This window comes from Carcharodon carcharias, chromosome 2 (genome assembly GCF_017639515.1).
Source record: "Carcharodon carcharias isolate sCarCar2 chromosome 2, sCarCar2.pri, whole genome shotgun sequence".
Lineage (NCBI taxonomy): Eukaryota > Metazoa > Chordata > Chondrichthyes > Lamniformes > Lamnidae > Carcharodon > Carcharodon carcharias.
The window spans coordinates 92,891,458-92,994,769 of NC_054468.1; the positions used below are offsets into that span (position 1 = coordinate 92,891,458).

The window sequence follows — 103,312 nt, forward strand, 5'->3', positions numbered from 1 at the left end:
GCAGCACAGATTTCGAAGATGTTTGGTTCAAGAGGATGGGCTTTCTGAAAAAATAAATGCCTCCTAGCACATAATCATTTTCATCTTATCCTTTCCTAGGAGGGATTCGCTTATCATGGGAAGATGGTTAGGTACCCTCTTATTGGAGATGGTCATCACCTGGTACTTGTGTGGTATGTTAGTTGCCACTCATCATACCAGGCATGAATGTTGTCCAGGTTTTGCTATATTACAGGCACAGGCTATTTTATTATGCGAAAGGTGAATGAAGCTGAACACTTTTCAATTTATCACAAAAGTCCCCACTTCTGTCCTTATAATAAAGGAAAGCTCATTGATTTCAAATAACCTAACTGACCAGACAGCAAGTATCAAGTACATGACATGTGGTATATAAATGCAGATCTTTTCCTTTCACCTCTGGCTCAAATCTCTTATATACTGAATAAGAAAATAATAATTGACAACCAACTGGATCTTGCCTCACTCTGCATAGTTTTCTGTCCGATGTTGGATCACTGATTCAAACCCCGCAACCCCCCCTCTCCTTCCTGCTTACCAAATAGCTGCCAGCAATGACTTCCAACAGTTTTATTGTTGTAATATGCCTTTAAGGATTTGCAGCATGACATCACTAGAAAGGAAGTGTGCCATGATCCAATTTTAGTTTCACTTTTGCTTTTAAGCAGAAAACAGCACAGACAGCTTTGCTGGTGTTTTCAAGCTTTCTGTCCCTGTATATCTGTTCTCATGTGCCTAGTCTTTATAAATAAACCTACAATGTGTTCACCCAAACCCTTGAGTGATTGGTGCCCTTGTATCATTCTAAAAAGCATGACATTCAGAAGTAAGTATCCTCCTCTTGGAGGCCCAATCCATCTTTATAACATATTAAATTCAACTATATTCCCAATCCGCCAGTATCATCTAATAAGATTCCAGAGACACAAATTGCATTAAATTTTCTATGAGATACCTGAAACATGCTTTTTATTATTTTATTCAAGTTGCAGCATTAAAACATTCCAAGGAATTCCCTTCATGTCTAATGGAGTTTACCTTATGTAAAACACCTTGGAGTACAAATACCCCTGATTCTTCCAGTATGGCAAAATTACAACCTGGCAGTGCCAAATTCCACAATGGCACCAGAACTGTCTCACTCAGTCTTCCTGCCAGAGAGTATGTTTCACAATGTGCTTCACAATGGAATCAGTGCTCAAGCCTGCATTGCATATCTTCTGGTTTAGTATAAGTGACTGCTCATGGTTTGTGAATGATTTTGGAGCAATTGAAATAGACTGTTGTAAAGCTGAGAATTGATAAGATACAATTCAGCTCAAAATAGGAAAGGAATTGTTGACACAAATGGAAACTGTACGCATCAAATAGGTCAACTCTGGGATTTTTAACTGGTACTTTCAGCATTACAGCCAAAAATTCTGTCCCTTCCATGAAATTGATAAGGTAGTGCTCTGGATGTAACCAGTCCCAAAAATAATGCTGGTCCCTCTTGCATCATTTTCAATCTCTGTGATTGGGGCCCCATCCCTTACACTGAGTTCAATCTGTGTGATTGGACTGTTCCTATTTCTTATGTTGAATTCAATCTATGCAAAATCCTATATTATATCAAAAATTCACCTCTTAACGAGGTCACTGTTGCTGCGATGACATTTTGAGTCCTGGATTCAGAATGTCTGGAAGAGCCCATCTTGACAGCTGAATCACAGCGAGAGTTACAGAATGGCCAGAGTCTTCTGAGCCAGGTAGAGAAAGTGTCCTGCCCTGGGCCCTGCAAGGAGTCCTTGGGACTCCCAGCCCCAGCCTTACTCTACCCCACCACCACAACCGCTTCCTATTTGAAGCATAATAAAGGTCAGAGCCTGGCCCACAGATCACCCCAGACTGTACCATCTTCCAGAGAAAGCCAGCTTTCCCCAGTTTATCTTATTCCACAAATGTAGAAAATTTACAGCCCAGGAGGTTATTCCGCCCATTATGCCTATGCTGGCCAAAACTGAGCTACAGAAGGAAATCAACCAAACTTTGAAAACAGTCTAGAAAATAATGTTGACACAAATCATTTTAAAATTATTTTATTCTTAATCCAAAATAGTGTTTTGACATCATTCTGGTATTGTCAGTGATATGAGGCAGTCAGGTTACAACCATTTGGAGAAATCAGGACACCTCTTACCAGCACCACATTACACCTTTATCAGTCCTCCCAGTTATAAATTCTTAATATGTGAACAGGGTTTAAGGGAGTTTCCAATTTCTACTGTTGTATACAAGGGGAGACACTTAAAGTAATATGGATGCAGAGAATGTACACAATGAGTGTACACATTGGAATGAGTTCTAATACAGGATTTTAAAACTCCACTCACTTAAAATACCAATTTTAGAATCATAGAGTCTTACAGCACTGGAGAAAGCCAGTCATCATTGTTTCTGTGCCAACTCTTTGAACAAGCTATCGAATTAGTTCTGTCTTTTCCCTGTTGTACGTAATGTTTTTCCAAGTATATATCCAATTCCCTCTTGAAAACCACTATTGGATTTGTTTGCACTCTTAGGCAGTGCTTTCCAGATCATTAGACTAAATAAAACAGAGTTTACCCACAGCAACCGCAAATCAAACCTCTCCGGTCTCTCATCTTTTTCTGTCCCAGTGATCATCTTTGAGTTGCTCTTCCAGAAGTCTCCTTTCCTTGTCTGTTGACTGCCTTGTTCTCTTCCTGATCCAGTGCTGATTTCCCTTTGGGAATTTTGTACTTTGTTCTTTGTGTGTAGAGAAGGTTCTTGGAGAAAAGTAGAGGGATGTTTCCATTGAACAGAAAGATGGCCAGAATTGTTGCTGTAACAAAGGGGACTGGTATCAGTTTGAGAATTAACAATGGCATCATGGGTACAATAGGGAGTTGTCAGCCTCATAAATAATCACAAAAAGCCAGTCAAGCACATCAGTAACCTCAATTATTGAGACTTCCTTGTGAATCAGGAATTCCCACTGGTCAGTTCAAATTCCTAATCTAACCCACAAGAAACACTTGAAATTATTTTTCCTCCTTTTCTGACTATATGCTCCACTTTCCTGAAGGTGTTGACCACCAGATGGCACAGGTCCGTGAGATCCAGGCAGTCCCAGTACATAATCTAAATGTCCATTGTTCAGGTCTTAGTCCAGACAATCGTCCAGATGGACGCTCGCCATGCAGACACACGCTCACCCACATGGTCATCGGGAATGTGAACACCGACCAATTTTCCCTTCCCAAAACAGAGACACTGCAGTCAATTGTAATGTCATTCCCATTATTCCAACTGAGATCAGCAAACACTTCATAGATCAAGGATTAACCTGGTGAGTGTGGCTCAGCCTAAAGTAACCATTAGAAAGGGAAACAACCGTATTTTTAAATGTGTCTCTGCAGGGATTTAAAAGAACCCATTTCACAGTTAGTAAATTCTTGGGAAGGTTTAGAAACTAGTATTTTCTTTACCAGTAACTACTGGTAACTTCTTTCCACCGTATCCCCCAGTTATTGACCTCTGTATGCATTTTGTTTCTGTAGTATTGCAAATAGTGTGGCTAACATGCACATAAAGATGCATTTATACATAACACCATGTACAATGGCAGCCTGAAGTGCCAGCTGTAATGCAGTTACAGGTGTATTAATCATAGATACATGGATAAAGTCACAGCGATAGGATGATGACTATTGCTGCACATAAGACTGAAACCAGGTCAATGCATAGGAAGACACATGAATGACACACAATGTTAAAATCACCATCACACAAACCAATAGTCCAGATGGATTGACCATAATGAACACAGTGCCATTAGGCTGAAATCAAGTACTGAGCCTCTCGCCTTTATGAATAAGGAAGGGGATTGCTGTTACTCACCAACAAATGGACTGAGCCAGTAGACTACCATGTATTCTGAAAATGTGTTTCCAGAACAGTGAAATGTGGCTGAGAATGCAAGTGCTGGGTTAAACAGAGCTGTGGTGTATGGGCCAGCTGCAGAGGAGATCAAAGCAACATATTAGACATCAGATGCAGCTATAAATTCAACTCCTTCATAGGGTCCATCACAGGACATGGCCAACATTGCAAGTCAATTAATCAAACTCCAGATCATATCCTACACACTTAACCGGTTTCTCTGATTTATACCTCTCCGCAGACATAAAGGAATACTTGAGGTACTGAAAATCTGATATAAAAGCAGAAATTATGGAAACACAGAGCCAGCAGCATTCATAAAAGGAAAAGACAGGTTAAAATTGGGGGTGTGATCATAAAAATATAGTAATATAAAAATTACCAGACTGAAAAAGAGCAAGGTATATCAAGTTCACCTTCTACCAAACTGGAAAATGTCTAATATAATGATGATGTTGGTAATGGTAATGATGAGGCACAGCAATTAACTCTTTCAATTAATTAACCACAGTTCCAGACGTAGAAACATAGAGAAACATAGAAGCAGGAGTAGGTCATTCGGCCCTTCGAGCCTGCTCCGCCATTCAATATGATCATGGCTAATCCTCTATCTCAACGCCATACCCTTGTTCTCTCCCCATACCCCTTGATGCCTTTAGAGTCTAGAAAGCTACCTATTTCCTTCTTAAATATATTCAGTGACTTGGCCTCCACAGCCTTGGTAGAAAATTCCACAGGTTCACCACCCTCTGAGTGAAGAAGTTTCTCCTCATCTTAGTCCTAAATGTGTCCTGAGATTGTGACCCCTTTTTCTAGACCTCCCAGCCAGAGGAGATATCCCAGCATCAAGTCTGTCCAATCCTGTCAGAATTTTATACATGGCATGAGGAAAACCCTAATAATGGAGAACTTTGTGAGTTGGATATCCTTTGAAGCTGGCTACATTTAGTAAATGTTAAATCTCAAAGTAGTCAACAGAATAGATTCTACTATGGATATAGTGAGTACTTCTGTATATATTATATAGGAGCAGATCTTGGGATGTGTAGTTGACAGAGAGTTGGAAGACATGCTGTTGAGAGGATAGGGACTGCAATGTGGGAGTGAAGAAGGTGGAAGAGAAACATATCCTCACCAGAATATTTTGGAAAGATGAGTTCTTGCTTAAAGACTGCAAAGTTAATTACCTTTAAACTTGTTTCTGGAAAAGATTGTTAGCTTTATCACAGGTTGATGAATAATTGTGTTCTCCTCACTATATCCAGTTACATAAATTAAAATTTCAGGAGGAGAAAGTTAACTATTTGGGCCTTTCCTCATGCCCAAAACCAAAGAACATTTTTGCAGCCAAGCCCTTGCTAATTACAACTAGAATATAGAAACATAGAAACTAGGAGGAGTAGGCCATTCGGCCCTTTGAGCCTGCTCCACCTTTCAATATGATCATGGCTGATCCTCTATCTCAACATCATATTCCTGCTTTCTCTCCATACCCCTTGACGCCCCTATTATCCAAACAATTATCAGTTTCTTTCTTGACTATACTCAGTGACCCAGCCTCCACAGCCTTCTGTGGTAGAGAATTGATCACCCTCTGAGTGAAGAAAGTTTTCCTCATTTCAGTTCTAAATGGCCTGAGACTGTGGCCCCTGGTTCTAGACTCCCCAACCATGGGAAACATCCTCCCTGCATCCAGTCTGTCTAGCCCTGTTAGAATTTTATACATTTCAATCAGAACCCATCTCATTCTTCTAAACTCTAGTGAATACAGGCCCAGTCGAACCAATCTCTCCTCATACGAAGTCCTGCCATCCCCGGTATCAGCCTAGTGAACTTTTGCTGCACTCCCTCTATGGCAAGTATATCCTTTCTTAGGTAGGGAGACCAAAACTGCACACAGTACTCCAGGTGTGGTCTCACCAAGGCCGTGTATAACTGCAGTATGACATCCCTACTTCTGAACTCAAATCCTCTTGCAATGAAGGCCAACATACTGTTTGCTTTCCTAATTGCTTGCTGCACCTGCCTATTTACTTTCATTGACTGGTGTACAAGGACACCCAGATCCCTTTGTACATCCACATTTCCCAATATCTCACTATTTAAATAATACTCTGCCTTTCTGTTTTTCACACTGAAGCGTATAACTTCACATTTATCCATGTTATACTGCATCTGCCATGTGTTTGCCCACACACACAATTTGTCTAAACCCCCTGAAGCCTCCTTGAATCCTCCTCATTACCCTGCCCAGTTTTGTGCAGTCAGCAAACTTGGAAATATTGGATATGGTTTCCTCATGCAAGTCATTTATATATATTGTGAATAGCTGGGGCCCAAGCACTGATCCTTGCGGTACACCACTAGTCACCACCTGCCATCCAGAAAAAGACCCATTTATTTCCACTCTGTTTCTGGTCTGTCAACCAATTCTCAATCCATGCCAGTATGTTACCCCCGATCCCATGTGTTTTAATTTTGCCCACTAGGTTCTCATGTGGAAACTTATCAAAAGCTTTCTTGAAATACAAATACACCACATTCACTGGTTCTCCCTTATCTATTCTACTAGTTACATCCTCAAAAAACTCCAGTAGATTAGTTAAGCATGATTTCTCTTTCATAAACCCATGCTGACTTTGTTTGATCCTGTTAATGCTTTCCAAGTGTTCTGTTACATCATCTTTTATAATAGACTCCAGCATTTTCCCCACTACTGATGTTAGGCTAACTGGTCTGTAATTCTCTGTTTTTTCTCTCCCTCCTTTTTTAAATAGTGGGGTTATATTTGCCACCCTCCAAACTGTACGAACTGCTCTAGAGTCTATAGAATTTTGGAAGATGACCACCAATGCATCCAATATTTCCAGGGCCACTTCTTCTGGTACTCTGGGGTGTAGATTATTAAGCCCTGGAGATTTTCAGCTTTTAACGTCATTAATTTCTCTAGCAACATTTTTTTACTAGTACTGATTTTCTTCAATTCCTCCCTCTCACTAGACCCTTGGTTCCCTAACATTTCTGTGGAAATTATTTTTGTCCTCTTTTGTGAAGACAGAAGCAAAATGTGTGTTCAATTCTTCAGCCATTTCTTTATTCCCCATTATAATTTCCCCCGTTTCTGACTGTAAGGGACCTACATTTGTCTTTGCTAATCTTTTTCTCTTCACAAATAATAGAAGCTTTTACTGTCAGTTTTTATGTTCCCTGCAAGTTTTACTCTCATACTACATTTTCCCCTTCTTGATCAATCTTTTTGTCCACTTTTACTGAATTCTAAACTGCTCCCAATCCTCAGGCTTGCTGCTTTTTCTGGCAATTTTATATGTCTCCATTTTGGAACTAACACTATCCCTAATTTCTTTTGTAATCCGTGTTTGTAATATTTTGTAATATAATAATGTAATATGATAACCGTTGTAATATTTCTTTTGTAATAATGTCTTTCTCTGCTCAATATCTGTTAATTGCAGTAATCGACAGCAGGAATCCTTCACACACTTCAGATTATTGGATACAGAACCAGCTGCATTTATATGGGCCTATAACATTGCAAAATGTTCCATGGAGCTTTACAAGCATCATCAAACAAAATCTGAAACCGAACCACATAAGATGATATATGAACCAATGGTCAAAATCTGATCAAAGAGGTAGGATTTAAGAAATGTCTTAAAAGGAGGAAAAAGAGAGGTAGAGGCATAGAGATTTAGGAGCGCGTTTCAGAGTTTATGGCTTCGGGAGCTGAAAACAGGGCTATGAATGGTGATCGTAAGAAATAGGAGCAGGAATAGGCCGTTCGGCCCATTGAGCCTGCTCTGTCATTTGATAAAATCGTGGCTGACCTGATTGTGGAATTAAATCCAGTTTCCTGCCTCTCCCCCACAACTCTCGATTCCCTTGTAGATCAAAAATCTGAATATATTCAAGGCAATGACCCAGTTCCATTTCTCCCTGAGGTCAAGAATTCCAAAGATTAAGGACCGTCTGAGAAAAGAAATTCCCCTCATTTCCATCTTAAATGGGAGACCCTTATTTTTAAACTGTGCCCCCTAGTTCTAGATTCCCCCACAAGAAGAAACATTCTCTCAGCATCTACCCTGTCAAGTCCCCTCAGAATCTTATATTTTTCAATAAGCTCACACTCATTCTTCTAGACTCCAATGTGTACAGGCCCAATCTTTCCTCATAAGACAACTCCCTCATCTCAGGAATCAGCCCAGTGAACCTTCTCTGAACTGCTTCCAATGCAAGTATATCCTTCCTCAAGTAAGGAGACCAAAATCATACACAGTACTCCAGGTGTAGTCTCACCAATACTCTAGACAGCTGAAGCAAAACATCCCTACTTTTATATTCCATTCCCCTTGCAGTAAGTGACAACATTCCATTTGCCATCCTAATTATTTGCTGTACCTGCATGCTAACCTTTTGTGATTCATGTAAGAGGATATCCAGATCCCTCTGTACCAAGCATTCTGTGGTCTCTCTCCATTTAAGTAATATTCTTCTTTTCTATTCTTCCTGCCAGGGTGAACAGCCTCTCATTTTCCCCACATTAAAACCCATCTGCCAAGATTTTACCCACTCCCTTAACTCATCTATATGCATTTGCAGACTGTATTTTCCTCACAACTTGCTTTCCTACCTATCTTCGTACCCTCAGTGGATTTGGCTACAAGTCATCCAAGTCATTAATATAGATTGTAAATAGTTGAAGCCTCAGCACTGATCCCTGCACCACATCACTAGTTACAGTTTGCCAACCAGGGAATGATTCATTTATCCTGACTCTATTTCCTGTTAGTTAGTCAATCCTCTCTCTATGCTAACATATCACCCCTGACGCCATGAGCTCTTATCTTCTGCGGTAAACTTTTAAGTGGCACCTTGTCAAATGCCTTTTGGAAATCCAAATACACTGTATCTGCTGGTTTCCTTTTATCCACACTGTTACATTTTCAAAGAACCCTAATAAATTTGTCAAACACTATTTCCCTTTCACAAAATTATGTTTACTCTGCTTGATTGTATTTTGATTTTATAAATATTCTGTTACTACCTCATTAATAATGGATTCCAGCAATTTTTCCAATGACAAATGTTAGACTAACTGGTCTATAGTTTCCTGCTTTCTGTCTCTCTCCTTTCTTGAATAGAGGAGTTACATTTGTGGTTTTCCAATGTGCTGGGACCTTTCCAAAATCTAAGGAATTCTAGAAGATTACAACCAATGCATCCACTGTTCTGCAGCTACTTCCTTTAAGAACCTAGGCTGCAAGCCATCAGGTCCGTGGGACTTGTCAACCTTCAGTCGCATTAGTTTTCCTAGTCCTTTTTCTCTAGTGATCATGATTGTTTAAATTTCCTCCCTCCCTTTTGCCTCTTGAATTTATAATATTCTTTTGGCGCTGTGTCTTTAGCTGTTAAGGCAGATTCAAAATACTTGTTCAAAGTCTCTCCCAGTTCCTTGTTTCCCCATTAATTCATTCCCTGGTCTCACCCAATAAGGGGCTAATGCTTACTTTAGCTTCCTTTTTATATGCTTGTAGAAGCTTTTACTGTTTATTTTTATATTTCTTGCTGGTTTTCTCTCATACTCCATCCAATTTCTCCCTTTTTAAAAAAAAGTCAACCTTTGCTGGTTTCTACAATGTACCCAATCTTCGGGGCTACCACTGATGTTTGAAGCATTATACATCTTTTCTTTCAGTTTGATACCATCCTTAACTTCCTTAGGCAAACACAGATGGTACATCCTTCTCATAGCATCTTTCTTTCTCAATAGAGCATATCTTTGTTGAGAGTTATGAAATATCCTCAAGTGTCTGCCATTGCTTCTCTACCACCTTACCTTTCAACCTATTTTCCCAGTCCCCTTAAGAAAATGGTGTCTTCAAAGCCTTATAGTTGCCTTTGTCTAAGTTTAAGACACTAGTTTCATACCCAAATTTCTCACCCTCAAACTGAATGTGAAATTATAGCATGTTATGATCACTCTTACCTAGCGGATCCTTTAGTCTGAGGTCATTAATTAATCAGGTCTCATTACCAGGTCTAAAGTAGTTTGTTCCATGGTTGGTTCCAGAATGTTTGCTCTAAGAAACTCCCGAAAACACTCCACAAACTCATCTTTGAGGCTACTTTTGCCAATTTGATTTGTCTAATCTATATGAAGATTAAAACCATCCATAATTATTGTAGTACCTTTCTTACAACTCCCCATTATTTCTCAATTTATGCTCCATCCTACAGTGTAGCTACTGTCAGGGGGCCTATAAATTACTCCCATCAGTAACTTCTTTCCTTTGCTATTTCTTATCTCCATCCAACCTGTTTCTACATCTTGATCTTTTGAACCAAGATCTTTTATCACTACTGTAATGATCTTATCCTTGATTAACAGAGCCACCCTGCCTAATCTCCTTTTTCTTTCTTCCTTTCCTTCCAAAACGTCAAATAACCTTGAATTTTCAGATCCCAGCCATTGTCACTTTTAACCACGTCTCTGTGATGGCTACCATGTCATACTAATTTGATTCTATTTGTGCTATTAATTCGTCTATCCTGTTAAGAACGCTGTGCGCATTCAGATAAAGAGTTTTTAATTCTGTCTTTTTACTGTTTTTACTACTCTGAGCCTATTTAATGGTGCACTCATATTTGTATGCTCTGTCCCTTCCTGTCACACACTGGTTATCATTAACCACATCACTAATCTGCACTATGGTCTTGTCCTTTGTCTAACTTTTCAAATCTCCCCCCCCACATTAACCATTCATTCTCCCCCTCCCCCTACCACCCCACTATTTAATTTAAAGTCCTCTCTGCTGCCCCAGTTATACAACTCACCAGAATTCTGGTCTCAGTACAGTTCGGGTGAAGCCCATCCCAGTGGTACAGCTCCATTTTCCCCAGTACTGGTGCCAGTTCCCCAATGAATCTAAACCCATTTCTTGCACACCAATCTTTGAGTCATGCATTCAACTCTCTAACCTTATCTACCCTAAGCCAATTTTCTTGTGGTTCAGGCAATAATCTAAAGATTACCACCTTTTTGGTTCTGCTTTTTACTTTTGTTCCTAGCTGCTCACACTCCTTTAGCAGAACCTCTTTTTTAGTCCGACCCACGAGGACCACGACAACTGGATCCTTCCCCTTCTACTCCAAGTTCCACTCCAGCCCTGAAGAGATGTCCTTAACGATGGCACTGGGCAAGCAACACAGCCTTCAGAGCTCACACTCTTAGCTGCAGAAAACAGCATCTATCCCCCTAACTATACTGACCCCTACTACAACCACATTCCTCTATACTCCTCCCCAACTCGAATGCCTCTCTGCACACAGTACCATGGTCAATTTGCTTATCATTCTTGCAGTCCCTGCTCTCAATCCTACAACTTACAAGAACCTCAAACCTGTTGGACAATTGCAAGACTCTTCTGAAGATCCTCCATTGCTACCTTCTGGATCCCAATGCCTGCCCTCACTCATAATCACATCCTCCTGCCCCTGACCATGGACCAAATCGAAAAAACTGAGCCCAAAGGGTGTGTCTAAGTTCTGAAACAGTGTCCCTCCCTGATGCGTCGCAGAGTTCAAAGCTTGGACTCCAGCTCATCGACTCTGAGCCGAAGTTCCTCGAGCTGCAGACACTTACTGCAAATGTGATCACTATGGATCACACACCAGCTCCCGCATGCTACAGTTGCAACACCAACCCTGTCATCTTATGTTTAATTTAACTAATTAGGCTTCAAGTTTGGAAATATCAATCAACTGTTGCTGGCAGTTGTACCAATTAGTTTAATTAGCTAAGCTATAAATTTAATGCAATACGTATATCTCCCCAGTACCAGTTTAAACTACTACCCACGTTTGGAGGGATAAAATCTGAAAACTCACCAGCCAATCACCTACCTGCTCACTTAACTAAAGCCGTGAACATTCACCAGCTTCTTGAAGCTGAAGGAAATGTAAAAAGCAGCACTTCCTTCCCCTCCAACTTTGCAAGTTCCCAAGTTAGCACTCATACCTCATCACACTCAGCTCTCTCATCACAGTCTGTGCTCCCACACAGTGGAGTGATTAAAATTGGGGATACTCAAGAGGCCAGAATTAGCAGAGTGTCGTAAGACTGGAGGAGATTACAGAGATAGTGAGGGGCGGGGAGGACATGGAGAGATTGGAAAACAAGGAGGAAAATTTAAACTTCAGGCATTGCTTAACCGTGAGCCAGTGTAGATTAGCAAGCACAGGGGAGGCGGACGATCAGGATTTGAAATGAGCTAGGACAGGGGCAGTTTTAAAATTGCCTCAACTTTGTGGAGGTAGAACTTGAAAGGCTGGCTGGGAGTGCATTGGAATAATCAAGTCTAGAGGTAACAAAGGCGTGAAGGAAGATTTCAGCAGATGAGCTGAGGCAGGGGTGAAGTCGGGCAATGTTATGAAGGTGGAGAAAGGTGTTTTAGTGATAGTGTGGATACTTGATACAGTATGTCACACGCAATCTTCTTTACTTAGGAAGGCTGTGGAGTAACCCTTCCAGCAGATCATAACTTAAGCCAGGGGTTGGCAACCTATAGCTCCCGAGCGGCTCCCAAATGAACACATCTGTCAAAACATCTGTTGCAATGAGTTTTCTGAGAACTGTACCCATCCTTACCCCCCACCAATACATCCGCCAGCCAAAAGCAAAACAAAAAATCAGCTAAAAATTCTTCTGTTGAATGCTTCACCAGGGAAAATGGCATCCTGTCCTATTACCCACCATCCAATCACATGGATCATGAGCAAGCAGGCACATAAATCAATAAAAGATCATGCTTAGATCAATCAGACATATTTAGCCTCATAATTGTGAATGGTCACTCGTTGCCAATTATGCACAATTATGCAAATTGTAGGTACAACTGCATACTGGGAAATGCAGCATTCTATGTTGCCAAGTCTGTCCAGGGTACAAAAAATAAAAACTGCAGATCCTAGAAATCTGAAATAAAAACAGAAAATGCTGGAAATATTCAGCAGGTCAGGCAGATTCTGTGGAGAGAGAAACATAGTTAACATTTCAGGTAAATGACCTTTTATCAGGTTCTGATGATAGGTTACTGACCTGAATTGCCAATTATGTTTTTCTCTCCACAGATGCTGTCAGACCTAGTGAGTATTTGCAGCATTTTCTGTTTCTGTTCAGGATATAGTAGCTTATTGGTTACAGTACTAGGAACCCAGAGATCATGACTTCAAATGAATTGCAAAAATCAACCTCAAAATATTTGGTCGTTTGTGGGCCAGCACCAGATAATGTCCATGAGAACTGCCATAAAAACCTAACTGAATCACCGATATCAGTGACACCTAATGCCCTCAGGAATAAGAGACGGAACATAAATACCATTGGATTCCATTGCTCAAGTTACCAACAGCCCAAGAACTCATTATGTTTTAAGTGATGTTGATAGTTCTGTGAAGCACCAGAGCTCGAGACTTGGGTTTCTGAGAGATGTGCAAACTTCAGTTTCCCAAATTTACTCCTGTATTGGTGGGGTGGGGATGGAAGAAGGGTTAATCACATTCTGATAAGTATAGTATTGTAATTGTTGGGTACTTATGTCACAAACTACATTTCCAGTAGTAAATCCCCCATTGGAGGAGAAAGCAAAATGGCAACCAAAATTAAATATATGGTGAAATTTAATTGGCTCGCCTTCTCCTTTTATGATTGGTACCTTCAGCTGACTGCCAATTGCTGATTTGTAGTTTTCAATTGAAACTAATGGGCCTGCTTTTGACCAGTGCATTCTCTACCTGTGCAGCTGTGGTTCCTACGATCCGACTAATATGAAACTTGAGCCAATCAGGTTAATGTCAATTATGACTCTATGGGAGAATGGTCAGAGGTGTATGCCAGAGCTCTCATGCCATTACTGAGTGTGACACAGAGTTTTACAACACCAGGGGTGTTGTGCTGTATAACATTTATTATTATTTTATTTTTTTATTATTAACACCACTGATTGATAGGGACTGATTGAGTTAAATTTTGTTTTCATTACATTTTTGCAGCAATTATGTAATTCCATCCATTTTTCTGTGAAAACTAAATTAGTGGTCTTGACCATTAATACCCAAGTGCTCAACCTTCATCCCTTGATTTTTTTTTTAAGCTGGAACTACACCAAGATAATCACTAATACCAAGTTTGAAGTAGGTGCTTGTGGATCACAGCAACTGGGAAGGAAAGGTGAGAAAATCTTGCATCCAAGTAGCAGTGGGAGAGATCATGGGTTGGGCATGGCAAGGAGCAGACAGAGCATTAATGTTCAGCTCCTCATGCAAGTCTTTTGTCCACTTTTCCCTCACATTCACCTAAACCTCTCGGCCACCTGACACCATACTGCCTCCACTGGTATCATGGGTTCCATTGCCCATCTGCACCCATTATTTCAAATGCATCTTGCCCATTCTCCGAAGCTTAATTAAATAAATAAATCCACCTGGACTATGGTTGCCAACCCTCCAAGACTGGCCTGGAGTCTCCAGGAATTGAAGATCAATCTCCAGGACACTGCTGTGTGCAACCCTGGAGAAAAATCATAGGAGCATTAAAAAAGTGTTTTTGCTTGTCACTTTCTTCGAACATTTCTCGTTACCAGATATAAAAATACTGAAAGTGGGAAAAAAATAGGGCTGTTTGGCTGACAATCCAGCATCATCCAACTGGGCAATGATTCTTTTTGCTTTCCAATTGGCGTAGGAAGGCTGGATATTTTGTCTCACTAATGGCTAGAGTGTGGGGGTGGCAGGGGGCAAGTCATGAGGTGAAACCTCCAGGAATACATTTAATCAGAGTTGGCAACCCTAACCTGGACCTGCCCTTTCCAAATCCTAACATGTTGGATCTCACTCATCTCTTCCTCCAGCACCCTCACTGCTCCCAATCACAGGATTATAGGCCTCCTAAAAAGAATGACGATAGGGTGTACATTTCAGGACAATATAACTGATGGAGGTATGGAAACACATCCAATCCCTGCACCTTCTCTGTGCTTCCCCTCCCCACCCTCTAACTCACTGACAATATTCCAGCAATTGTACTGAAGACTTGTGCTCCAGAACTTGCCATACCCCTTGCCAAGATGTTCCAGTATGGCTACAACACTGACATCTAGCTGGCAATGTGGAAAATTGCCCAGGTAGGTCCTGCACACAAAAAGCAGGACAAATCCAACCTGGCCAATTACCACTCCATCAGTCTACTCTCGATCATCAGTAAAATGATGGAAGGGGTCACCAACAGTGCTACCAGGTGGCACTTGATTAGCGATAACCTGCTCACTGACACTCAGTTTTGGTTCCAGGGTCACTCAGCTCCTGACCTCATTACAGCCTTGGTACAAACATGGACAAAAGAGCTGAACTCCATATGTGAGCTGAGAGTGACTGCCCTTGACATCAAGGCAGCATTTGACCGAGTGTGGTATCAGGGAGACCTCGCAAAACTGGAGTCAATGGGAATCAGAGGAACACTCTCCGATAGTTGGAGTCATATCTAGTGCAAAGGAAGATGGTTGTGGTTGTTGGAGGTCAGTCACCTCAGCTCCAGGACATCACCACAGGAGCTCCTCAGGGTGGTGTCCTTGGCCCAACCATCTTCAGCTGCTTCATCAATGACGTTCCTTCCATCATGAGGTCAGAAGTGGAGATGTTCACTGATGATTGCACAATGTTCAGCACCATTCTCGACTCCTCAGATACTGAAGCAGTCCATGTCCAAATGCAGCAAGACCTGGACAATATCCAGGCTTGGGCTGACAAGTGGCAAGTAACGCCACACAAGTGTCAGGCAATGATCAAATCCAACAAGAGAGAATCTAACCATTGTCCCATGACATTCAATGGCATTACCATCACTGAATCCCCCACCATCAACATCCTGGGGGGTTACCGTTGACCAGAAACTGAACTGGACTAGCCATATAAATACTGTGGCTACAAGAGCAGGTCAGAGGCTTGGAATCCTGCGAGTATCTCACCTCCTGACTCCCCAAAGCCTGTCCACTATCTACAAGGCACAAGTCAGGAGTGTGGTGGAATTCTCTCCACTTGATTGGATGAGTGCAGCTCCAACAACATTCAAGAAGCTTGACACCATTCAGGACAAAGCAGTACACTTGATTGGCACCCCATCCACAAACATTCACTCCCTCCACTACTGACGAACAGTAGCAGCAGTGTTTACCATCTACAAGATGCACTGCAGAAACTCACCAAGGCTCCTTCAGCAGCACCTTCCAAACCCACGACCACTGCCACCTAGAAGGACAAGGGCAGCAGAGAGATGGGAGCACAACCATCTACAAGTTCCCCTCCAAGCCACTCACCATCCTGACTTGAAAACATATCGCCGTTCCTTCATTGTAGATGGGTTAAAATCCAGGAACTCCCTTCCTAACAGCGCTGTGGGTGTATCTACACCACATGGACTGCAGTGATTAAAGGAGGCAGCACACCACCACCTTCTCAAGGACAATTAGGGATGGGAAATAAATGCTGGCCTAGTCAGTGATGCCCACATCTCATAAATGAATTTTAAAAACTATAAGCAATTCGATAGGCGATTATACATTATTTTGTTTCGAGAAACTCTCACAATGAACTGTGGAATGGAGACTCACCTACGTGGACCAGAGCAGTGATGGTTAGGGCTTTGGACAGGACCCTGGATCCAAAAGCTGCTCCCTCAAACTTCATCACAACCAGATGGAAAAGGAAGGCACAAGCTGCTTCAACAAAGGCCCCTTGGCTGACAGATGTCTGGATGGCTGAGCTGCAGTCTCCTGCCATCATGTTCTGGATAAGATGGAAATCAGTCAGCTCCCAGGACCAGTATAGTCTTGTGACTGTGTTAGCCAACTGCGTCCCCCCGAACTGGGCCAAGATCTTCAGTGCACTGGCCACCATGGGAGAGTTGGCACGAAGCAATTCCTGAGCGGTGACCAGCGGGTTGGCTGCAGCTCCGTCAAACGTGGCTTCGTGAATCAGAAAAAGGAGGAAGAGCAGGGTCATAACCACATCCATTCCAAACCCACCCCCCCAGGGACTAATAATCACCAACATCCTGAGCTCAAACCAGCAGGCAGCCAGCTGGAAGCAGGCGACCAGCTCCACCAGTAAGTTGGAATAGATCTGAAGTGGCAAAAGGTTTTTGGAAACCCGCCTGATCACCTCACAGAAAGCTAAGACAGCAAAGAAATACCCAAAGGAGATATTGAGCCCAGCCATAACTTGCTTGAGGCCAGAGTCTGTGTGGCTCCAAACACCTTGTCACTGAAACAGATTATAGAGTAACGTGTACATTCAACATGAACTCAAGGACACTACAAATAAACACGTGTACAAAGCAGAACCAAGCAAGAGCTGGTCAATTATCAACTGAATATTTACACCTGGCCCCAGATAAGAATAATTGCATCTTACTGCAAGAGTAACAGTGTTTTCTCCCACCCCACCCCCCCTCCAAAAGTAGATTTTGTGCTTAAAAAAAATCAAGAGCTAAAACTTTAGTAAGGTTCTATCATTTACAAATTGTATTGAAACATTCATCCAGGACCAGACAGCTCCAGGATATTAGTGGGGCCACAGTAGGTGCAACACAAGGGGACTGAGAAAGGGATCAGGAATTGAGAATCAAGGTATCCCTGTTGCACCTGGGAACAGGAGGGAACTGTGCAACGATACGGTAACTTGCATTTATATAGCTCTTCTGATTCAGTAAAATGTCCCAAGGTGTTTCAAAGGAGCACAGGAAAGAAATTCAACAGAGCCATGTATAAGGAGATTTTTTTTTCATATTCATTCATGGAATGTGAGCTTCACTGGCTGGGCCAGTATTTATAGCCCATCCCTAATTGCCCTTGAGAAGGTAGTGGTGAGCTGCCTTCTTGAACCGCTGCAGCCTATGTGATGTTAAGTACACACTGTGTATTTAACACAGTGCTGTTAGGGAGTTCCTGGATTTTGACCTAGTGACAATAAAGGAACAGTGATTTATTTCCAAGTCAGGATGGTGAGTGGCTTGGAAGGGAACTTGCAGGTGGTGGTTTTCCCATGTATCTGCTGTCCTTACAGATGGTAATGGTCGATACTAATACAAAAGCAAAATTCTGCTAAAATGTGAAATAAAACCAGAAAACACTGGAAATGTTCAGCTGGTCTGGCAGCATCTATGGAAAGAGAAAGAGAGTTAAGGATTCAGGTTAAAAAAATCTTAAAAGGCCGAGAGCAGAGGGGGCAGAATGGGAGTGGGGCGATTGCTTTGTAGAATACTTCCATTCAGTCCATGTGTGACACCAAACTTCCATGTTAATGAAGTATTTTAATTTTCTGCCCCACACCCACTCTGATCTCACTGTCCTCAGCCTGCTGAACTGTTCCAGTGAAACTCATCAAGCAGTTTATAGCCTTCCAGACTCAAAATTGAATTCAACAACTTAAGATCACAGCTACTGTTCTCACTTTTTCCTCCAGGCAGCTGCCGTTAATGATTCTGCTGTTGCCATTTACACTTCATCTGTTACCATTCCTTTTTGCCGGCACCATCATCCCTTTTATCATTTAATCTCTCCTCGTCTTCCACCCGATCAAAGACCTTCCCCTTTTACCCCCTCACCCCCTTTCCCTGCCTCTGTACTTGTTTAAAATCTGTCACATTTCTAACTTTTCCAAGTTATGCGAAAAGTCATTCTTCTGAAATTTTAACTTCATTTCTCTCCCCACAGACACTGCCTGACCTGCTGAGTATTTCCAGCACTTACTGTTTCTATCTAAGGAGACATTAAGGCAGGTGGCCAAAAAGGTAGATTTTAAGGGGTGTCTTAAAGGAATTTGAGAGAGATAGAGTGATGAAGAGGTTTATGGAGGGTACTCCTGAGCTTAGGGTCCCAGCAGCTGAAGAGTGAAGATTGTAAATTATACAATGGAACGTGTGGAAAGAGGAAAATAGCAAATATGGAGAAGCCACAGGAGCCAGTGGAAAATACTGATGCATCAGCGTGATGCAAACGATGTACAAGGGTCTGATGCAGATACCGACTTGGCGTTGTGGTGTTAGTTGCTCCTATAAGGGAGTCCATACTTTTACTGGAACAGGCTAGCAGTGCCCTAGATGTACTTGCATAGCCCAGGGACATTATAGTAGCATACCCGTGACCCAGAATGAACCTTGCATCATTGGCACAAGTGCTTCTTCATCCCCTCCAATGCTATGTCCAACAGCTGGCGAGGCTAGGCTTGATATTTATAGATTACAGGCATAAGGTACCAAATTAGTTATTGTTGCAGTCTAGGAGGGAACAATGTCACAGGCAGTTTATCAGCATCTTAATTGACCAATGACTCAGCCACACTATCTGACTTGGTAGAATACACTATGATTTTGAAACGCTTTTCACAATCCTTCCTGTGGTGTGGCTGTAAGTGACAGAAGTAAAGAGACTGCAGCTTTTTGTCAGCTCACAATCAATATGTGGATCATTTTTGCCTCCACTGAACAAGAAACCTTGCACATGACCAATTTCAACTTAGGAAGCCTTTATCTGGAATCAAAGATTACATAGAATTACTTCAAATCTACAGCACAAAATGTACCCCAGCTGCTCTATGCCAGTGCTTATGTTCCATAGAAGCCTCCTCCCACTTCATCTCGCCTTTAAACATATTGTCACAATGTGACATGTGCATGTGGAATATTAACCTTTAATTTCATTGGCTGGGCAAACATGTACTGAACTTCTTTAAAAGGACTTTTTAAAAACAAGTAAAAACACTGACTTAAGATGGCTGCCAAAAGTCACCAGACACATCTGGTATTACAAGTTAATCAAGTTCTGGAAGTTTCCAATGTGAATTAAGTTAGAACCTACCAAGGCAAACCACCTCTGGAATTTCACATCTGCTGATGTTAAGAATTATCTCAGAGATGAACTGGCTCTCCCAACTTGTATTTCTGTAAAGCTACCTTTCAGGCAGAGACAGACCTGGACAATGGCTGTGTGTGTTTATATGATCCTCCCACTTCATCACAGGGAAGAATGGTCCATTCAGAAGTGATGGCTGGGACATTAAAAAACTAAAACAAGAACAAAAATTGCTGGAAAAACTCAGCAGGTCTGAAAGCATCTGTGGAAAGGAAGACAGAGTTAATGTTTCGAGTCTATATGACTCTTCATCAGAACTAAAGAGAAACCATAACACAATAGCCAAGATCTGTCCAAACATGAGCTAATCAATAAACACCTGTGGAACACCCAACTCCCTTTGGGAGAATAGCCATTTTTGAGGTGTCTTTTATTACAACTGTCTGGTTGTTTTTGGCTAGTCCAGAAGAAGTCTGCACCCTCTTTCTCCCAAGTTCAGGACCCTAACTCTGTCACATTTTCGAATCCACCAGAGAGATTGAGAATTTCAATTGAAAGGAACTTGAGGTACAATAGCATTAACTGTTGGAAAAGACAGGTAATGGTTTAAAAGCAACCATCTCTGGAAATTGCAGTTTGCCGAAACCTCATTGGGATTTCAAGACCAGCATGGAAAAATCTGCCTCAGTCATGAACAACAGAAAAGGACTCAGTGACTTTTTTTTTTTACCTTTTATCATTGAATCTTAATTTGGCCATAGAAGTTAACTTCTTCTACTGGATAATTGATAATTGTGTTTCTGTGGCTGTGGCTGTGTCTCCCCTTGAGGGGCTGAGATAGCTTTCCTGAAATGCATCTATGTTATTTGCCTCAACCACTTCTTGTGGTGGTGAGCTCCACATTTCAACACACAAAGAGGTTTATCCTGAATTCCCTTATTAGTGACTATATTATATTTATGGCTTCTCGTTTTAATCTTTCATGAGTGAAAATATTTTCTCTGCATCTACCCTATCAAATTCTTTCATAACCTTAATACACCTTAAATAGGTCATCCCTCAGTCTTCTCTCCTCCAAAGAAAAGAGCTCCAGCTTGTTCAGCTTTTCCTGATATAGTGTCTTGGTTCTATTATTCTTATCCATCCTTTATGTGCTTTCTCCAGTGTCCTGATATCCTTTTTATATAGAATCCAGAACTATGTGCAGTGTGCCATGCAGTCCAACCAAATTCGATACAAGTTTAACATAACTTCCGCTTTTCAGTTCTCTCCCTCTGGAAAATAGGGTTGCCAATTCTGATTGGGCATTTCCCTGGAGATATTGTCCAATTGCCTTCCACTTCCAACTACACTGCCACCACTTTCCCATGATTGGGCAACCAACATGCCTATACTTATGACATCACCTTACCCGACCAGCCAGAAAGCAAGCAGATTTATTACCCGATTGGTTGATCCTTCATTTTCAACCAAATAGCCTTTATTCTATCTCCAAGATTTTCAATTACTAAAAACAAAATTGTGCTAATTATACTAACTAGTTAAAGATCATCAGTCGGGCTCACAATGTAGCTCACTTACATTGCTAGTAGCTACATATATTTATATGTAGGGACTGGTCCTCTGCAGACAAAAGGAGCATGTCCAGGCATTGCACCTTTTTTGAACTGGTGCATTCTTCATGGCAACGCTTCAACCAAAGTTGACTTGCCAACCAATCAGCACTTTTCTCATGCAGTATAAATTGCTGCTCCCTTTGAAATTTGGCATTCTTGCATCTGTCCTGGTGCGTGCAGGATGAAAAGCTTCGACACCATGTCTCTTTTCACAGCAATAAAACAAAATTGTTCAAAGAAAATTTTTAAAAAGCAATATCTTTTATTGCCCTATGATTTTTTCCTCCTGTGTGTATGCTCACCAGTGTGCCAGAGGTCAATAAATTTATATCAACACACAAAAATAATGCAACCAGAAAAAAAAAGCAGAGCGTAACCACGCTGCATGGCACTGCCACTATGAGATAACTTTCCTTTAACTTTAGGAAGTTGCCGGCGTTCCTGGTTTGAATCCTTGCAGAAGTACTTTCTCAATATGGCTTCTCCTGCTTCCAGACCAGCGCTGACTCCCTGTCCATCCTTCCATGTGCTAGAACTGCTCCAGATTTGCTGTGCACACAGAGGCAAAGCGCAGCAGGGACGAAGAGCTGATTGACTGCCACACCATTCAAATAAAATAACGGGCAGCAAAAGGGAGGTCATCTCCAAAGGAACCATTCTCCCAGGTTGTCAGTGGAAATGCTCAGAATATGAATTGTCTGTGTCATGAGATGCCCGTCAAAATCATGAAACTTGGGAACCAACTAGAAGTGAACCCCAACGTTTGGTTGACTTTTTTTTTAATGACCGTATAACCCAGAGATCTCTCTGCTCCCCTGCCCCCATTTTGATCTTAGTAGCACGTGATCCCCTTATTCTTCCCATCAAAACAGCGAACCTCTCACTTATCTATATTTGAATTTATTTACCAATTACATACCCATTTTGCAAGGTTATTAGTGCTGGTTAAAGCCAACATAATTTTTATTACCATCAAACCTCCCATGGCATTGCCCAGAACATGAGGATAGAGAATTTCCCACAGTGCATTAGAGATGCTGAAGTGCCACCTAGGGATCGAAATGTGCAGCTACGGGCAGGACTATGAATGGGGAAGTCCTATCATCTGTCACCAAGAGATTTAACAGAATGATGTCCAAATAAGGAAATGTAGTGTACTTATCTATAAATAGATTCAGTGATTTCTCTGCTGAGCTCTGCACAACGTTAGCAGTCTATCTCCTTCCTTCTAGAATTCACAATAACCAAGCACAAAAAACACGCTAATGTAGTATATGGACAAAATTTATTGACTGCTGAGATGATCAACTCAATGCAGATCAGAGTGGCTTTTGGCTTCAAATTCCATCTTTTGAGCCCTCTGTAAAACTATTGAAAGCCATGTCCTTTTATAAACAATATTCTGCCTACAAAGGTAGATGTCACAGCTAGAACCTGTTCATGTGAACAGTTGTAGTTCTTTACTCCAAAGCTACTTCTTTTACACAAGAATTCCTGACTCTACAGTTCTTAACCTTTTTAAAGATCAAGCTTTATTAACCATTACATTTCTATACTATAATGAATCCCTAAATCTATATCTACTACCTAGTCACTGAAGTTATACCTTAAATCAGCATTCTTCATTGTAAGGCCCACAAGACAACGGCAGCTCCCATCGACATTAGGTGCAGCACGCTGACCAGTAGCGTAGTGCTGCCAGAGCAGAGCTCTTGCACCTCCAACCAGGGCCCAGAGAGCAGAACGGAATGCAAGGGTCTTGGGGAGTGGGGGCCTGGCTGTGAGGTCCAGGAGTGAGCCAATCAGAATGGAGCCCCAGGTCGTGGGGTGCTGAGCGTGTGTGTGGGGTGGTGGGGGGAGGGGAGGAGGAGAGGAGAGAGAGAGAGAAAAAGAGAGTGATTGAGTGAGCATGTGTGGGACTGCGAGTGCACACACATGGGAGATCCATTTGTATCCAGGAAGCCACCATCTGGCATTATGATGGAAGTGTTCAAGAGGCAGCTGCCATTGAAATAAGATGTGTACAGGAGTGCGCCACCAGTTCATTGGGAGAGAAAAGCACATTCTGCAGTAAATTCCTCACCCTAGCACTGAGGTGCAGCCAAGTCAATCCACTTCAGACCTCCATTTCTCCAGAAAGAACAATGTATTCTGCTTTTTGATTAATATCCTTTCTTCCTTTATTATCACAAGCAGGAGAAAATCAGGCAATGGCCTCCATTATAATGGTCAATATGACTCTCACATTGCAGGTTTCTTGCTAAAGTGGCCCTTTGCTTGAAAAACAGTGAAGATCACTACCTTAAATCATGGCTGATTCATTACTCGCACTTATTTCTTTGCACCAAATACTTTTCATCTATAACACTCAGACACTAAAAGCAGAAGCGAGGCTATGCTTTCTCCTCCTATCACTTCAAAGAGTTGAGTTTGTTGATACACAAGACAAAGAAATGCAATTATTAATCATTAATTCACTAAGATGGCTAAAATACCACTCTTTAGGACGTCCAAGCTGGTATCATTCAACCTCTAACTTGGAAATGACTTGTCTCAGACAGAGTACCGCTAATCATGTCACCCCATCTTTCCATTCCATATCTCCAACACACTGCCAACCTTCAAAAGTCCAAATCAGTAATAACTAAACCATCAGGAAACCTAAATTGCAGCTGTCCAGAAAGCAGACTGTTGAGGTATTATTGCAAAATGAAAGGTTCTGATGAAGGCATATTTATTCTATATAAAAAATGATGGGAGAGGACAAGGGCAGCTGGTCCATCCAGTCTATCCTGTACTGTCAGCACTTCAGCATCTTGACCTCACAGGCAGCCATGTCAAACTCGCAGGAGTTTCTCCATGAGGGCAAAAGGCATCAGGTTGAAAACTGATGACCTAGTATTGGTTCAGTCCCTGTGAAATTGTATAATCTCATCTAAACCTATATCCTGCTCTATAGTAGAGTACAAAATTCAGTCTTATTGATGCCTTAGTGGTCAAAATATCTAATGATAAAAGCAGATTATTTAAATGGGAGAGGGACTGCAGAATTCTGTGGTGAGAGGGGGATCTGGGTGTCCTTGTACATGAATCATAAAATGTCAGCATGTAGTTACAGTAATTAGGAAGACAAATAGAATGTTGGCTTTTATTGCCAAGGGGATGGAGTACACAACTAGGGAAGTCTTGCAACATCTCTACAGGGCATTGGCAAGACCAGACCTGGAGGGCTGTGTACAGTTTTGGTCTCTTCACTGAAGGATAGCTAAACATGTATTGGTAGCAGCACAGAAGCTGATTCCTGGGATGAGTGGTTTGTCTTGTGTTAAGGTTCAGTAGGTCGGGCCTACAGTCATTGGAGTTTAGAAGAATGAGAGGTGATTTCATTGAGACATAAGATTCTGATGTGGCTTAACAGGGTGGATCGGAGGGGATGTTTCCTCTTGTGGGGGAATCTAGATCCAGGAGGCATAGTTTCAAAATAAGGATCTCCTATTTATGACAGAGGAGGAATTTCTTCTCCCCCAGTGAGCAATGTAGGCTGCATATATATTCAAGGCTGAGATAGATTTTTGATTGACAAGGGAAGCAAGGATTAAGGGGGACAGGAAGGAAAGTGGAGTTAAGGCCACAATCAGATCAGCCGTGATCTTATTGAATGGCAGAGCACCCCCAATGGGCCAAACGGCCTGCTCCTGCTCCTATTTCTTAAGATCTTGCGAGACAAGCCAAAGGAGCATCATGATAACCACTGATGGCAAGATCTTGTTTACAGTTGAAAAGTCAATGCGTTCTGCAGCTCTGACGGAAAGGCCATCAAACTGAATGGTTAACCCTTTCTCTCACCACAGATGCTGCCTAACCTGTGTATTTCCAGCATTTGCTGTATATATTTGAGACAATGGAATGTCCGGCCGTGGTGATTGTCCATTCTATATTTCCTGCAGGGCAAGGTGATGAATCCGTTCTTGAATAATAAATGGGCTCATCACCCAAGGAGTTTATATTTCCAAAGCCAAAAGAGATCTGGTATTTGAAAGGAATCTTAAAGCTTTAGTAATGGAGTGATCTCTGAAAAAGATCAAGGATGGTAGCACAAATCAGCTAAATGAATGCAATGCTGATGGAAAATAGTCCGAAGAGCATGATGGCCACAAGTTTCTACCCCCCTCCAACCCAGGCCTCAAATTAATCTTCTCAAAAGGTTGGTACTACATCACAGAAACACAGTGGAGTTCAGAGAGATTTCTGTCAGGGTGGCTCCTGAAGGTATTCATCATCAAAGCGCTCAGTTGTGGTCAACTCAGGGTCACGTACCACTAGCCACCCCAGCCTTCCATTGAAACTTGTCAAACATATGAACAAGCTTTTAATAAGATCGATATTCATGATGTGCCACTACGTCAGAAATCAGAATTATTTTGCACCCAGCTTTAGTGTCGGCAATCTTCCCATCAACATCCTGTTCACTACAATCATCATCAGCTGACTTCGTCTTACTTTTAGAGCTGGATCATTGGGTAACTTAGACAGGATGAAGAATCAGTCAGACTGGGGCTTGTGCAACACATTTGGTTGAGCTGTGGGCGTGAAGCAGAATCTTTCAGCTTTCGAGATAGTTTCCATCGTTTTACTCCAGCCAGTAGTTGTAACACCCATGACGCTCAGTGAAAGGCCTAAAGAGCCAAGCTGAGCTTTCCACTATTCTCACTCATGAAGATCATACTGTCTGACCATTTTGCTAATTTTTACGAGAGTTACTCATTTTGGCAAAATGAGTTTGTTCATGTCAAGTCCTGAGCATGAGGCAGAACACCTTGAATGACAAATCTCAGAAAAGAGTTTACAAAGTGAGGTCACTCAATCCTCAGTCTCCCTTGGTTAGATTTACATCCCTGCTATTTGATTTCTGGGTCTGTTGCCTCACTAAAAATTCTAAATACTAAAAAGACCACCTAAAGAAACCAAGCTTGATCAGCAACGTATAAAAACAGCAACGTATAAAAACAGCAACAGCAAAAACCCCCAAAAAACTGCTATTGGCTCATTAGTTCTTGTACAAAGTTAAAACTACAAAAAGAACTTAACAAATCAGAGGCTAAAAGTATCAGTGAGTGCAGTTTAAATTAGAATCAAAAATGAGATTAAATGAGTTATCGTTTGTTTGGTGAAAACAAACTAAGAGTCATGCGCTTGGATTAGATTGACGCTTGAACTCCTCATTGTGTTGTGGTTGGTCTGTCAGCAGCAGAGAAAACAAATTGTTACAGAACACTTCTGTACATCTCTCTCTCTTCCCTCTCAGCAATTCCAGCATCTGCCTACTCTCTCTCCCCAACTGTCTTTGGAGGGTTATATATTGATGAACATCACTGAAACTCATTTTTAGTGAAGAAGCATTCCCATCTATGTTACCTGCAATGAAAGCCCTGGTCAGGTCTTCAAAGGGACTTTACCTTTTTCTTTGCAGTAATGGGCACAGCTTGTGTAGTTGCTTCCATCATTGCACTGTGCTTTCAGGTAATGTAGGAAAAGGAACAGAATTTGCCACAATGACAGCACAGACCATTCAGCCCATCAGGCTTGTACCAGTTCATTGAAAGCCCACCTCCATTTAGTCCCACTCCCCTGCTTTTACTGCAGATTCCTGCAATCAAGATTCTCAAAGCTACACAGGTCTCCGCAACGTACCGTGCACAACCAACATTCACGTTAAAACATGCACAGACACACCAATCTTGGAGAGACCATGCTGTGGAATAAACAGGTGGTACCCAAAGCAAAACTAAAAGGTACATTGTCTGTTATTTCTGTCATTGATCAGTTTGAAACAGCAGGAATCAGGAATGTTGTCTTGGTATATTGTGTGATGGAAGTGTGCTACAGGGAAGATAGAGAGTGCCCCAGCAATGTATTCTGGCACATCAGGCTTCTGTGTCCTGGCCAGATTAGACAGGAAGCATCTGGAGTACACAAATGAGGAAGGAACCATTGTGGGCAACTGTTCAACACAAACTTCAAAAATAACCATGCAATTCAATTGCATTGTCAAGCAAAACTACCCTCTGACTTTACTAAATTCTACTCCACACTGCCAGCTTTCCCCAGGTTTTGTTCATCTTTGCCAAAATTGCTCTATATTCCAGGAACCCTGGAATGCAGATAATCCCTGGTTTCCTTTCTTCACTACAAATTGTCTTAAGTCCCTCCCTCTGCCCCCTCCAACAATTGCAAGTTCATGGATGCCTTTGTTACCAAGGCTGAGTCCATCCATTCAATGGCCTCCCTTCCCCTAGCCCACTCTTCAAAGGCCACCCCTACCCTAACCTCGAACTCACATCTTTCTCTACTTCCCTCCTGCCCCTCAGGCCTCTGCCAAGCTTATCTTGTCCTGCTCCTTCAATCCTGTTCCCAAACTTCAAAGCACACAACTTCCCTTTCTGGTGCCCATTTTAGCTGATATTCTCTTACACGTCCTGTCCCTTTTCCTTCAAATTTGCCATCACCCAGCTCAAAATTTTTGAATCCCTCCAATCAGGAGTGCTGTAGCAACACACATCACAGCACTGAAATGGCTTTAAAGTCACAAGTGATATCCTATGTGGCTGTGACCACGATAAACTATTCCTCATCTGGTCTGCAGCCTTTGACATGACTGATCACACCATCCCCATCTAACAGCTCACCTCTGTCGTCCAGCTGACTGGGGCTGCACTCACCTGGATCCATTCTTGTCTATTTAATCATAACCAGAGAATCAGCTGCAAAGGCGTCTCTTCCTGCTCTCTCACCTTTACATCCAGATTCCCCCACGGATCTAACCTTAACCCTCTCACTTCTCAACTAACACTATCCCTCAAAGACTTCATGCAGAAACATGGTATATGCTCCACACGAGCACTGGAAACACCCAGCTCTGCCCCTATTGATCACTCCACTGCCTCATGTGTCATGCTGCTTGCCCAACATCTAATAATGAATCAGCAGAAACTTCCTTCAGTCAAATTTTGTAAGACCAAAACCATCATCAGTCCCTGCCACAAACTCTGTTCCCTAGCCACCAACTCCTTTCTCTTCCTAACCACTGTAAAGCTTAACTAGATTGCTCAAAACCTTGAAGTCATAGCTGATCTGCAGCTCCGCTGCAACCTACTATCCTCTCCATCACCAAGACTGCTGACTCCAGCTTCATGTCAACAGTATCCAGCCCTACCTCAGCTCATCTGTTCCTGAAACGCTCACCAATGCCTTTTGTTACCTCTGGACCGGTCTACTCCAATACTATACTGGCAGACCTCCCACCTTGTAAAATGGAGCGCATCCAAAACTCTTCTGTCCATAGCCTAACTTGCAACAAGTCCAGTTTACACACCATCCTTGTTCTAGCTGCCTACCAGGAGCCACTGTAGGTCAATGTCTTGATTTTCAAATTCTCAGCCTTGTTCTTTCTATGGCCTCACCTCTCCCTATCTCTGTAGCCTCTCCCAGCTCTGTAACCCTCCAAGATCTCTTTCTTCAACTCTAGCCTCTTGCAGATTCCTGATTTTCTTCACATTGACAACAGCTGCCTAGGCCCCAAGGTCTGGAATTTCCTCCCTAAACTCTACCACTCTAGGTGAAACATCTATCTTTGACCAAGCTTTTGCTCACCTCCCCTAGTACTTTGTGTCTCAATGCCAAATTTTGTTTGATAACACACTTGTGAAGCATCTTAGGACATTTTATACAGTAAAGACACCGTATAAACAATTTTTGTTGCATCCAACTTTCCTTCCATCCTTATGGATCAATCTGTTGTTCAAATCTGTGTACACTAGACTGTCAAACGTTTTTCTAATGGCTAAATATATAATGCCCACTGACTTTGCCAATCTCTTCAAAGTCCTATAGATTTGTCAGATGCGATCTTGTTTCCACAAAACCGTGTTCTCACCAGTGTAAATAAATATATTAAACACAAACAAAATTTGCACACGTTTTTCTAAAAATTTTATTCTTAGTATTAATTAGAAAAAGAGTCCAAAACCTTAAATCCCCAATTATATCAGGCTCGACTGTTAGGCACTTTCAGAAATGTGTTCAGCCTTTTGTTAGATTTTCTTCTTTTAATACTGTAGTAACAAGCACAAAATTCACCACTCATACTGCTTTGGGAACCATTTGAGAGTTGAGTACTTTCCATCTGACAGTACTGCTGTAGTCACATGCATTGAATGGTCATGCTTGTACATCACTCCCTTGTGGTGGTATACAGAGTTCTGAAAGGTAACAGTTCCACAAGCTCAGGTGGGAGTGCAATCTCAGTCACCTAAAGCCAGCCATCACCCCCTTGGAGACAATATCTTATTGAGGTTAATTTCACAAGTCCCACACCAAGTGCTTGGACATCAGAACTTTGTGCCTCACTATCTATTAGCCACATGTACCTCAATTGCTGCACTTGAATTTTGTTTTGTCGTACAAAGGCACTATAGGATGTGAAAGAAAATGTGATGAATGCACTGCACCTGCATGCTGTGTGGCTTGACATAATAGGGTGTAATGAAATGGTAAATTTGCAACACGAATCTCCATCAGTTCATCTGTGAAGATTGGGTGCAGTTCCGAGTGGTGCAGGTGTGCGTGCGTGTACACGTGTACATGTACGCGTGTGTGCGTACGCGCGTGCGCGTACGTGTGTACGTGTGTGCGTGTACACGTGTGCGCGTACGCGTGTACACGTGTGCGTACGCGTGTGTGCGTACACATGTACGTGTGTGTGCGTGTATGTGTGTGTGGAGGGTGCACACAGTGCTGCATGTGTAGACCTTGCATGGAGTACAGTATAGACTAATGTGGGGTATAGGTATATCAGATACTGCACATAGTAGGTGTGGTGACTCTGGTGATTCATGCACGGAGGTTGCATTCTACAAAAACCTGAAGCATTAATGCAGTGATTCTAAGTAGATGGCAATTTTTAAACATCCACGTTAACAACGTACTTGGCAATGAAAATAAATATGACTCTCGGTACTGAAGGGCACAGGGGGTTGTGCCATCCTGATGTAGCACCGATGGGAAAACCGTTCCTTTATTATACTGCCTGACAACTCTGCTCATGTACAAGCCAGTTCTTATAAGAAACATTCAACCCATTGGATAAGCAGAAGCCTTACTGGGACCTGGGATTCAGTGAAGCAACTATCAATGGATCCAATGTTAGGTCGGTAATGCAATGCTTTGACTACAATGCAAATATTGGGGAGCCGATGCAGAAAAGATCAGTTTATATTGCAAAAACAAATCACAAGGTTAACATAAATTAGGTCAAGTGTCTTAATGCAAGTTTGAATCCAGCAATACTCTTGGGCAATTAAGGCCATGGAGAAAAAAAAATCAACAGGATCTTACTGCTCCTTTGAAGGCACAAACCAGTCATTGAGGCAATACTCACAAAGGCTAACAACAAAAAAAACCACACTGATCACAAGTGTGGAGGAAGCTGGAGTCTGTTATCCCAGAAATTGCCAGTGCACGTAACCAGGCAGAACTCCAGATTGTTAGTACAAACAATAAAAAGTACTTTTAAAAAAGACAGATAACAAACTTCTCTCCTGAATTCTAACAATGCAATCTGCCACTGAGATACATAATATACAAAAAAAAAGGCATCAAGCAAAACATCCCAAAGCCCTGCTCACCCGATACAGTACATAATGTCCATAAGAAGAGATAAGCAACTGGCAGAGCAAACCGCATCCAGGGGATAGTCCAGATTCCACAGTGGAGGCATGTAGTCTGTCTTTCAATCTGCAATTCAAGTATTGAAATGTAGAGGGAGGGAAGAGGGACCACATTTTCTTGGAAAAAAATATAAAAGCAGCATCGACCTTGCTTGCGTGGGTGGCCGGTAACAGGGGCGTGCAATTCCCCATGTGGATCTCAGCAGCTGCTCTGCCATGTCAATGCAGACCATGATACTCAATTCTGATTCTTGGAAGGGCAAGGGGAGGAGTCAAGGGGAAAGAGGAGGAGATCCTAGCGATTACTCTTCATCGCATCCTTGGCTGCCAGAATCAGTGGCGTCAAACTAGACAAGGGCTTGGCCAGTTTCAGGAATGGATGCTGCAAGAGACAGAGTGAGAGAAGTGAGAGTGCTCAGAGATCCAAAGACTGTGGTTAACTCAAAACAGTACCAGACACAACAACAACAATACCAGCAAATACCAATAGGAACTTGCAGCTAGGACATTACTCCATAATACAGCAACCGGTCTCCACATTGAGGAAGAAGAGTGATGTATCCCCAGTGATGGAGGGAAAAACTCTGGACTCCATTTTCCTCTGGACCAGTTTCCCCATTTTTGGGGGTATGGGAAGATAACCATGAAACCAAAATCCTGCTTCCAGTCTTTACACATGGATAGAGTTCAGAGAGATCCTCTCTGTATATCCATGAAATGCAGCATCATGGCAGGTGTGAATAAAGAGTATCTTACGCACCACGAACAGACACACAAATACATGCAAACTAATTACAGCAAATTTATTTGGGCGCAGGCACAAATTGATCCGAATTCTTATATAAATCTAAAACAAAAATATGACCTGAAATTTGAAGGGACAATCCATACCTGCAGTAACTCCTTTCCAGAGCCTCGTTTTTCCACGTCCATCTCCAAACAGTGATTCAGAAAATCACGAAAGGTTGTGGAGAGCTTCTCTGGATTCTGTAGCTCTGGAGTGCCATTAGTGGCAATCAGATACAAGGCCTGCAATGTAGACAGATAAAATGAAGGAGCGAATGTTAACTAGAGTTGCTATAGGTCCAAACTAATAGTTTAATATAGTCTTGCCATGCCTCTTCCTAGTGTCTGCCAGGGCTCCCACTTAGTTAAGATTTAAGGCACAAAGATTCAGTGGACAGTCTGGTCCAACATCTGTCATGTAATTTGGGTAATAAGAAAACAGTCAGCCATGTGGTAAAGCTATCCTTCACAAAAAGCTTACCAAAAACAAGATTAACCAGCTCAAAGATGAGAACAGAGGGAAAATTGGAGAACACTGGAACATCGGAAGTAGGCCATTTAGCTAACCTGATCATGACGGATCCGTATCTTAAGTCCAGTTGCCCACCTTGATTCTGTAACCCTTAAATGCCCTTGGCTAATAAATTGATCAACCTCAGCTTTGAAATTTTCAACTAATCCTCAGCCTGAACAGATTGTTGGAGGAGAGCGCTCCACATTCAGACTAGCTCAAATTTTAGGTTATGCTCCTTTATCCTGGGCTCCACCACCAGAGGAATGAATCATCATAAACATCACAATTAGATCACCCTTGATCTTACATACTCAAGGGAATAGGAGCTGAGTCTTTGCGAACTGTCTTCATAATTTAACTCTTTCAGCCTCAGTATTATTCTGGTCAATGTGCATTTCACCTCCTTCAAGGTCAGGATATCCTTATTGAGGTGCAGCAACCAGAACTGAACCACTCCAGTTGTGGTCTAACCAGAGCTTTATACAACTGTAAAATAACTTGCATCCCTTTTGTATTACAGTCCCTTTGAGATGAAAGCCAACATTCCATTAGCCTTCTATATTATTTCCTGTACCTATCTACTTGTTTTTAGCAATCTCTGCACTTGGACACCCAAATCTCTGTCTCTGCACAGTTCCTAGTTTATCATTTAGGAAAATACTCCAATCCATCTTCTGAAGTCCAATGCAGATGACATCAGTTTTGTCCACTCAATTCATTACAATGTCCCTTGGAAACTTCCTGTTCCCATCTACACTACAGGCTGGACATTTCTGATGCAGAAAGAGCAAAAACACCACCAAAGGTTTTCTACAGACTGTCAGGTGAGAATAAGGAATTTCACATTTGAATCAATAAGTTAAAATAATATAGTTATATTAATGAAAGATTTCAAATTAACCTTGGTGTGTTGAGACACTGATCACACCACACCCAACCACACCACCCCTGCCCCTCCCTTATGGCACTGCCATCAGCAAGGAAGCAGAGTCTCAACGGAGATGAAATGGAGCCTCAGGTTCTTTCTAAAGAGCAGTCTCTGTACCGTCCTGCCCCCTGAACTTGAAGAAAATTCCACACAGCTTTGCGTAATCTTGGCTCACACTTCAAGGGAAAGTAGAGATGGCAAAAAGGGAAAGGTACACATTCAGAGAAGATCCTACAATCCTTTGGCTAGGTCCAATAACAAACACCCATCATTTCCCTCAAATATCTTTCTCAAAACTATTTGTCTCCACTACCCCTCTGCGCAGTCTATTCCTCATATTTATTACCCTCTGATTAAAACAATTAAATCCAAATCCGCAGAACCATGATTCCTTGTTTTGGAGTATGAGCAAGCTCACACATTACTTCAGAAATACCTCCAAGCCTTCTGCTCTCCAGAATAAACAATCACAGGTTCTTCAACCACTTTAGTTCAAATGCCTTCAGCCTGGTATTATGCACTTCTGACTTCTGACATCTGGACTTAAGATCGCAAGGCTGGACACTCACCCTCAGCGGATTCTCATTTAGGTAAGGGGGTTCGCCTTCCACCATTTCAATTGCCATGATTCCCAGCGACCAGATGTCAACCTTGGGGCCATATGCTTTCCTCGTCACCACCTCAGGTGCCATCCAGTAAGGTGTGCCCACCATGGTGCTGCGCTTGCTCTGCTCTGGTGTGATCTGGGCACAGAACCCAAAGTCAGCTGTACGGACACAAGATAAACAATGGCTTTAACATCAAAGCATTTGGACAGCTTCAGTAATTAACTTAGCATTAACTTGGCAGATTTTAGAAAATTGTTTGAGGCTCAGCTTGGAGTTGCTTACTTTCATAGTAATTGTGGGGGCACTCCTATTGCTACCTCTGTAGATGCAATTTCTTTTAAAGTAGCCAATTTGTGGAATGGTGAGGAACAAAACACAGGAACTGCACGGATTTACAAATGAAGCCTATAATATGCAGGAACATAGGAACAGGTGGTCGTCTTTTAACCCCTTGAGCCTGTTCAGTCAATAAGATCAAGGCCTAACACCACAAATCTGTCTTTGACTCACATTCCTTGACACCTTTAGTTAACAGATGTAAATTTAATAATTGATCTTACAATTGCAATTTGTGGAAGAGGTACCAAACTTCTATTATTCTTTGTGTGAATTAGTGTTTCCTAATTTCATTCATAAATTGCCTGGCTCTAATTTTTAGACTATGTCCCCCAGGCCTAGGATCCCCAAACACTGAAAATAATTTTTCTGTTCACCCTATTTGTCCCCCTTAATAACAAACTTCGATCAAATCACCTTTTAACCTTCTAACTTTCAGTGAAAACAGTCCCAATGTGTGCAAACAGTCCTCGTAAATTAACCCTTCAAGTCCAGGTATCATTCTAATAAATCTACACTACGTCCCATCCAAGGCCAGTATATCCTTCCTAATGTGAGGAACTGAGAAAACTGCTCACAGTAGTCCAGGTGTGATCGAACAACAGAAGCATAATTTCTACCCTCATTCTAGTCCTCAAGGGATAAAGGCAAGAATTTTGGTTATCTTCTGTACAGTGTATCTGTATGTGATATTTTAATAATCCATGTACCTGGACCTCAAATCTCTTTGGGTCTGCACTGTTTCTAGCTTTTCTGTTTAGAAAGTACCCTGCTCTATTAATTTTAGGTCCAAAGTGAATGCCCTCACATTGGCCTACATTGCAATCCATTTGCCATAACTTTGCCCACTATCTGTTAATATCTCTTGGTGATTTTCTTTCATCTACACTTGCTAAAGTCTTAATCTTCATTATGAATGCCAATTGTGACATCGCTGTCTCATTCATTCATGAATACGACACACTGGAGGAGCAGCCAAACAGAGAACATCAACACTTGAAAAAAAATTAAATTACAAATTAAGGTTATAATATATTTTATGGTCAGTTCTTAAGATTTCAGTTTATGAATGCTACCTCAATCTAATCACAGCACTGAGAATTTCAGCACAAGGGTGAGGATTAAACTGTCACTCACTGAGCTTCACAGATCCATCCATGCCCAGTAGCACATTATCGCTCTTGATATCTCGGTGAATGACCTGGTTTGCGTGCAGGAACTCCAATGCTTGTAGGCACTGCCAGAGGAATAACAGAGATTGAGCATGGCATTGCACTCAATAATTTGTAAAGGAAATATCATTTTTTCCCCCAATATTACTGTGGGATACTGAAGCAGGCTTGCGTGTCGTTGTTTGTGTGTGTGTTTATTTTTTCTTTTGTTAATAAATGCTTTAATATAACCTTTAAAATTTCCAAAGGTGGTAGTGGAATCTACTTCTGACTTCAGTGTACATATTTTCTCATTATAAATACAAAATGCAAAATCATTGTGACAGTTTGGCCAAGTTTCCCTTTGGTATTTGGTTAGCCTGGCAAATACCACCTGCTATATCATAACAAAATTGGGGGCCCTTTGCAGGATTTTTAAAATTCCTTGATTGGCTTGGAGCTGGTGAACCCGAAGGCTAAGAGTGCGAGAAGAACATGAATTATGAGTTGGTGTTGAGGGATTTTAAGGTGCAAATACGGCTTTAACAATTGCAAAGACTTTTCTGGGAGTGGAAGAGGTAACCCTGATTTATTTGTAAAAAGTAACTAAGGCTCAGTAAACAGAATTGGCGGATAAGTTGCAGTTAGAATTAACCGCAGGGGTGAAGAAAGCAGACAAGATTGAAGTGATAGTGCAGCATTTGAAATTGGAAGGGAAACCTGAAACTTGTGAGCACAGCAGGAGATAGTGAGGCTTCAGTTGCAAATGAAAAAAAAACTTGAATTGGAGGCAAAAGGGAAAGAATTGGAATTGAAAAGGCTAGAGGAAAAGGAAAGAGAGCATTTCAAAGAAAAATGGAAATACAAAAACTTGACCTCCAGAGGGAGGAGTTAGCAATGGAGGAAAGAGAAAAGGAGGGAGAAAGATACCACCAGCTTAAAAAGCTGGGCCTTAAAAGAAAAGAGACATTGGAGATGTTTAATTTTGTGCTAGCTCTTCTAAAATTTGAGGAAAGGGATGTAGAGGCATTCTGTATTTCATTTGAGAAGATAACTAAGCAAATGAAATGGCCACAAGAAATCTGGACATTGCTTTTACAGTCTAGGTTGGTAGATAGAGCTCATGAGGTATATGCATCGCTGTCAGAAGTATTTGTGGACTATGATGCACTAAAAAAGACAATTCTGAGTGTATACGAGTTGATTCCTGAGGCTTACAGGCAGAAATTTAGGAATATAAGGAAACAGTCTGGACAGACTTATATTAAGTTTGAGAGAGTAAAACAAAGTAATTTTGACCTGTGGGTATAGGCATTAAAGGTAGAGATAACATATGCAGCTCTTAGAAAAGTAATTCTTGTAGAAGAATTTAAAGATTCACTTCCTCAGTAGTTAGAACTCATGCGGAAGAACAGAAGGTTAAAACGGCTAGGCAAACAGCGGAGATAGCTGATGATTATGAACTGGTTCATAGATCAAAACATTTTTCCATCACCCTTTTAAATCAGAGAAGGGCAGGAAGAGGGAAGATGAAAGGAAGGCAGGTAGTCAGGGAAGAGAAGGGACAGTTAGGAGTTCTCAGGAAATTTCTCCTCAGGCCTGAAAGGAAGGTGCGGAAGGTAGAAGTGACACTTGAAGACTTAAATGTTACCATTGTAATAAGGTTGAGCACACAAAGTCAATGTGTTGGAGGTTACAGGGAAAACCTGTTGCAGTAATTGGAACACAGAAAAGTTCAGGAAATCTGAGTACTGTGGTTCTGAGGTTCAGAGGCAAGAAGAAGCAGTGTTTTGGTGTACAGGTGGAGCAGGAAGAATTAGTGGTAAGTAAAGAAGTGGGAATGTGTTCACAATTTACCCAAGAGAGTGCTGCAGGAAAGGCTACAAAAGGTTAAAGGGAAAGGCTTTCCACGTGTACAGGGTGGAACAGGCAATGATATCAAAATTTCAAGGGACATGGGGGCTTGTCAGTCCTTAATGTTATAGGATAGTGCCATTTGTTGTCCAGAGAGGGTACTGCAGGAAAGGGTATTAATAAGTAGAATTTATGGAGATGCGAAATCTATTCCATTGTGTAAGGTAAATTTAAAAGTTAAATGGAGAATAGGCGAGGTGATTGTTGGGGTGGTGGACAAACTGCCCATTGCAGGGGGTTAATTCATCCACTGTAATAAATAGCTGGGTTCCAAATGTTGGTGATGCCTAATGTAGTTGAATAGCTTGTGGCAGCACAATCAACAGAAATGTTGCAAAAAGTGCATCCTGGATTGTTTCCAGGTTATGTAGTAACGAGATCACAAACCCACAGGCTGAAACAGGAAGAGGAGGAATCTAAAAGACAGGAGAAGGCTGCTCACATCCAGTTAGCTGGATCTGTCTTTGAAAAGATTGTCCGGGAGAAGAAGGTTGACAAGGTTGGGACTGAAGTGTTTAGCTCAGAGCAATTAATGGAGTTACAACAAAAGGATTTTTTGTATTTTTATTCATCCACAGGATATGGGCTTCACTGGCTGGACCAACATTCATTGCCCATCCCTAATTGCCCTTAAGGTGGTGGTGAGCTGCCTTCTTGAACTGCTGCAGTCCATGTGGTGTAGGTGTAGGTACACACACACACACTGCTGTAGGGGAAGGAGTTCCAGGATTTTGACCCAGCGGCAGTGAAGGAACAGCGACATATTTCCAAATCAGGATGGTGTGTGGCTTGGAGGGGAACTTCCAGGTTGTGGGGTTCCCATCTATCTGCTGCCCCCGTCCTTCTAGATGGGTAGTGGTCATGGGTTTGGAAGGTGCTGTTGAAGAAGCCTTGGTGAATTCCTACAATGCATCTTGTAGATGGTGTACACAGCTGCTACCATGCACCAGTGGTACAGGGAGTGAATGTTTGTGGTTGTGTGCCAATCAAGCGGGCTACTTTGTCCTTGTAGATGGTGGACAGGCTTTGGGGAGTCAGGTGGTGGGATTCTCGCTTGTTGGAGATGATCATTGCCTGACACTTGTGTCACTTGTCAGCCTAAGTCTGGATATTGCCCAGGTCTTGCTGCATTTGGACATGGACTGCTTCAGTATCTGACGAGTCGTGAATGGTGCTGAACATTCTGCAATCATCAGTGAACATCCCCATTTCTGACCTTATGATGAAAGGAAGGTCACTGATGAAGCAGCTGAAGGTGGTTGGGCTGAGGGCAGTACCCTGAAGAAATCCTGCAGTGATGGCCTGCAGCTGAAATGATTGACCTCCAACAACCACAACCATCTTTGTTTGTGCTAGATATGACTCCAACCAGTGGAGAGTTTTCCCCAGTTCCCATTGGCTCCAGTTTTGCTAGGGCTCCTTGATGCTAAACTCTGTCAAATGCGGCATTGATGTCAAGGGCAGTCACTCTCACCTCAACTCTGAAGTTCAGCTCTTTTGTCCATGTTTGAACCAAGGCTGAAGTGAGGTCAGGAGCTGAATGGCCTTGGTGCAACCCAAACTGGGTGTCAGTGAGGTTATTGCTAAGCAAGTGCTGCTTGATAACACTATTGATGACCCCTTCCACTATTTCACTGATGGAGAGCAGACTGATGGGCGGTAATTGACCAGGTTGGGTTTGTCCTGCTTTGTGTACAGGACATACCTGGGCAATTTTCCACAAAGCCGGGTAGATGCCAGTGTTGTAGCTGTACTGGAACAGCTTGGCTAGGGGTGTGGCAAGTTCAGGAGCACAAATCTTCAGTACTATTGCCGGAATATTATCTTTTCCACCAGTGGCAGACCTCTCAATAGCCCAGGCCCTTCCTCATTCCACCTTTGCTCTTTCCTTTTCAACATAAAGAATCCTTTGATATTTTCCAAGGTGTTTTACAAATGTTGTCTTCTTTTGCAATTCACAAATGAGCTAATTTTTCAAAACAAGGAGGATAGTATTCAAGTCCAAAATTCAGGCAGCCTCCAGAACAGCATGAGACAGAATTTCCTCAATCTAGTAAATGTGTTCCATTCTTGCCATTAAATACAGAGCAAGGCCACAGCAGGGAGAATGGTGAAAACTTTCAACATCACAAATTTGGGTGGAAAGTAAGCTCCACCTCTAGGTAGATATACTGATGACAGTCAAGGAGGGGCCTTTCAAAGAGGGAGAGTAGATGAATGGGCATCAGTAGGTTTTACAAAACACAGGATGGGAAAACACTTCCCAGGATGTCCTGCAAAGAAAAGATAGTGTTCCATGGATTTTGGCAAATGTCAATGGCAGGGATTCAAGTACTACAAATGTGGAAACTCGGCAGTAAGAACTGAAAACTTTGGAATGACATGGGTGAGTCAGCATCTGGCTTTCAAAATGAGGAACCAAGGAGAGAAGCTGAACGTCACGATGCAGGATTGATATATTGGTTCACCTGAACCTGCTTCAGGAGCTAACTGACCTGCCAAAAACTGTTTTTTGTGAACAAATGAAGATCAAGCAACTTTTACCATTACAGTCAACATTCCTTTTAGTAGGACTACAAATGAAGAATTAATAGGAGCTGGAAGCTTCCAAGAAGGCATCTATGAAAGAATTGGAAAGGGGTTTCAATCATGCACTTACCTCCCTGCATACTGCAGCAATCTGTGCCTCATCCATACAGGTTTCTGTAACGACGTCAGTCAGTGAACCGCCAGCCAGATATTCCATCACAACACACAGCTCGTCACCCACCAGGTAGCTAGGGAAAAATAAAAAAGAAAGCTTTGGTAATTCACTTGCCTACAACACCAAGAGTACAATACAGGCAGGGAAAGTTCCTCATTGTACTGTCAACATTGGATACACCCCTCTTTCCTTGTGTGCACCACACTGGCAAATGGAGACACAACAGTACAGATTTACCATATACAAGGCTCTGGTTTCAGATGAGCCCATTGGACAGAGGCATCTCAGAAGTTAGTCATTTATTGATTCCAAGTGGCATGGGTGCAAAGCCCAAAGCAGATTCTGACCAGAGGTACACAGACAGCCCTGAATTCTCCTAGTTACCTGTCCAGGAAGTTGACAATGTTGCTGTTCTTCAGTTCCTTCATCACCAGAATCTCATTGATAATGAGCTCTTTCTTTGGCTGTTTCTGCAGGTTGATCTGTTTTATTGCCACCTGGTAAAGCAAACAAACAACATGCAAATACTGCATCTGACTCCTCCACCATCCCACCTCACTCGTTGCAAGTACAGACACAAAAAGCATGCTCCAATTCAACAGCAGCAGACCCTCTGTTCTTTTACTATGCATTCATTAAGTGGACTGATATACAAAAAGGAACATAGCTGGTCTTTTTCAGCTTCTCATGGCTACAGCTTTCCAAAATGGATGGATGTAGACTTTGTTGGCTGACTATAGGAGCGGCAAAAGAAGAATAGTTGTGACAATTTTCTGAAAGGAACTTAATGGAAACTCTTCAAAGAACTGGTTTGTTATGATGAGGTAGTTACTGTGTCACTTAGACCTACGTGACGATAGGCTCAGACCCATTGATGAGGTCCTGCAGAACACTGTATACCCCAGCAGAACTTCTGGCTTTACAGAACTCTTCACAACACCCGTAAAACAGTAATGAGCCAACTTCACTCCTGATGGGCAATGAATGACAGGTCACAAATGCAGCAGCTTCCGAGAGAACAGTGACAGACAACTTCCAAGTGAAGCACCTTTCCAGCATATGTAACACTCAGCTTGAGTATGATATATCTTCGTGCTCAGTAACAAACATTCCCCCAAATCTACCTTGCACTTGGAACTGGCAGTCAAGTTTAGCTTAGCATTCAGTATGACAGCTCCTGAGTTCAGTATCCCTAAGCAGTAACATACCTCCTGTCCTGTTGCTACATCGATGGCTGTGAATACTGTCCCTGAAGCCCTGTAAAGAAACAGATAGAGCGATAAAAATCACAGATGGCTTCAGTATCAATTATTGGAAAATACAAACTGGATTATGGAATTGTCCCCAAAGGTCTGTACTGAACGGGAGCACAACTATAATCAGAAACATTTTAAGAGAAATTGAGGTGTTCAAAGGTGCGCTACTCACCTTCGAACATTAAACTAGTACATACAACCCGGCAATGATTCACATAAGAGGTAAAGAAACAGCACTCACCCCTGCCCGATTTTCTCAAATCTGGTGTATTTCTTCTTCGGATCTCCAACACTCACAATACTTCCTGCAACAAAGATGCAGAGTTAATGTAAAAAAAAAAAAAATAGCTTCAGGTTTTCAAACAGCCCACAGATGATACTCCGTGATAGTTATGACAAATTGTTTAATCTCCTGAGAGTGTATAGCCCTCTGGCATAATCAAAGTCAATCTCCCACCCTGAAAATAGCCCACCATAGAGATTGCACCACTCTGTGTACTCAGGAATTTCTGTCCCCTCCCCTTATTATATACACCATAAATCTCCCCATCATTCTCAATTAGTCAAAATCATAGGAACAGGAGGCCAATCAGCCCCTTGAACCTGTTCCATCATTCAATTAGGTCGTGGCTGATCTGAATCATAATTCCATTTAGCCACCTTGGGTTTATATTCTTTTATACTATTGCCTGATAAAAATCTACTCATCTTCAGTTTTTACATTGTCAATTGACCTAGCTTCAGGAAATAATTTCTCTCTATTAACTCCTTTAAACATTTTTAGCAGCTGGATTAGGTCACACTTTACTCAAAGAAATACAAGCCTAACCAACAAAGCCTCTCTCAAAGTTAACCCTTTTAGCCTTGGTATCATTCCAATGATCCCCTTACAAAACCAACATGTCCTTCCTGAGGTGCAGTGACCAGAAATGAATGTCATACTCCAATGCAGTTGAACCAGAACTCTCACTGTCCCAACTCTCAGCACTCAAATTAGTCATTGGTTTGCCTTCTCCCATCTCTCAGCTTTCAAACACAATCAGTCAATCTTCCCAAAGCCCAGCACTCAAATTGCAGCCAGCATCAACATTGCCATCTGCACCCAAGTGCAGAGAACTCACTCACAGTCAGGGTCAATCTCTACATCTTTCCAGTAGATTAAAATCAACTACAAATCAAGAACACAAGAACAGGAGTAGACCATGTGACTCCTCGAGCCTGCTCCGCCATTCAATAAGATCATAGCTGATCATCTTGCGTTTCATATTACACATTCCCATCTACCCCCGTTGAGCTTTGATTCCCTTGCCGAACAAGAATCTACCTCTGCCTTAAAAACATTCAATGACCGCGCCTCCACCACTGAGGTGGAGAGTTTGAAAGTCACACAGCCCTCAGAAAACATTTCTCCTCATCTGTCCTAAAAGGGCGACCTATAATTTTAAAACAGTGCCCCCTAGTTCTGGATTCACCCACAAGAGGAAACATCCTTTCCAGGCCCAGGCCCACCTTGTCAAGATCGTTCAGGATCTTGTATACTTCAATCAAATCACCCCTCATTCTTCTGAACTCCAGTGGAAACAAGCAGTCTGTCCAACCTTTCCTCATAAGACAACTCACTCATTCCAGGTATCTAGTAAACCTCCTATGAACTGCCTCCAATGCATTTACATCCTTCCTTAAATAAAGAGTCCAAAACTGTACACAGTATTCGAGGTGCGGTCTCACCAATGCCTTGTGTCAATTTTACTAAAAACATAGACCTTGTTTGTTGCATTTGAACTAGAGTTGAGATGGTGGTTGCTAATCAGAAATCATGGTGATCCTCTGATTGTGCCGAGCTAGTATATTGAGTAAATCTTCAATAGGAATTGATGCTTGGGGATGGATTGGTGCGAGCTTTAGCATATACTCATACTCCATTTGCATAATTCTGCATTTATATTAATGGTCGAATGGTTACATTCACCTGACACAGTTCTTTAAACAAACCAAGTAATTAAAACAGGGCACCAGAGATGTAGTGAAGTTTTCATAATTGATTAATTCAAAAAAACTCAAAATCAAAAGTAAAATCTGTCAATCAGTGCTTTAGTCTTATATCTGAAATTCCAAAGGTTGATTGCTTCAGTTTGGTCATGTCACTTGTTTCTTCTACATCAGTCATAGTCAGTGTCGCCCTCACTCAACATTGAATTCATCTCGAGCCTTAACTACTGGATCACGTTATCTCCATTACTTTGGCTTGCAGGTCAAACTTACAGCACACTCTGCAACTTGTATAAGCTCTGTGCTAAATAGTAAGCTTTCCATGAAGTCCACAAGCTGAGAAATGCTACACTGAATGGAGTGAGACCCCCCCCCTCAATCTGGCTCATACAACATCAACACCATCAGTACCAGTTCAACATTGCTGCTAAACATCTTGCTTCATACCCACACCTGTCAACTGCAGTAACAAGACCTGATTGATGCAGAGGTTTTCATACAGTGAGTTAAACACTGAGCACTCACTTAGTTTTTCCATAATCTCATCATCTGTCATCTTTGCCTTCTTTTTTGTTTTATCCAATCCCTTGGAAGTGCCATCGCCATCAGGTTCTCTGCTAGCAGGAGGTGGGATTGGATCAATCACAGACCGCGTATAAACCTGAGAAGAAAATAGTGCAATGTGATGTGGATATACAGACACACAAACTAATATTGTGTTAATGTCCACACACGTGCGCAGTGGAACAAAGTCAGTGCATGCATATGCACATGTAGACACACACCCTCTCTTTTTGAAACCTTTATTCAACTTACTGCCCATCTCTCCTAAAGATGCTGACATGTTGGAATATAGCCTGTATGGCTCCCAACCACTCTCTACAACACCTCACCTGAGTATTCTTTGCCTGCAATTTTAAGCAGGGACTGATGGTCAGGGTTGGGACAACATTGCAGCTAAGTCTAATGCTGCCCTCTCCTGTTGCCCAGCATGTTACTGGATAATGATTAGAAATGGCAACTGACAGAATTGTTGCTCCCTTAGATCAGGGCATTGAGGCCAAATGCAGTGTCTCTCCAGTTGCCTTAGTTAGAAGGTTAACTCATTTGGGGATTGAACCTGGGGCCTCCATGGTCCATGTAGGTCAGTCGTTCACCTAGGATAACTGACTGTTCTTTATGCACGCGATAGCAATGATTCCAAAACTCATCCACAGCCTTAATGGACAGCAGTCAGATACTGATAACCAAGTCACATAGTTTCATGCAGTCACCAAAACTCCATTCACAATACTCAGTCATGGCTACCCTTGAACACTTCACCATTTCATTCATTCTTGTGACCAATGAAATAAAACAGAAAAATCTGATGTCAATAATTATCATAGAATATTCAGGATAGAAATTCAGAAGGTTACATCATAACCAGTCTTTTCTCTTTACACTGCTCTGTTGTGCCATTTGTTGTCCCCCCCGTCCCCCACCAGCCCACTTTCCCTTTTTAAAGTACTAGCCCTGACACAGTCACTGCTAATAATAATAAAAAAATAATAATAATACAACTCTACAGCTATCAGACACAAAGTGGTCTCCTCAGCTCATTTTTCCATGCCTCACAATCTTGCCCTTTCCTCTTCAGTTGCTTGCAGGAATCTTCCTTTTTTAATTTCAATTTGTCTAACAACATTCACTTTCTCCCTCTTAGTCTACATCCCTCTAATCTTCCTTCAACCACCTCCTGCAGCAAGTTCTCATGCCTCAGAATATGGCCAATCCAACTATGTTGCCTTTTCTTGATATTCACCAGGAATCTTTCCGCCTCCAACATCTGTCATGGCTCATGCTCTCTCCAAGTGACATGTTCCATCCTTCGACTTCTCACTATTATTTTTTGCAATATTCACAGCTTTCATCTTTAATATTAATTTTCATTCTGTAAGCTTTCAATACTTCACTCGTTTTATTCATTAGTATCTGTAGATCTTCTGTTGTTCTAGTCACAAGGGCCTATTCATCTGCAAATCTCTCCCTTCACCAACTGACCTCCTATTTTGACAAAGTTTTTTAGTTCATCTAGTGCTTCTTTTATCATGGCTTCTATATAGATTTTAAATAGCAATGCTGATAGTAGACAGTCTTGTCTCACTGCACATCCTATCAGATGTTACTGAGGCATTACCTAGGTTTCAAATGGAGTACAAAGAAACAGCAGCAAATATGTCATTCAGATCGAGTTTCTGCAGATTGACTTAAGAAACTTAAGAATTCTGCAGGAATAACAGGTGCCCTTTATGGACTGCCAGGCAGTGGAAAAAAAAAGGAAGAAATCTGAAAGCAAGTTGAAGGAGCTTCTGTAAGCAACAGGGCTGTAATAATGGAAGCTTCACCCTGAGACATCCTGGGATAGCACCATTAATTGTGATCGAAATGGGAGAGAGGCTCCTAGATAGCCTTCAAGGCTCTTTACTAAGTTGCTTTGTTATATGCCAAATAAGGAAAGTTACACAGGGTATGCAATGCAGTTCAATGTAAATAAACTCAAATAGTACATTGTGGGGAAGAGATGAAAAATATACTCAAAACAGCAAAATACTGAAAGAAATTGAGGAAGATTGATTAAAGAAAGTCTTGCATTTATACTGTGCTTTTCACGACCACCAAATGTCTCAAAATCCTTTACAGTCAGTGAAGTATTTTCAAAGTGTAGTCACTATCATAACTTAAGCAAGACAGCAGGCAATTTGCACACAGCAAACTCCCACAAGTGGCAACGTGATAGTGAAAAGATAATGTTTTTCATGATACTAATTGAAGGATAAATATTGGCCAGGACACCAGGGATAACTCTCTTGTTCTTCTTTGAAGTGCCATGAACTCTCATGTCCACCCAAACTGGGAAATGGGGCCTTGGTTTAACACCTCATCCAAAAGATGGCACCTCTGACAGTGCAGCCTCCCCTTTAGTACTGTACTGGAGTGTCAACGTAGTGTCATGTTCTAGTATATTATGAACTTTCAGTCAATACTTTTAAAAGTTTGAACATAGTATTAAAATGACCACTGCAAATCAAGTGACCTTTGGCTTTGAGCTTTACCTGAATTTCAAGCAAATACCTAATAAAATATGGACATTCACAGCCATCCAGGAATTCACACGTCCCTTTGTTTAAAGATGGATCAACAAAAGAACTATAGCTTTCCAGCTGGCTCACTTTTCTGTTTCACCATGGACAAAAGAAACATCAAATTCAACATGCGTTAGAAGAATCAATCTCCCATTGCATTATGAAGAAGAATCATTTCCACTAGGTTGAAGAAACAGTAATGGAGGGGATATAAAATTTGGGATTAGTGTGAGAAACAAAGAAGATGGTAGGCAGATACATTTTCCTTCAATGGGTTGACATAGAATTGAATGCATTCTTATTAATAACTAGTCAGTCAAACATGATAGTTAGGACAGAATCAAACAAAATAAAATGGAAAAAGCAGTGAAGCAGGATAAGACCATAAGACGTAGGAGCAGAAGTAGGCCATTTGGCCCATCGAGTCTGCTCCACCATTCAATGAGATCATGGCTGATCTGATGATTCTCAATTCCACTTTCCTGTCTTTTCCCCATAACGTTTGATTCCCTTAGTGATTAAAAATCTATCTCCGCCTTGAATATACTTAATGACCCCAGCTCTACAGCCCTCTGCAGTAAAGAATTCCAGAGATTCACTACCCTCAGGAGAAATTTCTTCTCATCTCTGCCTTAAATGGGCAACCCCTTACTCTGAGATTACGCCCTCTGGTCCTAGACTCCCACAAGGGGAAACAATCTCTCAGCAGCTACCCTGTCAAGCCCCCTAAGAATCTTATATCTTTCAATAAGGTCGCCTCTTATTCTTCTAAGCTCCAATGAGTACCGGCCCAACAGACTCAACCTCTCCTCATAAGAAAATCCCTCCATTCCCAGGATCAACCTAGTGAACCTTCTCTGGACTGCCTCCAATGCCAATATATCTTTTCTTAGGTAAGGGGACCAAAACTGTTCACAGTATTCTAGGTGTGTTCTAACTAGTGCCTTGTATAGTTTTAGCAAGACTTCGCTATTTTTATATTCCATTCCCTTTGAAATAAAGGCCAACATTCCATTGCCTTCCCTATTACCTGTTGAACTTGATGTTAGCTTTTTGTGATTCATGCATGAGGACCCCCAAATCCCTCTCCACTGCAGCTTTCTACAGTCTTTCTCTATTTAAATAATATTCAGCACCTCTATTCTTCTTGCCAAAGTGCATAACCTCATATCTCCCCCACATTATATTCCATTTGCCAAGCTTTTGCCCACTCACTTAACCTGTCTATATCCCTCTGTAGACTCTGTCATCCTCACCACTTGCCCCTCCATCTATTTTTATGTTAAGATTAGGTGGAAAGCCCCTAAAGGGAGCTCTCACTGGCACAGGGACAGTAATCCTGCAAAGCTGCAACTCCTGGTTCAACAATACTCACAGACTTGGTGCACTCTGGCCGTGGTGCAATGGCTGGAGGTGGGGCCTCATCATCATCATCCTCCTCCAGGACAGTTGGCACACTTGATGGCTCTGTGCCCTTTGTACTGTGCTAAAGACAAGGAATGACATTTTATAACATTCTCATACAAACTACATTGCATTCCTCTCCGTCATATCTGTCATGTATATACATCAGTCCCCTCCAACCTCTACACATGAAGTGCCCTTCCACCACATAAAAGTTATGCAGCATCTCACTCATTATTCCTCTTCCCTATTTATAATCTGTGTCAGTGGTTTTGCCACAGGGTGATGTTATGCATCAAGTGCACTGCTGCTGGGTATATTATGGCAAAGGGGGAGCAAAGTCCATAAGTCTCCCCTGTCAGTACACAACTTCTGCATCACCAAGACCCCTATGGTAACTAGGCAGTCCATGCCCCTGAGCTGAATGGCAGGGGACATCGGAGGCCTCCAGATTGGTGACATACAAGCCCACTGGTGTGTGGACACACCCTGGCATCTATTACCCAGGTCCTAGCCATGGGTCAAACAGTACCCATTGCCTGGAGGGTCCAGCTTGGGAGAGTCAAAGGCACTGGAATGGAATCCTCTGGGCAGCTCATGATCCCTTTAAGCAAGCACCATCTGGCAACTCTTACAATCGAGAAGACTCCAGAAGTGGGGGCTCCTACTTTTCCTCTGGATTCACTCTATAAGCTTGAAAGGGAGATGCAGATGCTGGGCAAGCCTGTCTCTCCAAATCCTAACCAGGCAACCAATATTTACAATCGAAATTCCATGCAGTGTTCCCTCATTTAATCAATGCAAGGCCCTGTATTCTGTTTCTACAGAACATATACAGCACTTTTCCCTTAAATGAATCATAATACCTGATCTTTTGAGACAATGATCTTTCACATTCTGGACCAACAAGTAGTCCATAATGTGCAGGAGCCTGCTGAAAATACGCAGGCAGAGGTAGCTAGGTGCGAGATAATGCAAAAACAACGTACTACAAAAACAAGACTGCTCACCGCAGGTGTGACTGCAGGAAACCCATCTGGTTGTTCTGTTGAAATAAAGAAAAGGAACAAGTTTAAACCAAAGGCCCAATGTTGTCCACGTGGATTATTTTGGTCTGAACAATCAAGACCTCAGGGAGGCAACCCTTTTGGTCTCTGCTCTGTTCCCTTACCTGTGAAGCTCAGATACTTCTGTTTCACCTTATCTTTGGAATCATAGAATTTGAGCACATCAAGCACAGCCTGAGGGTTTTTCTTCTGTTCCAGTTTAGTGATGTTGGATGTCTGTAATAGTCGAGCCCACTGTTCGGGCATCCCCTGTAAAACACCACCACACCAACTTCAAATAAAGCTCTATCTGTAGGGACTGGAATACAGAAAGATTGCACTATGCCCAGGAATAAACCCAACTCTATTCAGCTAATACACAAAAAGGTCACACTGCCCAAAACGTGCTGGGGGTACTGTTCACACATTTGCTCCTCCATTCCGTGGCCAGATACTTTTTACAGCCAGGGAGCTAGTGTTCAACCAGCTCCTGAACCTCTGCCAATGGAATGCTTCAGTTGGCTATAAAGCGATTTGTGCATAAGAATAACATGCCAAGAACTCTCTCACCAAATCCCCCACTATGAAGAGCTCATGTTTGTCAAATTTACTGGAGTTCTTTGTGGATGTAACAAGCAGGGTGGATAAAGGGGAACTAGTAAATGTAGTGCATCTGGATTTCCAAAAGGCATATGATAAGGTGCCAGAAAAAAGACTATTGCTCAAGATAAGCGCTCATGCTGTTGGAGGTGAAAAGTAGGCATGGAAAGAGGGTTGGTTAATAGGATAAGTGAGCCATTTTCAGGTTGGCAAGCTGTAACTAGTGGAGTGCCAAAAGCATTAGTGCTGGGGCCTCAGCCATTTATGATATTTATTAATGATTTGGAAAAAGGAGCCAACTGTATTGCAGCCAGATTTGATGATACAAAGAGAGGTAGGAAAGTAAGTTGCAAGGAGGATACAAAGAGCCTGAAAAATGATATAGATAGGTTAAATGAGTGAACAAAAATTTTGACAAATAGTACACAATGTGGGAAAATGTGAAGTTGTTTGCTTTGGCAGGAAGAATAGAAAAACAATTTATTTAAATGGAGAGAGACTGCAGAATGCTGCAGTACAGAGGATCTGGGTGTCTTTGTACATGAATCACAAAGTTAGCATGAAGGTACAGCAAATAATTAGGAAGGCAAACAGAATGATGGTCTTTATTGCAAGGCGGATTGAGTATAAAAGTAGGGAAGTCTTGCCACAACTGTATAGGGCATTGGTGAAACCACACCTACATTACGATGTACAGTTTTGGTCTCCTTACTTAAGGATATACTTGCAAAGGATCATTGGCTGATCGCTGGGATGAGGTGATTATCTTTTGAGGAAACATTGAGCAGATTGGGCCTATACTCATCAGAATTTAGAAGAATGAGAGGTGATCTTATTGAAACATAAGATTCTGAAGGGGCTCAACAGGGTACATGATGAGAGCATGTTTACCTCATGAGGGAATCTAGACCTGGGGCCATAGTTTAAAAATAAGGCGTCTCCTTTTTAAGATAGGGATGAGAAGGAATTTCTTCTCAGGGGGTTGTTAGTCTTTGGAATTCTCTTGCTCCGAGCAGTGGAGGCTGGATCATTGAATATATTTAAGGCTGAGTTACAGTTTTTTGATCTGCAAGGGGAGTCAAGGGTGATGGGGGACAGGCAGGAAAGTGGAGTTAAGGCCACAATTGGATCAGCCATGGTCTTATTGAATGGCAGAGCAGGCTCAATGGGCTGAATGGCCTACTCATGCTCCTAAATCTCATGATCTTATGATCATTCGACACCTACCCACAGCTAAATGGGGCCAAAGAGGATGTGAATTTTGACTGAAAATTTCCATTTGCCCCTTTCAGGAGATAAATTTGAATGGTTACACTGACATAAGTATATCACTCAAAAGTGCTAATGGAATGTCAGTCTTTATCTCAGGGGCTAGAATACAAAGAGAAGGAAGTAATGCTTCAGTTTTATAGAACTTTGTTCAAACCCCATCTGGAGCACTGCCGTCTGTACTAAACACTGCACTTCAGAAGGACATATTGGCCTCAGATGGGGTGCAGTTTAAACTGACCAGAATGATATGAGGTTATGAGGACAGGTTCTTTAAGCTTGAGTTGTATTCCACTGTGCTTGGAATGTTGAGGGGTAATCTAACCAAGGTGGCTAAAAGAGCTTTATTTATCAAAGGAAATCCATTTACTATTTGCTCTGGTGGAGAATGAAAATATAGAAAAATTATGGTATAGGAGTTGGCCATTCAAGCCATCAAGTCTGTGTCAACTTTAAAAAGAACTATCTAGCTTAATTCCATTTTCTAGCTCTTGGTGCACAGTACATGCCCGAGTACGTTTTAAATGTGATTAGGGTTTCTCCTTCAAGCCCCCCCTCAAGTAGTGAATTCCAGACCCCATTGGGTGAACAGATTTCTCAATTTTCCTCTAATCCTTCTACCAAATACTTCAAATCCATGCCCACTGGTCATTGATCTTTCTGCTAATAGAGAGAGTGGATAGGAAGGATCTATCTAGGCCCCTCAATTTTATACTCAATTAAATCTTCCCTCAGCTTCCTCCATTCCAAAGAAAACAACTCCAACTATCCACTCTTTCCTCATAGCTAAAACTCCCCATTTCTGGCAACATCTTCGTAAATATCCTCAGTATCTTCTTTAGTGCAATCATATCCAGAACCAGGGGTGAAAATGTCAGAAGGTATGAGGAACATCTGAGAATGCTCAATCGCAATCTGTGAGCCATGCTGCAGCAAGCTGGGAACCAGCTCGGCAGGATAAAAGCACTTGGTGGCTGTTACCACAAACTTCCCAAGGCTATAGGCACACAACTAATGTGGCCTTCACACAGATTGATGCAATAGGAGGTGGCTGCCAGCACAATCATTGGAATAGGGCCAATTCCAACTTGTTTGACAGTCAAGTCAAAATGATCACAATGAAATAATTCATTCTAAGCCTCATTATGTAATTACCGTGAACTCCCCTGTCACAGCATCGAACCCAACATGAATCGTGTGCTCAAAGTCAGACGGAGGAGATATTTCTGGCCGTTCCTTTTCTCTCTTCTTATTCCCTGCACAAACAACACAAGCCTTGAGCAGTTGTCAATCAACCAAATTAACACACAGGTGGAACCAATTCAAAAGAAAAAGAATTCTGAATGATGATAGGTGGATGGACAAATTCCCTTCTGATCCAACCGATGGAACACAACTCAGTCACTCACATTCCATATGGAGGTCATCTCAGTACACAACACAGCAGAACAGACATGGTGGTGGTGTAGTGGTTATAATCTTGAACTAGGGGCAAAGAGGTGAGAATTCAGACACCAAGTCTCGCATAGCGAGTTGTGAAGCAGAGTCATTTGTGAGCTGGCACCAGGGGGAATAATTGTTGAAAAGCCATTGTAATTGTTGTAACACTTACCCAGCTCATCATCATTCAGGGTAGTTGATGCAACATCCCACCCCAGTCTGGTCTACAGCTGACTTCAGTATCACATGGTTGATTCTCAATGCTTTCTTTGCAGGACAAAATGTGCGCACCACAAAAATAAATTTTAAAAAACAGGGTGCATGGCAAACATCACATAGAGGTCATACTGAATCATAAAATTGTCGGCAACATAGAGCTTGTAATGGGCTTTATCAAATCCTCAGTCTCCCCTGGAGGTCTCACTACTAGTTCTTAGGCTGTGACTCAAAAATATTTACAGTCGGATCACTCTCAGTCTCAAGCCATAAGGGGCTACTAGCATATATAAAGAAATGGCTGGTACACATTGGAGGATGGGAATCCTCCCACTGCAGAGGTTTCATTAAAGCTTGAGAAGAATAAAGCAGAGGAACAGCACACACAGTTCATTGTCCTAAAATCATGGGATAAGATTCCAGAATCATGGAAAAAACCAATAATTGGCTGCTTGGGTGGTGTAGGTGGAGACACTGCCTGAGCTGGCTGCTACTGAAAGTTCATCTTCCCTTCTCCTCCACCCCCTCACTAAAGCAAGATCACAATAAAAGCCAGGGCACTGAATACCAACACTTTTGGTATTCGCCAACACTGTTCGTGAGTCCCTTACCAGACATTATCGCACAGGAGCGCACCACTTATTGTTAGATTTAATCCAGCAATGCAATTTTCAAATGCACAATCACCAAACAGAAAGGCTTTAGCCACTCACAGGTCAAGCCAACACCACAATCTTTATTCAGACCATAGGAGAAAAATACAAATCTCAGCACTGCCCTTTTCCAGAGAAATTCCGACAGCTATTGGCTTATGTTGAAAACTGGGGATTAAGACTTGGATAACGTGCATCGTGATGCAACGTCTTGAAGACAGAGATGCCTGTTGCACCATACAGTTCTAGGCCCCTAAAGCCATGGTAACTGCATGCAATAAATGGCCACCTGCACTGTCCACCACCTCAGTCCCTTATCACATGCAGTACAACTGCCTCCTTCATGTATCTGCTGCATGCCCAAACATATTACCATTCATTGCATACACATTTCATTCCTCAACTCCCGTGCCATATGACACATTGTTATATCCCACATCCATTTTGCACATTCCACACTGTATCCTTGCTCACAATGACTACACGCCCACCATATCAGCCCCCAGCATAACCCCCACCCCCTTGTTGCCCCATTGCTGGATTCCTTGCTATACCTTTTTCTCCAGTGTTTGAGAAAATAGACTTGAGTTTTGTCCGCTTCTGCTTCTCTTCAGGTACAGATGGCAATGGCTTGGCATTGTGGTTGGTCAACAGGGCATCCTTACTGCCCATAGGGAAGCTAGTGCTACTCACACGTACTGGGGGTGCAGGTGGCTTGTCCTCCAATTCTCCGTTATTGGACATACTTTCAGGTTAAGCAATCCTAGGAAAAGGAGACAATAGTTAGCACTGATAGGCAACTCCAAAGTAGTAGAGCAAGGGACTTGTAAAAATAAGACAGTATTACTGGCCCTGGACAGTTACAACAGGCCCAAACAGCCCTGCTGCAGAGCTTTAAATAAAAAGCAAAGATCACGATATTAGGTGGTTCAGCAAGCCAAGTTTTTAATATTCTTTCATGGGATGTAGGCATTGCCAGCAATTATTGTTCATTCCTAATTATGGCTCACCACCACCTTCTCAAAGGAAATTAGGGATGGGCAATAAGTGCTGGCCTAGCCAGTGACATCCACATTCTATGAAAGAATAAAAGAAAGCTGCTCTGTTGCTCTCTGGTGGCTGTTAGGCAATACTGCAGCATCACCAGGAACTAATTCACACACTGGCTACCACAACTTGTCATTGCAGACCAACAGTGAGGTGTACCAAATCAGACAGCTTAGGGGAGGTAAGATCCTTAAACATACATATTCAAAGACAAATTAATTTCAGAACTGTGCTGGAGGAAGTCCTTTCCATTTTGTAACTTGTCAACACAGTTGCTCCAGTTTTTTGTCCAAATCATCCATTTTTGATACGAAATACCACAGAGGCATAGGGTCACAGAAAAGAAGAGGTCAGAAGGTTGGAAAAGTAGGTGGGGCAGTAATTGACAAAGAGGAGCACCATCAGCTGTCCAAGTGTCATCCTCCTATACAAATTCCAGGGTGACATCCCATCCCTAGTCTTCTGAACTTAGCAAGGGGCTGCTGCCAATTCTCTCTAGCAGGCTTCAAAATTATTCCTTGATATCAAACACCCGGAGTGAATCTAAGTGCAGCTCAATCCATTCTAATTGACTTATTAAGCTTGGAGGTTGGCCCCATTTTGTTAATGCTTCTTCTGAATCTCTCTCCCTCCACCTTCCTCCCATCATAAAGTCAGAGCTGGGGATGTTTGCTGATCATTGCGCAATATTCAGCACCATTTGTAACTCCTCAGATACTTATGCAGTCCATGTCCAAATGCAGCAAGGCCTGGACAATATCCAGGCTGGATCTGACAAGTGACAAGTAACATTTGAGCCACACAAGTGCCAGGCAATGACCATCACCAACAAGAGAGAATCCAACCATTACCCATTGATGTTCAATGACATTGCCATTGCTGAATCCCCCAGAATCAACATCCTAGGGGTTACCACTGACCAGAAATTGAACTGGACCAGCCATATAAATACTGTGGCTACAAGAGGAGATCATAGGCTAGGAATGCTGCAGCGAGTAACTCACCTCCTGATTCCCAAAGCCTGTCCACCATCTACAAGGCACAAGTCAGGAGTGTGATGGAATACTCCCCACTTGCCTGGATGAGTGCAGCTCCCACAACACTCAAGAAGCTTCATACGATCCAGGACAAAACAGCCCGCTTAGTTGGCACCCCATCCACAAATATTCACTCCCTCCACCAAAGAGTGGCAGCAATGTGTATCATCTACAAAATGCACTGCAGCACTCACCAAGGTGCCTTAGGCAGCACCTTCCAAAACCATGACCACTGCCATCTAGAAGGACAAGGGCAGCAGACACATGGGAACACCACCACTTGGCAGTTCCTCTCCAATCCACTCACCAGCCTGACTTGGAATATATCAGCATTCTTTCACTGTCGCCGGGTCAAAATCCTGGAACTCCCTCCAGAACAGCACTACATCACATGGATTGCAGCAGTTTAAGGCAGCAGCTCACCACCACCTTCTCAAGGGCAATTAGGGATGGACAACAAATGGTGGCCAAGCCAGCAATGCCCACATCCCATGAATGAATTAAAAAAAAGTCAGCTATATACAAGCTCCTAAAGATTCATAAAACAGTGAGAAACCTGTCCCAGCCCTGCACTTCATACTTCATCTGTCTGACAAGCTTCAAGGTACTGTTTTAACACAAACTAGTGCGCAAGTCTCTGCAATAATCTGCATCATTTGGGAATCTTAAACATTCATTGCAGTCTTGCTATACAAACAAGCTCACATGGCAGCTGAACAATACAGTTTTCAGAGAGATTACTGAACTAAAAAGTAAGCAAGATTTAAACCCTCTCCGCTGTTCCTGCTAGAATGCTTATGACCCTTTAACTCAACTTTGGGGTCAGACATTCTCTTTTGACTGGTCACATTTTTGAGTTTGCACCATAGATATCTTCAGATTCAACATCAACTGCAAGCAGACTCTACATTCCCTGCAATACACATTAGACCTCTGTAGTAAGTGGACCTGATATTTCCTAGAGAGTGCACTTTATTCTGTAATATATCAGGTGCTGCCCCAAGAAGCCCATGGTGAACTGAATAAACACCCTAACTCATATTTAGGCTTTGAATCAATGAGTGGTTTTATTTACACCAGATAAACATGTAGTGACCTTTCCCCATAAAATAAAGATACAGCTTGCCTTCTCTCTAAATTTGAACCTTGAACATAGGAATGGGAGTAGGCCATTTAGCTCCTGAAGCCTGTTTCATCATTCAGTTAGATCCTGGCTTATCTGCATCTTAACACCATTAACCTAGCTTGGTTCCAAATGCCTCATTGCTGTTGCCAAAATCCAATCAATAAAGTTCCAAGTTTCCACTACCCTGTGAAAGAAGAAGCACTTCACCCCTGAGCAGCCTGGCTCTATTTTAAGGTCATGCCCCCTTGCCCTGTGCAGAGAAATGAACATCCACTTAGTAGAAACAAATATTAGCCAAGCTCCCTAGGTCAGCATGGCTCTAGGTACACAGCCTTATAAGTGGCTGCAAGTTTGAAAGCTGAATGCCCTGTAAAGACTGAATTACCTGGAAAAACTCAGCAGGTCTGGCAGCATCGGCGGAGAAGAAAAGAGTTGACCTTTCGAGTCCTCATGACCCTTCGACAGAACTTGAGTTCGAGTCCAAGAAAGAGTTGAAATATAAGCTTATATTCCAACTCTTTCTTGAACTCGAACTCAAGTTCTGTCGAAGGGTCATGAGGACTCGAAACGTCAACTCTTTTCTTCTCCGCCGATGCTGCCAGACCTGCTGAGTTTTTCCAGGTAATTCCGTTTTTGTTTTGGATTTCCAGCATCCGCAGTTTTTTTGTTTTTAGCCCTGTAAAGACTGCCTGTCCTATGACAGCATTGTGAGAGCATGACGCTGACCTCATTATCACAGATCATACCAGGTAATATAAAATCCTCTCTCAATAAGTACCACACATGGCTGTCAAATTCATAATCCCAGGTTGGGATCTATGGTTTGAACTGTGGGGCTTCTCATACTCTTGTGATGTGCCAGATTGGATGCAGATAACTTTAACAGAAATGCTTCCAAAAATGTGGGCCAATTTTGGCAATAGGAATAAGGCAGTAATGGTCCCCTACCAGCTTCATTAACCAATTCACACTGCAATATATAATTGTGAGCACCAAAAAAACATACACCTGGGACAAAAAAAATGGAGCAAGTTGTCCAGCTTGAGCTGATGGCAAGAAACGACTTAACCACTTCAGCCTGTATTAATGAATTGTCCCCAGCCTCCCTCAGTTTTGGGGAAGACAGGAACACTACATATCATTCAGCAGCCATGGACAACTTTAGCACAAACAGTGACTATCAGGATCCAAAAGGAGATCATACCGTCATGTCCCTGTTTCACAATCACATGTATCCACACACCAGATGATATAACTGCAGTTCCAACAAGTGCCCAGGATGTGCAGGAGCATTACAGAATAGGAAATGGCTCGGAGTTAACCTTCTTTCATAGCTTAGAAGAGCCTTCAATCAGCATGCAATGCGAGAATTGTTGAGTATAGTACTGAATTCCATTACCCAATCTTGCGCTCCACACATCTCAGGCCTGATACTGCATCCAGTCTTCACAACCACAATCTTTTCCCCAACACACACAAAAGTTCTGTTGCACAGCACCTCAGAACATATGGAGCTCAGAATGATCATCTCACCAGTGTCATGTCAACTTTTGGCAAACATGGATTATACACCAGTGTGTGTGGAGAAAACACCAGCTGGCACATAGTCAACATTTGGCCTGCAGCCAAAAAATCCTTACTTAGAGGGAGAATTGCAAAGTTTAACTGTATGATTGGCCAATTGGAAAATACTTGGGGGGGATGCTGCTACCTCTAGCCAGTACCCACCTATAAAAGATTCACTGAACTGTGAAGTCTGAGCTCCAAGGCCATCAACTTACAGCCCTGGAAACATTAGATGTAACCAAAATTTGACCACCAATGAACCCCATATTATTAAAGACTGAATTTCACATTCAGTTGGTGTAAGCCAAAGACCCCAATTACAGTCACAGATCACAATTACAGAATCACAGAACTGTTACAGTACAGACCATTTGATCCGTCATGCCTGTGCTGGTTCTCCACAGGGGCAATTTACCTAGTGCCGCTCCCCCAATTTCTCCCCATAAGCCTGAACATTATTCCATTTCAGATAACAATCCAATTTCTGTTTAAAAGCCTTGAGTGACCCTGCTTCCACCACTCTCTCAGGCAGTGCATTCCAGATCCTAACTATTCACTGCGTGAAAAAGTTTTTCATGTTGCCATTGATTCTTTTGCCAATTAGCTTCAATCTGTGCCCTCTTGTTCTTGATATTTCCACCAAGGGAAGATACTGATCTACTCTGTCCAGACCAATCATGATTTTGAATACCTCTGTTAAATTCCCTATCAACCTCTTCTCCAAGAGAAACAGTCCCAACTTCTCCAATTCTTTGAGCAAAATTCCTGGATCTCAATTTGACTCTTGCTCATATCAAATAGCACCACACCGTATCAATGTAACTAACCCACTGGCAACTATCCAGATTCATTTTAAAAAAAAAGACGTCCTGCAACATGAGCCAAGTCTACCTACACCATTTGTTAATGGGGCCGGAGGGCGGGGAGGTCAAGGTGACACTGAACCATATCAGTGTACCAACTTTCAACTTGATAAGACCTAGTCATCAGTATACCAGATGCACAAAAGAGGGGATCTAACTGCACCATATGGTATCCTCAGTCAGGATCTACAGATCAGTAGAAGGCAAGACAAGTGCTTCAGTTTTTGTGGCATCTTCTCACAGCATGTATTTATATGGCGCCTTTCATGTTGTAAAATATCTAAAAGCACTTCACAAGAACAGTATCAAACAAAATCCGCAGATGAACCACATAAGGAGATATTAAGGCAAGTGTCCAAAAGCTTGGTCAAAAAGGCAGGTTTTAAGGAGCTTCTTAAAAGGAGAAAAGAGATGCACGTACACCTCAAAGTGCTCGACAATAAATTATTTTCCACGTGTAGTGATTATTATTGTGCAGGCAAACGCAACATCTAAAAAAAAAAGACGATCAAGGCTGCTTCCAACATTGGGTGCAATACCACCACCACCACTCTGTTCCAGAGAACACTGGCACAGTTCACATCTCTACAGACAAGGGGGTTTCCATTCGGATTTAAAGGAAAATCACCCGAAATCCAAATTCCGTATCTAGAGTACAGTAACACATTTAAGCCAAAACAAGATCAACCATAAGAAAGTTGAACGTCTCTTCCAATCCTGGATTAACTGACCCAAATGGCATTGTGCAACTGAGCACCAGTCAGAAAACAGTGGCTTCCTTGGCTTATCCATTTTATATGCCTGGTTAACTGGTACTGGCTGGGGACAGAGTCTCAAACATTGCATCTGTCCAGAAGAGGTCAATGCAACAACCCAAAGGGGCAGCCTGCGGCAGCTTTCAAAGTAATGGCTCCAGTTCTAGACCAATCTGTGCTAGGCACAAAGTTAGAGAAACATTTTGAGAACATTTACCAAGGCATAGCACTTCAGCCTTGTTGAGGAGCTGGTTTCTTCTGGTAGATATGTTATTTGGATCCAATGTTGATGACCACTCCTTCAAGCAGATTATACAAATCAGAGCATGTCTTCAACTGTCTAATATCTAGGCAAAAGTAACGAGGACCCAGATCAAACAAAGCACTTGTTGTAGTATTCTGACTTGCTGGAATACATCGCATGATGTGACAATCTCATATTTGTCACATTAATTAATATACATTCCAATTATTAAATTTGCCTATTGGTTTCTGAACTGATAATTGACTAGCACTGTAAAGTCCAGACAGCAAAGAGACTACTCAACTGATTGAGACGAACAACTCTGCAAAGCAGAAAATTTAACCCCTCTTTTCAGTAACAAACTCCCTTTAGATACAGATGCATTATTAATGCTTTTAAAACAGCCAGCTATGGTATATTCCTGTATCTTGCTGAAACAGTCCACAAAGCTGTATTAGTATTGTGGCCAATAATAAAGAAGCAAATTTTAAAGACAGCCAAATTACTTCATTTTTGTCACACTTGGGGTATATTAGCAAAATTTTCTTACTGCAAGGAAAATTGATCACAAACACCTAGGCTGGGGCTTAAGGAACTGATAGTTGTTCTGTTTAACCTTCACTGAATCAATGTCAAAAACAACACTCCCTTTGCTGCTAACAGCACCTATTGGAGGATTACAGGCAGCCTGAACACCAAACTTACTAATGGCAGATGGTTTAAATCAGACCCTGTGGAGAGAATACCAAACCATTAACTAAGACAGATATTCCATGATGTTACCCATTCATCTCCATGATACAAAACCAGCAAGTGCTGGACAAACATTCTGCTCTCTGGTTTGGAATTTCTATCCAATAACACCCGAGGCAAATAAATAGCAAGGCTTTCAACCAAAGAACAGTGGGTATCCCTGAAGAAAACTCAGTCCTTGTACTCACTGTCACACTCTCTGGTAGTACACAAAGACAAGTTCTGCTCATTACACAATATCGTCATTGCTGAGGTAATTCATTTCATGCTTCGGCCAATTAGATGAGGATGGATTAGGGTGCATTGCACTACACATTTAGTGATGGTGTTCGTCTTTGCACAGAAACTAGACTTGCACAGTGTAAAGTCCCAAGCTGACACTAAAGTGGAATGAGACACACACACTCTCCTGCAGGGAAGCTAACTCTACTTCGCTTCAATTTCAGGACATCATTCACATCACTGTTATAAGGTAGTTCTACCTTTACTCCATCAGAATGTGCACTCTACCTCTATGGTGAAGAGTGGCTGGGCTGCAAGCTGCATTCAGCATGGCCAAAGCAGTGCCATTTAATCCATGTTATGCCAAGAATATACACACATTCTCCGCAAATCCAAAAATACAGAATACCAATGATCGACATGCCACTTGACCCAGTGGAATTCCCTATAAGGAAAATTGGACTTGGCCATGGCTACTGGATCCAAAACAACTCTCAACCTACATCATTACCCCTCTGCCTCCCCAACGCTGCCCAAGTCTTTCACTGCTCTTTGTCACCAGGTTCAAATTCATGGAATAAGAGCGGTTACAACAACTGTCACTGGCCTTATAATCTAACAATAGCAGGGTCAGGCAGAGAATGAATAAGCTATTAAATATCACATAGAAGATATACCAATCTAAAGCAATTGTTTCCAAAGTAAACAAACTACAGTTGATGTCGAAACATGTATGAGGAAATTGATCATGCCGACAGTCAGTTGATGAATGGTGCAGTTATGCAGACAGTTTCCACTATAAGTGCAGGCACAGGAATTTATCAAAAGGACCTGCATTTCTATAGTGCCTTTTACAACCCCAGGATATTTAAAGCCAATGAAATAGCTTTAAAGTATAGACATATTATAATGTTAATTTGCACACTGCAAGCTCCCACACACAAACGAACAAACAAACAGTCATGAGATAATAACCAGATAATATGCTTCAAGATGTTGGTTGAGGGCTAAATATTGGCCAGGACAGCAGGTAGAAATTCCCCATTCTTTGTAGTGCCATAGGGTCTTCTACAACCAAACAAGCAGATGAGGCCTCAACTGGAGGTCTCAACTGAAAGTTTGCACCTCTGACAGAGTAGTACTCCCTCAGAACTGCACGACTGTTTCCACTGGAAAGGAAGGAGAATGAGTGGACGGGCAAACAGACAAGATTTTTACCACATACTAAACATAGGTTATTTTTGCATGAATCCCCACTGAACCTGAAACTCAAACCTAACCTTTGTCAAGTCTGCTTGCACCTGTTTTATAAGTATTCACACTACATCATCTGGTGACAGTTGTACATTCTACTCATGCTGCATACACAGAATTCATACCACATCCTTCAATTGCAAAATCTCAAAGAATTAATTGGCTTCTTTAACTCACCAGAAAGTTAAGAGATAGAAAGGAAATAAGGCCAGATAAGTATCTAGGACAGCTGAAACTCTGATGCTGTATAACATAAGAAATAGGAGCAAGAGTAGGCCACACGAGGCTATGCCATCATTCAAAATCATGGCTGAACTTCGAAACCTCCACTTTCCCACCTTATCACCATATCTCTCGGTTCCCTTTGTGCCCAAATATTTATTGGTTTCAGACTTCAATATACTCAACAATATAGCATCAACAGCTCTCTCAGGTTGAGAATTTCAAACATTTACAACTCTCTGAAGAAATTTCTCATCATAGTCCTAAATTGCTGACCCCTTCTTCAGAGACTGACCCCAATTTCAACATCCTCCAGCCAAGGACACAACCTCAGCATCTAGCTTTGTCAAGCCCTCTCAAATATTTCCATGAGATCACCTCGCATTCTTCTAAACTCCAGGGAACATAGGCCATTCTACACAATTTCTTCTCAGGGGGCAATTCCCTTATCCCAGGAATCAATACAGTTAACTTCTGTCCCCCACTACCCACCCAACCCACCATGGCTCCCCCCACCCCCCAACCACCTCTAAAGCTTAGAATCTCCTAACTTAGGTGTAAAGACCAAAATGTACACAATAATCCAGTATGGTTGCACCAAAGCCCTATATACTTGCAGGACAGCTTTACCCTTATTCACTGAGCCCCTTGCAACAAAGGCTTATATGCAATTTGCATAACTGCTTACTGTACCTTGAACAGTCTGATTAGTAGATGAGGACACCCAAATGAGTCTGAATACCAACATTTATTTCTGTCTCATCTTGTAAAATATATTCTGCTTTTCCATTTTCCTGCTAAAGTGGCTAATTTCACATTTCTTCACATTATATTCCATCTACCACTTTTGTGTGCACTACTTAACATGTTTTTTAGCCTTTTTACATCCTCCTCACAGCTTACTTTCCGATCTACCTTTGTATCAGCAGCAAACTTGGGTGCATTCAGAGTCATTGACAAAGGCCCAATGACCAATCTTTGTTCTCCCTTTACAGTTGCAACATACCAACCCACCAACCCAAAAATGACCCATTTATTCCCATTGTTTTCCATCTGCCAACCCATCTCCAATCCAAGCTAATATATTACTCCAATCCCATGAGCCTTAATCTTGTCTAACAGCCACCTGTGTGACACCTTACTGAAAGCTTTTTGAAGACTGGAAGTTAAACTGTGACAAGTGTGCAGTGGCATATTGTGACTGGACTGGTAATCGAGACCCAGGGTAATGCTCTGGGGATCTGGGCTTGAATCCCACCATGGCAGATGTTGGAATTTGAATTCAATAAAAATCTGGAATTAAAAGTTTAATAATGATCATGAAACCATTGTCGATTGTCGTAAAAACCCATCTGGTTCACTCGGCCGTCCTCACCTGGTCTGGCCTACATGTGACTCCAGATCCGCAGTAACGTGGTCGACTCTTAAATGCCCTCTGAAAAGGCCTAGCAGTTGTATCATGCTGCTACAAAATCAACAATAAGGAAAGAAACTAGACAGACCACCCAGCATCGACCAAGGCACTGGAAACAACAATGGCAAACTCAGCCCTGTCGACCCTGCAAAGTCCTCCTTACTAACATCTGGGGGTTGGTGCCAAAATTGGGAGAACTGTCTCACAAACTAGTCAATCAAGCCTGAAAGTCACACTCACAAAATCATACCTGACAGATCATGTCCCAGATACCACTGTCACTATCCCTGGATATGTCTTGTCTCAACAGCAGCACAGACCCAGCAGATTTGGTGGCACAGTGGTATACAGTCAGGAGGGAGTTGCCCTGGGGATCATCAACTTTGACTCCTGCCCCCATGATGTCCCATGGCATCAGGTCAAACATGGCCAAGGTAATCTCCTGACTAATCAGCTGATGAATCAGTGCTCCTCCATGTTGAACACCATTTGGAGGAAGCACTGAGGGTGGCAAGGGTGCAGATTGTACTCTGGGTGGGGGACTTCAATGTCCATCACCAAGAGTGGCTCGGTAGCACTACTAAACGAGCTGGCTGAGTCCTAAATGACATAGCTGCTGGACTGGGTCTGCAGCAGGTGGTGAGGGAACCAACAAGAGGGAAAAACACTCAACCTCATCCTCACCAACACCAACACCAACCTGCCTGCCGCAGATGTGTCTGTCCATGACAATATTGGTAGCAGTGACCGCACAGTCCTTGTGGAGACGAAGTCTCACCTTCACATGGAGGATACCCTGCATCTCGTTGTGTGGCACTACCACCTTGCTAAATGGGATAGATTTCGAACAGATCTCACAATTCAAGACTGCGCATCCATGAGACGCTGTGGGCCAACAGCAACAGAGTTGTACTCAACCACAATCTGTAACCTCATGGCCCAGCATATCCCCCACTCTACCATTACCATCAAGCCAGGGGATTAATCCTGGTTCAATGAAGAATGCAGGAGGGCATGCCAGGAGCAGCACCAAGCATACCTAAAAATGAGATGTCAACCTGAAGAAGCTACAACACAGAACTATTTGTGTGCCAAACAGCATAAGCAGCAAGTGATAGACAGAGCGAAGCGATCCCACAACCAACGGAGCAGACCTAAGCTCTGCAGTCCTGCCACATTCAGTCGTGAATGGTGGAAGGCAATTAAACAACTCATTGGTGGAGGAGGTTCCACAAGTATCGCCATCCTCAATGATGGAGAAGTCCAGCACATCAGTGCAAAAGAAAAGGCTGAGGCATTTGCAACAATCTTAAGCCAGAAATGCCAAATAGATGATCCATCTCTGTCTCCTCCAGAGGTCCCCAGCATCACAGAGGCCAGTCTTCAATTTGATTCACTCCATGTAATATGAAGGTGCTGGATGGTGCAAAGGCTATGGGCCCTGACAATATTCCAGCAATAGTACTGAAGACTTGTGCTCCAGAACTTGCCGTGCCCCTAGCCAAGCTGTTCCAATCCTGTTACAACACAGGCATCTACCCAGCAATGTGGAAAATTGCTCAGGTATGTCCTGTACACAAAAAGGACAAATCCAACCCAGCCAATTATCACCCCATCAGTCACTCTCCATCATCAGTAAAGCGATGGAAGGGGTCATCAATGGTGCGGTCAAACTGCTTTTGCTTAGCAAAAATCGACTTACTGATGCTCAGTTTGGGTTCTGCCAGGGTCACTCAGCTCCTGACCTCATTATAACCTTGGTTCAAACATAGATAAAAGAGCTGAACTCCAGAGGTGAGGTGAGAGTGATTGCCCTTGACATCAACATAGCATTTGACCATGTATCAGGGAGTCTTAGCAAAACTGGAGTCAATGGGAATCAGGGGGAAAACTCTCCGCTGACCTCATGCTCACCAACCTGCCTGCCGCAGATGCATCCGTTCATGACAGGATTGACCACCCCACCGCATAGTCCTTGTGGAGACGAAATCTTACCTTCATATTGAGGATGTCCTCCATCATGCTGTGTGGCACCACCAATGCTAAATGGGATAGATTTTGAATAAGGAGAAAACATACTGAGCACAAAGGAAGACAGTTATGGTTGTTGGAGGTCAATCATCTTAGTTCCAGGACATCGCTGTAGGAGTTCCTCAGGGTAGGCCCAACCATCTCAGCTACTTCATCAATGACTTTCCTCCCCATATAAGGTCAGAAGCAAGGAGGTTCGCTGATGATTGCACATTGTTCAGCACCATTCGCGACTCCTCAGATACTGAAGCAGTCCATGCCCAAATTCAGCAAGACCTGGACAACATCCAGGCTTGGGCTGACAAGTGGCAAGAAACATTCACACCACACAAGTGCCAGGCAATGACCATCACCAACAAGAGAGAAACTAACCATCACCCATGACGTTTAATGGCATTATCATAGCTGAATCCCCCACCATCAACATCCTGGGCGTTACCATTAACTAGAAACTGAAATGAACTAGCCATATAAATACTCTGGCTACAAGAGCAGGTCTGAGGCTCAGAATCCTGCAGCAAGTAGCTCATCTCCCAACTCCCAAAACCTGTCCATCAAGGCACAAGTCAGGAATGTGATGGAATACATTCCACTTGCCTGGATGAGTGCAGCTCCAACAACACTCATGAAGCTTGACGCCTTCCAGGACAAAGCAGCCTGCTTGATTGGCACCCCATCCACAAACATTCACTCCCTTTACCAAACAGTAGCAGCAGTGTGTACTATCTACAAGATGCACTGCATATTCTCGCCAAGGCTCCTTCAGCAGCACCTTCCAAACCCATGACCACTACCATCTAGAAGGACAAGGGCAGCAGATAGGTGGGAACACCACCATCTGGAAATTCCCCTCCAAGTCACCCACCATTCTGACCTGGAAATATATTGCCATTCCTTTACTGTCACTGGGTCAAAATCCTGGAACTCCCTCCTTAACAGCACTGTGGGTGTACCTACACCACAGAGACTGCAGCAGTTCAAGGCGGTAGCTCACCACCAACTTCTCAAGAGTAGTTAGGGATGGACAATAAATGCTGGCCTAGCCAGCGGCGCCCACATCCCGTAAATGAATTTTTAAAATCTAACCTTAGTTGCTTCAAAATGATGGTGTTAGTGATGGGCCAGATTCTTGAAATGCTGTCAATCTTGAGGTTGGTAATCCCTTGATGTTTTACATGGGGATTTCCAAGACTTTGTAACAACGAAACATCAGCAACAAATGTCCAAGCCAGGATGGTTTGACCTTGGAGGCATCATTGCTTCCATGACATTGTGGTTCTAATCTGCCTCAGTGACAGAATCAAGATACGCTATTGAATATCTTGATGAAAGCAAAATACTTTGGGTGCAGAGTCATACAGACTCGAAGCTTTAACTCTCTTTCTCTCCACAGATGCTGCTAGATCTGAGTCTTTACAGAATTTTTCATTTTTATTTCTGCTGAATATCTTGGTCAGGTTCCGGGGAGGGAAGGGGGGGGGTCGAGAAAAGATAATGATTTACAACAGCCAGCATTCAAATCGGTCTTCCCAATCCCCCTCAAAAGTCTAGGTGGAAGGATACCACCCTCCTCTGCCATCACAGGCAACACCAGCCACATAAATCTATGTGTGACCTATATTCACAGCTGATGGGTGCATATAGTAAATGACCAATGATAGCACCAGAAATGCATGGGTATAGATATCAGCAAAGGATTGACAGGCTGTGGCTCTTCTGAAAAAAGATCAAGGGGTGACCTAATGGAGATCTTTAAAATTATGAAAGGTTTTGATAGAGTGGTTAGAAAGAATGCATCCTTTCATGGGCAAGAGGCCATCAGTATTAGACAGCCACCAAAAAATCCAATAGAAAATCAAGAAACTTCTTTCCCCTAAGAATGTGGAAAGGAGTGGTTCAAGCGAACATTATCGATGCATTCAAGGGGAAGCTTGTAATGGAGAAAGAAATAGAATAGAGGATTAGGATACCAGATTTAGATGAAGTTTGGAGGAAGTTCGAGTGGAGCATAAACACTGACTTGGACTGGTTAGCCCAAATGGCCTGGATATCCTTTTTAAACAGGACAGCAATGGAATCTCAAGTCACAGAGTCATCAAAATACACAGCTGATTTTAGAATGGTCTGTAGTAAGGTGTACTGTGTGCAACATTCAAATTTCTTTAAAAAGACTTTTTAAAACCCAAACACAGTGAAATGTCTGCTCAATACCAATAAATAACTACCTTTCACTATCCCTATTCATGGGGATGGGCAATGAATGTCGACCATGTCAACAATGATCACACTGAACAAATTTTAAAAAGTCACATTCCACAACACCATTGGTATGCATCACACAACTGCTGAGATTCCTCTTCAATCAAGGCGTGGCTACCCATTTCCAATTCATTAAAACAAGTTTACTACAAAAGCTTGTTCGATGGCATGTCAGGATATCACAGGGATGCTGATCACGCTGCATTTACACAGCTTGAAGATTCAAATGGACTGAACACTCTTGCTATATGGAGTTAATCATTGCTTAGTGTCCCCCACATGAAGCTCACCCTTCAACTTCCGTCAACACTAGAAACTAGTGATTCTAGGAATGCACCTCTGTCATGAAACAATGTATATAATATTTTGGAAAACATTTTTCTTTTTAGAATAGAGGTTTAGTTTGTTAAACTGTCTTAATTGGATTAAATCCAGCTAGTCCGGGTGCTTTGAGGGGTATTAGTTTTGATATGGGAGATAGTGTGCGTTTGCATTTTTTGAATAGAGCATTCAAGAATTGGGGTGAAAACTTGATGCCTTTTCAGCAGCTACCAAGAAATATGTTTATATCACTAATAAAATTGGTACAATAAATGGGGTTTCATTGTTAAAAGGTGAATCAGAGGTTGTTGATAAGATGAGAATTAGCATTCAATGGGGCTGGTAGGTACAACTTCAGTAGTTTTCGGGTGTGCAAGCAGAGGCGATGTAAGATCAAAAGGCAACTGCAAGCCTCCAACTGAGAAAAGTGAAAAGAACCTCATTCTGAATTCGTAAGGTGAAAATGCTTTGCCTGGTGTTTGGTTAAGTCTATGTTGCTATTACCTTAATGAGGGTTAGTTCAGGAATTTGTTAAAAGTTATGATAATAGTAATTTGTAGCCATGTGTATATATATTTTAACCTGTGTAAATTAATAAATGTTTCATTTAGTTTAATGTAAAACCTCGAGAACCAGTGGTCTGATTCCTGAGTTTAGAGTCGCATCTCAAACATAACACTTAAAATTTTTGGTTATTACAGTTGTTTAAAGTTTCCCTCTGGGATTTTTTTTTAAAATAGCTCTGCTTTTTACCACCTGCATCAGTCATAACAACCTCTTTGACACTATCCCCAATATCCAGTTATGTTAGGGAACATCTTCCGTTGACAGCTTCCCAAATATCCAGCAGTGATAGGAAAATCCTCTCCGCACCACTGTCCCTGATGCTAGGGAGTGTGCTTCCTTGACATGGTCCTGAATTTTAATTGGTAACATAATAGAAACTTTAAAAACTCTGGCTGTTCAAGCACACAAGCATTCTGATGTTTATTACATTAGTGATGTATGCCTCTCATCAGACCACATGTAAATAAACTTGGCCAGTACAGAACTCATGGGAGAAGGGGCCATGAGAGGACATAATCCAAGTAAATACATGTTTTAAAACACATAACTCCGCCATGCCAAAAAAAAAAACAAATACAGCCCGAGGCATCTTCCCCATTCTGTCTACCATCATCCAACTTGGCCTGGATGTGGGATACAAAGGGTTGATTACTACCAAGGACCCCAACAGATCCACCATACATGCAAAGTCTCCCTTCAATATTCAGAGGACTACACCACACCCAAGAGAATGGAAGTGGGAATTATAGTGTGAGCCACACTTGTACACAGAACAGAGCTGTTCAACAAAATAATCATACAATCTACATTGAGATCACAACGTGAATTGTAATTACAGTATATTATACAGGATGAAGTACACACAAGATGAAAGAGGCAGTGCTATGTAAATGTGCCTCTGCCAGCAGTGGGAAATGCCATTTTTTACTTTCATTTAATCTACAAAATCCACAGGGTCAGATTGGCTCATTCAAATTGCTTGGAATGCAGATCACACTGTGCAAATACTGGCTCCTTAAAAAGGGAAAAGTCACAATCACAGGGACTCTCGCTTGATTGCCACCTTGCCTCCATAAAGCGCTAGTTTATCGTACTCAGAGGTGCGCTATTATGCCATTGTCTTATGACAGTGAGTAACAGCACAAGATTAAACGTGGTGGATCTATCTATGCAGACAATCAACAATTGCAGCCCTGTCACTGGACCCATCACAGGGTAACATTTGGCTACCAGTAGCTTGTCAACAGCAGCAGACATTGACTACAATGACAGGCAAAGAAAGTGGATATGTTCAAGATACAAAAGGTCTGGGTTTTCATACTGATTAACCTCTTCACTCTCAACGCTACCACTGTTGCATCAAGATTCCACAGTACCATGACAGCCAGCAACAGGTATTAGGCTCACAATACAGAAATGACCAAGTACTCCAGAACCTGTTGACTGAGAAAGCAGATGCTCATGTAAGATAAAACCCCCATTGTGATCAATTCACATTTATAGGGTGACACTTATCTGGCATGTCATCTTGCAATGAAGCTGGTTAAAGAACCCCTTCAAGGGTCCATTGAATATATCCTTTTCTGAACACTTAGTGCACACACCTACCTCACAAAGCTAGATATCCAGCAGCTCCATAACTGATCTGCCATATCGCTGTAATTACAGTTCAATCAGAAGCCATGTCCTCAGAATAAAGGATGGTGTGATGCATCTTCTCCACACTATACATTTTTAAAGCGTAAGCTGCTTTCTCATAGGAAAGTAGATTCCAATTCACTTCCTCCCACGTGGAAAATTCCCTACCTAAGCCAGGGAGGTGAGGAGCAGATCAGCCAGTTCGGCTGGATCCAGGTGTTCCTCATTTCTCAAGGAGCCGCAGTGAGTCATTCTCTGGGTGCACTTGATAACCAGTCAAACTTCAATGGGAGCAAAGACAGATCCAGAAGAACATAGCTGCCTCAACTTTCTACATAGCTGCATAAAGACAAAAATTGCTTTTTTTGGGGGAGGGGGCAGGGTGGAGAAAAGAGTGCTGTCAAATTTGTATCTGCTCAAACACATTCAGGTTTCAATTTCTCTCAGTCACTGAATTTTATATCCATATTCCATGGTATTTTGGCTTGTAAAATTTCTCAAAATCTCCAGCTTTAATGCACCTTTCTTGTCAGACACAGCATCTGGCGTTGGAACTTTAATCATCCTCATCTGCTCTCCTCACTAGGGCAGTCACATGAGCTTTTTTAAAAAATATTCTTTCATGGAATGTGGGCATTTGTTGCCCATCCCTAAATGCCCTTGAACCGAGGGGCTTGCTAGGCCATTTCAGAGGACAATTAAGAGTCAACCACATTGCCCAGATCAGGTAAGGATGGCAGATTGAACCAGGTGGGTTTTCACATCAATGATAGCTGTGTTGGTCACCTTTACTGAAACTAGCTTTATAATTCCAGATTTATTTATTGAATTTATAATTCCACCAGCTGCCGTGGTGGGATTTCAACCTATGTCCCCAGAACATTAGCCGGGGCCTTGGATTACTAGTCCAGTGACATAAGCACTACACCACCTCTCCATCTCCACAAGAGATGAAAAATTATCATACCTTCCTGAATGGCTCAAAATTGCTCATGGCCATAATTGATATTCATGGTCTCCACAAACTGCTCCCCTATCCTGTAACCACTGAACAATACCTGGGGAGATCCACTGTAAATAAATGTTTACATTTGCTCAAAAGATACTTTAAGACAGACAGTAATCTCAAATGTTCTTAAATATTTTAAGTACAAGCCTAGACAAGTAGTGTATAAAACCTTAGGAAACAGGAACACTAAAAAAAAACCTAAAAATTAGCTCCATGGGGTGGTGCTTCAAAATGTTAGCTATGGCCAGGTACTTTATAAATTTAAGTACTGTACTAATAATCAAGACAATTAAAATATCAAATCAGATTAGTTAAAAAGTGCAAAAATGACCCATCTCAACAGCGTGAGAATGGGTCCTGTTTCCAAGTATTCCACACTCTGCTGACGTTGTCACTAAATGTTAGTCACATGTGTGCTACTCACAAAGGCCTAACCACATCTGAAGACCGCTTTTCCTGTACAGTCACTGAACAAGAACACAGAGGAGGCAGCCAATCGGGGTTTCACTGAAGTGCGCCCATCTCAACCTACTGCCAAACCAGCCTTTTTTGGTACTGATAGCAAGCTAACAGAATAGTGGCATCTGTCCCCACTGCATCAACCAGACATGCACATTCCAACAAGCTGCAAAGTGATTGGCTATGTTAGGATTGCTTCTGTGCAGGTACCACAGCTCTAGTAACCTGTACCAAACAGAGGAAGCAGTACGAGAGACAGTGTTAAGAGGTCTCGCAACCAACAGATTAAGTCAAAGCTCTGTTGTTTTGCCACATCCAACTGCAATTGGTAGCAGACAAAATAGCAAATGGGAAGAGCAGGCTTAATGAACATCCTCATCCTCAATGACTGAGTACAAAGCAAGTACAAAAGACAAGGCTGAACAGCCTGCAATTGTCTTCAGGCAGATGTAGTGGATGATCCTGGTCAGCCATGGCACCGTTGGTAACACACCTGAGTAAAAAAGTTGTGGGTTCAAGTCTCATTCCAGAGACATGAGCACAGAATCTAGGTTTACACTCCCATGCAATAACAATAAAGAAGTGCTACACTGTCAGAGGTGCTATCTTTCGGATAAAACATGAAACCAAGGCCTTATCTGCCCTCAAAAGAACTTGAAAGTTCCAGGGCATGATTTCAAAAAATCAGAGGGAGTTCATACAGTATTCTGGCCAATATTTATCCCTCAAGGCCTCAACCATATAACTAAAAAGGAATTCTAATCATTATAGAACATACGAACATATGAAATAAGAGAAGTAGACCACACGACCCCTTGAGCCAGCTCTGCCATTTGATAAGATCGTGGTTGATCTGTTTGCATTTTGATTTCCACATTCCCATCTACCTCCGATAACCTTTGATTCCCTTGCCTAACAAGAACCTATCTACCTCTGCCTTAAAAGTATTCAGTGACCCGGCTTCCACTGCCTTCTGAGGCAGAGAATTCCAAAGTCGCAGAACCTTCAGAAAAAAAATTCTCATCTCTGCCCTAAAGCGCAACCCTTAATTTTAAAACAGTGCCCCCTAGTTCTGGACTCAACTACAAGAAGAAACATCCTTTCCACATCTACCTTGTCAATACTATTCAGGATCTTGTATACTTCAATCAAGTCACCCCTCATTCTTCTAAACCCCAGTGGAAACAAGCTCAGTGTGTCAAACCCTTCCTCATAAGACAACCCACTCATTCCAGGTATCAATCTAGTAAACCTCTTCTGAACTGCCTCCAACGCATTTACACCCTTCCTTAAATAAGGGCACAAAAACTGCACACAGTATTCGATACCTGGTCTCACTAATGCCCTGTATAACTGAAGCACAACATCCTTAGTTTTAAGTTCAATTCCTCAGAATAAAATTCCATTAGCCTTCTTAATTACTTGCTGTACCTGCATACTAACATTTTGTGACTCATGCATTAGAACATTTCTGCACCTCAAAATTCTGCAGCTCTTCTCTGCTCTTTTTTATTCTTCCTGCCAACTTCACATTTTCCCACATTATACTCTGACAGATTTTTGGCCACCCACTCAACATATCGATATCCTTCTGCAATCTCGTGTCCTCTTCTCAACATAATTTTCTACCTATCTTTGTGTCATCTGCAAATTTAGCTACCATGCCTTCACTCCCCTCATCTAAGTCATTGATATAAATTACAAAAAGCTGAGGCCCCATTACAGGCCCCTATGAGACTCTACTCGTCACATCCTGCCAATCAGAAAAAGAACGATTTACACATACGCTGCTTTCTGCCAGCTAACCAACCTTCTATCCATGCTAATATGTTACGCCCTACACCATGAGCTTTTATTTTCCGCAGTAACCTTTGACGCTGCACCTTTTCAAATGTCTTCTGGACATCTAAGTACTGCAAGTCTACATGCTCCCCTTTATCCACAGCGCATGTGACTCCTTCAAAGAATTCCAATAAATTGGTTAAACACAGTTCCCTTTCACAAAACCATGCTGTCTCTTCCCAATTACCTTGAGTTTCTCAAAGTGCCCAGCTATAGCCTCCTTAATGATCGATTCTAACACCTTCCCCATAACAGACATCAATCCAACTGGCCTCATTTCCTGCTTTCTGCCTCCCTCCCTTCTTGAAGAGGGGGGTTATATTTGCTACTTTCACAGTCTGATGGAACCTTTCCAAAATCTAGTGAATTTTGGAAAATTAACACCAACGCATCTGCTACTTCATTAGCCACTTCTTTTAAGACCCAGGGTGAAGTCCGTCAGGACCCGGAGACTTGTCAGCCTACAGCTCCATCAGTTTGCTCTGTACTGCTTCCCTAGTGATTGTTATTTCACCAAGTTCCTCATTCCCTTCTACCTCCTGATTTACAGCTATTACTGGAATGTTTTTTGTATCCTCTATAGTGAAGGCAGAAGCAAAATATTTGTTTGTTTCATCCACAATTTCCTTGTTATTTACTATTAACTCCCAATTCTCACTCTCCAGGGGACCAACGATCACTTTACCCACACTTTTCCTGTTTAAATAACTGTAGAAACTCTTGCTATCCATTTTAACGTTTCTAGCTAGCTTTCTCCCCTACTCTAATTTCTTTCTCTTGCTGCATGCAAATTGGCTGTCATGTTTCCTGCAGTGCAGCAGTGACTACAATTTAAAAAGTACTTAATTAGCTTGAAACACAATGGGACGTCCTAAGGCCGTGAAATGCATTACATAAATAAACATGTCATCATTCTTTTCTTGGCCTCCTCCTGTTGTACTCACCATCACAGATGCCAGTCATCAAGCGTCTAGGTTTACTCCACATAATATCTTAGAAATGGCTGGGCACACTGGGTAAGCAAATGATATAGGCCCTCATAACGTCCCAGCTGTAGTGAAGGCCTGAGCTGCAGATTTCGCCAAGCCATTCCAGTACAGCTACAACACTGGTATTTACCTGATGTGGAAAATTGTCCAGGTCTGTCTTGCCCTCACAAAGCGGGGCAAATCCAACCCGGCCTATACCATCCTATCATGCCATTCTCCATCATCAGTAAGGAGTTATCGACAGTGCAATCAAGCAATACTTGCTCAACAATTACCTGCTTAATGTTAGTCAATTTGGGTTATGTAAAATATATAGCACAGCAACAGGCCATTTGGCCCAGCCAATTCATGCTGGCATTCCAAGCTACACTCAAGCGTTCTCCCACCCTTCCCCATCTGACTATCAGCATCAACCTCAATTCCTTTCTCCTTGCATACTGAACAGAACAAAGTGTGGTGAGAGTGGTGCCCTCAATATCTAAGTGTGGCACCAAGGAGCCAGAGTCAAAATTATGAAAAAATGTACACAGTGCAGCACTGCCTGAAAAGGCAGTGGAAGCAGTTTCAACAACAACTTTTGAAAGAGAATTGTATAAATACTTGAAGGGGAAAAATTGATAGGGCTATAGGGAAAGACCAGGGAGTGGGACAAAGTGGATCACTGTATCTGAGCCAGCACAAGTGCAATAGGCTGAATGAACTCCTTCTGTGCTGTATTATTCTAAGATTCTAATAAAGCTCAAGTCAATGGGGATCAGGTAGAAAACTCTCCAGCGACATTACACCTGGCACTAAGAAAGATTGTTCGTTTGTTGGTGGCCAAACATCTCAGCTGAGGCTACTGCTGTCAGAGTTACTTGGGGTAGTGTCCTTCCAGCTGCTTCAATGACCTTCTCTCCAACATAAGGTCACAGGTATGGCAGCTCACTAATGATTGCAATGTCCAGCTCCATCTGCAATTCTTCAAATAACGAAGCAGCCCATGAGAGCAGAACATGGGCTGTACAATGTCCAGACTTGTGATTATTGTGGCCTAAACGTCACTTCCCAAAAGCGTCAGTGACCATATTCAACACATGGGACCCTAACCATCTCCCCATGGCATTCAACGACAATACAATCACCAAATTCACCAACATCCTGGGGTCCCCAATGAGCAGAAAGGCAACTGGGCCAAGCACATAAATGCCGTGGCTATTACAAGATGTCAAAAGCTGCGGTATTTTAAGTTGAGTTGCTCACCTCCTGACTTCCCAAAGCCACTCCACTACCAACAAAGCACAGGTCACGATTGTGATAGAATAATCTGAACTTGCCTAGATGAGTGCTGCTTCAACAACTTGAGCTCAACCATCCAGACAAAGCCGCCTACGTGATCAGCAACCTATCCAAATCCATAAACATTCACTCCCTCCACTGCTGGCACACAATGACAGTGTGTGCCATCTACAAGACGCACTGCTGCAACTCAATGGCTTCTTCCCCAACATCTCTAAGGCCCATGAGCACAACACCTAAAAGAACAAGGGCAGTGAGTGCCTGGGAGCAACATCAGCTCAGTGTCCCCTCCATGTCACACATTATCCTGAATTGTACTGATTATAACCCTGGCTGTAACTGACCCTTTCCTTTAAAGCCCATGAGCCAGAGCCCCAGGCTCATGGCCCCAGAGAGTCAGAGCCCTCGCCCCAGGCCCATGGCCCTTTGAGCCAGAGCCTTTGCCCCAGGCCCATGGCCCCTTGAGCCAGAGCCCTCACAAGGTCCATGGCCCCAGAGAGTCAGAGCCATCTCCAACGCATGCGTTTTTTTGCCTCCCCCATCATCTCCCTTCATTTCCTGAAGAAGGTGTTGTCTCTTTGCTGGGATTGAGTGCTGACCACAGGCAATCTGCCATGCAAAGACACACAGGCTGCCTAGTAACCTCAGAGGCAACTGCCTTCTCAAGTCCAATTACAAGCATGTATGAAGAATCAGTCCACGTTCTAAGTCAAATGATTGTGTTCAAGCCCCACTTCATGGTTTCAGCTCATAACCCAATATAGTGATGAGTGCAATGAGCTGCCATTCTTCAGGTGAAATTTTAACTCAAGGCTCCAAAACAGGTTTACAAGTTCAGGTACATATTAAAGGCCCAAAAAGAACAGCAAAATTGATCTGAGGCCAAAGCTTTCCAACACTTCCAATAATTCTGAGAGAAGAGACCAACGATCTACGTTTGACTTTAGTTTGTGCCGAGCCGGCTGTGTTCAGAATGCCACAACTGGCTTCAGTACCTTGAGACAGAGAGGGGAAATCCAGTGACACTCACTGGGATAAGGTCAAACATAACTCTGAGGTCTTTCATGGTCAATAACCTCAATGCTCAGCACAATTTCAAAAGATGGGGGTGACATCAAATTTGGGTGAGAGCTCTCACAGGAGGCGGCAAAGTATAATAAGACACTAATAAATTTTGCAGAATGACGTGCAATTAGCAGATTAATTTTTGTGGTATGTTAGATGGTGCATTTTTGTAGAAAAAAATAAAGATGCCATATACCATTTGGATAGTAACAGCCAAAATAAGGTAGAGGAACAAAAGGATCTGGGGGTACACATTGACAAATCATTAAAAGTAGTGACGCAAGTAAATAAGGCCGTGGAAAAGTCAACCAAGCACTGGAGTTGATGCCTAGAGGGAACAAATTGAAAAACATGGGAGTTACGTTAAACATGTCTGAATCTTGGTTAAGCTACATTTGAAGTATTGTGCATATTTCTAGCCCCCATCTTATAGGTGCAAAAAATATGATCCCATAACTGCGAGAATATACTTACGGAAAGGCCGGGCTCTTTTCTCTTGAAAAGAGAAAGCCAAGGGGTGGTCAAAGAGGTCCATAAGATTCTGAAGGTGTTCAGCAGAGTAGACGGACATAATGTTTACACTTGTGGGGGAATCCAACCTACAAATGTTAAATCCAGGGGAGTCACTAATAAATCCAATGGGATATTCAGAAGAAACGTCCTCACACAGAAAGTGGTTAGAATGTAGAACATGCTACTATATGGAGTAGCTGTGACAAGTAGCATAGGTGCATTGAATGGAAAGTAATGGATCAGTACAACAGGGTAAAAGAGATAAGTGGGAGAAAGCTCACCTGGCGCATGGATACTGGCACAAATTAATGAAGCCAAATGGCTTGCTTCTGCACTGTAGACTTGACCTAATGCTCATAATCCAGGTATACATAGCCACTTGGCCCAGACACTGGCAGCTGCCAATATCTGCAGAACCAGATTTCAACAGGAGTCAGTGCCTTCAGAGATGGGAGAAAACCAGCAGATCTCCTACACCCACTGGATTCCTCCAATTGCACAGCAGTTTGAAAGAACATTCCAACGTTCCTGCCAGGCATGTAATTATGTGAGATGTAAAGCTTCACCAAACAGGAAGCAACTGAACAAGACACATCGTGTCTGACCAAACAGCTCACAGCTATCATACCGAGGGAGGTGAATACTTCTTCCCCACACCCAATGTTGCGTACAGGCAGGCAGGCACCCATCCAGCACTAGGGTCTGGTGCGTCAGGCTGCAGCTGTCTCACATGTCGAAGCTTATCTGCTGACAGGGTTAAACATACCCCTCACAGTCTCCACTTTCCTTACTGTCGACTGCACTCCATGTCCTCAAAGTAATTCCTCAGTACTCAAGGAATCTGTACAATTTGCTTTAAGCTAGAACTGATCCAGAATTTACAATTTTAAGAGTTTCTTAGCATAATCTACTCTGGATATACAATTTCTTTGTAGCCAGCTGCAATTTATTTCTATATATTATAGCTGAAATATAAACTCCTTTAAATGTCTTGTGACTATTCTGCCACCCTCACACTAACCTCTAGCTCACACTCCTTTCATAACTATCTCCCTCTGCCCTGATCAAGTAGTCATGGATGTAATCCTGTGCAGACCAAAATCTTGTTTCAGAGGAGGTGATGGCTGTAGGTCAGGCACATGCCTCCATGGCAGAAAGGATTGAGGGGGCAGTGGTTATATTATATAGCAATTTGTAGTTTACAGCCTCTAATCAGAGAGCACCAGATGCTGGGGACAGGTTGCTTGTGGTAAACAAGACACTTAAATCAGGGCCAGATGAGTCATCTTAACATATGGCGCTGAGCAACAATATTTAATCCTGGCTGCAATCTATCCCTTCATTTAAGATCAGACTACCAACCACTGAGTAACCAGGTTATTGAAAAGTAAATTTAAGTGGCAAATGATTTTCTCCAAGGGCTCAATGTCATTTGCCATTGGACCCCAGGGTCCCCATGATCCAGAGCGTGCCTTTACCTGCACTATATATATTTGTAAACCTAGTGAGACTTAAGAGACAAACTGAAAACCTTTATCAATGCTTTGATGAGACCATGCCTGGAATACAGAGAGCAGTTTTGGTCCTCATATGTGAGGAAGGGTATAAGTACATTTGAGCCAGGAGAGCAAATGTTCACTAGGTTGGTTTCTGGAAAAGAAGGTCGTCCTATGATGACAGGCTGAGTAAATTGGGTCTATATTCTCTGGAGTTTAGAAGAATGAGAGGTGATCTCTTTGAAACCTACAAGATTCTGAAGGGGCTTGAGAGGGTAGAGACAGAGGTTATTTCCCTAGGCTGGGAAATCTGAAACAAGGGGGCACAGTCTCAGGATAAGGGACAGGTCATTTAAGACTGAGATGAGGAGAAATTTCTTCACTCAAAGGGGTTGCGTACCTTTGGAATTCTCTAACCCAGAGGGTTACGGATGCTCCATCACTTCGTAAATTCAATGTTGGGATAGACAGATTTTTGATCTCTCAGGGGATTTAGGGATATGGGGAATGGGCAGGAAAATGGAGTTGAAGCCCAAGATCAGCCATGATCATATTGAATGGTGGAGCAGGCTCGATGGGCCATACGGTCTACTCCTGCTCCTATTTCTTGCGTTATATTCATTGCACTCAAGGTTATTGGCTTATATCATATTTTATGACACAATATCACCTACATTAAGAACTAATCCTACAGCTCAAGCTATAAACTAGCAGAATCATTAACTTAACATTGAAAAGTTAGATAAGCAATATATTTTGAATAATTGCAAGCTTTTATAAAGGTCAGTCCAATATTAAAAACAAGATACATCTCTTGCACCAACTCTTGATCTAACACTGATCAGGGAAACATGGCTATTTGTTTATTAACTACTTGCTACCTTGGTTTGTACTCCTGATAGCATCAGGATGACAAGCAAACTGGATGCATGTAACCCAATGCAAGTTCATACAAGGTAGCCCCAGGCTACCCAGAGCAGCCCATCAAAAAAATGGCAAAGAATTGTGGCCCTGTCCCTTTGACAAACATAAGTTTTCAACAGTTATAATGGTCAATAAAAACATGACTTTAAAAAAGATAAAAACGGAAAATACTGGAAACACTCAGCAGATCAGGCAGCATCTGTGGAGCAAGAAACAGTTAACATTTCACTTCAATGGTCTTTCGTCAAAACTGGAATATTAATTCTGCTCCTCTCTCACCACAGATGCTGCCAGGTGTGCTAAACATTACCAACATTGTGCTTTTATTTCACATTTCCAGCATCTGCAGTGTTTTAAGAGGATGTCAATCACATCAACTGTTACACCTAAAACATGAATTAGTTTGCTCTCTCCACAGACACTGAGTTGCGCATTTACACGTTTTCTGTTTACATTTCAGATTAGCAGCATTTGCACAATGTGCCATTTGAACTGAACAGCATGGGTTGACTCACTGACCGCTTAATACTTCTAATGAACGCAGAATCACAAACAAGAGCAGCAAACAGTCCACAACTAGCAAGGCCTTGCCCTGAGATGTGTTCAATTAGCCCAGACTCCAGCGCAACATACTTTGCAGTTTCCAACCCCAGCTAACAGCACCAGACTTCAACCTGACATGTGTCTTGATAAGCAAGAAAGAATTCAGTTTCAGGAAACAGCCACGCCCCTTAGATTAGCTACCTTAAATTTGGCCAGTGGTCACGGACAGGAGAGTGTGACTATGAGTGAGGCGGGTAGAGGGATTGAGGAAGTAGCACTGCAGGAGCCTCAGCCCTTACCCTTATCCAACAGGTTCGAGATTCTTGCTCCCTGTGTGGATGAGAGCGGGGACTATAAGGAGGATGAGCAAACTGACCATGGTACAGGGAGCTATTCAAGTGGGGGGAGGAAAGAGAAATGTAGTTGTAATCAGGGATAGTATAGGTAGGGGAATAGATACTGTTCTCTGTAGCCAGGATCAAGGGTCCCAAAGGCTGTGTTGCCTACCTGGTGCCAGGGTTAAGGATATCTCATCTGGGCTGCAGAGGAATTTGGAACAGGAGGGGAAAGATCCAGTTGTCACGGTTCACATAGGTACCAACAATATAGATGGAACGAGGAAAGAGGTTCTGCTGAGGGAATACGAGCAGCTAAGGGCTAAATTAAAAAGCAGAACCAAAAAGGTAATAATCTCCAGATTACTACCTGAGCCATGAACTAATTGGTACAGGGTCAATAAGATTAAAGAGGTAACTGCATAGCTCAAAGATTGGTGTGGGAGAAATGGGTTCGAATTCATGGGACATTAGCACCAGTACTGGGGAAAGAGGGAGCTATTCCGTTCGGACGGGCTCCACTTGAATCATGCTTGGACCAGTGTCCTGGCGAATCACATATATAAGGCTGCAGATAGGGCTTTAAACTAAATAGTGGGGGCGGGAATTCAGTTGCTTGGAAATATAAAAAAATCAAAGTTTGAGAGGGTAAGAGTGTAGGTTAGTGACGAGGCTGATTGTTACCAAAAATTGAAAGGAAGGGACTGAGTGTGTGCACGCTATATTGCACCAAAGAATCATATAAGGATAGGGAAAACTGACAACAGGCCAAACTTAAAGGCTTTGTATCTGAATGTGCGTAGCATTTGGAATAAAACAAATGAATTAACAGCACAAATAGAGATAAATAGGTATGAGTTGGTGGCGATTACTGAGACCTGGTTACAGGGAGAACAGGCTTGGGAGTTGAATATCCAAGGGCACTCAGTGGCAGATATTTAAGGAGATATTCAATTCCTCCCAAGTAAAATATATTCCAAAAGAGGAAGAAAGATGGTAAGAGGTGGGAAAAAGCATCCATGGCTAAGCAAGGAAGTTAAAGAGAACATAGGCAAAAACTAAGGCATACCAAAGACAAAAGGTCAGTGGCAGGCTGAAAGATTGGGAAACTTTTAAAGATCAACAAAGGGTTACTAAAAAAATAAAAGGAGCTAAGGTAAATTATGAAAGAACACTAGCGCAAAATGTAAAAACTGATGGCAAAAGCTTCTATAAGTATATCAAAGGAAAGAGAGTAGCTAAAGTGAATGTTGGTCCCTTGGAGGATGAGACTGGGAAGTTAATAGTGGGGAATGCAGAAATGGCAGAGACGCTTAATCAATATTTTGCCTCAGTTTTCATGGTGGAGGACACTAGTACCAACTCAATAGTAACAGGTGGTGCAGAGGGTATAGAGAAGGAGGAACTTAGAACAATTACCATCACCAGAGAGAAAGTACTGAGCAAACTATTGGTATTAAAGGGTGACAAGTCCCCAGGACCTGATGGCCTATTCCCTAGGATCTTAAAGGAAGTGGCAGCGGAGATAGTGGATGCATTGGCTATAATATTCCAAAGTTCCCTGGAAAGGTTTCAGTGGATTGGAAAATTCTAATAGGACGCCCTTATTCAAAGAAAGCAGGGGGTGGCGGGGGGTGACAGAAAGTAGGAAACTATAGACCAGTTAGTTTAATGTCTGTCATTGGGAAATTGTTGGCATCCATTACTGAGGTAGTAGTAATGGGGTATTTGGAAAGTCAAAATGCAATCCATCAGAGGCAGCATGGTTTATGTTCGACTAATTTGCTAAAGTTCTTTGAAGATGTGACAAGCAAAGTGGATAATGGGGATCCTGTAGATGTAGTGTATCTGGACTTCCAGAAGACCTTTGATAAGGTGCCGCACAAAAGATTAATACACAAGACCACATGGAGCTAGGGGTAATATATTAGCTTGGATAGAGGATTGGCTAAACAATAGAAAGCAGAGCGTGCAGTGGATGCCGGGACGCTGAATAAATCTGAGGAGAAAGACAGGTTTTTTATTAGTAACGGGTTGAAAGATTATGGGGAGAGGACGGGAAATTGGAGTTGAGGCCGAAATGAGATCAGCCATGATCATATTGAATGGTAGGGCAGGGCTCGAGGGGCTGAATTGCCTACTCCTGCTCCTAGTTCTTATGTTCTTATAATCCCTTGCAGATAAAAGAGCTTCAGTTTCAGCACAACCATGACCAGCATTGTTAACACACTCACTGAGCAAGCTGAAGCGTGTTTCAAGAAGAGAGGAACCAGGTGACAGAAATCAACTCCCTCAATAGACCAGTGGGTAAATACAATGTATGGGAGAGGTGGTGGCATAGTGGCATTATCACTGGACTAGTATTCCAGGGACCTAGGATAATGCTCTGGGGACCTGGATTCAAATCCTGCCATAGCAGATGGTGGAATTTGAATCCAATAAAAATCTGGAATTAAAGGTCTGATGATAACCATGGCCTGGATTTTCCAGAAAGAGTTACAATGTGTTAGTGCTGAGGTCCTAGGTTCAGTATGCAGACTGAGCTCAGCAGCAGCTGGTATGTTACCATTGACTTCAGCGCTCCTGGGGTAGGAGGACAAGGTGTCAGTTCCCAAAACTCTACTGGAATGTGCTCGCAGCCAGTAGTCGAGTACAGGGTTGGGCTCGACCATGAGTGCCACAGATTCAGCTCCCAAATGAAAAACGACTGAGTGAAGCACAAATGGGGCTGCTGGCCCTCGTTGAACTTGATCCAAACAAGGGTCAACATCTTCAGGGAGCAAGATAAAAAGGCTTCCCAATACAGGGATCCGACAGGAAGCAAGCACAAGACTTGGTTAAAAGTGCTTGTTCTTCGGGGATGCAACTTTGCAGTTTAAGCAGGTTAAATACATACTTTACTTGATTTAAAATATATTTCTTGTAAAAGTGCAACAGTAAGTCACAGGCAGAGAGGTACACAAGAAATAGGAGTAGGCCATATGGCCCAATTGAGCCTGCTCCACCATTTATAATGAACATGGGTTTCAACTCCACTTTCCCACCCACCCCACCATTGCTCCCCAAATCCCTCGATTCCCAGAGACACCAAAAATCTGTCCATCCCAGCCTTAAATGCATCCAACAATAAAACATCCACAACTCTCTGAGGTAGGGAACTGCAAAAATTCACAACTGTTTGAGTTTTCTCCTCATCTCAGTCCTAAATAATCAGCCCCTTATCCTGACACTATGTCCGTGTTTTAGATTCTCTGACCTGTGGAAACAATATCCTATCAAGCCCTTTCTGAATTTTGTCAGCTTCAATTAAGATTGTCTCTCATTCTTCTAAACCCCAGAGAATATAACCCCAATTTACTCAGCCTATCATAGGTGAACCCCGCATATCTAGGACTAAATTAGTAAACTTTCACTGTACTGCCTCCAATGCAAGTTTATACTGTTAAACATGGAGTCTAAAACTGCACACAGTATTCCAGATACGGTCTCACCAAAACCCTGTGCAACTGTAGCAAAATTTCTTTATCTGTGTACTCCAACCCCTTTGCAATAAAGACCAATGTGCCAGTTACCTTCCTAATTGCTTGCTGCACCTGCATGCTAACTTTGTTTTCCTTGTACAAGCACACCCAAGTCTCTTTGAACATCAACACTTAGGAGTTTCTCACCTCTTAAAAAATTCTGCTTTTTTATTCTTCTGACCAAAGTGAATAATTTCACAATTCCCCGATATTATACTTCAATTACCATCTTGTTGCCCACTCACTTAAGATGCCTATATCGCTTTGCAGCCTGCGTCCTTCCCACAGATTACCTTTCCACCAAATTAGCAAAATTTGATACATTACTCTCTCTTTATCCAAATCATCTTGTAGATGGTACACACACTTCTGTCACTTTGCTTTGGTGGTGGATGGGGTGCCAATCAAGCAGGCTGCTTTGTCCTGGATGATGTCGAGTTTCTTGAGTGATGGAGCTGCACTCATCCAGGCAAGTGGAGAGTATTCCATCACACTCCTGACTTATGCCTTGTAGATGCTATTTTGGTAAAAACCAATAGAATAAGGGGACAAATCAACAAATAAAAAGATCAAATGAACAAATAAATGGGGAAGCCCCTTAAAGGGGGCTGCAACAAAAGACAAAACACAAAGGAAACTTACAAAGATCAAACCAAAATGCAATTGTGGGGGCCAATAATGTACCCCAGTCCCCGCGATGCCTACTGGAATGGAAGGCAGACACCGCATGCTCCCTCTCCAAGGACACCCAGCTGCGAATGTAGTCGCGAAAGAGAGGTAGACAGTTGGACGACTCCCTCGATGACCCACTGCCTGGACCTGTTAATGGCCAATTTGGCCAGGCCCAGGCCCACCACGGGGGTCCTCCTTCCTCCATGCCTTGCTCCACACTGGGTGCCCAAAGATTAGGTGTGTGCGGCTGAAGTGCAATCAAAAATTAAATAACAAATTTTAAAAATAACTGAAAAGGGAGTGCAGCCTACATATACACATGGTCCACAAACTCCGCAAGGCTGCAAAAGATACAGGTTTCTTGGGAGTCTGTGAACTGATAGTTGTATGGGACAGCTGCATGCAACACCCTCCACTCCAGATCCCTGCTCGGAAAGCCCTCCAATGGGGACCTCTACCACCAGACAGCAACAGGGCACACCAAGGCATGTTTGGACAGCAGGCGAAGGTTATGCAGCAACAGCCCATACAGGAAAACCCTCCGCGCCAAGCTAAAAGGCATGGAAGGCATTTCCACAAGGCAGCTCACATTGTGGGGCTCCTGATCCCGAGGGAGGTTTTCGGTGCTTGGGGTCAATGTGGAATTCCTTCAGAGCAAGAGTTTGCTCAGATGAGAGTCCATCACACACCTGAGCCACCAAGGCCTTGTGTGACATCAGGCTGAGCACAACCATTCTAAGGTCATGGATGGCATTGACAGCAAGCCAGATGCCCACTGATGCACAATGTACCAGGCCTTATAGATAGTGAGTTACTCCCTGCAGAATTCCCAGCCTCTGATCTGCTCTTGTAGCCACAGTATTTATATGGCTAGTCCAATTTAGTTTCTGGTCAATGGTGACCCCCAGGACAGGATGCTGATAGTGGGGGATTCAGTGATGGTAATACCATTGAATGTCAAGGTGACTTGGCTTGATTCTCTTTTGTACGAGATGGTCATTGCCTGGCACGAATGTTACTTGCCAATTATTAGCCCAAGCCTGGGTATTGTCCAGGTCTTGCTGCACATGGGCACAGACTGCTTCAGAATCTGAGTTGTGAATGGTGCTGAGCATTGTGCAATCATCAGTGAACATTCCCACTTCTGATCTCATGATGGAAGAAAAATCATTATTGAAGCAGCTGGAGATGGTTGAGCTGAGGACACTACCCTGTGGAAATCCTGCAGTGATGTCCTGGAACTGCATTTGACCTCCAACTACCATAACCATCTTCCTTTGTGCTAGGTATGACTCCAATCAACAGAGTTTTCTCCCAAATACCCATTGACTCAACTTTTGCTAGGGCTCCTCAATGCCACACTCTGTCAAATGTGACCTTGATGACAAGGGCAGTCACTCGACCCTCACCTCGAGTTCAGCTCTTTTGTTCATAGAGTCAGAGGTCTACAGCACAGGAAAAGGCCCTTCAGCCCATCGAGTCTGCGCTGGTCAAACAAGTACCTAACTATTCTAATCCCATTTTCCAGCACTCGGCCCATGGCCAGTGTATGCCATGGCATCGCAACTGCACACCAAATACTTCTTAAATGTTATGAGGGTTTCTGCATGTTTAGAACAAGGTTGAAATAAGGTCAAGAGCCGAGTGGCCCTGGCAGAACCCAAACTAAGTGTCAGTGAACAGGTTGTTTCTGAGAAAGTGCCACTTTATAGCATTGTCCATGATCCCTTCCATCACTTTGTTGATGATCAAGAGTGGACTGATGAAGCCGTAATTGGCTGGATTGGATTTGTCCTGCTTTTTGTGAACAGGACACACCTGAGCAATTTTCCAGGTAGATGCCAGTATTATAGCAGTGCTGGAACAGCATGGCTAAGGACTAGTTCTGGAGCACAAGCCTTCAGTACTGCTGCTGGGATGTTGTCAGGGCACATTGTCTTTGCAGCAACTAATGTTAAGCCAACTGGCCTATAGTTCACCCTTTTCACCCACCCTCCTTTGTTGAAAAGTGATGCAACATGTGCCAACTTCCAATCTAATGGGACCGTTCCCGAATCCAAAGGTATATCTAAGATCTATGGTATAATGCATACAGCAGTCTCTCCCCCAAAGTGGAGGCAAGTTCTAACTCCAGAAGTGTCAATCTACCAGTCCCTCACTTGGAAGGAACAAAAGAAGGGACAGACAGCTCAAAGGCAAGGAAACCAGTGAGCAGACAACCAGCTGGTTAAAGTATGGAAAAGTTAAACAGCAGCAAAGCTATCCAAGAAAGTTACCGGCATCGGTCGGACAAGTGCATCCCATACTCAGCAAGCCCCATTACAGGATGATTCTATAAGAGCCAAACTCTAAGACTGACCCTGAGTTTTGCTTGTGGGGCTTATGGCACCATTGGCTCAGTTGGCAGCACTCTTGCCTCTGATTCACAAGGTTCTGGGTTCAAGTCATATTCCAGGGCTTGGGCACAAAAATCAAGGCTGTCACTCCAGTGCTGAGGGAGTGCTGCACTGTCAGAGTTGCTGTCGTTCGGATGAGGCATTAAACTGAGGCCCCATCTGCCTGCTTGGGTGGATGTAAAGGATCAGCTGGCTTGATTTTGAAGATAGGCAAGCTGTGTACTGGCCAATATTAATCACTCAATCAATACCACAAAAAACATATAATTTGGCCGTTAGCACGTTGCTACTTATGGGAGCTAGAGTGCAAATTGTCTGCTGCGTTTCCTACATTACAACAGAGAGAACATTTCAAAAGTACTGGCTGTAAAGCACTTTGAGGCATCTGGTGGTTTCTATTGAAAATCCCAAATTCCAGGCTATATCTATAATTACACTGTTTTGCTGCATCACAAATTTCTTTGAAGCACAATGATTGTTGCTGTATAAATAAAAAACATCCTACAAAAAACTAAGAACTTTTGGTTCTTAACTGCAGGTGAGGGGCAATTGTTCTGCAGGGTCTTCAAAGCTCATCAAAGCTCATCAAAGCAGATAACTGGGGCCTTGCTTTTAAGAACTTATCAAACTACAGCAGCATTCCCTCAGTACTCACCAAGAAACATGAGCCTACTTTGAGCTCAAAACCCTGGCACACTCCAACCACCAGTTTTCTGAAAGAGCAAGAGTTCTACCAACTGAACTAAGCTGCCACATTTGCCATCTCATGCTAAGATATTTATTACACCAGGCATAACCCACCTGGGCCCCTCGATTAGATTCCAGACAGAAACTCACTCCTAGGTTTCCATTCCTGCATGCGTAAAGTAGCCAAAGCGATACCTCAAAAGGAAAAGCTGAACTTCCAAGGAAACAAAATAAATCAAGTCTCACCCATTTTAAACGTACAAAGCACCACATGTGGACTCGATCACTGAGCAACAAAAAAACATAGGGCTATGTTACAAGTTCTCAGGATCACTTCAGGGAAGTTTCACCACACCTGAACTGCACGTGGCAGATGACTCAGCTCAGTCATCCATGGGATCCCTCTGTCTCTCTTCATCAGCTATAATGCCACATATCTAGCACCTCGCTTCTGTCACATTTACACATCTTGGTAGCAGATAATAACAGGATTCTTTCAGAGGACTTAGAAGGTAAATGTTCAATTCATTGGGTTCAGGTGACATCAACACAAGAACAAAGCTCATATGCCTTAAGCTAACAGACTAAAATGTACCACCCCCAAACCAACGTCTGTCTTTAAAAAATACTGCCGAATTCAGTATTGGAGTAAAGAAATATTACTGCCTTATTCAAGGAGTAAAAAAATACCACTGTTTAATTTAAAACAATTGAAATCAGAAAATATCTCAATATTTACAAATAGGTTAGATGGACAGTTGAAACAAAAGGGGAATTAAAGGGAGGTAGGGTTAGGACTACTGCTCAATAAACACAAACATGGGCTGGTTGGGTGGCAAAGCCCATTTCTGTGCTGTAATCTCCAAGTAATTCTCTGCAAGTCCTGGTGTGGCGTTCAAATCCACTACATTCTGACTCAGAGGCAAATGGAATACCAGTCTAAGGCAACAAGAGTTTTAACAACAAAATACAGGTGCAAATCACAGCTTGAGAACACGACAGAACAGCAGCAACAAAATGTCTCAAAGCAATTTCCAGCCACCTTCAATATACTGGAACAAACTATAACAATCAGTAAGCAATTAGCTTGTTGCTGACAGGATATGGGCCTAACTGATGTTAGACAGTCCTTCTCTTTCAAACATTGCCTGAAACTGTTGTTAGAAAATACTGACCTTTGGCAAGGAGAATAGTTTGACTCAAAATATGTATTAGCAGGTTCCTAAAGACAAGAGAAGAGGAAGTTGTTCACTCAAACAGAGCAAGGAATAGAGGAGGTTCGGCAGTCAAGCAAGCAAGTTACGCATGTCTTTTTGAACTGCACAAAGTCCAAGGGGAGTTTCTGTCGTTCAGACTTCCTCTGGCTGCCTCCAGGTAAACGATCAACATTTCTTCTGAACTTCACTTCCTACTCTCAAAAACTCTCCACTTGTGCAAGGGAGGCCAAAGAGGAAGCTGTGTGAGTACACAACAGCACAGAGAGCCGTCAGTTCCTGTTAATGACATCCTGCCCAGGAACAGCAACAAAACTGCATTAGGTACAGCAGAGACTGCAATCAACGGCACAACACTTTTGGCACTTTCACAAGCCACATGCTGAGGCCAATTCACACCTTCCATTCCCAGTAATAAATCAAACCAGCACCCGAACCAGCATCATCCCTTCGTTACCTCTAGACTCGACCATTCCAACACACTCCTGGATGGTCTCCCACATTCAACCCTCCGTAAACTTGAGGTTACTCAAAACTCTGCTGCTTCTGTCTTAACTCACAACAAGTCCTGCTCCCCTATCACCCCTGGGCTCACTGGCCTACGTTGACTCCCGGTCAAGCAACGCCTTGATTTTAAACTTCTCATCCTTGTTTTCAATTCCCTCCATGGCCTTGCCTCTCCCTATCTCTACTCTCTGCCAGCCCCACAGCCCTCTGAGTTATCTACACTCCTTTAATTCTGGCCTCTTGTACATTCCCAATTATAATTGCTCCATCTTCAATTGCATGGGCCCAAGCCCTGGAGTTCGGTCTCTACACTCTCTCTACCTTACTTTCCTCCTTCCAGACTCTTCCTGAAACCTACCTCTTTGATTAAGATTTTGGTCATCTGACCTAATATCTCCTTATGTGACACAGCGTCATACTTTGCTTTTTATAACAATCCTGTGAAGCCTATTGAGATATTTCATTATGTTAAAGGTGCTATACAAGCTATTGTTGAATGACCCTGAACTCTGCCCACTCAAAGTTCCAGCACATTCTGCAAAAACTGCCTTGGTATTTGTCAGGAAGATATAATAATTAACAATAAATTCCAATCGCATTATGACAAGTAGTGTGATAGTGGGGTCTGTGTCTATGTCTGTGTGTGTGAGATTTAATTGAATTGAAGGCAGCTGATCTGAAGGCTTTGATGTGTTAGAGGGAGGCGATGGCATAATGGTATTGTCACTAGACTGGTAATCCAGAGACGCAGGGTAATGCACTGGGGATCTGGGTGCGAATCCTGCCACAGCAGGTGGTGGAATTCAATAGAAATCTGGAATTAAAAACAAAAAAACTGCGGATGCTGGAAATCCAAAACAAAAACAGAATTACCTGGAAAAACTCAGCAGGTCTGGCAGCATCGGCGGAGAAGAAAAGAGTTGACGTTTCGAGTCCTCATGACCCTTCGACAGAACTACCAGTTCTGTCGAAGGGTCATGAGGACTCGAAACGTCAACTCTTTTCTTCTCCGCCGATGCTGCCAGACCTGCTGAGTTTTTCCAGGTAATTCTGTTTTTGATCTGGAATTAAAAGTCTAATGATGACCATGAAGCCATTGTCAATATGACTCCAGACCCACAACAATGTGGTTGACTCTCAGTTGTAACAAACCACTACAAAGTCAAAGAAAAAACGGAATGAAACCAGTAACGATAACAGCAATCGTAACCCTGTCAACCATGCAAAGTCCTCTGGGGGTTACTGCCAAATGTGGGAGAACTGTCCCACAGACTAGTCATCCTCACGAGATCATGCCTTACAGATAATGTCCCAGACACCACCATCCCTGGGTATGCCCTACAGACCCAGCAGGGGTGGCAGTACAGTGGTATAGTCAGGAGGGAGTTGCCCTGGCCTATAGTTCACCCTTTTCACCCACCCTCACCACCTGCCGCAGACCCAGTCCAGCAGCTATGCCCTTGAGGACTCGACCAGCTCGGTCAGTAGTGGTCCCCCATCCAGAGTACATTCCGCGCCCTTAGTGCTTCCTCTAAGTAATGTTCAACATGGAAGAGCACTGATTCATCAGCTGAGGGAGGGTGGTACGTGGCAATCAGCAGGAGGTTTGAACTTCTGATGGAAGGACTCATGCTGAGACACATCACTGCAGGTGCCCTACCTAAATACAAGTCCACTGAGTGATGGCAGGCGTTTTGATCACAGGGAGCATGAGAATTAGATATTTGTTTGAAAAGGAGACCCTTGCAGGTCAATGAAAGAGCAGAGGAATGGGAATACATTTGCAGGTCTTTCAAAGAACCAGCATAGACATAAAGGGTCAAATGGCCTCTTGCCGTGCTCCATGATTGCAGAAGAGTCATAATAAATCCACTCCAGTCCTTAGGCAACGTTGATCCCTCACACCCCACCCTGCCAACACACACACGCAGACACAGTGGCAGAGGTCATGCACCTTTGGTGTTGAAGGCTGGACTGAGCAGAATCTTTATATGTTGTACTTCAAAAGGCCGCCAGAGCTCGTGAAATGTAGCAGACACCCCTCCCAAGAATAACAGCACATACTGTCAGAAAATTCTTACCTTCCCAGGCAATAATAAGTGTTGCTGGGACCAAAGGTACCTTGAGTTCACAGGAGTGGAGAAAAATAGAGAACTTCAATTGAGAGAAGACTTTTGTTGTCTGCTTTGCAATTTTAAAAAATGGGTTATCCAGAACATTTTTAAAAAAAAGGAGTTTTAGATCAAAGCCAGATAAAAATCAACCACGATGGACATTCTCCCTTCGCACCCAGCTCATGAATACTCAGGCTAATCATAGCAAACCTACCTCTGCCTTGCTGAGAACACACAGCTTAAGGCAGACCAAGATTGGGCCTTGCAAACATAGTGCGCTCACTAACTGAGGCACAAGACCAGGTATCAAACTAAAGCCTTCAAAACACAATGTTGAACAAATCAAGGACAGATTAACACAAGGATAAAGGTGATGAGACAGGAAGTAAAATTATTGAAAAGTTTGCAGAGGTACAGGGAAAAGGCAGGGCAGTGGCACTAGGTGAATTGCTCCTTCAGATGGCTAACACAAGCAGGGTCAGGGATGTCATGGAGCGGTTGCTGCCAGAGCAGTGAGCAGCCAGAGGTCAAGGTCTACATTGATGCCAATGACTTAGACAAGAAAAGGCATGACGTCCTGAAAGCAGATTTTAGGAAGCTAGGAAGGAGATTGAAAAGCACGGCTTCTAAAGCAGGAATCTCAGGATTACTCCCAGTCCCACGTGTAATTGAGCGATCAAACACATGGCTGGAAAGCTGGAGAAGGAGGAAGGACATCAGATTTCTGAGGCATTGGGACCGGTTCTGGGGAAGGTGGGACCTGTACAAGCAGGACAGACTACACCTGAACAGGACTGGGACAAATATCCCTGCAAGGATATTTGCCAGTGCTGTTGGGAGGAGGGGGGGATGGGGCAGTTTAAACTAGATTAGCAGGAGAGTGGGAACCTGAGGGCAAATTCAGAGCAGGAAACAGGAGATGGAGTATTAGTGAGTGACTCTGAAAGACAGAAGCAGCACAGGTTAAAAAGTGGACAGCACAGGATCTTGGACGTGTTAAAATGTATATATGTAAATGCAAGGGGTGTAGCAAATAAAGTTGACGAGCTGAGGGCACAGATAGATACATGGCAGCATGATAACATTGTTATAAAGGAAACTTGGCTTAAAGCGGGGCAAAAATGGGAGCTCAACATCCCTGGATATAGTTTTCAGGCAGGATAGAGAGAGGGATGAGAAAAGTGGGGATGTAGCATTGTTGCTTAAATAATCAACTACAGCTGTGAGGAGGAGTGATCTACTAAATGAGGCCTCAAATGAGGCCATATGGGTTGAACTCAGAAATAAAAAAAGGGGCTAGGAGTGTACTATAGACCCCCAAAAGCTGGAAGGAGTTAGAACAGCAAATATGTCGGCAAATTTCTGAGTGTAAAAGCAACAGGGCAGTAATAATTGGGGACATCAACTACTCTAATATCAATTGGATACGAACAGTGTGAAGGGCACAAAGTTCTTGAACTGCATTCGAGAACTTTTTTAGCCAGCACATAAACCCAATGAGAGGGGGTGCAATTCTAGATTTAGATTTAGTCTTAGGAAATGAAGCTGGGCAAGTGGATGAAGTAGCAGTGGGGGACCATTTTGGAATATAGTTAGATTTAGCATCGTTATGGAAAAGAACAAAGTTGGAACAGGAGTAAAATTCTAAAATGGGGGAAGACAAATTTTACAAAGCCTAGAAGTGAGCTGGCGAGAGTGGACTGGATATAGCTAATAGAAGAGAGAACAGTGTCAAATCAATGGGAGGCATTCAAAAGGCAAGATTCTACAGGCACAGTGTAGATGTGTCCCCATGAAGAAAAGGGGTGATACTGCCAAATCACAAGCCCCCTGGTTATCCAGAGGCATACAGGGCAAGATAAAGCAGAAAAAGAAAGCTTATGACAGTCGCAAAAAGTTTAATGCTATGGAAAGCCTAGAGGAGTATAGAAAGTACAGGAGTAAAATAAAAAAGGAAATCAGGAGAGCAAAGAGGATACAAAAAAATATTAGCAGGTAAAATCAAAGGAAACATGAAGATGTTTTACATTAAGAGCAAGTAAATAATTAAGGAAAGGGAAGGACCTATCAGAGATGTACATGATAACGTGCTCTGATAAAGATGTGGGCAGGGTTCTCAATGAGTACTTTGTCTCCATCTTCACTAAGTAGAGAGATGATGCAGACATTCTAGTTAAAGAGGAGGCATGTGAAATATTAGATACAATAAGCATAGTGAGAAAGAAAGTACTGGAGGACTGACATCTTTGAAGGTGGATAACTCACCAGGGCTAATTGGATTGTATCCCAAGCTGTTAAATGAAGCCAGGGAAGAAACTGTGGATGCTCTGAGGATCATTTTCCAATCCTCTTATGATACAGGTGAGGTGCCAGGGGATTGGAGGTCTGCAAACATTGTAATAACATTTTAAAAAGGTGTGAGGGATAGGCCAGAAAATTATAGGCCGGTCAGTCTGACTTCAGTGGTGGGCAAATTATTGGAAACAATTCTGAGACACAGGGTAAACTGTCACTTAGAAAGGCACTGATTGACCAGGGACAGTCAGCATTATTAGGGGAATATCGTGACTTATGAGCTTAATAGAATTTTTTGAGGAAGTAACAAGGAGGATTGATAAGGGTAGCTCAGTGAATGTTGTCTACATGGATTTTAGTAACACATTTGACAAGGTCCCAAATGGCAAACTGGTCAGAAAGGTGAGCACCCATGGGATAGAGAGAAAGATGGCAAGTCGGATCCAAAATTGGCTCAGCGACAGGAAAAGGGTAACGGTCGATGGATGCTTTTGCGAATGGAAAGAAGTTTCCAGTGGCGTTCCACTGGGCTCAGTGTTGGGGTCCTTCCTGTTTGTTGTATATATTAATGATTTGGGCAAATGTGTGAGGTATAATTGGGCAATTTGCAGATGACACAAAAATTGGCCGTGCAGTTGATAGTGAAGAGGATAGCTCAGGTTTCCAGAATGATATCAATGGTTTGGTTGAGTGGGGTAAAAGTGGCAAATGGAATTCAATCTGGGAAAGTGAAGTAATGCATTTGGGGAGGGCAAACAAAGCAAGGGAATACTCAATCACAGAATCAGACAGTGCAGAAGAGGCCCTTCAGCCCATCGAGTCTGCACAGACATGTGAGAAACACCTGACCTACCTACCTAATCCCATTTAACAGCACTTGGCTCATAGCCTTGAATGTTATGACATGCCAGGTGCTCATCCAGGTGCTTTTTAAAGGATGTGAGGTAACCCGCCTCCACCACCCTCCCAGGCAGCGCATTCCAGACTGTCACCACCCTCTGGATAAAAAGTTTTTCCTCACATTCCCCCAAACCTCCTGCCCCTCACCATGAACTTGTGTCCCCTTGTGACTGATCCTTCAACTTAGGGGAACAGCTGCTCCCATCCACCCTGTCCATGCCCCTCAATCTTGTACACCTCGATCAGGTCACCCCTCAGTCTTCTCTGCTCCAACGAAAACAACCCAAGTCTATCCAATCTCTCTTCATAACTTAAATGTTTCATTCCAGGCAACATCCTGGTGAATCTCCTCTGCACCCCCTCCAATGCAATCACATCCTTCCTATAATGTGGTGACCAGAACTGCACACACTACTCCAGCTATGGCCTCAGCAAGGTTCTATACAACTCCAACATGACCTCCCTACTTTTGTAATCTACGCCACGTTTGATAAAGGCTGGTGTCTCATATGCCTTTTTCACCACCCGCTAACATGCCCCTCCGCCTTCAGAGATCTATGGACACACACGCCAAGGTCCCTTTGTTCCTCAGAACTTCCTAGTGTCCCAAGGTCCCTTTGTTCCTCAGAACTTCCTAGTGTCAATAAATGGGAGGATATTGAGAGGGATTGAGGAAATAATGAGTGCATGTCCACAGGTCCCTGAAGGTGGCAGGACAGTTGGATAAGGTGGTAAAGAAAACATGGAATGCTTCCCTTTGTTGGATGAGATATTGAATACAAAAGCAGAGATGTAATGATGGAACAGGAGCTGTGGCTGGTTAAGCCACAGCTGGAATTGTGTACACATTTCTGGTCACATTTCAGGAAGGACATAGCTGCTCTGGAGACAGTACAGAGGAGATTTACAAGAATGTTGCCAGGGCTTGAAAATTGGAGCAATGAGGAAAGATGAGATAGGTTTGGATTTCTTCCTGAGAACAGAGGACACTGAGGCGTGACCTAATTTAGGGGCTTAGACAGGAAAGACTTGTTTCCCCTAGATGAGGGATCAGTTACCAGGGGGATTTAATGTGATTGGCAGAAGGATTAGAGGGGACACGGGGAAAAAGATTTTTCACCCGTGTGTAGTGGGCATCTGGAATTCACTGCCTAAATTGGTGGTCGAGGCTGAAATGCTCAACTCATTTAAAAAGGTACCTGGATCTGCACCTGAAGTGCTGTAACCTGCAAATCTATGGACCAGCTGCTGGAAAGTGGGATTAAAAATGAGTGGCTGGTTTCTTTTTTTTTGGCCGGCACAGGCACAATGTGCTGAATTGCTTCTTTCTGCACTGTAACGTTTCTATGGTTCCATGGACATGATGGGCCAAAAGGCCCCCTTCTGTGCTGTAACCATTTTATGATCCTATAAAAGCAGCTTGGCTCAGTCTGCACCACTTGCAGAGTCAGGAAGCCACAATCCAAGCCTCACTATAAGCATATAAGCACACCATCAAGACTAGCACCTCACTACAGTATTGAGAGGTTGCTGCACTGTCAGAGGTGCCTTTTTTCTAGTGAGATGTTAAACTGAGGCCCCATCTGTCTGGTCAGGTGGATATTAATGACCCCATTTCATTATTAAAGTTGTCCTGGAGAACATTATTCTCTTAACCAACAGCACTGAAGAAAACATGAACTGTCAATGATCTCACTGTTGTTTGTAGGACCTCAGTACAACATTTATAAAAGCAGCGCATTAAAATTCTTCATTGCGACCAGGAGGATGCAAAAGGCCTTGTATATAAACTTTTGTTCTTTCAATGCATCAATACACTTTCTGATCCAAGTCAATAAAGTCACACAGTTTTCACTAAAATGAGTAGAAATGGGGGATTTCAGCCTCTTCATTTTCACATCCTTGTATTCTGAAGAGAAGTCGCCCATGAAAATTTGAGGAACTAACTCAAAGAGAGAGCAGGTTCAGGCCTGTATGGCTTGGCTGGAATTTACCAAATATTAGAGTCTTGACTGAACATGAAACCTCTGCTTTGCTCCATGCCTAACACCAGTACCTGCTGCCACAAATTATAGTCCTGTTTATCAGCTCAAGCACTCAAGCCCAAGATCCGATGCATACATGATGGGCCGAATAGCCTCCTTCTGTGCCGTTAAGATTCTGTGATTAATGAGCAAGGTGTCAATCACCAAGTACTTTCTGCCTATGACTAGCAGGCCGAAGGGAGACAGTCAGCCTTGAAGGAATGCTTTTACATGTACAGTATTGGCAAATCCTGAACTTCCCCTTGTCAGACTGCTACTCCCAGCTTCAGCTTTCAATCAAAATCACATTTCTTGATAAAACTAGCACATGCTCAAATCATATTAACCCTTCAAAGTGAATGTTTCAGATAGCATAACTACAAACACAACAATCAGGCCAAATAAATTTATGGCATCCCAATTAAATACTATGAATCTTTCATATCTATTACATACACAGACACCACACTGAATAATATATTAACCACTTCCTTCAGAAGAATTCTAGTTACTTGCCGCAATTTTCAGCACAAGTTTCAAATGCTGCATCTCCTCTTATTCAGAAAAACAGTTACTCGGCTCTATTGCACTTCCGCTCAAAGTTTCCCAGTGCTGTAGTCAGGAAATTGTAGACACTGATTCTATGCAGTTTGCGAGTACAAATACCTGAATTTCAAATTTGTTTCTCAAGACCGGAGCAGAGATAGCGGTTTCTCTAATCTCTCCTTAACTTGTCCCTAACGAACTCACTCCCTCTCAACAGGAGATACCTTATCAGTTTCCTCCTAATACTGAGACACCCTCACTTCGCTCCACCTACATAAAACCCACCAGAACATCACTGATTGAAAGACACTCTCCCCAAACCTAAGATTGATATACAATCTTCCCCCCACCAAAGAAAACAAGCTCTCCCTAGCCCAAAAATGCCCTACATCATGACCAAGAGAGTCTGTTTGCCCTCTTCCCAACCTCAAGAACTCCTCAAACTGCCACAATCAGGACCAAGTCATGACCACACCCCTTTTACCCCTTCACTTTACCTCCTTCCCCAAACCCCACCTCACATCTTCCTGTCCCATCCTTTGCCCCTCCTATCCTCACACACGCCACCTGCTCCAAGCATCATAACTAACGCCGCCCCCACACCCAATCCCCCCCCCGCCCAGCCTTCACCCCACCACCCCCGCCCTCCCCGCCCAGCCTTCACCCCACCACCCCCGCCCTCCCCGCCCAGCCTTCACCCCACCACCCCCGCCCTCCCCGCCCAGCCTTCACCCCACCACCCCCGCCCTCCCCGCCCAGCCTTCACCCCACCACCCCCGCCCTCCCCGCCCAGCCTTCACCCCACCACCCCCGCCCTCCCCGCCCAGCCTTCACCCCACCACCCCCGCCCTCCCCGCCCAGCCTTCACCCCACCACCCCCGCCCTCCCCGCCCAGCCTTCACCCCACCACCCCCGCCCTCCCCGCCCAGCCTTCACCCCACCACCCCCGCCCTCCCCGCCCAGCCTTCACCCCACCACCCCCGCCCTCCCCGCCCAGCCTTCACCCCACCACCCCCGCCCTCCCCGCCCAGCCTTCACCCCACCACCCCCGCCCTCCCCGCCCAGCCTTCACCCCACCACCCCCGCCCTCCCCGCCCAGCCTTCACCCCACCACCCCCGCCCTCCCCGCCCAGCCTCTCGCCCAGCTTCTCGCCCCACCCCAACACCCCGCTCTCACCCCACCCCAACACCCCGCTCTCGCCCCACCCCAACACCCCGCTCTCGCCCCACCCCAACACCCCGCTCTCGCCCCACCCCAACACCCCGCTCTCGCCCCACCCCAACACCCCGCTCTCGCCCCACCCCAACACCCCGCTCTCGCCCCACCCCAACACCCCGCTCTCGCCCCACCCCAACACCCCGCTCTCGCCCCACCCCAACACCCCGCTCTCGCCCCACCCCAACACCCCGCTCTCGCCCCACCCCAACACCCCGCTCTCGCCCCACCCCAACACCCCGCTCTCGCCCCACCCCAACACCCCGCTCTCGCCCCACCCCAACACCCCGCTCTCGCCCCACCCCAACACCCCGCTCTCGCCCCCCCCAGCCTCACCTCAACACCCACTCCCACCCCCTCAGCCTCACCCCAACACCCGCTATCCCAACCCCCCCGCACCCTCACATGGCCTCCAGGGACCGGTCCCACCAATTTCCGCCAGGGCCCCGGGTTTTCCTCTTGACCACCTCTCCCCTCCCTCCCTGACCCGCGGGCTCTTTCACACAAGTGGGGCAGGTGCCGGTAAATGAGGTGCCCCTCAGCGGGCGGGTGGAGGCCCAAACTCACCCAAACTGCAGGGCTGTGTCTCCGGCTGTAGGGGCTGTGTAGCTTCGGGACTCCCCTGAAGCTGGCGGACAGGGACACACAGGGCAAGCAGCAGCCGAATGGCGGAGGGAAGCGGAAGTGAAGCCGAGGCTCGGCCTGGCGCTGACTACAAGCTGCCGGGGTCGGGGGAAGGCTGGGGAGAGGAGTGGGCAGGACAAGGCGGGGCCAAGCCCAGTCACCAGCTCCTCCTTCTCCCGCCGCGCTGCGCAACAAGTTCCGCTCCGTTCCTAGCTCCACTCCGTCGGACACTCGGTGCATGCCGGGATTTGTAGTCCTGCGCTCGGGTTTCCGCCGCCCGGCCTTAGGGAAATGGGGCCAGAATGGACTACGATTCCCAGCATGCACAGCGGTAGACTTCTGCGCTGCATTGTGGGATAGTAACCCCGACCTCCTGCCTGGAGGAGGACTACAGCCCCCAGAAAGCACCGCGGCCGGCCGCTTACCGGAAATTTTTTGCTGCACCTGTTGCTATGGAAACGCAGAGTTGCCTCTAGCCTGACCCTCCCTCACTTTCCCAAACTGAGGGAATCCCAGTACAGGGATCAGAATAACTGTAAGAAACTATGTTTGTAAAGGTTAGTGAAGGAATTGGACGGAAGACTGACCCCTGATTCTCTGCCTCTTCTCTGGAGGTGATGCTATAGGCAATGAAGATCAGAAAGGTGATGCTCTTTCATCTGGATGGGAGGAAGAGACCAGCCACCCAAACTAAACCAGCGTGGCTGCAAGCTGAGAGACTGCCAGTAACAAGTGTGTGGTGTCCAGGTCCTGAATGCAGTGTTGGAAAAGGCTTAATGACCTCCTCAGGCCAGGAAAGGTGAGTGTCATCCATCGCTATCTGCCTTCTCCAACATTCTACTGTCCAGCACTCTTCTGACCGACACACCATGCAGTTCCACACACTCCTTTCTCTCCAGATACCTCCTCAAATTTCCATCTGAAGAGCCAACACTCAGACTCACCATTAACCCATTGTCCTCTCACACCCATCCCTCTACAGTTGCCAGCCATGTCAAATGTATTCCTGCAGGTTTCATCTTATAACTTGTCCCCACACTCCAACCATTAGTTAGCCAGCACATTCATCCTTGTGAAGGACTGCCTTCCTACGCCAGTTGGAAAGCAAAAAGACTCATTACCCAATTGTATGACGCTTGACTATCAGTCAACAGCCTTTTTCCCCCATTTTCAATGTTTTTATATCTGGTAAAGAGAAATGTTCCAAGAAAATGACAAAAAAAAACCCAATCATCTTTGAATGTCCTGATGATTTTTCTCCAGAGTTGCACACAGCAGTGTCCTGGAGATTGATCTTCCATTCCTGGAGAATCCAGGCCAATCCTGGAGGGTTGGCAACACCACATCCCTCACAGTCTGCCTCCACAAATATTCTCATTCTATCCTTATCACAAATTCCACTTCTCACACTCATAAATCTTGACTTTGGGGGTCAAAATTGTTTTTTTTTTAGGGCTCTTTTTGAGATTTTATCAAGGTATACTTTATGATTTTCAGGGCCTCCTTTTTCATTCTCACTAATTCTTTTATTAGGTGATGCAGTCACTTAGAAACATTACCTTCTGGATTTGTGTTGATTATTTTATAGTTTCCTTTAGATAGATAAGATCATATAATTATTAAATCTTTTATTCCTCATGCACTCAGAAGCAGATTCAATAGAAATCTTCAAAAGGGTATGGGATAAATATTTTTAAACGGGAAATGAATTAAAAAACACCAGAAAGCAGCAGAGGTCTAGAACTCATTGGATAACTCCTTCATGGAGTTGGCATAGACATGATGGGCTAAACGGCCTCCTTCTGTGCTGTAGAATTCTATGAAATGGTTACATCTGGTCCAGTTTAGTGTTTTTTTTAAAGTTTATGACTTATGAAGTGCAACCAGTTCAGAGGTCCTTTTCAGCCGTGCAACATCATCTCGTATCAACTTTTATCTTTGGCTATGTCAGTGGGATTCAGCCAACAGGTGTATGGGCAGACATTTACACATTAACCTTAATGGCAGAACATCAGTTTCCTGTAAAATCAATAACCTTCCACACAACCTTTTTCATCATAAAGGGGGGCTTGGACCAAGTTCTAACAGCAAGGCAATTTTGGAAGTGCATCATGCGGGGTCAGAGAGCTCATTAACGATCATTGTTTTTATTTTAAATTGTAGTCTCCACAGAAAAAGAGGGCCAGAGACCAATCGCAGTGGTGGATCTGGACAATGTCTCAGTGTCTAAGGTCATGACCCACTCCCTCGAACTTGCTGGGAAACAGACAGGACCCATGAATCATTTCTCATCGAATATGGGGTCTAGGGTTCCTAATATATGAGAAGTCTCAAGGTGACCAGTGATCATCTATCCACCATCATCACAGGCCTGAGGCCTACCACAGCCTCCAGGCTCTATTTCCACAGAGTCAGTGTGCTCGTTTTAACGTGCACAGTTCCAATGGGAATCACTTTGCATATTTTAGCCCTCTGTTGCCATAGATACAGACCTCCCCCAGAATGAGAGCCTAGTGTTGGTTTTGAAAAAAAATTAAAATGAGATGTAACTCCTCTCTACTGGCTGCTACCCATGGAAAGTTTCTTGGTACAAGTGGCTCTCCCAGGCCTGCTCCTGGCCTCTTTACTCATTCCCCCTCTTTGTTTCTTTTGCTGCTTCTCCTTGCAGCTGACAGTCTCCTGCATGGTGGCAGTGAGATCAGCCAGGTTAATTGCTCCTCAAGCTCCAAGCACAGGTTACCTCCCTCCTGACCTTGCAGCTCCTATAATCATAGATTCTGTCTCTGGAGGAGCACCAAGTGCAGGAGGGAGTAAATCTGTGATTGGATGAGCTGGAGCAGCAAGCATGGGAGAGACAGAATCTATGATTGGAAGAGCAGCTCTTCACAGATTCTATCTCTCCCACATACATGAATGCATTTCTCTAATTGGTCTCCCTGTGATTGCATTTTCCCAAGCTTTTTGGGGGCTTTCGAGGGCAAATTCGCCTGCTGGTTCTGTGTATTTTGAACCCTTCTCGGCTTTCTCTCATTGCAAGGGAGCCCACAACTGCAGGAAGAGGTAGAGAATCGGGGTGAGGCGGGGAGGGGGTTGTGGGGGGGAGGGGAGGAGGCCTGCAGCCTTAGCCATTGTGACCACATTGGAGGAGGGCACTTTGATGGAGAGATGTGAGTGGCCTCTTGGCACTTAACAGCACTTGTGTGGAATTCATGTCACTACTAACTGAAATGTCATGATATGCACTATGTCGAGTTGGAAACCTTTCCCCATGTCAGCACTAACTCCTGGCTGGGTGTTCCATGGTTTCATGGTTCCAGGCTCTATGGTTTCTGTTTCTGCTCCTGTACCATTACCTTCGGTGTCCCCCAAGGATCTATTCTTGACCCCTCTTATTTCAAATCTCAGCGATATCGTCCAGAATCACAGTCTTAGTTTCCACATGTTCGCTGATGACATCCAGCTTTACCTCATCACCGTCTCTCTCGACTCTTCCATTGTTGCTAAATTATCAGAGTGCTTGTGCGACATCCAGTACAGGATAAGCAGAAATTTCCTTGAGTTAAATATTGGGAAGACACAAGCCATTGGCCTAGATTTTCCCATCAGCTGCAATGTTGGGCGCATTGCCGTCTCCTGCAAAGCTTTTACTGACCCGATGATA

General features: G+C 43.2%; 2 protein-coding genes across 5 annotated transcripts; both read right to left on the reverse strand.

Moving 5' to 3' along the window:
- Positions 1-2,574: 2,574 nt before the first annotated feature.
- On the reverse strand, positions 2,575-17,250 carry aqp12 (aquaporin 12). Its single transcript, XM_041205846.1, has 3 exons — positions 16,644-17,250; positions 3,922-4,038; positions 2,575-2,863 (listed from the first exon to the last, which is right to left on the reverse strand). The coding sequence occupies exons 1-3, from the start codon at positions 17,248-17,250 to the stop codon at positions 2,682-2,684; spliced, it is 906 nt and encodes a 301-aa protein (XP_041061780.1). The 3' UTR covers positions 2,575-2,681.
- A 12,221-nt stretch (positions 17,251-29,471) lies between these two features.
- LOC121271661 (serine/threonine-protein kinase PAK 2-like) lies at positions 29,472-99,773 on the reverse strand. 4 transcript variants are annotated; one of them, XM_041177783.1, is made up of 15 exons: positions 99,595-99,773; positions 53,718-53,926; positions 52,010-52,110; positions 49,111-49,255; positions 48,950-48,984; positions 47,911-48,021; positions 43,936-44,071; positions 41,663-41,726; positions 41,374-41,422; positions 40,550-40,662; positions 40,121-40,238; positions 35,534-35,633; positions 34,022-34,218; positions 32,116-32,253; positions 29,472-31,606 (listed from the first exon to the last, which is right to left on the reverse strand). In XM_041177783.1, exons 2-15 carry the CDS (start codon positions 53,905-53,907, stop codon positions 31,520-31,522), a joined length of 1,584 nt encoding a protein of 527 aa, XP_041033717.1. In that variant the 5' UTR covers positions 53,908-53,926; positions 99,595-99,773; the 3' UTR covers positions 29,472-31,519. The 4 variants fall into 4 exon arrangements, with proteins under 4 accessions (XP_041033717.1, XP_041033734.1, XP_041033725.1 ...); XM_041177800.1 differs by having other exon boundaries at positions 53,857-53,926; positions 99,595-99,771; XM_041177791.1 differs by lacking the exon at positions 99,595-99,773 and adding an exon at positions 73,980-73,998.
- Positions 99,774-103,312: the final 3,539 nt, after the last annotated feature.

Excerpts from the sequence above, each read along its gene's own strand:
- aqp12 (XM_041205846.1), bottom strand. The coding sequence starts at position 17,250 with ATGGCTGGGCTCAATATCTCCTTTGGGTATTTCTTTGCTGTCTTAGCT. Across the intron at positions 4,039-16,643 it reads CACTGCTCTGGTCCACGTAG|CTGGCCCATACACCACAGCT; the intron begins GTGAGTCTCCAT and ends TCTCCTCTGCAG. Across the intron at positions 2,864-3,921 it reads CTGGCTCAGTCCATTTGTTG|CAACAATTCTGGCCATCTTT; the intron begins GTGAGTAACAGC and ends CCTTTGTTACAG.
- LOC121271661 (XM_041177783.1), bottom strand. The coding sequence starts at position 53,907 with ATGTCCAATAACGGAGAATTGGAGGACAAGCCACCTGCACCCCCAGTA. Across the intron at positions 41,423-41,662 it reads TTTGAGAAAATCGGGCAGGG|GGCTTCAGGGACAGTATTCA; the intron begins GTGAGTGCTGTT and ends GTTTCTTTACAG. Across the intron at positions 40,239-40,549 it reads ATTGTCAACTTCCTGGACAG|CTACCTGGTGGGTGACGAGC; the intron begins GTAACTAGGAGA and ends ATTTTTCCCTAG.